Below are 140,474 nucleotides of genomic sequence, written 5' to 3'. Positions count from 1 at the left end.
GAAACTGGTGCAAAGTTAAGCTTGGTATCTATGTAAAGTGTGTGTCGGTGGCCAGTGTGCCCAAGCATCCACTCGAGTACAGTATGTACTGTGCTGTGTGTCTCTTGTGAGCTGTGGATACTGAGCTGAATTACATGCTCTAAATGTGTATCTAAATCCAAAGTAACTTTTAATTCAAGTGCACAGATGCTTGCATTACACAGTCAAGTGTTAATCTATTGTAAAGTGTGTGCAACCTTTGCCTTACACTTATCAGAAAATACAAAAGCCTCCTCCATTACCGCAGTTACAGACACAGCCTGCATCCCGGTTTATATTACATTGTAGTAGTACTGAGCAGACTGCCCATATCATGAAACTGAGGAGTGCTGTTTACATGTAATTAAAAGTTCAACAAACACATTTTACAGCCAGTTCTTGAAATTAAATCACACAGGTAATGCTGAGATTTAACCCCCCTGCACACACACACACCCTGCATGCATGTCATTCCACATTTTATGTACGTTACTAATGTTTCCCCTCTCGTCAACAGCTGCAGAACAAATAAAGCCTGGAAGTGCATATTTACTTTTCTCTGTGACAAAACAATACAATGTGACATTTGCATCCATATGCTACATATGAAATATGATTTATTGCTCACAGTATAAAGAAAAGAAAAAGGAGGAAAATGAGAGTTGGGGAAATGGGTGGTATAAATCTGGGGTATCATGCACATAAATATATCAGTGTTACTATATTAATGTGAAACAGATGTATGAACAAGATGTGTGTGCATGTAGAAAGAAACATAAAAGATGAATATTTGAGCTTCATTAACTGTTAGTTATGGGTGTCAACATTTAAATACAATGTATACAACTTTTTAGCACATTGTGTCTTGTACTTTATGTGTAAAGGGGTAATTACATATATGGTTGCCATTCTCTGATGATATATTTAAAGAGATGAGTCAGTGTTGGAAGGCCTAACAAGACCTCCACAGGACAAGATGACCAACATGTTAGGAACATACTGTGCCACCACATAAGACCCCTCACACTCCACCCAGTGGACAGTGAGATATATATTCATTAGCCACCGATGGGGGACATTCCTGAATTTCCTTCCTATTTATCATATCAATAACAATATCAATAGCACAGGCACCACATGAAAAAACCTGACAGAGTCTTTGTGTGTGTGTGTGTGTGTGTGTGTGTGTGTGCATGTGTCTTCAGTGTATTCTTCTGTGTATGTGTATTCTTATGGTTTTACTTTAACTGATTCCAGTCACTTATTCATGGCAAATTTGAAAATATGTGTTACAATGTGTAAGTACCACAGAAAAGCTCGGGCTTGCTCATTCGCCACAGGTGTTTTTGAGGTTGTTGTGGCAAACTTGAAGTGGTGAGAACAAAGTGTCCTTGCTGTAACTGTCCACACTATGAAGCAGCAAAAATGACTATAAACTCCACAATAAGCCTTGAAAAATGCTCCTCTACTGATATATGTTCTGGGTCACAAGAGTGAAAAATGTAAATAAATAAAATGAAATAATATATATTCTTGATGCCCCAATAGAGCTGCAGGTGAAAATAAAGCTGTGAAACAAAACACTTAAACACTTCTTTATGCTCCTCTAAATGTGGCTTTGAGAGCTGCTCCTTTCACATCCAATAACCAGTTTTAATTGTCCTCCAATATTAACATTTTGCATTTAAATAATAAAACAGAATATAATGCAAAATGAACCAATCGGGTGTTTATTTTGCATGCTGTTTACAAGGACAATAATTTATCTGTTTTTATTCCAGTTCAGATATCACCATTACCATTGCATGAATATGACACTGGTATATTTGTCCCTCCCTTTACACACACACACACACACACACACACACACACACACACACAGAGAGAGAGAGAGAGAGAGAGAGAGAGAGAGAGAGAGAGACAACAGCTCTCTCTTGTGGATGATAGGTTGCAGTTCCTTGTGCATTTTATCACCAAATAGCTGTGCCTGATATATAACTGAGGCATGTTGAATTAATTTTACAGGAACTAGAATTCCAGTTTGTGTTGTTGATTATTAACAATGAATCTGTGATGCCAAAAAAATCCCTTCAGCTACACCAGCAGGTTCTGTGTGTAAGCTGATTGCTGGAGAAAAACTTAGAGAAAAAGTATGAACCCTCTGTTGTCATTTTATCTTATGAGAGAGAAACGACAATGTCCTGGTACTGAGATGCCTTACAGAACCAGTGCCGGATGCTAAATTATTTTGTATTGTATTGTATTCTTTTTATGGGTTTATTTGGGGTTTATGGGTGTATTTATGAGTTTTCAGAATCACTCATGCTGGCAAACTGCAAATACACATAAATAAGCACCCGTTAATAGCAAACATCTACTCGTGTCTAAGGGGATTACGTGGAGAAAAGCACTTGCTGAGAGGAGACACAGACGCACAGATGTATGTAGTCCCACAAGTGTCTAATCTGGCCAGACTGTGGAGCAGCAGGTGACTGCTAACAAGGGTAACTGCTGATTAAGGTCAGGCCGCACCACACCAGACAGACAGGAAGTGCCAAACATCATCCATGTCACCATCTTTCAAATCTGCCCCCCAAGGATCTTTGGATGTGCTCATAAAATTGATTTATCAACCAGGCTAGAGAACAGTGTAATCTGTGGAGAAAAAAAGAAACTCAATAAAGCAAAGAGAGGATTGTTGTTTTGTTTTTATTTGGCTCCTCCTCCACCCCTTTTCATTCAAGAACAATGTAAACAGTGGAGGAATGGCACTCATATCACACAAATAGAACAGAAATAGAAAAAAAAAAACACTGGAGTTACAGTTCAAATCATAAAAATCAATCTTTTGTTGGGATAATCAATCCACAATGTTTGTTCACTCTTTCCATTCATAGCCCCTCTCAGCCTCTCCTGTCTTTGGATCAGGTTCAGCTGTTCAAGGTCTCAGTATCTGCAGGCGATCATGTGACTTTAAGTCTGAGACCAAGCATGTGTGACTTTCTGCTGTTCAAAACCAGAGGGGGAGAGGACAGCAAAGAGTGGCAGCCAAACACAGAGGGCAACCCAAGCGATCAAACGGGAATATCCATTTGTCGCTGCATGACTTGAATGCTGACTTTTGATTTTCTTTCCTTTCTGTTTTTCATATCATCAGTGCCTTAGTTTACTGCAAAGGGACATGTGGAAGCTCAAGAGTCTCTCAGCCAAGAAAGGTAAGAACTGAAATAGCTGTGTGCCACTGACATTACCGTACATGCTCAACAGTAATATGCACATGCAATTTTACAAACTGACTAGTTTCAAAGGCAGCTTGACTAATTAAGTTGTGGGTTTTGATTTCCCCAGCCTATTTTACCATAGCGATCACCGCAGGGGAAATAACAGACAGTTCATTATTGCTGAAGAAGTTCCTGTGACCTGAACAGATGGTGAGTCCATGAGCCTGTTCTTCCCACATTTTATTTATAGTCTTAATAATGGAAAGGCTGGATATTGATGACCATGAACCGGGTGTAGCTAAGGTATTTGTTCTGGCAGGGAGGAAACTTCTCTTTACTACCAACGTCAAATGAGATATGGAAGTCATCAAAAAGCAAAGATTATGTCAGTTAAGCTGATCATATCATACACCGTAGACTTCACAAAGGACTTGCAGATTTGGTTTTGGTTGATAGTCTTTTTAACCAACAGGAAATCGACTCCCAGCCCTGGAATGAAAGTCAATCTGATGAGGACAGCGACCTAGAGGAGTTCCTATATGGAATCCAAGTAAACAGATGTTTTTGTATCTTACTATGACACTTTACAGTGTAGTTTGCATTGCAATTTAGTAGAGCCGGTTCTCCCAAACTTGAGTAGGAATAACTGTCATCAAAATATGACATGGGCACTTGCTGTTGCAGTGACTGCTGATGGTGGATCTCTTTGGTCTGTGTACATTTTGTGGAATTAAGTTTGTGTAGGAGAAAAAAAAAAAGCAGAACAACAAATGGCAGATGCTAAAGTCTGTCTTATCATATAGCCTCTTTAGTTATCCTCAGCTGTTTCTTCTTTATCACAGCACGCAGACCAAAGCCCCATGACACAAATCCATATTTCACATCTTAAATTTGATGCAATAATGTGAACAATGGCCTTCTTAACTGTTGTTTGAGAAATCTGTGTGTAGTGTAATCCTTTAACCCCCTGTGGTGTTGAACTGTTTGGACCGAAGGACACAGGATAAGTCTGTTTGTGTTTGTCTTGCCAGGGGAGCTGTGCGACTGACCTGTACCGCCATCCCCAGCTGGACACAGACATAGAGGCAGTCAGGACTCTTTACTCACATGCTGCAGTCTCTGTTAGGTAAAGCAACTAGAACAACGGCTGTCTGTTGTGGCCTTGTGAGCAAGAGAACTCCACTTTTCCATTTAACAGACTTTTCTCTATGTTTTTCTATCCCCTCTTCTACAGAGAGTATGGGACAATTGATGACGTGGATGTTGACTTGCATATCAATGTCAGCTTCTTGGATGTAAGTTACATGTATGGCACGCTTCCTCTTGCATTCTTTGCCATATTTGGTTGTGTGGCATCTTATTTCACAATGGTGCTGTCTGTGTGCTTGTCCTAAGGAGGAAGTGGCCAAGGCCTGGATGATTAACCCATCAGAGCCCATTGTTATCCGTCTGCACCTTTCTCCCTCCCAGTATCTGGATGGCCCTGGTGAGCAAAAACAACAATGCTTGTCACAAAATTGACTCTATATCATTGTGACTCAAAATTAAGTGATGTTTCTCACCACAGCACCTTCAGTAGAGGTCTTTCAGCCATCCAGAACTGACAGTTTTGGACCTGGGGTACATTTACAGAAGTGAGTGCTAAAAACTACCCTTATGATATTTACAGCACCAGTAAATGTTAATATAGGAGATAATTATGTCAGAACATAATGCAATAGATAAATGAAAACTGTAAGCTTTAATGCCAAGAAATTATGTGATACAACATTAGTAAACTGCACACAACATGCTTTGTCAACCTGTGATGACATTATATCAAAGGATCAAGAGAAGCAAAATATGTGACACTGGTGTGTCCAGTTTTTTCTCCAAAAAGTGCTTGCTCAGTGCTGTTTAGGACACAGTTTGTGTGTTGCTCTTAAATTATGTATTTATTACTTCCTGTTTGTAAAGAACTGTCCATAACAGGCACCATAATGTCATTTCTGTAGATAGGGCAGTCTCAGTCAGGGAAAATGAGATGCTCTTGATTTTTGCAGGCTCACTTTGCTGTTTAGAAAGGAGATTTTTGGTGAGAATCAAACCTAATCTTTTAAATTCAGCAAGCATCACATTATCTTATCACACTTATCACATTAAACAAAATACATTTACCAAGATATAGTGTCATTGTATTGTGTACAATGTACACTTAGGTCTTATACAGTGTGTTAAAAGGATAAAGATTTTTTTTACATGGTCCTAGCAACAACCACAGTCTGTTTAATTCTCTAACAGATGGAAGAATGATTAAACTCTTAACCTTTTTTGTTTTATTCATGGCCCACCTACTGACGGCAGTATGTAAGACTAACCCTTCATCTCTCTTCCCTAGTATTCTCAAAACGTTCATATCTCAGGAGTGGAAAAATCTGACAAATGACAACATCACAGTCCAACAGAAGTCCAAACACACCTGGTTCAGGCCTGGTGGCACGATCAAGAAGTTTCGTGCAAGACTTAGCATCTGGTCACCGATATCAAGGTATGAGGTCACTGAATTAAATTAACCGTGCTTACCTCTTGATTTATCTGTTAGTGGGTTTTCTATTCACTGCTTCCTAATTTATTGTGACCCAGATCCAGTCGGCTTCGAGAACCTCCTGTGAAGGGCAGGGTCGTTTTGCCAGAGGTAAAACTGAACAGTTTAATGAATCACACGACCTCCTACACCATCAAGAATCCTAAAGGAGATCTCTTCACTTACACACCCAATGGAAAGGTGAGATCTCCTGCTTCACCTCATATCATATTTACAAGACTCACAGATATAATTTAGGGCTGCTGCTGCCTATGCACTGTCTCTCATATTCCTAAGTTCTGAAAGTGCATAATACTTTGACCTTTTTGGTGCATCCATTTGTCCTCAGAGGGTGCTGGTGTCTGCAGTCAAGTCCCCGGCACAGCTCAGTACCAAACAGCTGATAGAGCTGCTCTTCTCCTGCCAGGCCATCCGGCACTGTAAGACAGCTCCCACTCTGCAGCATGGCTTCTTGGTACAGGTAATTTGTCAAGAAACTCATAAGATATTGATTATCATTCTTCTTTGAGAAAAATGGAATTTAATCCAGCATTAAGGCGCTCTATCAGGGGTGTCCAATCATGCATCATGGAGGGCCGAGAGGCTGCAGGTTTTCATTCCAACCAAGACCTCCACCAGGTGACTTCATTGATTAGTTTCTCCTTTCTGATACAATTGGACACCCTGCGTTATATCATTGAGCAGTCAATATACTGTTGATCAAGAATGCGAAAAACTAAAGCATATCAATTGAATTACAGACAATTAAAAACACACTCCTTACCAAGGTTATTTAATACGCAACATGTTGCAATAAATGTTATTAAAAATGCTACAGGATTTCAAAATGTTACTTTTGCCCTCATGTTAAAATAATAAATAAATGAATATATATAGTCTATTTGCTTTCTTTTTGTGCATAGATCATGAAGTATGCTGAGCAGAGGATCCCTACTCTCAATGAATACTGCGTGGTCTGTGATGAGCGACATGTGTTTCAGAACGGCCCCATGTTAAAGGTACACTGTTGTTGCACACAGAAAACCAGCGAGGCATTTGGTTTGGTTATAATAAATACAATTTTATGAATTATTGTAATAAATATGACTGTCAAAGTGTGGTCATTTGTTTTGATTTGCATGTTCCTAGCCAGCAGTTTGCACCAGGGAACTCTGTGTCTTTTCCTTCTACACTCTGGGAGTCATGTCAGGGGCCACAGATGAGGTTGCCACTGGTGCAGAGGTTGGTAAAACACACACACACACACACACACACACACACACACACACACACACACACACACACACACACACACACACACACGCACACACACATGAAATAATTTGAGGGATTCTGATCATCATGCAGTATTACAGTAAACTGTGTCATACAGGTGGTGGACTTGTTAGTGGCCATGTGCAGAGCGGCTCTTCTGTCTTCACGCAAGAGCCTCATATTTGAACCATACCCTTCGGTTGTTGATCCATGCAACCCCAAGACCCTGGCCTTTAGTCCGAAGGTATTAATTATACAGAGCTAAAGAACTTGACGTGAGTTGAAATGCCATATTCAGTATATGGTTACTTGTTGTGAAGCAGTTGTGTGTCTCTTTCCTGTGACAGAGAAAGAGCTATGAGAGGCTGCAGAGTGCCTTGGACAGTGTCCTGATCGTCAGGAAGATGGCACAGGTAGCTAAGAACACACATTAAAACACATTTTAACTTTTCATTTCATTTTCACAAAATAAACAGTCTGAAGCAAGGTAAATGTCTCACTGACTGATGAATTTCCAGGGTCCATATTCAGAAATGAAGAAACAGATGGACAAGATAGATCCTCTTGCTCACCCTTTACTACAATGGTGAGTCATGCAAAATCAACCTGCATTATCTTTTCAGTTTTAAACCTGTATGACTGTACTGCTTAGATTTATATTGTGCCATTTGTTTGTATGTTTGACAACAGGATCATAACAAGCAATAGATCACACATTGTCAAGCTTCCACTGAACAGGGTATGCAAGAGTAGAATCAGACTCTAGTTTGTACTGCAGCTGCATGTGCAAGATAAATAGTTAGCAAGCAGCTGACTAGTAGTTGCCAAAGCAAGTGTTTTTTCAGTTAATATTAGTTGCACATTTATCTATATCCCATTTCATACTGATATTTGACTTCTGCCATGCGTATTTTTTTTTTGCCTTGTGCCTAACAGCAACTGAAGTTCATGCACACACCTCACCAGTACCTGCTGATCAGCAGCCCTGCATCCAAGGAGGCTCGTTTCCAAACTGCCAGAAAACTCTACGGCAGCACCTTTGCTTTCCAGTGAGTGAGATAAAAAGTCGCAGTATCACTCATATGCATAAACCTGCATATGAACGCTCACACACCCACAATGTTATCTCAGCTTTATATGTTCACACATTCATTTCTCTTCTTTTTTCCTTCCAGTGGCTCCCACATTGAAAACTGGCATTCCATATTACGAAATGGCCTAGTTAATGCCTCCTACACAAAGTTGCAGGTACAGCATGAAAATAACAAAATCATTTGCAAATTAGGTATGCTAATCGCTAAGATCATAAACATGCATTGAATAATAAATTCGATAAAAGTTTTCACACTCTGTATCACTTCTCACACTTTTGGCCTCTGTCCTGTTTAAGCTCCATGGAGCGGCATATGGGAAAGGTATCTATTTGAGCCCTGTCTCAAGCATATCCTTTGGATATTCTGGTAAGAATACTCACTGAAACTTTTTTCTCTCTCTTTTATTGCGATCAAATTTTGCAATTTTTACTACTTCATCAGACTGTAGATTGAACTTAATTTCTGGCCTTTTGCAAACCTTACCTCTTTGCTCAGAGATGGGTAAAGGACAGCACCAAATGCCCACCAAAGAGGAGCTAAAGAATAAGTACAACCGAATAAACAAAATCAAAGAGGTACAGTGTGATTCAAATTTGTCCAGCTTTAAGCCAGGGGCAAGGGTGTTTCTCCCTGTCTCTCTCTCTTTTAATATCTGCTTCCACCTTCTCCTCTTGTAGACTCGCCCATGTCAAGCCAGGTTTCTGCAAAGCCACAACTTAAATTGCATTGCACTCTGCGAGGGTAAATATGAGACACCTCCTAGGACAATACAATGTCACAAAGAGTCTTGATTTAAAAATACACGAATGCTGTCATAACATTGTTTCCTAAAAGGTGTTATAATATGTCTACACAGTCATAACCTCTAAGGACCTTCAAAAACATGGGAACATTTGGGTGTGCCCCATATCCGACCATGTGTGTACACGTTTCTTCTTTGTGTAAGTAAAACATGACGCCACAGAAAAATGCTGCCTGTGAAATATCTGGCCAGTGCCAAACTGCTTGCAGAGCTGTCTAGACTGTTTCACTGGACCGAAATACTCTGCTTTGTTCTTTTGTAGGTATGAGAACGGGCAGGTGGGAGATGTCAGCATCAACACCCAGGATGCCAGGATCCAGAGGGAAATTTTACAAGCAATTGCGAAAAAGCTTGGCTGAGAAAACACACACACACACACACACACACACACACACACACACACACACACCACATACTGCATGCATGCAGACACACACAAATTGAATCAGAGACACATAGATTGTGTGTTCCTTCACAATTTTCAGGCGATAATTCTTAACTGAGCTGTGGTATAAACTTGTCAGACTAAACCTGTTGAGATTAATCAACAGCAAGTTTTATGTCACACTTGGCAATATTGTATTTGATATATATTTGTTGCTGTTGTTGTTGCTGATGTTTATTTGCGATGTTTATTCAGTGCTCTGAGACGCTGTCCATAGCATAGGACTGGGAGGATTGCCATTTGTTTGGTGTTCATTCATGTTTAATCAGGGAAATTCCACTAACAAAAAATATAAAGATCTAAGCGTGTGAAGGCTTGAGAGTTGGAGTAAACGAGGTTGTACTGCAAACCCTTTTTTTTTTTTACTTTTTATTTTTAACACATCAAGTTGAATAAACAAACAAACACAAAGGGCAGAGAATATGAGCTCTTGTTTGGTATGATCAAAGACAGGAAGTCAGGTACAGTTCAGTTACACAGATTTCAGCTTCAAAGCCTATGAAGGGAAAGAGGAATTTGTTTTGAAGGATTTCACATTTCTCCTTTTGTGGATAGGTCAAGGAAAGGAGTTTATCTTATGAAATACTTATGGTGTGTGCAGGGGCTGTCATGCAGGTCCTGTTACAGTTAAACTGAAAGATGCATCTATCTTCATTATTCAGCTGTATTTACTAGATGGATGGAGTGGTATCTCATGATTTCTTTTGTGTTATGCACCTGCAAAAGCTGTTTGCCTTTACAATTGTATCTTGTTGTACAATCTAGGTGTAATTTATTGTAAATCTGTGTCTGCTGTGTACCTACCATGGCATAACTATGAGTTGTAAGCCTGTTTTTGTAAAAAGGTTTTATAACCAAATATTTTTTATTAAAGTTTTATAATATTAGCTGTTTTTCTTTAAGATATTAAACTCCTCTGAAATCCAGATGATCAAACAGCCGCCTGCAGCTTGATCCCAGCAACATGATATCGCTTGTCAAAGTGTCTCAGGTCACTTTCACCCTCACTGTTAGTAACTGTGAATGACTTTGGGTAAGAGTGTCAGTTAAATGACTATAACATAAACATATGAACTCATTATATGTGTCATAAGTGTGGTTCACCACAAGGGGGGGATGTGAGCAGTAACAACTCTCTCTGATGACTTTTTATTGCTTAGACCAATAGTCAATATCCCTTAGAGCCACATCTGTCAGAGAGTAGAGACAGCTAAAGATGTACATGGTGGGTGACATTACCTGCATATTTAGAGCAACTCTTATTAACATAAGCCTGGGACATAGTTGTCTTTGAGGGGAAATGACAGTAAGCAAATCCAAAATGTATGACGTGTCGTAAGAATGACATTCAAAGCTAAACCATTTTTAAAAAGCTATCACACAGCAGATTGACAAGTGAACAGGAAATGTGCAGACAGGGATGGCTGCAGTGAACGACGGATCATAGCCCAGGGACTTTATCATCAAATTGCACATGTGAGTATATTACTCGGTAATGGGCCTTTCATAGACATTTGTTAGCACTCAGAGAACCTGTCGGTGGCCAACCTCACCATCAACTTACAGTCGCAAAGACAGCAATGCCTGTGTGCTGTGTGGATGTCAGTACAGGTTGTGTTTGCTGTGGACTGCACTGGCACCACAGAGAACCACAATTCTGCGCTCACTGACTAACATGGGGTACATACCATTCTGTGAGGCAGAAATGCATCATTATAACAGTGTGCTGGTTCCATATGAGCCCCACAGCTGCCTCCTCATCTCCTCTCTGATTGGCTCAGATCCTCTGAAGAAAGCATTGAAAAACAAGTCTGTTAGCATCTGGAAACAGGTCTTCCCTTACATGTTTTGCCTGACATAACTCAGCAAATTTAACAAAAATTAGTGCCACAAACTCTTAACTGTGTCTCTCACACTACACTGATTCAGAAGAGGCATCTTTAAGTGGCACACAACACAAAATATGTAGCAAGCAATTTCTGGGTCAGCCCAGCAGGCTATGGGCTAAAGGGAGGAGAACTGTGGAGTTGGTATAATAGCCCAAAGGCAGCAATTTCTCAAGAACCATATGGCTCTCTGATGATAGTGCAGAGGGAAAGTTGCCTTGAAAGCCATAATCTATTTTGTCGTAACTGTTTTTACTGATATTTGCTTACATCTTTACCTCAATAAGGTTGTACTTTGCTGTTAAAATCCACAATAAGAATACCAACAAAATAGTTTAAAAAAAATTAAAACCAATTCAATTAAAACAAAGCAATGTTTCAACTCCATGCCTCGTTAAACCTCATTAACTCATGTTTAATCGGCCATATAATTCACGCAACCACACAGAGAAATAAAGTCTCTAAGCCCTTAAAGGTTCAACAAAAGCCTTTCTCCAAAACCAACAAACTGGAATGCGACAGACACAACTGCATGAAGCAAAATGTTGCATGTGCCTTTAAGAGCACTTTGTCCCACTCTACATGTCTCTCTCTGAGCCTCATATGTGTTTGTTGGCATCAGCTGTCCTCGATGCTGAATAGAGCAAGGACATCTTTTTCCTTCACATCCATGGGATCAGGGGAAGAAATGCACTCTACATCCTCTTGGTTATCATCACAGTGTTTGGAATGAAATGGAATTGCCATATGGACAGAGGACAAAGAGAAGACCAAGACAACTTGGAATACAAAGCAGATCAACTTTAAGATTCTTAAACTAAATCTACAAGAGAAGTTCATCATATCTCAGGAGCTATCTGAAGCTGTAATTATTATCTGCATCCTGTATCATTATTTCATTGCTTCTTGAAAAATTGCTCAATTTGGATGATGTGTTCAAACGCCACAAGCAGCACTGTAATGGGAACACAATCAACTTCATTCAACCCTGTTGTCCCACCTCCATCTTTGCATCCAAAACTGGGCCAGACAAACTTCAGGAGAGTCAGCCGTACAGAGGAGGCCAGTCCCTTCCCCATTCCTGGACTGGCAGCGGATGTCCTGCACATGCGAGTGAAAGAAGGAAGCAAGATCCGCAACCTGCTGCGGTTTGCAGCTGCTCGGATGCAGGGTGAAGGAAAGGGCGGCAACGGGATGGCACTGAGACAGGTGGTCTTCACAGGATCAGGCAGAGGAGTTACCAAAACCATAACCTGTGTGGAGATACTGAAACGTAAAGTGAGAGGGCTGCACCAGGTGTCCAAGCTCTACTATAAGACAGTGAATGAGGTGTGGGAGAGTCCACAGCATGGAGGTCAAGGTGCGACCATACATAAGACCGTCCCCGCCATCAGTATCCTGCTCTCCAAAGATCCACTGGATCCCCAGGAGCCCGGGTACCAGCCCCCCGAAATCCTCAGTGCTCCCTCAGAGGACACGGAGAGATGTAGAGCTCTGCACCGGCCAGCCTGTACCCCCTCCTCACACAACATGCTGTCTAATGCCAAGAGAGCTTGTCTTGACGACTGGAGTTCACCTTCCACCTCCACAGTTTGACTCAACACTGTGTAACATCCGCAAACTGAAAATATGCATTACACTTGGTCAGACTGTTATTTTAAAAACTATTTTGCATTATCATGGTCTAATAAACTTACAAAGCATCTGAATTCCATATTTAAATTACTGATTTATCCTTGGACAGTTTGCTAATAGAGAACTTTTGCTTCTGTCTCTCACAGCCAAAATGAAAGAGACTGCCCCAGTTTATAATATGCAATATTGAGGCAACATACATTTCCACAGAGATTGGACTGGTAAAGGTGACCCAGGACGGTTTTGCGGTTTTGTACATGTTCCAGTTCCATGTCTTAATGAGGGCAGCTGTACAAGACTTCCCTTTCTTATACAGCATAAAGTTTCTTAATGTGTTTGTTTTTTTCCTTTTAATACGTAAAACATAGTAAATTTTGTAAGTTATATTATAGTAAAATGTAAATTATTGTTATTGTTCTTGTTTTTCTTCTTATTATAAATCTAGCAGTTGTAATATTAGCAGCAGCAGCAGTATAGTAGTGGTACTAAGTTGTAATTGTACAGGTATAATTATTATATTGGACTCATTTTGATGCAAAAGGGCAGAGGTGATGGTGCAGTCATTGTTAATGGATCAACTTAAAGCTTTACATCAACAATCTTTATTCTGTTTTCTACTTTAGGAGAGAATTTGGGTTAATAAATTCTCTGTTCCAGTATGGTTTTGTCTCTTACTATGGGAGAGAGTACTGGTGCCTAAAAATACTGGCTGAACTAGTGGAGTAGGTTTTTCTGAATGAATTTGAAAACTCATGCAGTTTATTTTCATCCATGTGGCCTGCTCTTCCCTGGAATAAACAAACTTGCTTGAAAATGGGCTGCGGTGGAAGAACATATTTTCAAAAAGTAGAAGTATCCTTTTAGGTTAGTATCGTGGTAAAATAAATGTCACATTGCACCTTTGGTCATGGAAAAAAATGGAACTACTTAACATATACACTACTCACAAAAAGTTAGGGATATTCGGCTTTTGGCTGAAATTTCAAGGTGAACCTAAAATGCATTATAACCTTTACAGGTGAACTTAATGTGATCTTCTGTAAACTTTTGAATGCACATGTCCAACTATTCAATGTTTCAGTACTTTTTGCACAAGTTGCTGTTCTCTAACAAGGAGTTTAATTGCAAAATTCACATCAGGTGTTTGATCCATGAATCAACCAATAAATTTCCTGGTTCAATTAGAATTGGCATTTAAACAGTCCTCCTCATCATGCTGTTCACATCTTGACATCATGAGACCAAGACGACACGTCAGTACCGAACTGCCCTACACTTTGTGAATGGTACAGTGACAAGCCCATACTACCTGAATAACATCATTAATCCAATCATTGTGCCCCTGCATGAACAACACAGGCCTTATTTCATCTTCATGGACGACAATGCTCCAGCTCATCGAGGTCGTATCATTAGGGAACGGCTGCTGGAGACTGGGGTACCTCAAATGGAGTGGCTTGCACTTTCTCCAGACCTGCATCCCATAGAAAACCTATGGGATCAGCTGAGTCGCCATGTGGAGGCCCGGAGCTCTGTACCCCAGAACCTCAATGTCCTGAGGGCCGCCCTTCAAGAAGAGTGGGATGCCATGCCTCAGCAGACAATAACTCGACTTGTGAACAGCATGAGACGTCGTTGTCAACCTGTAATTGATGCTCAAGAGCACATGACAAGTTATTGAAACACTGACAGTTTTTGTTGTGGTATATCCACCACTGTTGTTGGCTTTTGTTTCAAGAAATTGTTTGAGATGAGGAAATCACCACTGTATGCTTCTACTTAAATGCCCTACTTTCATGATATAATATCACTGAAGCGTGAACTTTTTACATTTTCCATAAATTTCACCCAAAAGCCAAATATCCCTAACTTTTTGTGTATAAGGGGTTTAAAAAGCGATTTCTTGTTTCATTACCAAACATGTAATGACATTTAGGAGCAAAAATCTTTCTTGACGAATCAGTTACAGTTAAGTTGTGTGTTTTGTTGAATTGCAGTATATAATACTGAGAGATAAATGCCCTATTCAAGTAGAGCATGTGCCTGCTTCATTCACAAGACCTCTCCAGTCCACATTTTAGAAAGACTGACCCTCATTCATGTTCATACGAGGCCACTTCCCAACAGGACCTTGACATCAAAATAGTCCGACTAAACAAATGTATGGCGCCAGTGTGTGTCTTTATTTCTAGGTCAATGTCAGAGCCGCGCACCTGGTATAGGTCAACAATTTAAATATTAATACAGGGACACTGGCTGGCGCATGCGCAGTAGGGAGAGCGCCTACGTGAGAGGCAGCGCAACATCCTGCTGCTCAATCTCATCCGCTCGTGCCCCCGAGTTAGCAGCTGCTGGCTTTCCTGCATCATGTTCAGAGCCGCCGTCCGACTCTCAGTCTCCGGTGTCCGGAGTTTAGCCCGCACGCAACGAGGGTGTCAAGGTATTCAGTCATTATGTCTTTTTTGTACTGTGACTTCTTGTTTTATACACGTTGAGGGTGACGGCCGGGCGGAAATCTCTATCTGTCGCTACACTGCGGCGCCCTGCCCGGCTAATGCGCTAGCTCGGTGACACTAGCCCGGCTAGCTTTCTATAAATACTCACCGCACACTTAAACATGTCAGAGGTAGGAGTTCATTGGGGAAATTTCGTCGCGGTTTATCGTCTTTCCATGACACGTTTGACACGAGTGTGTGTTTCTGAATGTTTTCCGGTTTTTGGTTGAATGTGTCCGTGTCCTTGCCATGACCCACTTGGAAGGCTCCGTCTCGGGCCCTGTGGCCGGGCTGCCATGCAATGAGCTAAGCTGTAAGCTAGCGGTGTCAGTCCGGTTTATTGACAGTAGGGCAAAGTTGACTGCAGCACATAAATCATCTTTTATCACTAAAGAAGTAGCTAATTCACGTAACTATTACGTTGTCTTGGTTTGATCAAAGCTTTGCAAGCTAACATGATGCTACACTACCCTTAATCGTTGTCTGTGTAGGTGTAGCTAATAAGTAATTAAGGGAGGCAACTGTCGATTAATGGTGGCTGAAATGTTAATCAGCTAATGAAGTACACTGCATATACAAATCCACTGAACATGCCCCCTTCACTTAAATGTGTCCCAAGGTCCTTATCTGAAGTTGACATGACCAGTTGTGCTGTCAGTGTGTGCATGCAGCCTGGCAGGTAGGGAGGTCATGTGAGTTTGTTGGAAAGGGTCCAGCTGGAATATATTTCTAGACGGCTAGCAACCTTTTCCCACATCAGGGTCGATACCCTTGACTGTGTGCCATTTGTACACAGTCAAATATATGTGGTGAACACTAGATTACACTGTAAGAGCTTTGATGATGACAAATTTCACACCTGTCTTGATTTTTATTGTCCAGCCCCTTTGGCCTCGAGGTGTTACTCGCATGGGAAGCAGGAGACTGATGAAGAGTTTGATGCCCGTTGGGTCACCTATTTCAACAAGCCAGACATTGACGCATGGGAGCTGAGGAAAGGTATGAGCAATAAATGATTAGACAATAATGTTTGATTAGAGCAGCATAGTTAAAACATTAACAATACATAGTATAGTTAACGCACTGGAAATCAAACTTTCATGGCAACAGATGTCACATTAAAAACCCAGTTCATCATTTCACGAAACTGTTTACATTGCAGGGTACAGTGTAATGAAATTTGCCACTTGCTTGGTTGGGTTAGTAGGCCAGAGTTCTTGTTTCTGCTATGTTTTGCCTGGACAGGCCACCCAAAGTGAACATACATTCTTATGAATGGTGTTTATTACTTATTAAAATGTACACAGTTTTTAAGGGAAACATGACTAATGAAGTAAACGAGTGATTGTGATTAAAGTGTAAAGCTAGGATTTAACAAAAAACAATTTCAAAGTAAATTAGGGTTAGGGTTAGCCACACAGCAGATAAAAGTTTTTCTGTGAATGTGCTAAACATTAACATTAAAGATAAAAATGAGATTGACAATTCATGAGGCCTACAAAGTTTTTCCTGACAAATGTATCACAACTGAGAGGTCAGCTTGCTGGTTTTCCAACAAACAGTCATGGTGCTGCCAGCTCTTGTGCATTGATGGTTTGTTTCTGGTAATTATTGGTATGAAATTGATTCATTTTCAACACACAGAAACTATTGAGTCCACGTCATTGACTTTTCTCTGTATAACCTGAAGCAGCTGCCACCGTGTCCACTGACACAACACTCCTCACTAAAACCCTGAAACAGTATCCAGTCTGATCAGTCAGTAAAAGCAAAGAAAACAGGCATATTACTGTGTGAGAACTAGTAAGACCTGGAGATTTTTGGTGACTTCATGAAATAGTGTCCACTGCATGGCCCAAGCATAATGTCTCACTTTCCCTGCGTCATCTGGAGCTGGTTATTGTTACTGTACTCTTATTACTCAACCTTGGATTATACCATTTGTAGAAAGTAATGTAAAATAAATTAAGTATTATTTCTTATTAGGTTGATGGCAAACAACTTCTTAGTGTAGATAAAGATTTGATCCATTAAGTCAATTTTAACTGCACAAGAAATGTATGAAATACACAAGTTGGATGTAGAAATAATGTTTTTCCTTTATCTTACAACCTTGGTCTTGAGACACAGCAGAGATGTATTAATGGAAATGAGACTGTAATGAAAATGTTTTTTTTTTTTTTTTTTTTTTTTTCCTTCCTTCAGCTGATGAATTCATTTCCATCTTGCAGGAATGAACACGTTGATCGGTTATGATCTGGTACCTGAACCAAAGATCCTTGAAGCAGCTCTGAGAGCCTGTCGGAGGTTAAATGACTTGGCGAGCGCCATCCGAATTTTGGAAGCTGTCAAGGTGAAAGAGAACATGATTTACCTATTGAGGAAAAAGTAGCAGCCTGCCATGTTTTGTAGTTGCTACTCATAGGTTGTGATGTTTGATGTAAACCGTTTGCTGCTTCCTCAGGACAAAGCCGGCCCCCACAAAGAGATCTACCCCTACCTGATTCAGGAGCTGCGGCCCACACTAGACGAGCTTGGGATCTCCACACCTGAAGAACTGGGCATTGACAAAGTATAGAGGAGTAGGTATTAAAATGATTTAATCAGTAATGTACGTTTCCAGATTTGTCACAAGATGTCATTCTAATAGACTTTTTTCTCATTTTTTTTTCTAGATCTCTAACAACGACAGATGTCCCCGGGACACAGATACCTTGTACTTAAATCTTTGCCTCGTATAATATGTGTGATATTTAATTTGGCCTTTATTAAGTTCTTGCGCTTGTAAAATATTGATGAACCTAATAAAGGAAACTGTATCTTTGAGTGTCGCTCAAGTTGTTTGAGAGCACAGTAGGTCATGATGATGCATTTTGTCCTAGTCCGTGTATCTGGGCTTTCTTGTGTCAGTCATGTTTTGCCACCAGGGAGCAGCATTTTGGCATGAATGTATAAATCATCTTACTGTACTCATTCTGATATCTCTATGACATCTTTTTTCATTTCAGGGAAAATGACATGCTGGTGAAATAAACTTGTTTAAATGGTACATGGTCTATAAGGTTATTATCAAGAAAATAGGAATATTGCCCATAAGGAAATTGAGGGTGTCAACTCTGTTAACAGAAATAATGCAAGTATTCATGACTGAGGCCAGTCAAATTGTAAATATTGAGCAATTATCATGGTCTGTACTAATTTCCAAGTACTGCTGGTGATATATTTAATTTCAGTAGTTTTTCCATGCTGATACATAGCTGTTTTTTTATGAGAGGAAAAACAAAAGGGAATAATGTTAATGATTTAGTACCACACTGGTCCCATTAAAACTAGAGGTTTGGAGTCGTAAAGGCTTCAGTAACATTCTGAGTGAAAGTGGTTTTGCTTTTGATGATTTGTGATCTGGTGGCCAAACTACTGTGTTAATATCTTTGACCAAAACTGAATTAAGGGTTTAATCAACTATTAACATCATGGGAAATTTTATTTGAAACAGCAGATCACTTGATAATTACTGTACTCACTTATTTAGAGCAATGATGTCTCACTTTTTTTTTTTCTGAGCTACTTGTATAATGCTGTTTCACAGACTTGGGCGTTATTTCTTAATTATTTTTGTCCTGAGGTTTCTGGTGGGAAAAAAATCAGTCTCAGTGAGACCCCTTGATTAAGAGAGGAATAAGTGGAAAAATGTGGCTAAGCTAAATCAGCTGAAGCTTACCATAGCTTTAGGGCTTCAGTATGTTTCCTCATTTTCCTATCTGGTGAATTTTGCCACTCCTCCTGAATGAGTCTGCTCAGAACAACAGCATTTATATTGGTCTTTTTGTAGAGGGGTGGGGTTTCTGCAGTTAAGCATTCCCCAGAGAGAACTACACAATTGTCATAAACAAAGCTGTTCTAAATAAATGCACACTGGAGGTTTACAAAGACAGACAAATTGCAGTTAAGGTTTGTTAAGTAGCCAGCAAGTCATTATACAGAAAGCCATCCACCCCCACCACATACACACTACGGCCTTAATTGTAGGAATAAATGAATATATTATATAATTTGGGAAGTTTGCTGGAATAGATCAGATGACAACACCAACTGCATAAAACATGACCTCAGGCAACCTCTGACCATTTGCCACAAACTCACTCTGTCTGGCCGCTGAAAGCCACACAGCAGAGTTCAGATATTATTATAATCTTGATCAGCCCCTCACAAAATACCAAGACTTTAGTCTGTGCTGCTATTAAGTTGATTTGATCCCACTCCAAAGAAAATAAAAAGCAATTTACATGAGTAGAGGCTGACTATCATGCCACCGCAGAGGTCAAACTGTATTTCCTGGCACTGGAATAGGGCCTACTTTGTGCTGTGAAATGAAATAAAACCCATTCAGCAACACAAAAGAAACTATCCTGCGAGTTTAGAGGTCATATCCACATGCAACATCCATGAAAGTCCCTTTGATCACATTTAAAACTAAGATCTTGTTTCTCTTTGCTGTATTTTGCAAAGAGAGTGATTCACCCTCACAACGATTGCTACATTTAGAAACAACCACAGACATGCAAAGTGGAAATGTCCTAGTTTTAGGGTGGCTTTTCCCCCATTTATGAACTACATCTATTGTGAGGTGGGTGGGTAGATCCCGAGGGGTGATGGCAGTGCTACATAAGAAAGCCCACTTTACGAGCTTACGCATGGGGCGGGCCTTTCATTCATCCAAGTTGGGGGTGTAGGCCACTCAGTCAGAGACAATCAGAGATGTTTGAGTTTCCATGCGCAGTGACCAGGGAGGTAAAGCGCAGGCATTATTACCCCTCCTCCAGCTCCGATCACTCCTACCTCCACACTACCGGGGGTTTAAATCACATTTGATCGGAGCAATCTCTTCCTTAAAAAATCTGGTCATGCAAGGTGATTTGTTTTGCTGGCGGAAAGACGGAAAAACTGTTAGATAAGGCCTGCTGGTGATGATGGATTACTCCAAGGCGCAAATGGTGAGTGTCGATCGACTGTTTGGCAGCGCTTCCACTCGTGTTTGTTACAGTAACAAAGCAAGTGGCGATGGATGCAGAAGTTAGTATTTCTACTCTTACACGATTACATTTTCAGTTTAATTGGTGATCAAGCCAAGTAATAAGGGAGGTTTTACATTAGCATTAATATTGATATTAATGCAAGAGGCGTCACGTTACTGTTTATCACCTTTGCGGAAACTAATTTGAGTGAAAACAAGATTTGAAAGCTTCTTGCATTTTTTACATTTAGATATCTTAAGTGATATTTTCGTGAAATGGGCCACCACAAATGTTGAAGAGAAATGTTTGTATGATCAGTTTTTATAGATTTATTCTCAAGTAAATTAATTAATTTATCTATTAATATGTATTTCAAGTTACCCGTCTTTGTTCCACTTTGATTCAACTTGCAATTGCAGATTGCAGGCCTTGCCAGCCTCTCTCTAATCAAGTTTCATTTGTATTTGAATAGGTATATGATTGGAGCCAAGAGCAATTCAGTGTAACTTTGAATTACAGACAAGATGCCAGGAAACTGCAATTTGGTCAAACTCAAATGGCTCCAAGTGTAGTCTTCTTAAATTTAGTAGGCAGTAATTACAAAAGAGGAGTAATTGCTGTAGAATATTAAAAAAAGATCACTTCCATCTGTACATAACTACATGCACAATGAATAAAGACATGATATGAGTCTTTTCCCCTACAATCATTTCTGTTTCTTGCCCGTAGTCGAGCCTGTCGGAGGAGGGAGGCTCCGGGGGGTCAGGGTGCTACCAGGCCAGTCCAGTCGGGGTGAAGTTGGAGGCTGTGATGGAGCAGCTGCAGAAGCAACAGGAGGCCAAACTGGAGATGGACCGGCAAGAGAAACACCTTCGTCAGGCCCAGCTCCTGTTTGCCAAGCATGCTGCCGCTGCAAGGGCGTCCGGCTCCAGACTGGACTCGGCATTCTTTGTCAAAGGAGGGGACGGGGAGACTGATGAAATGGCACAACAAGTTATAGACAGCAATCTGAGCAAAACAGATCCAAAGGCTGAAAAGGAGGGGAGAAATGAAGACTCTGATATGGATGATGGTGATGAGCGGGGACTTGTGGAGCCTGAGGAGAACAATGAGGTGGAGGAAGAGGAGGAGAACAGGCCATCACACCAGGTCAAGAAGCCTCGACTCCAGCAGGATTCAGCTTGTGTCGCCCCTTTCTCTTTCCCTCCGTATTCACCTTCTGCGAAACAGCTGGCCACCTCTCCACCTTCAGCTGTAAAACAGGAGCCTGAGGACAGGGACCTGCTGTCTCCTGGGGGTCAACACTCCTTCACCTCACCCAATGGATTTGCTGATTGGAGCTATGATGAGCCATTTAAGCAAGTAAGTTGGTTTTGATTTCTGTGTGAGGTGGGAAGGTTGTATCCTCTTTCTCACTAGTTATGCCTGCAGTTACAACTTCCCTCACCACTTTTAAATATGTTACAGTAATTATGACCCCAAACTGGAGCCATGCCAGTACATCACAGAAACAAAAGGAACATATGTGTTTCCTCTTTTCTTTTAGTGTCTGTGTGTGTGTCCCATCTCTTTTTCACTGTTGACTCGTCCCTGCTGAGAGAGTGGCACACTGCTGCCTAATCTGCCAAATACATTTTCTCAAAAGTAGAGAAAGGAGTGTGTCTGCTTGGCATCAAGCCCAAAATCAATGTTTATCTAATAACTAGCCAGACCAAATATCTAAACAGCTGGGACTCAGCTCATGTCCCACATTTTGAAAAAGTGGCTCTTGCTGCCGATCCAGCTAACTGGTCTTGGCTGTGGTCCAAACCTAACTGTCCGGAGCAGCTGTTGTAGGCCTAAGGTAGATGGAGTCAGAATGAGAACAGAGGATTAATGAAATGGCCTCATGCATATTTATTGACAATGCACTGGCTTAAAGGGTGAGCTATTAAAAGCAGTTGCCAGGTAGGGTGGAGGTTGTTTCATTCACACCGGCCTGCTCTATATATGTAAAATTACACCATTAACTGCTGACATCCAAAGTTAGTATTTCTGAGCTTTTTTGTTATGCAGTATGTTTTGGTGCATTTACTACTTGTGGAAACCCTAGTCTGCCTGTTGCCTCACCGATTTTTTTTTCTTTCTTATGGTGGCTGATCTGATTGGTTGTGCTGCGTGCGTCTCCCCTGCACAGGCCCCACTTCAATACATTATGATTAAAGAGGTCTGTAGACAGAGGGGGAGCAGGGCTGGTGCGTCACAGCATACCAGCAAGTATCTAACAAGGCACTGTTTTTAGTAGTTTGAATGTTCTGGAGCAGAAAGACCTGTATAAGTCATATCAGGAAATCTTGTGCACCTCTCATTCAAAAGTAATGGATGCTTCATGTATTGCCAACTTTTTGATGTTGTCCCCATCAAATTGCTGCTTTTAGTGATCAATTTAGACTTCATTTCCATTCTCCATTGGTGGGGAAGAGTTTAAAAAGTTTGGTTTCTATCAGCTTCTTTTCAAAGCTTTCCAGGCTCAGAAAACCACACTGCTGCTGTAGCCGTAGCTCAGTGGATACCTTTGCATAATTTATCTGTCGCTTGGCAACACTTAATGGCAGCTTGATTCAACAGCAAGTAATCAATATATTTTACTGCTACTAAAGTGAGTGCACTAGTTTTCTTCTTCTCAGCCCAGTGCACACATTAAAACTATCCTGTCTGTCCTGCGTTTTGATTAAAGAACAATCATGAGCAGTGAGAAAAAAATTCCCCAACGGTCAGAAATGGTTTAGATTGCACCTTTGCCTTTGCCTTAAGCACCAGAAGCATTTGAGATGGAACCTGAACCCTCATATAACATGTGAAGAGGCTGGTGTGGCCTTGGAGCACTCAACAGATTAATGTGCTTGCTGTGGATGTGTCATAATTTGTGACCTTCTAATTTTTTTTTTTTTTCCTGGAGTCAGATTGACTCTGGATGTTAGTATGGAAGGCGGCTAGTCAGAGGGATTGTGTTATGTGGATCTGTACGTTGCCATTCATGATTGTCTGTAGTATTTAATTTATCCCTCTTTACATTTACATCAAAGTTGGTGTGTAAAGCCACTTTATGTTTATTTTTAGCACACAAGTGTTGGAAATGTCACTATAGGAATATTATGGTGCTTTACTAAACAGTGTTCTATTTAACTTAAAGCCTGACAGGACATGACAATTGGTTGCCACTTTGTCTGTGCTAAAGTTGTATCTTTGCCTAAATCTGCCCAAATCACTCTTTTTTTTCCTTGTCTTTTTTTTTTTTTTTTTTTTGGTCAAAGAAAGCTATATATAGCTTGGAATGGATTCCTGCTTCTTAGTAGGCACAGTTATGGTCTTAATTGGATAAATAAGCATTTTTGAGGAATTTGACATGCTGTACAGCCTTCAGCACAGTCACTGTTTAAGCCTTGTGTGCAGTCTCACTGCAAACCTTAAATCTGTAGCATGTGCTCTGGGCTGCTCCCATTCCCAGCCCACAGCACAGCAAGGGGCCAGATAAATTATTTTAAGGTGGACAGACACTAAAGGCCCAATTATTTGATTTGGATTAAAAATTTGGCCCCCTCTGTGGTTACAATGAAGCATGATTAGGGATGAATTTTGACTGAAGTTATGCTGGAACAGCTACACATTTGTAATGAAGCTCATTGCAAGAGGTCATCGCAACATTTGTAGTAAACAGAAAGAATTGTTGCAAATAGTATTTTAATCAAGGGTATAAATTCTTATATAAATTCTTCAGTAGAGATTCTTTGCATTGCTCTGACAAAACTGCAGAGGCAAGTAGGTAACTTCACAACTCAATACTATTAATTAAACTACTCTAATTCAACAATCTGCTAATATGCATTTAAATATATGATGTAAATATATTTATTTAAAAAGCATGTAACCAATTTGAACTACTTTCTCACTGAAATAAAACAAAAGACTTTCTGATGTGCATTCTGAATGCTATCTGGACTCCCAAGGGCTAGATGTGTGAAAGCTATGTGAGCAATTAACTGAAAGGTCTTTGTTAACAGATCCACAGTTGGTCTCACTTGCTCATCAATAAGGGGGGATGGGATTTATTTTCACTTGATGGCCAAAAGACTGGGATGTTTATCTACCTTCCCATCAATAGGCTTGCTGCTGGGGGAGTACAAGTCCTTTTATTAGAAAGGCCAAGCCGAAGCCATTTGATGTGTCAACAACTCTGCCACCAGGGTGACTTCTTGGGAGGAGGGGGGTGCTTTGTGTGTAAAACTCCACAGTGGATGTGTAGAATTATACACCCAGCACAGCTACAAAAAAAGAGTGGAAAAGTGTGTGTCTGGAAGAAACTCCTGCCATTGTTAAAGACAGGATGACTGTATGTAAGCATTTTCATTTGGACCGTTTTTTTGTTCTCCTTGTGTAAACATTAAGGGTGTAATACAGAGAATGAAAGCCAACAGTTAATTGGTTAGATTGTACTTTATAGCTCTGAAATGATATCATTATCCAATTAAGTGGATTTTATTAAGTTAATTGTGCCAAACATGGATGGAGTAATGTCTCTAGAGGACAAACAGGTAAATATAGATGCAAATAAAGAGCAAAAATGAAAAAATAAATAAAATGACTGAATTTGTTTAAAAAAAAAAATAAATACAAAAACAGCTTAATTGTGTAAAAACAAGCATGATAAGTGAGGGAATCCTGAAAAAAATGTCTCTGTCAGATACAGTGAAGCACACAGTGTTGATGTCTAAAACAGACGTGGAGCTTGTTTTAATTTGCAACATGGCCGTGGCGTGAAAATAGACCCGACTGCATGGGAGCAATGACCTGTTCAGTAATGCAAGAGTTAAGTCTTCCAGCGAGTGAGCTAATAACAAACACTCGAGAGAAAAAACAATGTGCTGTTCAGCAAACTCTCGCTGGATCAGCTATAAATGTGGAATTGTAAAAAGAAGTTTTCATGTTAGATTTTGGACAGAAACGTAATTATAGAAACGAAAGCATCATGGTAGCATTAGTCCAAATGTGAACGCAGATCATTCCTTAGACATTTATAGACTTCCTGCCACTCATCTTTGATTTTCATACTTACATTATGTGGCTTTCAGTGTACGTCAAGAGGACAATAGCTCCCAGCAGGCTTTTCCACACTGTTGCACATACACTAGTCTCCCACTGCTCTCAGGCCAAATTCTATAACTTTTAACTGTCATACAACATATAAGGCGGGAGGTGAGGGAGGCATAATGTGTCATGTTGAACTACCTAATGTGCACAGCACCTTTCATTAATCTCCACAGACGAGCCTGCGAGTGTGACTCCTGCACACTGCTCTGGTGTATAATGTACTTCTGCAATAATTAAAATCACGGTAATAAAAGTCATCACCAGAGCGAAAAACAGCAGATACCACCGATCATTTGTATGATTGTAAGCCCAATTTGTGTCAGTTCAAAGGTCACCATCGTATGTGTGTGTCAAAAAAAAAAAAATTACATGATGTTATAGTTCAAGCAATGCAATGCAATGCAATGCGATTATCACGAAATATAACTAAAAACAGATGCATAGGGCCATATTATCCATGTTATCACTTCACCTACATTATAACATTCATCATTTAAATGCATAGGAGCTTCTGTTTGAATTTTTTCCTCTGTAATAATAAGTTTTCAATATTCCCCCCCTCGATGTGGTTGCCCCACCTTTTCGGTACCATGGAAACGCAGAGCAGCCTTTCATTAATCCCCCCTTTGCTGTGTCTGGGCTGAAACACAGACACTCCCCTGAAAATACATGTATTACTACTGTGCACACACCAAGGCAATATTACACACTGCCAAGCTGTTCAGCTTTAGTCGTGATAGCACTCTCAGTGCTGGGAAGAGAACAGGTTTAGACATACAGTACAGGTGGGAAGTGCAAAGTCCACAGTCCTTGAGTAGCACATGATAAATAATGTGCAGCTTTAAATAGGAGCGATATCATATGGAGAACGCAGTGTGCAAGGGTTTGTCTCATTTTAATATCCATCCACTGCCAGAAGGCTAATATCGAACTTTTCCCACAGCTGGTGATCAATGTGAAAACCAACATAACATGGCATGGTGGTTTTTTTTTTTTAAACCACATGTATTTTTAGTTTGGGTCATCAGTTGGAGTTAAACCCCTAAACTTGACCAAATTAGTGCCATGCTTTGAGGCTTTGCTATACCAAAGAATGTAGACGAGGTGCTATGGGAGAATCTGGAGACTGAGCATTTCTCTCTGTGGGTGTAATTACAGAGGGGAAGTACCATGTGGGCTGAGGAGAATGATGGAGGGAAAGCACGGGGAGAACCATCCAGAGACTTTGCCAAGGTCAGTGGATTTGGAAAATAACATGTTAACAAGAAAACGCCTCAAATGATTAGAGTGCAGCTTCATTAGATTGTCACTGATGATGGTTTTCAACTTGCAGCTTTACGAACTGGATGATGACCCAAACCGGAAGGAGTTCCTCGACGAGCTCTTTGTCTTTATGCAGAAACGAGGTAAATATGCACTTTCTTGTTTCTTGCAGTTCCCTTAGCATTGCTCTCTTGCATTTGTAGGCCCATTCTGTGGAACATGGCAAAATAAAATCCCTTGTGGTTCTGAATCACTTTTTTTGTCTCCACGATGCTTATTTGTTAATAATAGAATACAAATTTCTAGCACCAGGAATGGGATTGATTGCTTGTTACTGCAACAGTAAGTAACTGTAAATTGATCTGCCCATTGTTATCCCAGTCTGTGCTGTACAGACCCCCGTCCATATTGATCGGTGAGGGAGGTGATGCAATAGTCCCAAACCCACTGTGATTAAACATGGGCTCTGTTGTTGTTGTTGTTGTTTTTTTTCAGAAATCATTGGAAAATACTTAATACAAAGCATAATGTGGACAGTTAATATATCTCAGGATGTTTCTGGCATAACATAACGTTATTTTTCTAAATATTTTCCAAATTTTCTTTTTTTCCCCTTTATTTTCCTGATTCATCATTGACCTGTGGCAAATTTTTAGTCATATACAGTTATCCTGATGAAAGACACATTTCCAGTTGGCAGATTTGGGTTTGAAGATTTATTACATTTGTAAGATTCGATAAAGTTTGGCCATTGCCTTTCAGAATGGATACAAGAAAGATTGCAAGATCTTTTAAAAAGATTTAAAAGTTTGTTTCTAATCATGTTCAAAAGCTCTTCATTCTAAATGTGTCTCTCGGAGTTATTTTTATTTTATTTTATTTTATTTTATTTTTATGTTTATTTTATTGTGTTTATTTTTTGTCTGAAGAGTTTTTGGTCCCCAAAGATATGTAACTGAAGTCCAAGCTCCACAGGTCCAAAACTAAACATTTATTATGATGTATTTAAACATACCGCCATACTGTCCTTAAAGTTATTTAATAACTCAAGATTGTTTCAAAGTTTATGGCATTTAAGATGTAAACGGCTGCATCAGACCCTTCTGTATTCAAAATATATTATCTCATAACTTTCACATCCAGATTTTTTTCCCACCATAAAATACATTCCACAACAGAAAAACAGCTGAAATTTAATCCGACATTTATCACAGACATTCATTCATGTTGTCTTTTAAACAATATACCTTTGTCTAAAGCTAAAAAAAAAAAAAAAAAAAGTTCAATCTGACTGATCTCTTCCGAATTTTCTGATATTTCAACAAACCAGAGAGGGTTAAAAGCATAGCTAGAAATCATGCAATTAGCTAATATTCACTCATTTGGACAAAAGAGGTCACGGCAGGTTTAAGTCGAAATATATGTGTGTGTGTGTGTGTGTGTGCGCCATGTGTTCATCTGAGGTAAGAAGTAAGCTTATTTCTGCAGCAGCTTTTTTAGCCCCCTTCATTAATTGGCTTTATTCCAAAGCAGGATTGGAAGGGTTAGTTGTCAGTCCTGAGACAGGCAGACACTGCTGGGCCTGACATCGCCCCTCCCCCTGTTTTCAAAGCAGTGCAATAACAGAGCGTTGGTGAGGCTTTATCCCCACCCCCGTCTATCTGAAATAAGCTTCATTATACAGGTCTATCCCCACAGATTACATTCTGTCACACATTACCTAATCTTAACCTCTGGCCCTGAGGTGGGCATATCCTCCACTACCGGGGACTTTTATTAATCCCAGTTCTTTGGGAGCACAGGATATTCACAAGATTTAAATGTTTACAACACTGATTTGTTTTGATTCTGGACCTAAGACTGAAGTGTGAAAATACTGTACATGAGCAGTACTCAACCCGGTGAAATCTATAAAATCTGTCAAACTATAGGAGATATATGGAAGAAAAAGTTTATATGAAACTCGTTTATATGAGAGTCTTGCACTTTCTGACCAAAAAAAGCATCTTCATAGGCCAAAGCAACAAGTTAAAATAAAATATTCACTATAATTTGGCATTTTGGCAGGAGGATACATTCAGATTTTATGATGAGTAAATTTCAAGGAAAAAATGTATTAGTATATCCTGATTACTCTGAGTTATTTAGCTGGACTGGACACGGACATGATGGGCTATTTTGGCAATCATAGATCTGCGGTCCACAGATCCCCTCCATTGTGGATCAATAGTGGTTTATGGGCCATGGATTTTTATTGAAATCCCCTTTTTCCATGCAGTCTGCTCTGCCTTGTCTGTAAAGAAGATCTTAAAAATCCATCTTTAAAATATCAAAATAAATTAATAGATGTTATTGCATTTACCTGCTCATTCAATCAGGAACTCCTGTGAACCGCATCCCCATCATGGCCAAACAGGTGCTGGACCTGTACCGGCTCTACAAGCTGGTGACAGAGAAGGGCGGCCTGGTGGAGGTCATTAACAGGAAGATCTGGAGGGAGATCACCAGGGGCCTCAACCTCCCCACCTCCATCACCAGCGCAGCCTTCACCCTCCGCACCCAGTAGGTGTCTCTGTGCTTTGTGGCAGAAAAGATCAACAGTTAGGAATATACCTGTAAAGCTTGTTTTCTTGGCACAACAATGTGTTTCTGATTGAAACTGCAGATTAGAGTTCAGGCTGTCCCAACAAAGCCTTTTTAAATGTCCTTTTTAGATGTTGAAAATTAGTTTGCATAGCAACTGCAAAGTCCTTTGTAAAGAATTTGTAACTATGTTTGGAGAAGTATAATGTAGGTAAAGAATATTATTATCATTATTGTTACTGAGAATGATATAAAACTGTTCCATGTAGGTATATGAAGTACCTCTACCCCTTTGAGTGTGAGAAGAAGGGGCTGAGCTCCCCAGGTGAGCTGCAGGCGGCCATCGACAGCAACCGCAGAGAAGGCCGACGTCCCAGCTACAGTAGCAGCTTGTACCGCTACTCCCCCTCGCCCAGCTCCGCTCCACACTGCCTCCTCTCCTCCCCCAAGATGCAGACCAACCCTACTGGCCAAAATGGCCTGAATTCATCCCCCAGTCCATCTTTCGCTAGAAACACAGGTATGTGTAAATGTGTGATTACAAAAAATAATTGAAAATGGGAAAATTGTGGAAAAAAGGTGCCTAATAGGAACCTATTCATTGCAAAAAGTATTTAATCCAGAGTAGATTCTACTGTTTTTCCATCAAATCCATTACAAGATTCCTATCTGATTCTTAAAGCATATTTTTGTGGTCAGGATTTTATCCTGTATCTGCTGGTTGCAGTGCGTCACTGTAACTAGATCACACTGACATTGAATGAAATATTCAAAAACAAGATGCCATTGTTTTATGGCTGCACCATTACATTAAATAGAAAATATTTGTGCATAATCTTGTGCATTATTCTATACACGTTTCTCTGTAATTCAGCAGAACATATTTGGTATCTTTGCAAACCTTGGGATTTCCACAAGTTAAAATAGTTGAAAATTTCAAGGAGCGTACAACTTCTAAGCAAACCAAAAGTGACACTTGAAATTACTCATTGCCTGTACTTGCACTTTGTTTACACTTCTAAATTCCACACAAGACATGTACTCATGTGCTGAATTGTCTAGTTATTGTATGTGATAATGCTGATGTCCATTGTGTAATGCTATTTTAAGTTGTTATACGTCACCCAATGGTTTAATTTTTTTTAATGTTGCTCTTTGTATGCAAGACAAATTCCCTTCAGGGCAATAAAGGTTCATTCATTCCTAATGATGTTCTGCGCTTGAGCAAAACTCAGCCACAAAGCAATGAGAAACCCACCTGTGGGAGCGGAAGAGCTGAAGAGATTAACAATCATTTCCTGTGTGATTAATTCCATCAGATGAGACCTCCACACCTGTACTCCCCAGCAGGCTGCCCATGGCACTGGCCCTCGGGCAGCAGCAGCAGCTGGCACAAGCTGCCACCCTGGAGCATCTCCGAGAAAAGCTGGAGAGAGGCGCTGGGGCCGGTGCAGCTGACGGTCCAGAGAGGAAGATGGTGAGGCTTGCAGAGGAGCAGCAGCGTCTTATGCAGCAGGCCTTCCAGCAGAACCTGTTGGCCATGGCCTCACACTTCAACCCCTTGAACCTCAAACTTAACAACGGGCACGGTGAGTTGCATTGTCTGTGACTACATACAGTACAGTATGATGTGCCTTATAAGTACTGACTGTGATGTTCAGAAAGTCCATGACATGGAGTGTTTTCTTGCTCTGCTACAGAAAGTAAACAGGACTTGTCTCTGAGTATCTCCACCAATGGAGCTGCCAGTATCAGTGTATCTGTGGAAATCAACGGCATCCGTTACTCAGGTGAGTCTTCTAAGCAGACGTGGTTTTAGTATCCAACATGCACAAGTCATGCATGTGCCTGCTCACTATAGGACTTTAAAAAAAATAATTGAACCCCAAAAACAAATCTGTGTGAAGTCTGATCTCTAATGGTGAAAAGTAGGGTGTGTGGTCTTTGGTGGCAGGTGATGTCAACACCTGTTATACTCTGTGAGTGGGTTTGTAAGAAGAAAGCTCAGAATTTCTGCAAAAGCAACAAGCTAATCAAAATAAATAAAATACATGCATAGTAATGCCTATTATGCCACAGTTTTTGATTTGAAGTCTTCTCGCCCACTTGTCCACTGTAGGAACGCTGTTTGCCCAGAAGTCACCTGCAGCTCCTGTGGTGTCGCAGAACATAACGCCTGCGGGAACAAGTGGTTTCAGCGCCCTCTCCTCCTCGCACAGCCCTGCCTCTTCAACTTCCTCTTCCTCAAAGGGACCAAATTAAGGCTCTCAACTGGTGTTTAAAACCATGCTTAGTGAAAAAGAGTGCATACCTCTCTTGTCAGACAAGAACTATATGAACTGTAACTGTGTTGCTACGCAGCTGTACACATTTGGTTTCCCATTTGTACACATAAGCAATGCAGTCATTTGGAGAAATCAATTCTAACACATGAAGCAATTAGAAGTTTTTTGTAGTTTTGTTTTTCCATTGTTTTGACAACATTATACGCTTTAATTAAGAGTCTTATTAGGAGGACATCGGACATGTTTGACCCTCCAAATTAACTATAGATTCAGATCTCAGTTTACTTTAGTGCCTGCTAGAGGCTGTTTTGAAATGTAGCAACATACTCATGTCTCAAGGCCTTGGCTTGAAAGCGTCTGTTCAGAAGCATCTTAAAAGCACATGAGTGCATGATGAGAGCCAATACTCAGCCTCTTTAGCTATTACACATACAGCTAGTTAATCTGACCATTCTCCAGCCACCTCTTGCCACAGCCATCAATAGAACAGCTTGGTTGCCAATGCGCAGCTAATGAAGACCAAAAAAGCCTTAGCTTGATGTCTCAGCTCCCATCTATGATCAATTTTCTGCAGCTATTTTGTGTCCCTCGTGGTAAACATGTGGTCAATTTGAATGGGGACTGCTGTGAGTGAAAGCAATCTATATTTCCGGTAGCAGCTCTGAAGGATGATGTATATTGTCACTTCCACATAAAGCTTGTATCTTTGAAATATCAAGCAGGATTTGAGAGAAAAGCCTTGTTTTTTTTTCTTCTTCTTCTTTGGTACCTCATGTTTTTGACATGTAGGCAACAATGAAGAATGTTACATTTCACTGTTAAAGGGAATACGCCTGTATTTTGGGCAACATACCCTTTTTCTGACTTACCCAGACTCAGACATGATGTTCAATACCAAGACTTGTATTTCAAATACACATGATATACTGTGCAGATGAGACAGCTTCAGAGTTGCTGTAAGGTTTATGTTTTCACTTTGACAGAGTTAGGCTATCGACTCCCATAGAATTCAGGTCTTTATGCTAAGCTAACATGAAATGCTACCCATAGGAATTGGACCACTCAACATGCATGGCATCAAACCTTTTGTCTCAGTCTGGGTAAGTCAGAAAAGGGTATTTTTCCCAAAACGCTGGAGTATTGCTGTAATCATTCGTCTTGGTCTCAAAATAATGACACATTTATTATACATTAGCTGCCAATTAAAGACAAAGATTTGAGATGCAAAGTTTCTATCGGAAACTATATTTGGAAAGATAGTGATGGACCAGTTACCTCATTGTACTTTCCATGTTGGGAAGTAACTTTCTCAGGAAATTATTCTGGACCAGGATGGAGTCATCACTATTCACTTCTAACTGTTATACTGTATTTCATACTGAATTGCTGTGTTGTATTTTATATTGTACCAAAAAACAGAGAATGTATCTTTAATGACCTCAAGCTTTGACCTGAAGAGCATTTTGGCATTTGAACACTGAAACAGCGCTACCTCACTCTTTTTATAGAGAAATATGTCATACTTAATGAAGCATATGCTGATTTGGTCATTTGCGTAAATTGTGGTGAAATATAAATGGACAATCAAGTGGACACTATCATATCTGTCATGGCAAACAAATGGCTCTGTGAATTTGACAAGTCTTTACATTTAAGATTAAAGTTAAAGCCTGTTTGGTCATTGTATAATAGATGTCCTATATGAACATGGCCATAAGGAATAAAAAAAGTCTTATGTGTGATGTAAGAACACTGTCTTCCACAAAGTGTGTTGTGTTTGGAAATGTCTCATTTTCAGAGGGCTAATTTTGCTGATATTTACACTTTTAGAATACTTAAGGTATCATACTAAGAATGGGTGACACCTATTAAATCAAAACTGCAATTGTGAAGGGAAAAAAAATGCATTATTAAGTCACAAGTGTGGTTTAAAAAAAAACAAACAAAATGGGTGAGGTAAGTCACCATTATCAGACTTCTGAGATATGACTTCTCAATTGCTAGAAAAAAAAACAACAAACTTTTCTGAGTTCAGTCACAATCGTAAGAAATGAACTCATGTTGCAGGAATAGGCTTCTATATTCTAGGCTTGAACAAGCTCTTACATTTATGGACGTAACTTTGATAGAAAAATACTCAATATGCTCTCAATGTGCCCAATATGTACATGGCCAGATGGTGGTAGCATTGCCCCTTGTACATAGAGCATTTCAATTTCAATTTCAGGGATATTTTACACTCATAAGACTGCACATTTTTCATCATTTCTAAGTGACCATCACTCAGACATCAAACCAACTCTCACATCAAATCACAAACCAGAACTGCTGACCAATCAGGAATATGGCTATTAGATTAATTAAAACAATTGCTTCAGCTTTCATTGCTTAATGAAGTTTTTTTTTTGAGTGTTTGATGGAAAATGATTCTGAATTATTACTTTATACATTATGCATATTCCACACCAAATGCAATCAAGTTGATCAAAAACTATAGAGTGTGTATGTGTGAGAATGTGTGGGGTGGGAGATGAAGTGAGAGTCTGTGTCGAGAGAGTTAATTCCTGAACTCTGGTGTACAGCAGCCCTATGACAGTGGCTATACTAATGGAAATAACAGCTTGTGGGGCGGGGAATGGTTTGCAGGATTTACTGTTGGGATAGTCATTCTATAGTGACAGTGCTGGATCGGCATCTGGAGCACTGTTGAAGAAAGATGTTACAGGCACGATGAGAAGTATTATGAAATGGGTATCTCCGCCCACAGCCCCCACCCTAACAGGGAGAAAAAATACCAGTCCAGTGTCTCTATAGATGACAGCGTCAGTGTTGTGGTACAACTCTGAAAGGAGCCACTTGGGATGACAAGATGATCTTCGGCCTTGAACAGGAGAGACATTTTTCAGCTGATAACTTGACTGCAACCTGTGGAAGGTGATCTATTCTATATGAGAGAGAAACTGTTTGATGAACTCTGCTGAAGTTGTCATTTAACATGCCGTTTCCTTAAATATCCAAGATGCTTTGATGGAACTACATACAGGTTTTGGGTGCCTGGCACTCCGAAACAATGGCGTAGACTCACCATCTGAAGCAGAGATACCTGCGGAGATATTACCAGGATATTTTCAAGGCATGTTCATAAAACGAGCAAATGATCTTCTGTAAGGGGATTTGGAGATGGATTGAACTGCCCTTCTTGGTGCTCCATATCTGCGTGGATATTCTCTCAGGATAGGATCAGACAGATCCTCAACTCATTACTGGCAACATGCCTTACCATGATGAAGAGTACCCAGGTCAGCCACTCTGGCAGTCTGTGCTGCTGTTCTGCTGTAAGGGTATGATCGAAGGCATCATGGTCATACTCTTCTTCTGGCTGCTGGTGCAGGTTCTTTTCACCAAGCAATTAGAAGGTATGTTGTATTTATTTTAGGGAGTAATTGAACTAAAATAATATCAATATATTGTGTGATGATATCTTGCGATCTTCTAGGTATCTTCTGATATCTTGCAAATCCAGGGTCTGCATGTGGATGAATTAAATTGGTGATTTTTTTCTCATGTCTACAGTTCACCTCCAGATCCTGCTTATGGTTGGCCTGATCGTTTTTTGTCTGTGCTTGATCCTGGGATGTATTATGTGCTGGAGGAAGAGTAAGATTTGTCCTTTGAATGACAAAGAGCCTGTGACGTCAACACCTGCTGAACCCGTGACCCTTGCCCAGAGCCCACCCCTGTCAGCCACCACAGCAGTTGCCAGGCAGCAATACGAGGAGCTGGATGGAGATATTATGGAGTACCCTTCCACGTTCAGCAGTCCTGCACCTTCTCACCATGAATTTTCCTCTCTGCCGTTCTCTTCTCGTGCCCATGTTACATCTGAATGGAAGGAGCACCCAAAGTCCTACTTTTCCCTGCGCCGCCTCAGCACCCCACCGTTAACATCCCCCCTCTATAAGCCCATAGATAACAGCCATACTTCTTTGCCTACACTTCCCAAATTGGGACTATTGTCCAAAACACGCAAGGTCCTCGAGAGGCGCTGCACTGTGACTGGAGATAGCATTTCCTATACTGAGCGTAGCAGGCTCACCAGCACCGGTGCCGGTTCTCCCTCCCTGACTGAGGATCCGATACCACTGGCTCCACTGACCTATGGCTCCAGTGCCAGCTGCAGACAGCCTGCCTCACCAATCCCTTGCCTCCACTTCACTATGGCCTTCTCTCCAGAGCAGCAAACCCTGACTGTGACTATTCTCAGCTTGACTGGGACTCCCCACAGACTGGAGGATGTGTCTGTGCTGGGCAGCCTGCCTCCTCTGTACCCCTGTCCCATACAAGCCTCCACCCAGCGCAGCCTCAGTCTTGAACCCTATAGCCTGATGTTGGTTTTGAAGGTGAGCTCTGTTAAGGAACTCCAAAGATGCGTTCTGAGAATAACTCTGTACACGCGGGAGCTGCAGACCCTGAAAGGCTCCACATTGGGTGAACTGGAAGCCCAGTGTGGAGGAAAAGACTGGAAAGCTGATCACCCACTACACTTCACTAAAGAGCTTAGCCCAAACAAGTGGATGCTAAAAAAGGTAGCAGTCTACTGAATCTACAGCTGCAAGAGGGACATGAATTTCTGACAAAAGATACACAAAGATTGTCAATTGAAATGTTTTGAAAAGATCATTACCATGGAAAAAATAGCATGCAGAAAACTCAGAAATTTAATATTTTTTTTATGTACTTCTAGCCTACATTAGCCGTGTGTTGTAGTATTCTTTTCAAAGCACAAGCCTTATAATACTTTGTCGACTGATTTTAAATTTTCTCTGTGCTCTTTGACCTTTTGCCCTTTCACAGCAGAGTGTGAACTCCCAGGATGCACTGATGAGCAAGGGGCTTAGCTGCCCACCACAGATCTTAGGTCAGCTCTTCATTGTGCTTCAATATCAGAATCTGGTCCACCGCATCAAAGCCATGGTTCTCAGAGGAGATAACCTAGCCAGCCTCACTCACATGCCTGCAGCACCAGGTAAAACCAGCGTTCAATGTGTGGCCTCTTGGAGTTGACAAAATCTATGTTTACCCAAAGAGATCCCTTAAGGACATGCATGGAGACATTAGATAAGCCGTGTGGGCGGAACTGATTTTTTTTTTTTTTTTTTTTTTTTTTTTGCTTTTCAGGGGCGGCGGTAAAGTAAGTCACTATGTTTGCTTTTAATGTTTGGGGATTAAATGATGTCTTACAGGATACGAAAGCGGCAGGAGATCATCCCTTTTTTAATGACATTGTGGTTTAATCCCTCTCTATTCACAATCCTCCAGAAAATGTTCCAATCCCCTCCAACATCTAGATCTCTGATCTAACAGATCTGGTCTTGGTCTGCATTAGCCTGTCTAGGCAGATTTTTACTGCAGACAGGCATATCCTACATTGTAATGCATGGCCATTACATTTATGATATCTGTTTCCTTTTCAGTGTGTCACATAAATATGATTGGGGAACATATTTTTTTTATTTTCTTAGTGTTCTTCGTTATAATTATTCAGCTCAGCATTCTGCTAGGGTTAGGGTTTATACACAGAGTTATATAGGGCTTGTACTACCTGGATTATTATCTCCACACTTTAGAAATGAAGAAAAAATTGAAAGATTTCTTTTTGTTTTTTTGTTTTTTGTTTTTCTTAGGATCAATTTATCCTAAGCTATCCTCTTACTTACATAATAATGGATAGTATTTCATCTTATTTATTTAAGGGTGTTTATGCTGAGGCTGCATAAACACCCTTGTCTGATGTAATATTCCAACAATTTCTCAACATGAATTTTTTTTAAATTTTTGATTCAGATAACTCTGATGTAGTAGCCCTGATGCATAAAACACATGCATATAAATATAAATAAAAAATATGTGTGGATATAAATGGTCGTGGGACAGCAAAACAAAACAAAAAGGCCTTATGGTATGCTGCAGTGGTGGAAAATGTCTTCAAATCCTTTACCTAAGTACAAATAGCCAAACCATAATGGAGGAATACTCCAGTAAACGAGTGTCCTGCCTTCACAATTTTACTCATGTCAAAGAATGTAAGTATACAAATAAATGTAAAATATACATAGGTACCAAATGTAAAAGCAGACATTGTGAAGAATTCTTTTCAAACTGTTAAATTATTGATGCATCCATCCATCTCTATAGTGTTAACTTTCAACATTTCAACTCTATAGTGTTAACTTTCAACATTAACAGTGTATCATATTTTTTTGTTGTGCATGTGAAAGCTTACTCTGCATAGTAGTAACAACATATTACTGCAGTGTAAGAAAAAGTACAAGATTCCCATTTTAAATGTAGTGAAATAAAAGTATAAAGTCTAACAAAACAGAAATAGGAAATAAAAATAAGTGCCAGTACAGTATTAAATAATGAACATTGTTATTTTCCACCTGGTATGTTAAGGTAGGTAATTTTGCCAATCAAACCAGACAATTAACAGTATGAGATGGACATTAGTAGCTAGTATCTGTTCAGTATATGTAAGATATTTGCATCCTTGTCTATAGATTATCATTTGATGATCAATCTGCGGCATGAGGGAGTGGTGATCGGCACCAGGGAAAGCAAAGGAGGGTCCAACACTGTGTGGAATACGCCTTTCCTGTTTGACCTGCCTCCAGGAGACGTTAGCCAGCTGCCCCTCATGATGGAGTTCATCATCATGCAGGTCAGAACTGCTTTGGCGGCTTGTCTACTCAGAATATTATTTCGTTGCAGATTTTTTTTTACCCAAAAGAAATGATTACATCTGTATTTCAACCACCCTGTAAAGTGAATGAAAAATCCCTCTGAAGACTCCTGCTCCTTTCCTGTCTGACAGGATCAGGCCCATTCAAAGAGCACAGTGCTTGGGCGGGTCCTGATTGGATCAGAGGCTCCAGAGGCGGGACGTGCACACTGGAGGGACATGTGCAGCCAGGGCCAGGTGGAGAGGGCACGTTGGCACACGATACAACCAGAGCCTCTGTAAAACTCTGCCAGAGAGGTCTGTGCTGTAAAACCTATTTTGTGCTCAGTGGGTCAGAGATGTGAACCCCGTCAAACTCTGCGGGCACTGGAATATCCAAAATGGGGCATTATACTGTAGGTCACCTTCGCCATAAACTCCACACAGCTGTGCTCAGCCATATCACATTACACATTTTACTGATGCTTCCCATATGATGGGTGGATAGCTGAGCAATTAGAGGGGAAGGCAGGATTGAGTAGTGCTTTGCTTTAAAATGGCCTAAATACAGAGTATTAACCTGTGTATTAACCTATGGGAGAGTATTGTAAATGCATAGTGTTACTGTAAGTACTTAATGAAAATCTCTCTCAGGCCTACATCACTTTCAAAGGGGCAACATGTAAGTACAATTTTCAATAAGTATTTACACACTGGTACTTTGTGCAGAACTTTTTCATATGTGTTTATAGGCCTATTATAAGCTTATTGTGAGTGTTATCTAGGATTAGCATAAAAAACTTACTGAGCTGTGCACAATTTTGGGAATTACTTTTCAAGCAAAAATCACTAATTCACTAATGACTGACTATTAAATTAGATGTGTTAAGAAAATGCTCCACAGATTTTTTTTTTTTTTTTTTTTCTGTTGTTGCAAGACCATCAAGCCATGTGGCTATACAAGCCAAAATAATAGTAATAAAAAGTCATTTAACATTTTTCATGCCTTTATTGATACACTAAGTTTATATTTCTAATGGAAACAATCACTACATTTTATAAATTTAATACTGATTTACCATAGCAAATATCAGTTTTATACCTGATCAACGTACATATTGTTGAAATTCTTGTTCTGAATCCAATGATACCAAGCATTTGATAAACTAGTTTTATTAAATATAGACATTTGTATATCAGGTGTTATGCAACAATTTTTAGGTTTCAGCTGAAAAATACAAAACCCTTATTGTAAAAAAAAATGTCGCCAGAGAGTCCTTATTAATAACTACTACAAATAAGAAAAAACAGTTCAGTGGCGTTTGATGGATTTTAAAAAATCCCAACGGCGTTGTGCTCATCTCAGCCAGCACGATAAGTCCTGTGAAGGGTTAATGAGAGCGAGAAAACACATGGAATGCCATTCATCTCTCTGTCAGAGAATACTGACAGAAAAAAAATGTAAGGGTTAGTGAACTTATGATATAGTCTACATACAGAAATATCATATTAAACAAATACTGTATGGCTTCACTGTCAAATTTATTTCTATAACCCTTCATCACAAATCCGTGACGACAAGCTGGAGTGACACATTTCATCGTTCAGTTGATGTGCAGGTAACGTGAAGCACACAATGTACATTTCATACTCTCATGTATCTTTCTCTGTTAATGCATAATTCTTGGCAGATAAATCCAAATGCTCTTGTCAGCTGTAGAATTTTATAAATGGAAAAATGATGTGCATAACCATATCATAACTATCAATACTACTGTCTGAAATAAAACGATTGAAATTGTTGCCAATGTATTTTATTTTTCATCACTGTAATTTTCTCTGATGAACGTTAGATTGACATGACTGCAAAAATACCAATCATCCTACTTCGGGGTTAAAAAGCATCAACCAAATGTTCACTGTTAGCAGAACACTAATGTCAATGTGATTAGTTCTTAACACACCTTCTTTTTTTTTATTTTTAAAAATAGCTGTGTGATTTTTGTCCATATGAGCTGAACACCATAAAGCTCGTGCCCTCTGAAGAACTGCCTCTATACAGTAGAATTTTACAAACTTTGGCCCAATGCTGAACTTTTCAGGAGGTGTCATGCTTCTTGACATCTTCCTCATCCTCATCTTCATCGGGACTATAGATATCTACAAGCCTGGCCTGGAATATTCCATCTGGATAGAGGCAGGGCACCGTCCCAAGCAGGTCACCCTCAGCTGAAGACGGGGATAGACTTGGCACCCCAGCATTTGAAGACTTCTCTGATACAGTTTCTGCGGGCAGCTGTGGCACAGAGGCATGAAAGCCCTGGATCAGCTGCAGGAATCTTAGCTTGGCTAAATAAAAAGAGAGAGAGCGAAAAAAGTGGAAAAATAATTAAAACATACCTAGATAAAGCTGTGTTACATGGACAAATCCTTTATCAAAATAGGATTCAAAGTGGAAGAGATGGAAGGCTCAGGTAGATAAAAGAGGCAAATGAAATCGGACCAGGGACTTATCCACTCAATGGATTCTCTGTCAAAGTAGTTTCTCATTTTCGTATTTTATTAAATAACATGTTCTACATCAGATATTGCTGTTATGCATTTCTATTTGTGGATATGCCCCTGCTGGAGATTAAAGTGTAAATCATGTTGTATGCATGCAGATTGCTGTCCAGACAAAGACGGCTGTGCGCACACCCAAACAAACCACAGTGGCTCACAGAGTAAAAGTTGAAGAAATTAACTATACTTTTAAAATATTTGTTTATTCATTCATTCATTCATTCATTCATTCATTTTGGCTAAGCAGGGCCTTTTCACAGGTCTAAACGTTGCAATATAGAAATCTATAAGGGAGCTCTAAAATTCAGTGCGGGATTAACTTCTTCAACTTTCACACAGATTACTCCGAAAGGGTCAGCACAATGAACTCCCCCACATGGGCACAGATAAAAGCACACATCCTTACTGATTACACTGACTCATACATAACTTCACCTTGCAGGAGCGTCTCATTTTTTCCCTTCAGATTGATGATTTCCACACTTAAAGCTGACATCTGGCAGAGGAGACAATGATGTTTTTTTAGCTCTTCCTTCATCTGTTGTGACAGGGTGTGAATGCTTATTTTTTTAACATGTTATATTTACAACTCATTAAGACCTTTTTCATGGAAGGTTGAACTGCATTTCATGCTTGAAGGCTATGTTAATCAATATTTAATACCTTCTTAAACCCTTAAATTTAGAGAATTCATATTAAGACATTTAAGACTTTTTGAGGACTTTGGGACAGTCCGTATCATATTTTGATTCGATGTTACTGACACATCTAATTATAACTTGCCTTGTATTGTCATGCTATGGTAATAGCTCTTAAATACGAGGCAGGGATACACTGTAACGCTTGCCTATCCTCTGGTGGTTGAGTCAGATGTGCTGCAGCCATGCTTGTGAGTGGGTCCCTCCTCTGCTTCAAATCCGATTATTTACAGAGTAGAAAGAGTCATATGTGAGATTATAGCTGTGCTGCATTTCACATAGAATCCACGTTGTGATGCAGCCACTGCGACACCCCTCCCCATGTATGCTTTTTGATTAAGACAAGCCGGGATTAGTGCTGTCTGCGCATATGTGTGTGTGTATGTGCGTGAAATACAATCCTAATGATTGCCGGGGGAGCTCCTGTTAATTTCAGAGTGTAATTTGAGAGTGCAACATGTGTATTAATGATATTAATTTCTAGAGGTACAGACGCTAATTTAGACTTTAGCTGACATCCTAGCACACAGTCATTCAAATAAGGATGCTTGTGTGCTGGCTGGAGGCTTGATAATTACACTCCAGGCATTAAGCTGACGTTCTTATCGAGCTGAACTGCTAGAAACTGATTCTCGCACCCATTTAAATGGAAGAACTGCCAACCTGGTGGCTCTGATGGTGGAGCTCTTCCTTGTCGTGTGCCACTTGTTGTAGAGCTCCCTTGTCACCTCCTGGCTGATCAGTGTCTTCCTCCTCCTCCTCCTCCTCCTCCTCCTCAGACACTGGCATCAAACCTGCCCCCTGCTGCCAGTTCCTCCTGGCGGCTCCTTGAAGCTCCTGTTGTCGACGCCTCTGGCTGTGCAGCGTGTCAAGTGCCGTCTGAATGAGAATGAAAAGCAACATGCGCACTTCAGACTTGTTATAATTTTGTATTTTTTATTAGTTGTTATTTTTATTTAGTTTTTCATTTTTGTTTTTTGTTCCAGTTAGTTTCCAGAGCAGGGTTGCTCATTTCAGTTTGGTTGTTATTGTTTAAAAATGTTAAGCTTTAGTTTAGTTTTAGTATTACTTTTAATTTTTTATTATTATAATATGGGGGATGTTTCTCAAGGGCAAGACTGAATTAGTTCAGAATAGGTATTACAATACAAACACTTTGTGAAAGCAGTTAGCTCCCAGTCATGTAGACGGCCCAGTCTCAAGCCCCTCAAGAACCCCTGGTGGCCCCCATACCCTCCATTTGAAAACTACTGTTTTATTTAAACCCTCATATTTATCAGTTTTGATTTACCTCAGCACAAGGCTTCTTACCTTGACAGCTTCGGATTTAGGGACCCAGTCTTTCAGTGAGGAGCCTCCAGTCTGAGCTGCTGCTGAACCCGTCTCCTTCCCTCCCCCTTGTCGCTCCTTAAAAAGGCTTTTTAACTGAAAAGGTGGACACATCCCACTTGTGAGAGCCGTATCTTACCATTCATAACAGATAAATCAGTTCAACTCATTTTGCCAGGCACTCTGTGTACCTGCTCAGTGACCATCCTCCTCTGTTTGTCCTGCTCCACATGAACTGGACGGAGAGTTTTATCTGTCTTGCTTTCAAGAGATGAATTCTCACCTTTACCCTGTGGAAAAGGGAAAGCTATCATTTATTATATCCACCAGGCCATATTTAGAAGTCTTCTTTTTATGAAGTTTATTGTGTTTACCGGGTAAAGCTGCCTTAGTTTTTGCAGCCTCTGAACAGCCAGGTTGTTCTCAGGCTGCAGCTGGTGGGCCCTCTTCCTGCTCTCTGACACCACAGAGGACCACAGAGGAGGGATATTTTCAGAGCTTAGTCGGTGAATACAATTAGTATGTCATCATGAGTAGCTTTTCTCAAAGTAGGCCCCTACCTTGTGGCTCAGCCCTCAGTGAGTCAGTGGTCAGAACATCTGCTAGGCCCCCATCATCTTGATTGTCTCCAGAGGCATTTCCCTTTAACTTCACAGCACCATGACAGACAGAGTAAAACAAGATGAGATAATGCTGTTCTGGATATTTCTCTTCTTAGCGGCTTACAGATTAATGCACTATAAGTTTACTGTACCTTTAGCTCCAGTGCAGAAATCTTGACTTGTGCCTCCATTTTTTCGGCCTCTCTAAGCCTTTCCAAACTCTCCAAAGCATTCTCTCTGTCAAAGTAAAGATGAGGGCCTATAACATCCTCTGTTTCTGATTTTTGAGACAACTACTTCTCCATCTTTGATACTTTGGTCTGTTTACATACTGACGAATCATGCTATAGATCAAGGAGGCATACTTTCCCCTCAGCTCCTTCTCTCTGTGAGACAGTTGCAGCTCCAGCTTTTCAACCTCACTGCTGTGCAAACACACCTATTGATCAGGAAATTTGCAGCAAATATAATAACATCCAAAACTCCTTAATGCACGACAAGTAAGTTTTTTTCTTTCCCAATTTTTTTTCTTATATTTAAGTTGTTTGACAAATAGGATAAAGATGTGGATATATGTGTTGGAGCACAGATATGACGTAGGGTGTATGTTTGACCTGTCCTCTGGCTGACTGAAGCTCCTGCTGCAGCTCCTTAAGCTCAGTGTCTCTGGTCTGCAGCATGTCCCATACTTTCTGAAGCTCCACTTGAACCTTGAACCCATTATGCACAATATTCAGTGGTTGATACATCAAATGCAGCAATGTATGGGCGAAGTGTTTCCAGCTCAGGGAAAGTGGAGCTTGTATCCTCTCCTTGTTACCTGCGAGGGATTGTTTTGGCTGCTACTGGAGTCCGAAGGTCTCTGCCATAATGTAGAGGATCCTGTAGTTGTATGTAATGGTATGCTGAGTCTGAGCAGGCAGAGAGCAGGCAGGTGAGAGACAGAAATAAGACAGAGTTTCATATTTGATATAACTTAGTAGTCTCTTATTCAAAATCTTATATTTGCATATTTGGATTCAAAAAATCTCATTCACTGCCACTCACTCTGTCAGTGTCTGTGTGCCATGAGTCTGCACAGCTTCACCGCCTGCAAATGCACACATGAGCATCACAAGAGTTTAACGCCCCCTTGTGTTTAGTGATGAAAAGAACAGCTACACTCCTCAAGTTAGATCCCCACTTCTGCAGTCATTATGTGTTGTAAAGAATATTCCAGAGATTGCTGAGACCAAGCAAAGCCTGATAAGGACTGCATTTACCTTTGTCTTTCCCCTTGCACCTGTGAAGCAGCGCCTGACTCCTGCTCCTTTCCAGCTCCAGCTCTTGTTTACATGCATCAAGCTCAACTTTTAACAGTGAGTCCTTCTGTATAAAAAAAGGGCATGGTTATATAACCCACATAAATCTACGATTTCCTCAACTATTTAGATTTCTGTGCTCTAATCCTGAGGCAATTGCACAGGGATTAGGTTTCAGGGATTTGCTACCTTGGCTCTGTTCGGCACTGTCTCCATATTAGCTTTGTGCTGCAGCAGACTCTCAATTTCTTCCCTGGGGACAAAAAGATGCACCACCAAGGAAATTAAATGTTTGTGATTTGGACAGTAACTTACTGGTGTGTATACTGTAATGTATACAATGTACTTGTCTTTCTGCCTCTCTCTCTTCAGTATGTCAACCTCAGCTGCCAGTTGTGCTGCCTCCTCTTGGAGCTGAAATGAACAAATTTAGATTAATCTTAGAGACAAAGTAAATGCACAAAGTAAATGTTCAACAGAATAATAAATAGTTTTACCTTACATCTAAGGTCCTTCTTCTTGAGTTCATCCAGCTCTGCCTGTGTGGTGTTTAGGGTCAAAGACACCTCTTGCCATTTTTCATTCCAGTGTGAAGCCACAGCTCTTAATTCCTCTATGGTTTGGACTCTCTGGGCTTCTAGTTTTTGATACTCCTCCACCTGTAGGTGCAGCTTCTCCTCCTTCTCAAGGATCTCAGACTCCAAACACAGGCAGCGATCCTGCACTCTCTGGTTTTCCAATTCAAGAGCATCCCAAGACTCCCTGGAGGAAACAGAGGGCATAACACTTTAGTCAAAGGTAGTAATTCTATCACTTTTTACACAGCGAGCTCATCTTCAACATATTACAAAGAATGTTTGGTCATTTTTTCACCTGAGGTGACAGTACTTTTCCCTCATCTCTGTCAGCTCCGCATGTCCGCCGTCACTCATGCTGCCCGGCAGTTGCTCTTTTCTTCCAAGAGGCTGTGTGCGTTCTGCCTCTTGCTCCGTCACCTGACTGGTGTTGGTAACCTTCTTCGCTGTTAGCTCATGCAGCTCTGACTGTGAGATCTCCAGTCTCTGCTTGACCACTTCAAGCTCACATGTCAGCTTTTTATTTAGCTGGTGTAAACACACAACAGGGCTCATTTGAAACAAAGCAGACAGAAATAAGAGCCTGTCAATCTCCCTAGAAAGAGAAAGAGACATTTACAAAGGACACCAACAGGAAGTTCTTACATCTTTAACAGACACCAGTTCTTCCTTTATCAGGGAAGTCTCCTGGTCCTGCTTGTTGTTCTGGGATTTAGCCTCAGCCAGCTGTTCATGGAGGTCACACACTTGGTCTGTGAAGCCCTCCCTGCATTGCTGGACCCTCTCCAGCTGCAGCTGCAGGCTTTGGGACCTCTGCCGCAGGTCTGAATTATCCTGTAGAAGATACATGCTCAAGATCTTGGGTATAATCCCAGAATATGAAATGCTGCTTTTAGATATCAGTCATTGTAGATTAATATTTTCTCAAATTGTAATTTAGACATAATATGATACCTGAATCAGGCGATCCTTGTCTGACAAAGCCGCAGACAATTTAGCCTTTATGTCATTTACATTGTCCTCCAACTTAAGCAATTGAGTGGATAAGAGGGCCTTTTCCTGCACAGAGTTAGAGTTAGACACAGTTAGATAGAGTAATATTTATAGTAATATATGTCAAGTCAGTGATATAATAAGAAAGATAATTTTCCTCATCATAGAGGATGATGTGATGTTAAACCAGAGACGGGTCACTGACCAGGCAGGCTTGGCTGAGCTTGCTGTTAGCCTCACTCAGCTGTTTCTGCACCTCAGTGTGGCTCTGTGTTATGTGGCTAAGCTTCTGGTTCATCTCTTCCACTTGACTCAGCAGCGTCCTCTGTGCCTGGATGCACAGGAACAGAAGAAGAGGCGGCAAACAAATAACTTAGTCGTCTAAAGATCTAAATAGGCTATTGAGTGTAATGAAAAATGTTACTTAAAAAAAAAAGCATCAACATTAGACTCTGAGATTCATGTTTAATGCTGTTAAACAGACCTCTCTTGATGTCTGGAGTTGCTGGAGGGCCTGGCTTCTCTCTTCATCTTGTGTGTTTGCCCTTGCCTCGGCTTCTCGAAGAGCCTCTCTCAGCTTGCACAGCTCCCTGTCCACTTTCTGGTTTTCCTGAATGAAATCCATGTGCAATAACAGCTTTATGTGGCAGCAAAATAGGGAAATTTGTTAAATTGCACATTTTGCAACAGTTACCAGATAGTACATTCATTTAACTGTACACACCTGTCTGTAAACATCCTCTTGAGTCACAGGTAATGCTCTGCCAAACGGCTTATGAGTTTTTTCACTTGAAACAATGCTTCCTCTGTCCATCGTTGACCTCATTTTCAATAAATCCATCTCCAGCTGTAGGACCCTTGGGAATTAATTTCACAACGAAACATCATCATACCTCATTATTCCTTTATTGCATTGATATATTTTGCTACTGTTTCTGCATATTTACTTTTCATGAAGCTCTCCACGCTGTCGGCTCTCCTCAAATCGGGATAACTCAGCTGCCGCCTTCTCCTGCTCAAGAGCACTCACGGCTTCTGCCAGCTGCTGTGGAGCACATCAGTGTGGGGTGAGAGGGATACTGTGTGCCACCAAAACACTCAAACAACACTATCCTAAACAGGAGAATTTTAAAACAACCCTTCTCCCAAAAAATACAAAAAGAGAAAAGAGAGATGCAAAAACACCAGGAAAACAGAAATCTAGTACATAATGTGGTTAATAGTACATATTTCCCCAGACATTTAACTAATATTTTCTATTCTCCTTTTTTTTCTGTTACCTTATGTTTCATGTCCAGTAGCTGTGCAGTGGTAAGGCTGTGCTGCAGCTGTGTGTCTTTGGCTCTCACCAGGTCTGTTTGGCTGTCAAGATGCTCATGAGCCTCCCGCAGCATTTGCACCAGCTCTGCTCGCCTGATGCTACTTTCTTCCAGCGCAGCTCGCAATTCAGGCCCTGGTGACTGATTAAATGATCGTGAAGCACCCTTGGGCGCCAGACAGGACAGTGACTGCCATCGCCTCATGTCTGGGTCCTTGTGTCTGAAGTTACCAGAGCTGCCTGATACGCTGAAACATATGTTCAAATCCATACCAGCAAGCTTTTAATATATCCATTAGATTTAAAGAATCAGAGAAAATGACTGTGGACTGCCCATATGAAGCTGGTAAAACTATATAAATCTTCTCTCACCTAGTGCTGACTTTGGACAGAAAGCCTGATCCAGAAACACTTGCCATACCACACCATGCTGAGGACTAAGAAAGAAAGACACTTAAAACTATACTTTGTGGAGGTGGTTCATTACACCAACAAAGCTGAGCCGGTTCTTACCTGAGCTGTAAAGCGAGATCTCGTGTCCCACATGTTGAGATCCGTAAGGGAAAGGGGACTTGTAGGTCTGAATGAGTTTCTAAAAATCTCGGAGTGTCCTTCTGAATCCCAGTCATCAGTGTTCTTTTTAGGGGATAGGCTGCAGTCTTCATCTTTCCACATGTCTGTCCAAGTGCAAGAGGAGACAGGGATAGATTCTCACACAACAGTGTCAATTCCAAGTGGGTCGGTCATTTGTCTTTTTCCAGTGTAATAATTTCCAGTGTTGGCTTGGTGATCAAAAACAAGTTTCAACAATGCACAACTTATGACATACAAAAACTATTGCCTTTGTAACATATTCTGTATTAATTCACTGTGCATTTCTGCATAAATTAACATAAGCAGGCATGATTTAAAAAAAAAAAAAAAAAAAAAAGAGAAGAGAATAAAAGCAAGCGCATATTCTGACGAAACCTGTTAGATTTAACAGCTATCCACAGTCTGTACTGACTGTCTCTCCTGTACCTTGCTGCAGAAACCCTCTCCTGTCCCCTCGGCACTGCTCATTTGCTTTGCTTTAAACCCCTCAGCTGCTTTGATTGCAAGCGGTGGAGTGTACAGCCCTTGAACCAAGTATCCATGGTAACCTATATACACAGGGTGCAGTTGGGAGGGTGTGCCATACTCTAACGCGACTGAGAGAGTCTTCACATGACCTCACTGGCTCAATCTGCTGCTGGCCACTGCTGACATGAGTTGTTATCATTTGTTTTACCCCCCCAACCACACACACACACACACACACACACACACACACACACACACACACACACACAACCCTAGGTAATGCTGGAAAAGCAAATGTTAAATATAGATAAGTTTTTCAAATGGGTTTCCCACTTCATTTGCATCCGAGCTAGCTTATTGTGAATGACAAATTGTCAAAAATTATCATAAACATGTTAATTCTCTACAGCTCAGTCTGAAATACTGCATGCTCCTGACTAAATCCTAAGTTATGACAGAGGCAGCTCAGAGCATATCTGTGACTGGCTTTAGGCATCACCTCACATACTTTAATACTTCAAATAGCCTACAACAAGGTTCACTACTCTATCACTCAACACGACGTCAGAAACGACTCAATATTTGTGACATTTCCATAAAAATACAATATAGCGTTACATTGAATATTTTGACAACCAACAAACATAATTTATCTGATTTAACTGGTGTCAAGTTGCGTGAAATATGCCAGTCGCCTGCAGTGAAGTCTGTCATCCACTTCCCACTCCTGCTGTTGGCTGTCGGTCTCTTATTTTGAAGTATGGCTCTCGCCGTTTCTTCACATCGGAAGTAGTAAGCCACAGAGGCCAGTAGCAGCATTTGTCGACAAACGAAGCTAAGCAGCTAGCAGTTTCAACACCTTTCACTGCGGTGTTAAACTAGCCAGTTTATTTATCATTTGTGCTGTTGGAGAAAAGACTCTTCATCGCCGACGCTCAGGTCTTCAATCAAAAGTAAATTGTTTTTTCCTCTTAAAATTAGACTGTACACAACGAGCTAAAGCTAGCGCTTGTTAGCATAGCCGTTAGCTAACACCAGTTAGCTTTAGCAATGTCCACATTGTTGTAAAGATTATTACGTGTGCTAAGTTGCTACAAGTGTAGCACAATGCAGCAATAATTTCGCTCTTTAACGTTTTTTTTTTCTGTCCTTTAATGTTGTGTAGACGAGATGGCTGCAGATTGGTTGGGCAGCTTAGTGTCAATAAATTGTGGGGCAACACTGGGGGTCTATCAAGGAGAGGTGTCATCTGTGGACCAGTCCAGCCAGACCATCTCCCTCAGACAGCCCTTCCACAATGGTGTCAAATGCCCCGTCCCTGAGGTCACTTTCAGGTAAAGTTCAATGTCAAAGCCTATGCACTCTTAACTGTGTTTTTGTAGACTAGCTGGTTGACTCCTAGGGTTGTTTCCTGTGGCTGAAAAGGAGTTATCTGTTATTATGCAGTGCCATGGATATTAAGGAGCTAAAGATTTTGGACATCCGGAATGGCAGTGGTGGGAACAGCTCTTCTGCACCTACAAAGGTAAGCAGTGCTCCAGTTGCGGTCCCCAGGGTTGACCCCAGGTCTCAGGAAAAACTGAACTCCCCACAACACTGCTCAAAAAGTTATGGAGAGCGTCATCTGGACATACCCGGTCAACCGAAAGGATTTCGCCGAAGACATAACTCCTGTAAGTCCCAGAATAGTTAGTACAGCTGATTCTTATACATTGACCGTTTGTTGTATTTGCTGGTTATTGTGGTGAAGACATTTATCATGTTTTCTTGTCTCATCAGGGTCGTCTAGTAGTCGAGGGGCAAACCAGGTCACTCCCAAGAAAAATGGGGTGAAAAATGGTGGTAACCAGATGAAGCACAGGGATGATGAATGTTTTGGGGATGGCGTGGATGACGAACTGGATACTGACTTTGATTTTGAGGGAAACTTGGCTCTGTTTGATAAAGCAGCAGTTTTCTCGGAGATTGACACATCGGAGCGTCGTGGCAATGGCGCAAGGTCACGTGGTACACCGCAAGAGCAGACACCCTCACGTTACCGTCATGACGAGAACATTCTGGAGGCCAAACCCATTGTATACAGACAGATTACTGTACCACAGCCTGGGGCCAAAGAATACTGCACTGGTAAGTGTTTCACTTGACGAGCACATGATAAAACGGTACTGAGGACAGATGAACAGTAATAAAATGCTCTTTTGCTTTTTCTTTTATTTATTCCACACAGACTCTGGCCTCTTTGTACCCAGTATATCATATGAACTACACAAACGTCTGCTGTCAGTCGCAGAGCGGCACGGTCTCTCGCTGGAGCGGAGGCTAGAGATGACAGGGGTGTGTGCTAGCCAGATGGCTCTGATGCTGCTGGGGGGCCCCAACAGGTAAGAATTTAGCTGTAGTTTATATGCACAGCACAGTGGCCAAGTAGTGTTTAGTAAATGACAGAAACAGTCAGTAATGTATTGACTACCAATTTTCAGTGCTGTTTAGTAAAAGTCACCTCTCATCTATGCAATGCATCCATCCAATATGGTTCAGGTTTATATATAGTCCTTAATCACTAATCAACGTTTACAGTCTCAAAGGGCTTTACAGGCCAACATTTCATAGAAAACAATCCCCTGACTTGAAATCAAATGCAGCCAAAGAAACTGAAGTCAGATCTTAGCTATCAAAATGATGGAACATAAGACCAAAAGAAAAGAACAAACATAACATACAGCAAATGTTTGTAATGTACCATTAACTGTAACAGAAAAGACTTTTTTCACAGCAGCCATTTTGACATGAAATACAAAGGTAAAGTGTACCAGAGCCCTTTCACTGTGCCGGTGTGAACAAGACCAGGACCTTGGCTCTGTTAGACCTCAATGGAACAGAAGCTTCATTAGCGTCATTGCTAACACCTGTGTTCACCTGTTGCTCATGTCAAAATGGCTCCTGTGAAAAGGGTCTGTTCAGATTTCTGAGGTAGGATTTTGATTTGGTTTACATATGGTCAGAGAGAATATATGGTGGCCAGCAAGGTCTAAGTTTAAGATCAAGAAAAGATACAAAGACTGCATATATCAGAGGCATTCAGATGTTGTTGTTCCAAAAAGTTATCAGACAAAAATGAATTTTATTTACCTAGCAGGTATTTTGACCAAAAACTTCATGTATTTATCATTTTCTGTCCAGGCTGACTCCCAAAAATGTACACCAGCGTCCCACAGTCGCCCTGCTGTGTGGCCCTCATGTTCAGGGGGCCCAAGGCATCAGTTGCGGTCGTCACTTGGCCAATCATGAAGTGGAGGTCATTCTGTTTCTGCCAAATTTTGTCAAGATGCTTGACTCGGTCACCAGTGAGCTCGCACTCTTCAGCAAGACCGGTGGCAAACAGGTGTCAAGTATTAAAGGTGGGCACATATGGAAATGTTATATTTTTTAGTGTACGGTGCTGGTAGCTGTGATCCTGACTTGCTGTCTTTATATACAGAAAGTTTACACAATTTTGATTTGTTAGCTAATACTTGAGATCGAGTGAGTTATTCTCTCTCACTCTGCAGACCTTCCAGATACCCCGGTTGACCTAATCATTAACTGCCTGGACTGCCATGAGAACACGTTCCTGATGGATCAGCCGTGGTACAGAGCAGCTGCAGACTGGGCAAACCAGAATCGAGCACCCGTGCTCAGCATAGACCCTCCTGTGAGTGGACAAGGACAGGCAGTGGAGGCCAAGTGGTCCCTCTCTCTCTGCCTCCCCCTCCCCCTGGCTGAGGGGGCTGGCAGGGTTTACCTCTGTGACATCGGGGTGCCTCGCCAGGTGTTCCAGGAAGTGGGCATCAAATACCATTCTCCTTTTGGGTGCAAATTTGTCATCCCCTTGCACTCTGCATAGTGGGCCAGATGGTCAATAAGACAGATTGAATTTTTCACCATCCTTAACCATTTGGGTTTGGGGGCCTTATATTTCAGAGCTTCAAGTGTTTTACCACTCACTCATTTTACTCTTAAAGCAGCTGCATGAGTCTGGGACTTATCCTTCATACTTTAGGACCACTGTTTGGTACATCATTTTTACAAGGACTCAGTATATGTGGATGGGATGAAAGAGCATTCAATTCTGGATTTTTACTGATCAACAGATGGCTTGTTTATGACCACACTTAAAACTTCTCCTTTACAAGCTGCAGTAGTAATGTAGGAACCATTGTGTTTACACAATTTTATGAGATAGATGAGAGGACGGATAATTGACAAAAATAGAACTATATCCTAGAGAAATAATACAGCACAGTGTTCACTGCATAAAATGCAATAATTGTTAATAATTGTTCTGACTTAAACTTGCATTGACAAGTTCCGAGTCTTAGCATTATGTAATTGCAGTGCAGTCTATCGATTGAACAATCAGTGAGCCACCATGTAATGCATGGTAATACAATGTTGCAACATTGATCTAGGGTTGACCACAGAAGTGCAGCTTAGAAATGTTATCTGTGCCCCTTTATTTGATGGCATTGCATATTTTCTGCCAAACTTGCAACACTTCCATGTTGTTGGACATTTTCTGTTTTGGGGATAGCTAATACCTTTGCAAAATTGTGATATTCACCAGGAATTCCATTCTTGATGTCTAAAGTAAACATTAGATATTTGGCTTTTATATAACTAATGCCATGACTACAGATTAAACTAATGTTGTATGGGGCAGCTAATGGAGAGATGTCTTCTCTCCAAATATGACCAGTTTTGTTTATTCATGGTAAATCAGGAAGTGATGACAGTGGCTCCATTTAGATGACAAGTACTGCAAAACCTCTTGCATCTAGCCTTTTATCAGTGGTTTAAAAGAAAAAAGTTTATTAACTGAGTTTTGGTACTAAGGTATCAGTTAAGTTTGAATCCAGGTGGATGACACTTAAATTTCATGCTAAACCTTGTAGGTTAGAGGGATAACTGCCTTTGTAGTGAATGTTGTATGAGCTGATAATCTAAGTATCAATAACTAGCATTTTCCAAAGGATAAATGCTCTTGTATGTGACTCTTAATTCGTGCGAGTCCTTATCTACATCTAACAAAAGATTTTAAGACAACATACTGCACTAAGGAGTATCCTCTTTGAACAAATTTGACTGGGATTTTGTTTTTTTGTTGTTGTTTTTTTTTCTCAGTTTTCTTTTAATGAACATATATATGTATAATTGGATATATTATCATAAGCATACATTATCCATATTGTGGGTTATGTATGTTTATGAATGTGACTGTAGCTGGTAATCACTATTGATCTAAGTTAGTGGTAAGTGAGGAGCTCACCATTTTCTCTGCCTTCTGAAGCCTTGAGAGAGATGTTTCCTCTTATAAAATTACATCTCCAGTTTGTTTTTTACCCGTGAAAGCAGAAACCTCCACCCTGGTGCTTCTGATTCAAAACCACACCAGGCTGACATTTGGTTTTCTTACAGAATCTAGGCAACAATGTCCGGGTTAACAAATAGGATATGTTTTATATGCACATCAACCAGTCCTGACTTGAGGGGTGAATCCTGTCTTAAGGAGGTCAGTGTTGTCAGGAAACCACTGAATTTGAACAGCTGAGACTACATACATACAAGATACAAATCAAGGTATCTTTGTTGTACTGTGTGGTATGTCCATAGCTGGCCTCGTTAAATGTGTCATCTCCAGAGTTTCGGATTAATATTGTCATGGTATGTCATTTTTTATCTGTGTACACTAGTCTGCACATAGCTCATGCACTGATTACGTGAAAATAGTTTCTGTGGACAAAGCTGCTGCCTGTTTGAAACATTCCACCGGCGTGATGTGCACCTCACATCTGTTCAGGCAAGCCTGAAAAAAAGGTCAACAAGTGTTACTGGGTATGTCGGACAGGGAGTGAGTTTCTGGGTTGTCGTTGGCCGCCAGGGGGCAGTGAAACCGCACCTCTGATGGCTCGGCACCTCTTCCGTTATTCTGCAACAGAGACAACTCTGTGTTTCACACTTTTCTCTCAATGAACAGTGTAATTTCTTTACGAAATGTGAACAGTCGGATCAGATGTTCGTCTTATTTTTGTTTCCAAAGAATTTTTCTTGTTTATTGAATTAGTTTTTATGTTTTTTCAGTTCTGCAGGAGATCACCATTCATGATCGGCTTTCAGTTCGGTAAAATCGCATGATTTACCTATGGCCAATTTTGTGTCGACAGTTTGACTGTAGAGCTGTTTCCTTTGAGATTTATGTTCACTGTCGTAGTTAAGTTACTTGTGCAAAATACTGTACAACCCTGCTTTGTTATGTCTGCAAGTCAAAACAATTAAAGTTTTCTCCATTCGCCATTAACTTTTGTGAAAATATTCGAAATATTTTACAACAATTACTCGTCCTTGATCAAATTCCTTTACTCGACTGAAACAGATTCAGTGGTATTTTTCACTTGACCAGTTATCACTAGCGCGCATGTGCAATGCAAAATCAAGGTGGGGCAAAACTTGAATGCTATGACGGGGAAAGCAGCAACCTAGTGTCAAAATAAAGCGTATTTCTCAGTGCAACTCTACCGGGGACTCCAGTTTTTAAAGTTGTGTATCTCCTTGGTCCGCTGCCACTCTCATGCTGAGCCCTCGACCATCCTTCACTGCTGGATCACTGAAGTAGGCTACGGGACGAAACTGCCCTCTGAATGATAAGAGTCGCACAAAGATCAATGTTCGTTGCTTTTTTTGATGTTTTATTGGACTGGTGAAGTGGCAGGTCACTGAAGACGCGTTTCACTTCCTTGTGCAGGACCTGTTCATCTGTTCGCACCTTCAAGTTAATGATTGCTTTTTATTTCACGAACGAGATTCTGCCTGATCAGTTCAGATGAAAAGGGACGTCGGACTGTAGCTGAACCACCTATAACTTGCTGAAATCTCCGGGCAGTCTGCATCCACAGGTAAGATTAACAGGTAAGAAGCTGGAGCTGCAACCTTGCTTCCAGACTGACACGGTAGAGGGAAACTGAGGGATGGTACAGTGGTGTAATGCACCTCCTAACCTTTGGAAACTGCTATCTTGGCAGATCTGAAAGAGTTACAGTAAGTTCAGCTGAGGAGGAAATCTACTGAGGTTGTGTGCATACGTGTGACTGAGAGAGAACCAAATCTATTAAAGACACCGAGGCACAAAAATAAAGTGGGTTCATTTTCTCAGCCCTCCTGCCACTTCCTCTGGCCTCTGGGTTGCTGCAGTTGCATCTGAGCAGGGATGCTTTATTCTGCAGAATTAAGACATACTTAGGTAAATACACATTGCTCTGAAGATACTCTTGAATTTGTCTAATTGAAATTGAATTGTATTGATATTTAAGCCAGTATTTGCAATAGAAACAAGGGACTTGTTGAGGATAGTGTTAATTCATCTCAGTTTGGCATCCAGTCTCATTATTTGGTCTGTGATTCTCAGGAAATAATTAATCAGAATCTTGGAAAAGTCAGCACTGTACTAAGAAAGAGTGCCAAAGAGTAAATAGAAATCCACTGAAAGCAGCATTTGTCTGAGAGAGGAACTGGGGACCTCTTGGGTCAGTTTTGGGGTGATGTTCCTCTGGCCAAGGCAGGATGTTCTCTCAAAGGTCAGTAATTGTGAGAAATAGGCCAGTCTGTTGGGGCTACAGTGCTTTTCCATTCCATTTTCCATACAGTGCTTTTATACTGGCAGAAAGCTGTAAGCTGGCAAAACAAGAGACAGTGAAGTTCATGAAACCACACCAAAGCTCAAATCTTATCCTGTAATGTATCATGCATGGCTGCATCAGCAGAGCAGCATTGCACTGCAACGTGTGCAATGCCGCGTAGCAAGGTAGACCGTCACACACAGTGCCCGTTATGAGCAGTCTAATTACAATAGACCTGCTGCTCAAGAGTGCAGTTTCAGCATGCGTTGTATTGGCTTTTTTGACTGTGTATACATAGTAAAGTCACCAGCTGCTGGCTTAGGTGTTGTCAGGCCCTCAGTGTGAAGACCTCGGTTGTGTGGTTTGACTGTCAATAAAATGCAAAGTTAACTGGGCTTAGTTGTTTGCAAACCCCTGCCATTTTGAGAGGGATTTTCCCTTAACTAACAGCTATTTATTTTCTCTTCCTGTTACTTTGAAAAGGTGTTTGTTTGGCCGTGAATCTGGTCTTATATTTATAGTTTAAGAACCGACAGCATGTTTCCGATATCTCATTATTTGCATTACTGCCCATATTACAGAGCCTCACAGCCAAAACTGTTGGTCTGTCAACTGGTACCAATAAAGTTTTGGATACAGAATGTGCTTCCTCTCCTAGATACTGCAGGCAGTTGCTTCAATGGGCGGTATTGCTGCACCAGAGTCCAGCTGCTGTCCCTCAGGCAGGCAGATGTGCCCTCAGGCCCAGCTGGATGAGCTTTTGTCCCCCCCCCTCTCTCTCTCTGCTTGGCGCTGCCATCCTGTTTCTGTAATACTGATGATAACAGGGCAGCAGCATCAAAGCAGCATCCTGAGGCTCGAGGGTCAGGCCCCCTGCAGTGCATGAAGGAGGGATGCAGGGGCACACAGCTTCTAATTCCACAGACACACCACTTATGGGGTTGTTTGTACACGGCCATCCATGCCCCCTCCCCTGCCAAACCCTCTAACCCACAGTAGCCAGCCTGCTGGCCTAGCCTGCAGCTATAGCTAATTCTTTCTAATTTAGGGTTTGGCTTGAGAACTAAGGACCAAAGTGACTAGAATTTGAAAAAGTGGTTGGTGACTTTGTTTATGAGCAATATCTAGGTGACTTTTTAGAATCTGGTCACAGATCTTGCAGCTCAAGCTTACAAAGATCTTTATCTCACAGCAGCCTGTACAACAGCAACAGCCGGCATGAACGTTTTCACTGGAGGTGTTCTTGTAGAAAGAGGAGGGAGTGGCAGAATTTAATAAGGCCAGAGCGAGTATTTCTACATGCCTGTCTTGTCTTGCTTCGTCCAATCAGGCTACTACAGATAAGGTACAGTTTAGTCGAGACTGACTTGCCCAAGAAACAGTCAAGTGTTGATCAACCGGTTTGCTTTGAACAGTGGGATGGTAATGAGTGGCGAGAGTGTGTGAGAGCAGGCTGAAATCGTAATGCACCTATATACTGATTGGTGATTAAACTGAAGTACAAGTTCTGTCTCTCTATTGCTTTTTATCATGTCCAATCTGACACTGAGTTTTCTGGCTTCCTGTTGCTTCAGTAGCTGTGGGCTGATGCCACGCTGAAATCGTTATGTAGCAGACATCTTATTTTTGATGTGCTGCTTCACCACATGCAGCTACTGTGTTGCACAATTATTGAGTATTTGTTAAGTTCTTTCTTGTCTGTGTTTTAAGCGGCAGTGCACTCATTTATTGTAAGACACTGGCAGAGCAGCAGAAGGTGCTTGATGTGACTGCAGTATAAAAAGTTAACAGGGAATCAGATCTCCAGACCTGCAGCTTTGTATCCTCAGTAACCTAAATGCAGCGCTGCTCGCTGGACAGACTGATGTTGATGGACTTCTCAATGAGACAGGGGTCAGTAGAAATCAGACTGCCACACAAAGACAGCTTTGTTTGCTTCCTGAAAAGAACAAGCTGTCGTTCCATGCAGAGCCTTCTGGAAATGGCAAAAGCCCTTATCTGTGATGTGACACTATGACAGGCAGAGTTCTGTCCCATTCAATCAGCTGCTGGTGGCCTGCCACTGCGATGCATTCACTGTCACAAAAGAGGAATTTAAAAAGTGCTCTTGTGCCAGCCTTGGCCCAGTTGATCCATTCCTCACTTAGTGAGATCACTCACTCCCTGCCAAGGACGTTGCCCAGACATATCCTGTTGAAATCACTTCAACAAATTCAGATAGCTTTATTATCATCAAAGCATCAGCTGGTTTGCAGCTTCATGTTGCAACTCATACTAAGGTAGATCATATTTCAGCTGTGAGATTTTCACCTCTGCAAAATATGTTTTTTTTTTTGTGTGTGTGTGTGATTGTTTTCTGTGGTTTTGCTAAATGTCAAGATGTACCTTTTTAGAAAAGAGAAAAGTGCAGGGATGAGCAGAGGCAAGTGGGAGTGTCGTGGCTGGGTTGAGGGTGTGGAGATTGTATCCAGTTAGTGATGTCTGTACATACTGGGTGATGTCTGCAGTGCTCAACGGGAAGAAATCCATAACATCACTCTCTGGGACACGTTACAGTTTTTATTCTGAGACAGATTTGGTATTATGAGAGGAAGTTACATACATTTGAATGTCTGACATGCCAGACCTCGCTGACTACACCTTATGTGGAATTATACAGCTGTTGTAATGGTGGAGGAAGCATGTGCTGTTAAGGGGAAGTGTACAGAGAGTGATATCAGCAGATTGTCTGTTGTCTCTTTCATGTTCCTAAGGACACCACCCTAATATTGGATTATTCCAAATTTGGACTGTCATACAGGAAGCACACTGCGTAGAAATGGACCCTGTGACATGTTAAGAGGAAATGACCTCATGTTATGTAGAAAAATATCCGAGCCAGGGGTATCCTTGAGCTTTGACCACTGGCTTCCACTGCCTCTCCATGGGAACCGACACAGGGAGAGAGGAAGTGGGGAGGGAGGTGGGGGGGCATGACTTAATCCATCAGCCATACACTATGATGCTTCTGGTTTCACTGGTTATGTATCATGTAGTTCTGTCACAGTACCATAATTTTGATACTAAGTTTAATATTTGAAAATTAAATGCCACAGTGATAACAGCTGCTTCCCTCAGAGCGAAGGTTTAGTCTTCCTAAATGCAGCACCAAGAGGTACAGACTATCCTTTGTCTTGTCTACGCTTGCTGCTCTTAATAAGCGCTGATATCAGATCATTCTGTTTTTGATCTGTGGATCCACCAGCGAGTGATGTCTGGGTCCTGTATTGTGTACTATATAAGTTATCATCATGTGCATGTTGTATTTTTTTTACCACTGGCTGTCACCCAAATTGCCCCACGGGAACATAAAAGTTTTACCTTACCTTACCACAACAAACAAAAAGCCATCAAACAAGGTGACACCACAATTAACCTACATAATTTCTAACTACTTTTACAATGGGCGATGTTGTTTACTTGGACTGGGAATAATTCAGTATGCGAACCTCAAGATACAACACATATCACCACTTATGGGTCGCAGTATGATTTATATCGCTCTACAGAATTGACTGAAAATTATAAATAGAGCTTGTAATGCAACCTACTGCACAACGCCTGAGTCGACTAATACAGTATACAGCATATTATATGATAAACAATTCAAAGCAATTCATAATTCCCGTTCCAGTTAATTAAAACAGAATTAGCGTAGTGCACTTGCTTACACAGTGTATTAAAATGTAGATGTTATAATATCATGAAAATAAAGTCCAAACAAAGTCCAAAAATAATACAGCTTGATACAGGGGGACAGAGAATCAATTTAAAATTGCAAAAAATGTCAATGCCCTATATTGCCCTGTTTTTTTTTTTTTTTTTTGCACAGCTATATTCAAGATTTGGTTTACTGTTATCTCCTTTTTCTCTATTAGTTTGACTACAGTCTGCTTCAGTCCAGTGGTGTCGAGCTGCAACAATCCCTCCTTTTTAATTACTAGAATGCTTTCGTCCACAAGTTGACATGGAATTTCATCTCGCAGAACACAGTGTAACACAGCGAGCGTAGTAAATGTACACAATGAAATTCAATACTGAAATCAACCATCAATCATCGGTGCTGTTGAAGTAGTATTAAAATTTTGGTTAGTGTTACAACACAAGGACCATGAATCCAGTGGCCATCAGGTTTAAGATTACTGCAGCTGGCTCCTGTGCTGTGAAAAATGCTGGGCTGGATGAATCCTTCGGGCCTGGTCAGATCTCACCACAACTTTGCATTCCAGCGTTAAAGAGCGCTGTCTTGATTCCTACAGGCCCAGTCATCAGGGCCTTGCTAGACAACCAGTGTGTCCATTTTTGGTCAAAGTGGATGGGTTTGCCATATGGAACACAAAGTAGTCTAGTAGATCGGGGTTTTTCTCTGATTCATTGCCACAAAAGATTTAGCCTTGACCATTAATTCCAAGTTATATGTGACACATCAATGTGTATTCCTTAGTTTGAAATTTGTATCATTGTTCCAATGATATCATCTGTACACTGAGTGCTAGGCTAGATGTACACACTAACACACACTCTAACCTACGTCACGGAAACATTCTCCCACAGTTGTGAAAGTATGGTTAAAAAGAAGACCTCTTAGTTCTGCTTTCTGTGTCACCGTGTTATTTTTACTGACTCTCTGGTCTGATACTACCGGTGTCCACTCTGATAATCGCTGACTTTTTTACTGTGAATAGGCCTGGCCCCTACCCACGCTTTTTTTATGACAGTGCAACCACAAATTCAGTCTCCTGAGTGTTGCTGTGCAGTTAAATGAATTGCTCTGTAATCAGTTCTTGTTTCTTTCTGCAGGTGCATGGGTGTGTGTGCTCCCCATCTCTAATGGTAACAGCTAGTGTATGTCATCTGTGAGAGGACTGTACTCTCTCCCGTCAGCATGACAGAGGTCCAGGTGAGACAGACTTGTAGTATACAAACAGTTGTGCATGGTGAGACAGAGATACACAATACAATATGTTACACATCCATCTCTTTGTTGCCTGTTTCCCTGTAGACTCCATGGCCACAGGGCACAGAGTGTGTGGCCAGGTACAACTTCAAGGGCACCACAGAGCAGGACCTGCCTTTTAACAAAGGAGATGTATTGACTATTATTGTGGTCACAAAGGTAATGCGTCTCTAATTTTTGACCTGTGATTTTAGAGAGAGAGAATTTTGGTTTGGGTGTCTCGTGCAGTGTCACAATGGTGTTTATTTCCTGCAGAAATGAAAAAAAAAGAATGTTATAGTTATGTTACCAAATCCATGTTAATAATCATTCATTTTAGTCTTTGGTGACACTTTGTGTTTCAGGACCCGAACTGGTACAAAGCTAAAAACACTGCAGGCCGTGAAGGAACCATCCCAGCTAATTATGTTCAGAAAAGGGAAGGTGTGAAGTCTGGAGGCAAGCTGAGTCTAATGCCGTGAGTACATAGATTAGTCCTGCTCTTGTCTTGCATGAATCAGTAATTTGCTACAGCACGGAAGTCGCTCTGCACCAAGGCCCATTTGTATACTTTCACTTCCAAAGCAAACACAATCAGGCATATATATATATATCAGCTAGGTCCATATCTTGCAGGTTTACCACCCTGCCAGCTCTGTGTGCTGCATCCAGCTGTGGCTAAAATAGTTTGACTTTGCCCTCTGCCTATGGCTGTGTGGTTGCTGAAGGCAGATGGCCTATTTGTCATGGCAGTGACGCCGTTGTTATGTGAATGTAGACCACAGTCGGGCCGGGCTGGGTTGTAATTGCAGTGCACTTGTGTCTGTTTCCAGCTCAGCTGTGTGTGTGAACTTCCTGTTGTTTCTTCTCTATCTCAGATTCAAGTAATGTCAAAAGACTGGTTTCTGCATGTGTGTGTGTATGCGTGTTATACACTTGTGTATTTATTTTGAAGAATCTCATATTCTATAATCACGGCTGTGCAAATTTACAGTGATGTGTTAAGGGTTGGTGACAGACTGGCTGGTGTTTTGTGTGCTTTGGGTGTATTTATGCCATGCTGGCCCTCTTCCTCACCGCTCTAGATGGTTCCATGGGAAGATAACTAGGGACCAAGCAGAGCGGTTGCTGTACCCTCACGAGACAGGCCTGTTCTTGGTGCGAGAGAGCACCAACTTCCCTGGCGACTACACCCTATGTGTGAGCTGCGATGGCAAGGTGGAGCACTATCGCATCATCTACCACAACGGCAAGCTCACCATTGACGAGGAGGAGTACTTTGAAAACCTCATGCAACTGGTGGAGGTATGGAATAAAACTGGATTTGCTTAAATAAAGCCGTTGCCGTCGTTTGTCCTGTTGCTATATTCGGCATTAGTCTATGGCATGCGTTATTTTCCTGCTGCGGTGTCGTCGAGCTACTGTGCTGCCTCACAGCCCACATACAGTTCCTGGAACAAATAATGAACAGGAAGTGTCAAAGAGGAAGAGTGAGCCTTGCGCTGAGGTTGAAGGTTCTAACCTCAAAAAGAAACCAGGCATTTACTGGCAAAATCTCCCCTTTTCATGTCTGAATTACTTATTTGGAACTGTACAGTCATTTAACCATTCTGCAGTGCAACCCTTTGAATATTTAGGGAGAACTTTATCAGTGGCTCATGCTGGCTTTTACTGATTTGACTATACAGCCCTCTGTTGGTTGCTGTCATCAGTGCAGTCAGTGTTTCCACTCTGAATTTTACTGTTCATCACTTTTGCTTTCCTCTTTCCTTATACTCGTGTCAAGCACTACACCAAAGATGCGGATGGCCTGTGCACTAAACTGATCAAGCCGAAGCTGGAGGAGGGGACAGTGGCTGCTCAGGACGAGTTCTCCAGGAGTAAGGCTCGGTTTATCTGTCCTTTACCGTTCATACAAGGAAGTCATTACACTCTATTTATCAATGAGATGACTTTATGGGGAAGTATGAGGCCATTGTATCTCTATCTTAATTGCATAATATTCCTCTGTATATTGCCCACAGGTGGCTGGGCACTTAAAAGAAAGGACCTCACGCTTCTTCAGTCCATTGGAAAAGGAGAGTTTGGAGGCAAGTTGCTTGTCTGCATGTGCATAACTTTGTGTGGACTTTGTTTGGATCATAAATGCTCTGAATTGTTTGACTGATTAAAAGGCATTTAAACACCATGTTAATACGTTAAAAATACAAAACATACTTACCTCCCAGTGTCATGTATGGTGTAAATATAGATTTGAATTCTTTGTGGTGTCAGTAACGAAGAACAGGGCTCTCTGTGTTTTCACATTATAGAACATTTAATTTGTTAAGCCTGTGTTGGCATGTCAGTTTCGTTGGCTCTGGATCAGATACATGTGATTTCACTGATGGTCCTTAAAAACTATGTTTTTATCGTTTGTGATCCTTCCAGACGTCATGGTGGGAGACTACAGAGGGACTAAAGTAGCTGTGAAGTGCATAAAACATGATGCTACAGCGCAGGCCTTTGTTGCGGAGGCCTCTGTCATGACGTAAGCAGAATGAAATATTTTGTCATATCGTTTCTCAGCAAAATATGAGAATAAACTCTGAATAGCATTCCTGTGTGTCCTTCTTCTGCAGGCAACTACGGCACAATAACCTAGTGCAGATGCTGGGAGTGATTTTAGAAGAGACAGGGAGTCTTTTTATAGTTACAGAATATATGGCCAAGGTAGGTGGCAGACTATCTGACTAGCTCATGATTTACAGCAAGGTTTAAACACTGTTAAGACCCTCTCGTTTGTTTTTCTCTCAGGGCAGTTTGGTTGACTACTTACGCTCCAGAGGCCGGACAGTAATTGGCGTGGACTCTCTTATTAATTTCTCACTGTGCGTAAATCTGCTTATGAGTTGCATGAAAATTTCCCATGTTTTCTTGGCATCGTTAGGGGTGTGTTCCTCTGGTTGTGACCTCTTTTGTCCTTTCCCTGCACAGAGATGTGTGTGAGGCCATGGAGTATCTGGAGGCCAACAACTTTGTGCATCGAGACTTAGCCGCCCGGAACGTTCTCGTGTCTGAAGACAATATTGCCAAGGTCAGTGACTTTGGTCTGACCAAAGAGGCCTCAAACACTGAGGATACTGCTAAGCTGCCTGTGAAGTGGACTTCACCAGAGGCCCTCAGAGAAAAGGTATGCTTTTATTTGGAAAGAGCGTTACACTGTTGCCATGTACAGCCACTATTGCATGCAAGAACTGATTGTGTATAAATGCTTACTTGTATCTTTTGTTCTTGATCAATAGAAATTTTCCACCAAATCAGATGTGTGGAGCTACGGCATTCTGCTCTGGGAGATTTTCTCCTTCGGCCGAGTTCCTTACCCAAGGATTGTAAGTATCATCATGGAAACTAAAATATGAATATGAATGAATGAGGGATTAGATGGATAAACTTGCTGTAGCAGAGAGATGACTTCATTTGCAATCTTGATACCTTTTTCCTTAGCAATAAAACCTGAGCGGGTATTGTTTATTGTGCTTATGGCTATTTTGGAGCTGCAAATAGATTCCTGCTGTCTGGTACCTAATTGCATCACCAAAGTAAACACACAACATGCTGTACATTTACAAGAATGCAAATGCAAACAAGTGTGTTCCTGTGAATACAGTCAGCCTGCTGGGGAAATACAAAGACCTGCATGTTGTTTACCATTACCATTTCTGCTGCAACTGTTACTATACATATAACAGCATGACTGCTGTTATTAGCACTATGATCACTATTACAAATGCTTAAATGACTATTACTGCTGTTATTGCTACTATTACACAATGGAAACAACTATTAATACTTTTATTACCACTATTATTACTATTGCATGTTACAACTGTCAATACAACTTCTACTGCTACATCTGTTATTACACTATTACAACTGTTTCATCTGGTTATACCATCATTGCTGCCCTTCATTATTACTACTGTGTGCTGTATTCTAGGTCCTGTGGAGGGCTGCCACAGGAGGTCTTTTGCCTTCTTAGTCCTTGCCTCCATAGGTCGTATAAACTTCAGGCGACTTTAAATTGACCCAGTGCCCCTAGAATACCCCTCTCCTTGGGGTATTTTGAGCTTGGCTCCATATCTCCAGCCACTACAGTTCTTTAGTTATTGCATTTGGTATGGGGCCCAACTATGTTTTGGGGACTTTCCAAGATCCTATGAACTTGGCACCACAACTACTCAAGCCAACATGAGTGTTGTCACTAAATTTTATGGCATTGTTGAGACATTAGTGTGCAGTAGTTTGGCCTGCTGGTGGTGCTAGAGGAAAGGTCATATGGTCAGCAAAATTGTTTTTAAATTGGATTTATCCTTCAAGCGAAATGACTGTCACCAAATTTCATGGCAATCTAATAAAGAGAGATATTCCACTCTGGACCTAACTGCTGACAGACCTACTGACACAGTGATGTAGGACCCCTCTTACCGTTTGTTCATTACCATAAGAAACAGTAAAGCAAAATTTCCACTTTGGGCAAAAAACAAACCAAACACAAAAACAAACACATTCAAACCACAAAATACACCAAAAATAAACCCGAGCCCTTAAAACAAACCCACAAAACAGGAAGCTATGCTGAATATTTACTAGCATGGGTGGAACAGATCTTTGACCCATCACATTGCTCGCTTGTAAATGCTGGTTGTATAATACAGCAAACTCACACTTGTTAAATGACGTCATTTTGTTATTCTATACTCTTTCAACCTTCTATTCTAACTTTATTATTTTCCTTTCTGTAGCCGTTGAAAGAGGTGGTGCCCCGTGTGGAGAAGGGATACAAAATGGACTGTCCTGATGGTTGTCCGGAGGTCGTGTACAACATCATGACCCAGTGCTGGATCCTGGATCCTGACGCTCGACCAAGCTTTCATATGTTGAGGGAGAGGCTACAATACATCAGCCAAGGAGTGCAACCAGTGAAGGGCAAAAGACAATGAGACAGGTGACTGAAACAAAATCACTTGCCTCTCATCATTGTGCTCATTTGGACCAGAGCTGCCTGGGACGAGAGCTGGGTCTCAGGGACGGTGATTTTCACACTGTCTGCAGATTTTTGTTCATTTGTTTTGACCTGGCTGTTAAAGTTGTGTCCGATTTACTGTTTGAATAATCAAATTGATACGTCATCCTTAAACTCAGGTTGTGCCAGCTCTAGTAACTCTTCATTTTCGTACTAGTAGCGCACTGTGCTGTCTCTCTGTCCCATGTTATGCCGACCTGTGCTAAGATGAATGATTAACTGACACATCAGTGAGCGATTCCTCCTACCACAGCGTTGACCCACATTCACAGTGCCTTGGCCTTTTTTTAATCTCATCTTCTTCTGTCACATTTTGTACTACTTTTTTTTTGTTGATATCCTTGGTCAGTGACATCATTTCTTCTTAAAAGCTGGAAAACACCATCATTGGACTAAGCTGACTGAATTCATGGTATCTGTGTAAAGAGGAATGATCGACATCCTGAGAGTTTCAAGAGTAGATATACAGTTTTATATACATTATTATTACTCAAGGTATAATTAAATATTTTTTTCCCTGTTTCCAGGTACACATTATTGAGAGACTGTTGAATGTTGAATTATTTTGTTAAAATGTTTGAAATAAAATGACTAAAATGACACGTTGTGTTGGTTATTATTATTTTGGGACCGGGATTTCCTGCAGTGCTGAGGATGTGGCTCATTGTGGAGAAATGTGGACATAATTTTCTGCAGATTTTATATCACCTGGGATTTTAGAGACGAGTTTCTCCATTATCCACATTTTATTTAATTCCATGTCAAGATCTTAGTGTTGTTTCTCCTTTTCTGTAGTTGACTCGTTTTCCTCTGATGGTACTGACGTCAGTCATGAGGCGTGTCTTGCTTTTCTTGTCCTTGATGATTTATATCCCGTCTGTCTGTAATTACTGGCATGTCCCACAATATCATGGCATTTTCATTTTCAGTTACTTTCTCAGGTTTGTTTGCACTTGGTGATCTGCTGCTTTATCTTGTCTTTGGATGCATTCTGTTTTGTTTGTTTGTTTGTTTTTAGGACAGAGCAGCCTGACTAAATATGTTAAATGGTTCCTTCTGACTTGTGCAGCTATAATCAAGCTCTCCGTTTCTCCTTTTTTGTCTTGGGCCTCTAATCAACCTAGGAGTCTTGTCTAGTTTATTTTCTTTCTAATGGACTACTGACCATGCACTGGCTTCTCTCCCCATGGTTTTTGTGCTTGTATTTCTGCTTACTTCTCAGCTTCTTGTATTTGATGGCATTGTTTGTTGCTGAGTAGCCCTCTGCTCGCGTGCTGCTGTCATAGTGTGGATGGCGGGTCATCTGGATGTTTCAGATATGAGATATGAGGCCTACTGAGGCCCTGTATGGGAGTTTGGATGACACCTCTTCCTGCTTTTTCTCTCGGGAGATAAATTCTTTTACATCTGCCTTAGGATGGTTCATTCACTGCAAATGGTCATCAGTTTTGTTGATTTCATTCAGCTGCCAGTCAAAGACACTGAATGTGACAGGAATAGTAATGATTGATTTGATGACTAACTTTTCTATGTATTCTTTTCTGATCATTTCCTTCTTTATTATTATCACTGGTATTATTATCATCATTACCTACTGTAAATCAAAAGGGAAGAATTGAACTGAAATGCCGTCTTTATTATTGATATATTACAGTTTTTTTCGATTGCTTACACACTAAGAACATACTCTTAAACCAATGTGACAAAACTTGAACTCATTGGAACTAAACCTTAAACACAGCGTGGCCATACCTTAGACACAAGTGCTGCTTTAAACTGTGTTTGCAATTCTGCAACACACTTCCTCCTGAACACTAGACACTATTTCCTACAGAAGACACCTCGCTCAAAAATGAAAGCATGTGGTTACAATTGGGAAAACACTTATGTTCAAAATATAAAACACATCAGGTTATAAGAAAACCTGAGACACACATGTGAAAGCACTTACTTAGAAAACTGAACACCAATCATTCAGGGCCGAAGCACTACAAAGTGGCCCCAAGTCAGCCATTTTGAGTATTTTGCGTGGAGGCAGTGAGAGAAAGAGGCACAGGAAGACGTCGTATGCGATGTGGATGAGATTTTGTAGCTGTACGTAGTTTGATTTTGTTGTACTGTTTTATTTTTGCTTTACATACTATGTATGTATGTTTATGTTTGTCAACTCACAAACCCTGGTTTCAAAACAGTAAATCCATCGGCCTAATGAGAGGCTCTCTTCCCAAAATAACACATTTTGTTTGCAAAAGGCTCTTACCATGACAAAACATTTCAAACATGCAGCAAAAGCACATTTTGTCAGCGCCCAATACAACTAATCCACTCACTCATTCACTTCATACTCAACACCAGAATGCAACACAGCCTTTTCAGTCTGAGCAGGTTCAACCTTACTTTTTCCTGCGTGTACGGTAGTCATATTTTTTTGACAATTTACATCGTCACATATTGTAAAGCAAGTAGCAAAAGCCAATATTTCCCTCAAACAACTCAACTTCTGCCCAAATGAGTAGATTCCTTCAGTCAGCTCTACTGTACTGTAACACAGCTGACAGCAGAATACAAAATACAGCTGTCAGTTTCAACAAGGTTCTCCTGTGTGCTACACATTCAAATGTGAACTTACAGTAAAGAACTGCATCCAAACTCAGAGAGACTTTGAAGTGAAATTTTACTGTGTTGATGGAAAAACTGAAATACTGTAATTCACATATAGTATTACACAGAAAAACTCAAAGGAGTTGAAAAAAATACAGAATACAATTTATAGGCCCTTTTTTTTGTAGGTGCATACTGACTGATTGGTGATTGGTGGAAAGGGCAGTGATGCAGGTGCACTAGTGATTTCATAGAGATGCAGGTGCAAAAGAGTGTGAAAAATGTGTGAATCCAATGAAAAGGTATGAACACATTTGCAAAAGAAAACCTCTGCTGTGGTTTGGAGGTGAAGATGACGACAAAGTGGATCCCAGTTTCATTATACTGGAAAAAGTGATTGAAAAAAACTGTACTGTAAAGTACAATATACTGTATACAGTTGGCAGAGTTGACACCTTTCTTATTTATTTTTATTTTTTGGTTATTTTGGAAACAGCTATTACTGTGAAAAGATGCTTAATTTCTGTTTTGAGCTTTGCAGAATTCTTTTTGAAGAAATAAATGAAAAGCAGTAAAAACTGCAGTGTTTTGTGTTAAGTATGTTATTGTGTTGCTTGGTGCTGTGAAAGTGTGTTCATATTATCGAAATGTGTATCCTTTTGTTATCAGAGTTGCATTTTGACAAAGGATTTTTAAGTTTTGATGACTGAGTTTCAGTTTGCCATAAATGTGTATGGTTTATTTCCAGGTGTTGTGTCTTATTTGCGTTGTGTTTAGAGTTTTGGCACAGTGAGCAAAGCATTTGTAAAATGAGTTCAAGCAATCAAAAAAAAAAAAAAAAACTGTAATAAAAATAATAAGACATTTGAAATTCACTCAAAACTTCATTTTATGTTGAGTTGGACAGACGGGCGAGATTTTGAATGAAATAATATGTTGTTGTTGTCTTGTTTGTTTTTCACCAATTACTCACTCAACGTTTAATTATTGTTATTTTTACATAGCAATACCTTTTGCATTAACCCCGACACCACGTGTTGCTGAGCGATCGCTCTGATAGGCGGAACCTTTGCAGCCTCTGAGAGGACACATTTCTTGGCTGCACTTGCCGGTGCCACTGGGAAATGCAGACTGAAAACACGAGCAGGTTGTCAGCGCCAGGCGACCACTCAGGGCTTCAAACATTAGTTCATGCTTTTTGTGTACTTGTTATGGAGAATGAGGCTGATAAGTTTTACCGGGAGCTGCCAAAAGTGGTAAGTCAGGAGTGTACAATGGCAGAAAAGCTTTAGAGGAAGTCGGTATTCAGGAAAAAAGCTCGTTTATTGTGTTTGTGCTCGAAGAGTGAGGTTGCTACATGCTAACGTCAGCGTTTTGGATGTCACTCAGGAGCTTCATGCCCACCTCAATGGATCCGTCAGCTTCCAGTCCATGGAGAAGCTTATCTCTCGCAAACCGCATCTCAACATTGAACACAGCATGACTGCTATTCGTAGCGGCCAGAGGAGGACACTGGACGAGTGCGTATTATTTGCTTTTGGCTGTTTGAATCGGTTTAGCCAGCTGAGCTCTGTGAATAACCTGCAGTCTGACATTGTGAGTGGTTTGTTCGCCCGTGCATTCATTCATTCATTCACTAACAGAGACTCGTCTGAGCCAATAGAAAGGCCTCTGTGTGTGCTCTGATGTGCGGCAGAGGAGCTGTATGTGGGGAGGGTAACGCAGGCTGTAGTGAATGAGCTCACACAATCAAGCTTGTTCTTCCTGGACAAAGTAAACAACAAACAAACAGCAGTCTACAACATGTGCATGTCTGCAGGTGTTTCCAGGTTTTCAAGGTCATCCATCAGCTGGTGGACACAGAGGAGGATATTCTTATGGTAAGGACCGTTTGAGAAAAGCTAGCTTCATGTGAAAAAAATAAAAAGTGTATTTTTATTTTAAGTGCGTGTGTGTGTCTCTCCTCAGGTTCAATATGTGAGCAAGTACCCCTGTCTTGTCCTTCCAGGTAGCTAAAGATGTCATCACGGAGTTCGCAGCTGACGGTGTCAAATATTTAGAGTTGAGGAGTACACCAAGGGAGGAGAAAAACACAGGCAAGGAACTCCCAGATTGGGCCTACTCTAATGCCATGATGTGCCTTTTAACAGCTGTTTTATAGTTATTGGGATTAAATCTTATTGTCTAACTATCAGGATTGACAAAAAGGAGATATGTTGAGACGGTCATCAAAGCCATCCATGAATGTAAAAGTGAGGGAGTGGATATTGATGTCAGGTAAGTGGACGTGAAGATGCATCGCTTGTATATTTAAAGATACAAGGCCATAATGTTTTGCTCCAGCAGGCTGATCAAACACCAGACAAAAAAAAACTACTGCATGTTACTGAAAGTGACTATATTTTCAGGTTTCTGGTGGCTGTTGACCGCAGGAATGGGACAGAGGTTGCCATGGAGACGGTGAAGCTGGCGGAGGAATTCATGCTGTCCACTGATGGTTTGGTTCTGGGTCTCGACCTCAGTGGGGATCCAACGGTACGTCAGCCAGTTTGGGGTTTCTAGCTTTATTATGTTCCCGTATGTCATGTTTTAACCAACTTGGTTCTCATTCTCAGGTGGGCCATGGCAGAGATCTACTTCCTGCACTACAGAGGGCCAAAAACAGTGGACTGAAGCTCGCTCTGCACCTCTCAGAGGTTTGACCGCACCAATGTGACACCTTTTGCCATTAGTCACATTATCTAAATTAGACCAGGACATGTTAATAAAAAAAAAAAAAATCTGTTTCAGGTTCCATCCCAGTTGGAGGAGTCAGATTTGCTGTTGAATCTTCCTCCAGACAGGATTGGCCATGGCACCTTTTTGCATCCTGAAGTGGGTGGGTCTCAAAGCCTCGTTGACAAAGTGGTGAAGAACAACATACCGCTGGGTAAGAGTGACATAATGATAAACACACTCGTGGTTTGCCCTGATGCATTTGAAAGATAAATTAGATAACTGTTGAAGAGATTTTGCTATATCCTGGTGTTTGTGATTTGAATCTGTGAAACAAAGTTGAATGTTAGGTTTTGGATAATGATCCAGTCAATCCTGTGGATGGTTGCTAATAATAGACAAAATTTCAGAAGTTGTTCAGTGACACTTTTCTGGCTGTTTGATGGAATACCTCAAGTCACTCGTTTCCAAACTGTCCTTTCCTTGTAGAACTTTGCTTAACGTCCAATGTGAAAGGACAAACTGTGCCATGTTACTCCCAACATCACTTCCAGTACTGGTACCAGCTGGGACACCCATGTGTGATTTGTGTAAGTTTCCTGTCTGTGCACTTGGCCAGCACTTCCACAGGCTGTGATTCTTTTTAGAGGCATTTATTATCCATTTCTGAGTGGTCCTCAGTTTTAAAAATCTAATAAATGTATTCTTTCATGTGTTACAGACTGATGATAAGGGAGTGTTCTGTACAGACTTATCTCAGGAATATCAGCTGGCAGCTTCCACATTTGGCCTCAGTCATGAAGCCATATGGAAGCTCTCCCAGCAGGCCATAGACTGTACCTTCGCACCAGAGAACCTCAAACAGGAGCTGAAACAGAGGTGGATCGAATTACAGCCTCAAGGGTTACAGTGACGTCCAATGGAGTCTAAAGCCAGTCATATACCTCAGGTTTTCTAAGTTTAAAAAAACAACTGCTTGTGTTTTTAACTTAATTTACTATCTATTAAATAAGGGAGAGATGCTGTGGAAAAATGTTTTAATGAACAAGTAATTCATCCCTGTGTAGTACATCCAAGTGTTTTCCATCTTTTCTAATGTAGGCCTACAAATTTCACAAGGCAGAATAGTAATGGAAACCATGGCTAAACAGAGTGCAGCACAGGGTATGACACATCAGAATAATAAACATGTTTGTCACCACATATTACAGAAAATTTCTGTGACTTTGGGACACAATAAAAATAATGAATGATTTAAAAAAAATGACAGTCTTTTGGGGTGCTCTTCATTGCCTTGAGTCCATTTGTTCCTTTGGAGATGTTCAGTCTTCTCCAAACTACAGAGCATGTTGGTGCTGCTATATACTCACACACAGTCCTGTTAGTGCAGTGCTGTTTACTGTCATGGCTTCTTTCCAAATTTGCCTGGCTTGTCCCTATTTTTCTTGAATTTGCCATGCTGCATGTCCTTTTTCGGTTTGCCTTGCTTTGGATCCCCCTGGTTTGCTATGTGGTTTCCCCCTTCTAGTTTCCTCTTCTTGCCGCTGTTGGGAGGATGACAGCATTGCAATCATGCATTTCTACACTCAACCACACACTGTTTCCATAGATTTTGGGTGTCACTGTACCTTTTTATGCTGACAATAGCCGTGTTCCCTGCTGTCTTCAACACCTGGTCCCATTCTTCATCGTCTCCACGGATCCTGTACCTGCATTGATAAAATACAACATTACAGCTACCAAGAAAACTGACCTCTAACTATCCTGCAAACTCCATTATCAAATAATGACCAAGGGAGGCGTCCCTTCCTCATACTTACTCTGCAAGGTCCATCTCCTTGACTTTCTCTATGTCCTGCTTGTGCCTCTCCTCAAACTCCTTAGCTGCCTCATTCTAATGAGGGGGAAGCAAATTCATTTTTATTCTTTCAGAGAACAAGGACAAGGTGATATTATGTACCCATGTGCCCACAAAGTGATGAGAAAGACATACCAGATCATCATTAAGGCTCAGGGCAGCAGGCTCCATAGAAACATCTTTAGACGCCACCATCTCTGCCTCAATAGCCTTTTCCTGGATGCTGGTGAAGACCTGGTGTAGCAAAGGCAATTATAAGAATAATGACTAATGTTGTCACTATGGTTTTAATGGTAGGTTAATGATTGTTTCTTACAATAACATCTTGAACATTTGCCAAAACAACAGGATTTCAAAAAGGGCCGTCAACTCACTTGCACAAATTTCCGGATGAGGCGATTAAAGAGGCCCATGAGCTGTGAGCTTGGGAGTTCAATTTCCTTTTCCAGCTGTTCCACTGACTTGTGCTGTAAGCCCACGCCCAACAATAACGCCTAAACAGAGACATGGACCCTCAACATTTAAGAACCCAAAGATATTTCACGGTAACAAATAACAGAGAACTGAAATAATGAGAAACTTACACACTGTGCCGCTGAGAGGGAGAGATCGCCCAGCTGCTTGAGGAAAAATAAGCGTGCCACAGTTGGCACCAGGTCCATGATGAGGTGGTAGTCCACCATGCTCCTTGAATACAGCTCCAGACGCTTTAAGTCGTACGGACTGAAATGGACAGCGAGTTCAGAGCTGCTGAGTCCTGCGGAGGTCAGAGACAAGACAGGTCAGTCTGGTAAGATGCTGCTGATGTTAGATCAGTAAGAGTGGGTAGCACAGGAGGCTTACTCGTTATCTCCTCCTTGGCATTCTTGTTCTGCAGGATGTTGAGCGCCAGACTTGGACCGAAGTTGCTGAACTGGTAGGAGAGAAGAGATAGGAAGCGGCGGCGGAAATCTGCGGAAAAATATAAATAGGAACTGTTAAGGTCAAGTCTACTGAGGTTAAACAAACAAGCTTCCTTGAGGTGGTGCGAGGAGCGTTTTTTTGACAGTTGTGCTTGCTCACCTTTCCAGAAAGCAGACAACCACTGGCCCTGCTCTGGGGCTTCATCTGTATTCAGCTCCTTCAGCATCACACATGAGTGCTCCCCTGTCAGGTCATTCTACACAACAAGCAGTACACTGTGTGTCAACAGCAGAAAGTGCAGAAACAAACACAACAATGCTACACTTTTTTTTTTTCACCAAAACATTTCACACTTACGGGAGTTTGTCTTAAATAGACTGGGGTATAACCGGCTCTCTTCCAGAACCTGCCACCAAAGAAAAGTCACATTTTATACTCGATCAACAAAAATCTTATGACCACTCCATATCTAGGGGCACTCACTTGAGCAGCTGTGAGGTAAGGCCGTAGGAGACTCCTAGATAGTCCAGTCTCTCTGCCCTTCTCTCGCTCAGCTTCAGCAGCAGAGGAGGGAGTTCCTTTCTGGGAGTAATGACCTCCTCCAGAAGACTGACAGCCTGGACAACCAGTGACAAGAAGGCTACCATCAGTCACAAACATTCAAAAAACTACTACAAGTTTAATCTAATCTATCAAAGGATGATGATGTGCATTACCTCGCTGCTGACAGAGGTGATCTCACTGTTTGTGTGTCCATTTTCATCCATGGTTGGGAACTTTCCCTCATAATACATCTGCAGCAGCTGGAGAGCTCTTGAGCCGTAGCCCATCTGTCGGACAGGTTAGGTTCATTAACACAACTGGGTAGTCAAACTGGAGCATCCTCGTGGTTAAGAAGCAAACATGAGTTCTTACCCCTTGGTAGTCTGGGTTGACAGCGATTCGCACCACTCTGCCTCCGGAGAGACCTCCAAACTCTGGGTCTTGGAACTGCAAACAGCAGAGTGGAGGACCCATGAGAACAATGTGGGACCATCAGCTGTGATAATTTAGTGAAAGAAAACACTGTGGCCAACACCTGGTACCTGTTCTGACACAGTCCAGGGAATGAGGTCACCAGAGGCCTTTTTTCCCCGAGACAGACTATTGAGGATGGACTGACGAGATATTTCACCCTCCAGACACACCTAAGGGATCAAGGATGGTATATTATATATATACCCGAGTCAAGTCAAGAAACAGGTGTGACACAAAATACAGTGGAAGATAAATGACTTAAAAACAAGGATAAATAAAACAGGACACAGAACAGGTATACTAAACTCCATGAAATTAGGGCAGCGTTTGTGTGTGTGTAAGTTAAGTACAAGGCAGAATCTGCTGCATGTCATTTCCTCTCTCTACCCTGCCTTTCCTACCTTTCTCTGTTGTCACTATCAAATACAGCAGATGCCAAAAAACAGCAAAAAAATTAGAACATCTTTATTCTTGGAGGCCCTATGAGAAAACTCTGACCCCAGCTTTACACTTTCAAATAGACTCAAAGGGAATGTCGCACTCCTTAAAACACGCACACACATATTTTAGAGTGTTACCTGCACCACAGCCAGGACCTCGGGGAGAGAGTTCTGTGTGGGTGGGACAGGGGGCAGAAGGCAGAAGAGGTGATGGGCCGGGGCGTCTGACAGCATCTGGAGGTCGTTGGGGGAATTCTGAAGCCAGAGAATGCGCCGAGTCAGCAAAATACAAAGTCAGGGGATGCAGTGCTGTCTGTAGGACATCATGATCCCTGAAGGGAGAGTAAAAGTGTCTGAATGCAGATGAAAAACTCACCTTGTAGTGTGACGCCACGTAAAGAGCCATCAGTCTCTGCAGGAAGGCCTCAGATGCTTTGTGGTAACAGAACAGTGTATCTCGGTTCACGTAATATCTGGACAGGCTGCGTTGAGGACAACGGATTACTGTGACTGTTTCGCTTTACACTTCACTACTGTCTGCCCTCAAACTTCGCTGAATGTCCTTTAAAGCCAACAAAGGATACAGGTCACAGGTCTGTGGCAGCGGACAGCCGGAAATTAGCCTGGGAATGTTCAGACAGTCCAAACAGAGAAGCTCATTCAGCCACTTCTCTACAGGGTCTCCTGCGGCATACCGAATGGACTCGTGCAAGGAAACCTCGTGGAGAGAGCGAGCTATGTAGGGGAGACAGGTCAACAGTGCTTAGTAAGATAACCACTTTGGTAATGCACTATGCACAGCACAAAAAAATCCCAAAAAGCACTCACATTCAGAGATAACCATAGGTGGAACACTACTGATTTTGATGACCCCCATGACCATATCCTCTAGCGGCACAGTCAAATCAAACTTATTTCAGGGATATACCAATGCCGGCATCCGGTTCATTGAGGACTTAGATACGTACCTGCTGCTAGCCTGGCTGTGTTTGTGCTCCTGTTCTCTGCTGACATGCTCTGCTGGCTGTCTGCACTCTGCTGTCTCAACTGCTGAATCAGTTTGAGAGACAGAGAACGTCCTGTACCCTCATACCTGCATATACGAAGGAAAGCAGAAACACACACCATGCTCATCAATGCTGGCACATTCACACAACCACATAACAGTATTTGTCAACAAAAAAGAAAAAAAACAAACAAACCCATTGATCGTGGAGGCCATGAAAACCAGATAAGGTCCCAGCAGGTTCTTGACCAAAGGAAGAGGGATGGCAGCAGCCTCATCGATGACCAGCAGCTCGGCCTGGCCCAGTTTCACTGCATCACCCGGGTGGATGTACTGTTGGGTAAAGGTCACCAGAGGTCAAACTTGAGTATTTTACATAACACTGTGCACTATAACAGGAAGTGACGACTCTTTATTCTTTATTTGAATCCTCGTCAGCTTCCAGAAAATGGTCACTAATCTTCCTAGGGTCCATGTGTGAACAGCAACAGTAAAAACACAATAATTAAAACCACACTATCAATAATACAAAAACAAGCAAAGTGTAAAGACCAGTAAATAAGTAAAATATCACTCCATATGAAACAAAAATGAAATGGTTAATTATGCAACAACAAAAAGCAAAAAATAAAAACAACAAAAAAAAATTCTGAGACAGAAAAACCACAATAATATCAGTCTGGTCCTATTACCTGAATAGTCTGCCGATGCTCTTTGAAGATGTTCACTCGCACCACTGCTTTGTTGAACTCTGGATTCAAAGACTGGATGATTTCATAGTCAAGATGCTCCTACAAATTAAAAACAAAACAAAACAAAAAAAACAGATATGAAGTGGCATGCATTCATGACAGGAACACACAGAGAGTTTCAGACACAACTGCCAGGCAGCTTTACCTGATACTGCAGGGCGTCAAAGCCTTTGAAGACGAATTCAAACATGGTGTGGAGGTTGTCTGGGCTCGGTGAGGTTACAAAGATATTAGAGTAGCTGCAAAAAAAAAAAAAAAAAGTCAGGGACTTCACCACCAGTAGCAACAATGCGAAGCAACACACTAAGATAAATATTGGGCGTCTGAATGATTTTAAAAATATGTTACCCAAAGGCCACGGCTCCAGCCACAGCCAGCCCAAGTGCTGCAGATTTGCCTCGTCCACGGGCGGCGGTCAGAGCCACGGTGCTCCTCAGGGTCTTTTCTGAGATGGCCTCAATGAACTTCAGCACTGCCTTTGCCTGGAGAACAACACAGGAATTGCAAATTACATCACCACAGAACGATGTGTCAGATCTATCAGGAGTACCATCCTGACCACTGCATCTCATGACCTAGGAATTTAAGCATGAGTTTATCTTCATTATCCTCACTCAGTCACTTGGATAAGAGCAACAGTAAGATCTGTGTCTCTAGCGTGTGAAGCCCTCTAACCTGGTCCATGGTCTTGCAGTTGTCCACTAACACACCCACAGGCTGAGTATCCTGAAGGGACTCCTTTAGGTCCTTCAGCTCCTGCTCTCGCGGAGACAAACTGTCCTCCTGAAGGAGAGGAGATTCAGTCAGCGAGGAGTGAACATGCAACCAAGAAGCGAGTGATTAATGCTTTGTGCTTTGAAGCTACCTGAGTCTTAGGAGGAACAGGCTTGATATTTGCCATGTGGCTGGAGATGGGCAGGATGTTGAGGTGGTCGTCAATGACAACACAAGTCTTGCAGGAGGCAAGAGACAGGATGAACCTACAAACAACAGCAACAAAACGTCACCATACTATGATGCGATTACATTTTCTTTGTTTTTATCAATTAGAAATATTTTAAATATCCATAAAAGCCAGAAAAAGACAAACCTCTCATTGAACCTTCCCACCACATCCTGATGGGCCTCAGTCCTGTATCGAGAATGCACATCCTGGAGGAAAATCAGTCACAGCTATCTTCAGTCGGCTGTCTTGCACAGAGAACCCAAAGAGCTCCAAGAGCATAGAGATGAACAAGGCACGGACTTACCATGGTCATTGTGTACAGCTGCTTGAGGGAGTTCATTGTCCTGAGCAGGATGACCACTATACCGCCTCCTTCAACGGTTTCAACAGTTCTCGCCAGGAGGTTGGGAGTAAGAGCTTCAAAATCCTGGACAGCAGCGAGACAAACATCAAGCTTACAACCACCACACAATATCAACTTTCCAGCAGTAAACAGCCGTGTCGGTGTGGAGCTCACCTGTAAGACGCACATGCCGTAGGTGTTTCCCAGGATCTTGTGTGTCTCATTGTAGTAACAGTAGCGGATGTTGGTGGCAGCGATGAAGAGCTCAAACGGGTCGTCCTGCTTCAGGTTGAGGGTTCCCGTCTTGATCTTCTTCTGGAGCTGTCGCATGCGCTTCTTCCGATTGCTGCTCATGACAAAAGTGACACAACATCAGCATCAGATCTATGGCACAGCCAGGTTTTAACCAGCGAGCGACTCTGGAGGGTGTGCACAGTCACCTGCTGAAGCCAAGGTCTTTCTTGTAGCACCACAGCACAGAGGGTCGTGCTCTGACGGAGGCTTTGGACAGCATGTGATGCAGGATGACCACCTGGAGACGGAAGACATTAGAGTTCTTGCTCTTCTGTGGCAATAGTAAGCACAATCAATTCATCTTAAAGTCAATAAATGTACCTGGTCTCTGCCGCGATCCCCCACCACAACAAACATGGTGCGATGCTGCAGAGTGACCCCATTTTCAATCTGAACGCGGATCCGGTTATCCACCTTCTTGCGAACTGTTGCCATCGTCTCTCTTGTTCTGAGAGATGTGACAGCAGATTCGTGAAAAATGATGCAAAGCGCCTGAACAGCACTAAAATCAACTAGGCGCAGCGACAAATAACTACACAGCATCACGGAGTTCACAGCAACTCACTTACCTCGCCTTTTAGATTAATGTCGCTGGTGCTGAATCCACATACAAATGCAACAAGGTAACACACGAAGAGTGAAATTTACATGCCAGCCTTCATGCTGTTGATACTCACGTGGAGACACCAGTTAGTGAAGGACCCCCCCGGTGTGACGTCATAGCCGCGCGACGGGGCTAAAGTCCGTCTGCGCATTAGCCTGAATGGGATTGTTTTCATATCCATGGTAAATAAAGCAGAAGCAACAAATAATGCGCGCAACTGCACTGTCATTTTAGCTTCTTTTTTAAGCAAAGGGTTAATATTATGTCAATAATAAAGACTGTATAATATTCACTGTATGTCTATGCTTAACATCTTGTCCAGTATAGATATCTATCTTGTGCTGTAGCTGAACTGCAGTCAAAAGCAACACAATCAAATTAAAATTGAGATAGTTTTTCCATCTCAAACTTAAGCACATGACTTATTTTGCACCCTTCACCACAGACTAGTATGCAACTTGGACAAGTCTAAACTGCACAGCAATAAAACAGACTAAAGCGTGGGTATGCAACACATCTTTATTGAAACTATTGAAGCAACATCAATTTACAAACAAGGAACTGGGAGCTCATTGAAAATAAAAACGCTTTTTAGAACCAAAATGACAAACAAAAGAAAAAGGGCTGAGAAGGGGGGAAATACTCCCAAGGATTGGACCAGCAGTGGCAGGTGTCTTATTTTATACAAAAAAATAACTTAAATGAAATCTTTCAAGTTTACAGGAACATCGTAACACGTGCTTGTGTATTATCCATGACTGGATTTACAGGCTAGCTTGTGTTCAGACTTAAAATGTTTAATATTTCCAAATATCAAAGCAGGCATACTTTGATTAAAGAGCCAGGAAAAAATACCACTGATGAAAAAAAAAATAAAAAAAGAACAAGTGAGCTGGGGCAAATGCATTCTTGATTTTTTGAATTTTCAGTGTGGTGCAAGTTAGTCACAGTCAATATAAAAAGGCCTTTCAGGATCTCATTGCCTGAGTATTGCCTCGAGACACTCCTCTGGGTCCCTGGCCAGCTCCTCGCTTGTAGTTCTGTTGGTAACCATCCTGGAGGAATAAACAGACACACACAACATTTTACAAACTATCCCTAAAGAAAAGAAATAACATGAAGTGTGGCCATGAGAAGGCAGAGTGATCTTTCATACCCGCTGATAATTTCCATTTGAGTAATCCCGAGGTGTATTGAACTGGGTCTGTCCGTATCCCGAGTTTGGAGTGTTGGCGAAGGGAGGGCGATAACTGTCATAACCACCTGAAAATGTGAAGAATTTAAAGTCTCAATGCACTTTTTATAGCATGAGCTCAAACTCTCAATGAAAACAATGACTCAATCTGTGCCTCTGGTTGCTGCGTTTACCTCTGAATCCATTAGATGAGCCTCTGTAGCCGTTGATCATGCCCCTGGCGTTGCGGGGGCCACCGCGGGACATGCCTCTGCTGCTGTAGAAGGACTGAGTCTGCCGGCCGAAGCCCGGGCCTTGCTGCGAAGGCTGCTGATGGCCTCCTGATTGGTCTTGGGAATGGAAGGCACCAACTACTAAAAAACAAAGGGGTGGGTACCATGCAACAGGAAAAAGTCAAACTCCACAAATACACGGACTCATAGTATGAGGGGAGTGGAGCAACATCAACTTCAGCTCTCCTCTGCAAATTCCTGAAATCACTCCACTCCAACAAAACTCCTGTTTTCCTATTTTCTGCACCCAATTAAAGCCATAAACATTCATGTCATTATAAAACTTGCTGATTTTTCCACATATTGTTAATGCCAAGGCACTTTCTTTACAAAACTGCAAGTTTTGCTAGCCAAAATTGTTATTCAAAGAAAGATAAAAAAAAAACAACCCTAAAACAAAACAGGCTTTATTTGTTATGGGGAAATGGAATATATGTATATATCACAGTTTATAGCTGGAGGTGATGGGTAAAGGCAACTGCATTGTGAACCATGAAGGAAGGAGTGCACCGGAGAGATTCTGGAGGTAGAGAAAACATGAACACTCCTGACTTACTAACAAGCCATTCTTAGCTCTGGACCATATCAGCCTGCTCTTTTTCTGCTGCTCCAGTCTCTAGGCTAAAACATCAATCTGTGCTGTTCTTAGCTCCAGGAAAAAAAAAAAAAAACCTACTCCTCTCACTCTACATGGAATACGTACGCTGGATGGAGTGATGGATTAAATAACAGTTTTCTGAAGATGCCACACAGTCCAACTGGAATCCTTTAATGTCAGGGGGACATGCCTGCCATAATCAAGTGAGTGCGTAACCAAACCAACAAGTGAATGATAACTCTGCCCGGTTCTGCTCACCAGACTGCAGTTGTTCTGACTGCATCTCTGTCTGCTCCACAGGATGCTGGGACTGGCTGCTGAAGCCCTGGTTGTAGCTGTTCTGGTACTGGTTGGCCTGGTTCAAAGCCTCCGTCTCATTAGCTGGTGGGACTGGGGCGTTGAGGTTGAACACCTGAGGGGGAGAACAAGAGCCACATTGTATTCAAACTGGAACCAGAGGAAAGGTCACAGGCTCATTAGAAGTTAAATCCATTACTCACTACTTCCTGCATGCAGCCACTTGACTACAAAGCAATACAATTTCAGCGTGATCAGGGGGCATTTAAGGACTTTACAAGTAATTCCTTGTGGCAATTATGGAGGCTAATGCATTTCTATTTTCAGTCAACTGACAGCAAGGCTGCAAACTTTATCTATAGGGCCGACCAGACCCTTGTGTCCTACAGCAAGTTTCAGACAGAATGACTTTTGTACAGGTATTTGCACAGGTATTATTTGCTTGTATGACTATTTGTTCAGCAGTTCTGATTCAAACAAGGACACAAATATTAGTGCAGGGGCTTACTGTCTGCATTGACTGGAATGGTGCTGCGTTGACATTGATGCCACTGCTGTGAGGAGCTTTGGAAACTGGCTGGAAAACCTGTGTCTGAGAGGCAGGGGGGAGAGCCGTAGAGGGTGGAGGCTGCTCTGACGACAAGGACATGGAGGTCTGTGGAAGAGGGAAAACTGCATGTTAGAGGCAATTTTTATATTTCTAGTCACAGCAAGTACACAGCAATTAATGCATTGTAAAGTTTTTAAACTAAATTCATGAAATGCATACTTTTTATTTCTAATTCCAAACTCTTTACTTTTTCTTAACAACATTTAAAGAACTAACATGGTGTTTGTTGTGATGTATGCTGACAACGACCGGGCAATATGACACTCAAATAGGCCAGATCCCTCTACAGCTAACACTCTTCACAACAATCTACAATAAGTGAAATAACTTTGCATATACAACTACAAAATATATTATCATATGTGCACTGTGACTGATGAAATTTATTTCCCATATTTTTTTCACTGTTCTGACAGTCAAATAACTAAGGTCCTTAGCATGAATTAAGGATTAAATTGTGTTGTTTTTTTGGAGAAAAAAGGCCCTCTACATGCAGCATTAATAAAACCAGGTGAGGCTGGCAATTTGATTTAGTTTTTTCCCTGCATGTTGGTATTTCAGTGATCTGGAAAATGAGATAATTTACTGGGGGAGTGTGGTAATCCTTGGATCAGTTGGTATGAATGTGCCACACAACACCACCCACAGCAAAGCAAAATTGGCAAAATGATTTTATTGGCTTCATATCTTTCTGTGTAATAGAGATGCCAGGTATACAAATCATTTATTATGTGACACACAAGATGATGATCACAGTGGGATTAACATTATATCAGGACATCAGAGTTAGCTAAAAATACAGTAGGCAATCTCAGCTGGAATTTTTAGTGGGGTAGTCAGAGACAATCACTGACCTGTTCATTCCTGATGGGATAAAATTCCCATGGTCCTGAGTTAAAAATTACCAACCATCAGACCTCCTCTGGTAATACCATCCAGAGAGGGCTAAAGATGGACTGTTCATTACAGCACATTGCAAGTGCTCACCGTTGCTATCTGAAAAGCCAAGAACCGTCACCAAAATGTTTTACCTGGATGGGGTCAATGGATTCTGTGGAAGGCCGGGGATCTGGTGTGTGAGAGGTCTGATACATGGGAGGCGGTGTGGGAGAAACGATAGGGACCTGAAAACAGGAAATGTGGATATTAAAATGTGTTCTCTCGTTAATGATTTCTTAGTTGTAAGCTGTAACTCTCAGCATTGTCCAGTCATGTTTTAATACTCACTTGTGTGGGCTCAGGTTGAACAGGAACAGCACTGGGTTGCGATAGCCGGGACTCTGGATGAACTGAGAAAAGATGAGCATTAAACCTTTGTGAACTACAAAACCTGTTTGAATTGGAGCTGCGTGGTATGGACAAAACTTAATACCTCAATATTTCTGCCAAATATCTCAATAGCTATATGACTATGGGTTCACACTTATTTTAAATTTTACAGTGACAATTGAGCATTCAAAAAAAAAAAAAAAAAAACAGCACAATAATACCAACAAGCTGGTGAAAACACAGTTACTTCACAAAATATTTTTTGGATCAGACCACACCAATCACTGTCTTAGGCTAACCCTGACCCTAAATTTGATATTGTCCATATAGTTGCCTTTTGAGATATCAGTATCATGCATTTTCATATCTTGATAACGACATTTAGACAATCCACCTACATCACCCCAGAGCTGACTTTCCACGTATAGTTGTTAGATAACCAGGTTAAATGTGTAAAAATTACCTGGAGGACACACCATCTGAGGCAAGTCAATGTTCTGAGCAGGTTTCATGGGCTGGGCAGATACAATGGCTGGGTCGATAGGCTGTCCGTCAAACTCTAACATGGAGTCCTGAAAAAGCAGATGCGATCAGCAATGTGCTCTACTTCTACAGTATGCTCAAGGATCATCTCCAGCACAACTCCTCACCTGCATGAAGTTGTACGTTCCCTGCATCTGTGCCATTAGGTCTTGCACTACCTGCTTCCTGACCATGGGGTCAGTGGGCGGTGCAGAAGTGGCTAAGTTCAACGAGTGGGTCTCCAGCGGGACAGGAGGTGGAGTGGGCTGAACGGGTTGCTGCTGCATGGCACTGACTGCCTGAGAGTGGAAAACAGAGGGAAAATGAGTACAAAAATACAAAAAAATAAAAATATATCTGTCAGCAGAAAAAAAAAATCCATGAAAAATAACCTTCCAGACTGTCGTGACTCATGAGACAGCACTGTAACCAGACTCAGCAAAACTGAAGTATCTAAGCACTTGTTTTAGAGGTTGTTTGAGCATAGATTACCTTAGGATGTAAAACAAATCAGAATATTTAGTGACTTTATAAATAACACAAAACAGGGAAAGAGCCAACTTAAATCCTGGAGGAAAAAAAAAAAGAGAGCTAAAAACATCCCTGCAGTGTACCTCTGTTTCTGTGGTCCACTCATCCCCCTGCTCCTTCTCACTGCTGCTGTACGTGCCGTCTGGAATGAACTGTCTGTTTACAAACTGGAGAAAAGAAAAGCCCGTCACGTATGAGCATATTGCTGCACTGAAGAAACAACATCAACCCTGTGACCCCAATGGCAAGAGGGGAACTCATCTCACCTCTGTGGCTTCCATCTCAACGGGCTCTGTGTACTCCTCAATTATTTCAGGTTCTGAGAGGAGAAAAACAATTGAAAGAATGCAGTGCTGGTGTCTTTATTGCTTGATTAAATTAGCATTTTAAAAATAGAGTGTGGGGTTTTGGAGAATGATAATGACCTGGATCAACAGTCTGCTCCTCTGCTTCTGATGACTCGACTACTGCGGCGGCTGCTGCTTGTTCTTCCTCCTCTTCCTCCTCACACACTCCATTTTGGTGAGATGGCACCCTGTCAAAGTAGCCACTCTGCAGCACCTGGTCCAAAGTCTCTTTCAGTGCCTTGTCTGGCAGAGAAATAATAGAGCACTTGATTTAACAAAACCTCAAGCAACTAAAGCAGACATGCATTCATAGTATTTACTATGTAACAATAAGCTGGAAAAACGAATAAACTATTAAGTACTTTCCTTAAAAAAAAAAATAGCTGTGAGGATATAAACTGCAAATTTAAAAGCTTCCTGTAATGCTGTTGTGAATTACTTTAAAGTCGTAATAAGGAAGACTGCAAGTGTGGGGGAAAAAAACAAAACAAAAAAAAACAATCATAAATGCAGACAACTCTGTTTTGAAAAAAATCGGAACCTTATAATGCCAAACTCATGACTGATCAGGTAACAAAACAACAACAACAACAACAACCACACTTGCTTAGGGATGGTGTGGTTCAAAGTCACTATTCAGACTCAACCACTACAAGGGGCTGTAGTGGTTGATCACACCCATTTCAAGGGCCAAACAGTGTCTATATTTATTTGACACTTTTGACCCAAAGTGGTCATCCTTTTGATCTAAATATGTCTCGTATAAAAATGATACATACGCAAGCATGATTTTCACATTTAACCTTCCTCTCCACGAATCTCTTTATATAAAACAAAACAAGGCTATCTAAAAACCAAACCGATTAGAGAAGAAAATAACATGAAGAGTCCACTGCATCATTCTGTTTTTTCCTGGCATACTGAATCTTCAAGCCTACCCTGAATCCAGTCTTATCAGGAGGAATCAAAAATAACAATATGACTGATATTTTATAGAAAAACCTACAGTTGTATGTTTTTACTCATATATGTACATCACTGGCACGCAAATGCAACTAGAAATAAAACTGCTATTTTTATGTTAAATCAATTGAGTGATTTGGTCAAAATATGCCAAAGTATTTAAAAAGTCAAGCATCTGATATTGGAGGATTTCACAGTAAATGTTGGGGTTTGTAGCATTCATGTGGTGGGAAATATGGAACCGGGCCGGTATTAATAGAAAGTCAGAAGTCATCTCTCGGGCCGGATATAATTGTGTCACAGGCCTGATTTGGCGTGGGCCTTGAGTTTGACACACACTATGTGGACTAGTGTGACACTTGTAACGGTCACCCTGGTTGAACCCTTGTGTTTGGTCCTGAGTGTGTGTGCGTCTGTGGCTAATCTCACAATCTACTGGGTCTATCAGCTTAAATCTGTTGTGGTTGTGGTGATTCAAAACCTTTTCCAAAAATTTGTTTTTACTACTTCTGCTCTCTCTCTTCATTTTCTCTGTCTACTTTGCTCGACTACCATTGCTCTGTCTCTACAGAGTCATACATCATTCAACGTCAAGCTTGCTTGACCACCGCTCTTTTCCTTTCCTCTCATACTACTGGGTCACTAAACTGCTTCCTCACTTCATTCACTGTCTGGCTCGCTCATGTTTTTTTTTTTTTTTTTGTTTTTTTTTAAATCCCATTACGTCTGCGTTCACTTTGATTGCAGGTGAAAAAATTCAGGACTCGTGTTGTGCTTCTTGGGTGAGTTTGCACACATATGACAGCACTGTACTAAGTGTCAGAGCAGGGGGGTACAATAGGTAACATGGCCTGATGTTTCACAACTGTAAAAAGTGACATGTAGAACTGCCATCGCTATTTCATGCATCAGTTCCCAGTCTTCGCTTTAGTGTGTGTGTGAGAGAGAAAGATCTTTAGCAGTAATTTTGAATTTTGCCATATGACGTCTGGCAAAGAGTGAAAAAAAGCCAAAATGAGGAGACTTTGGGAGTTTGACATAACATTTTTTATACTGTCGTGTATTATAATTGCATCATATAATAATTTCATTTGTAATTCGAAAAGCTTTTGACAATACAACTGGGTGCTGAGCATCTCCCAAGATTTGCTCAGCACAAAGGGAAGCCTATAGACTAGAAAAGCGGAGATATGCCAGGAGGAGATTTGCACTCTTCAAGTTTATAGATATGATGGCTTGAATTTCTTACATAGAGCTTACATACTGTCACAATTCCAAATGTGACACTGTAATACTTATGCCTTTGAGTTCAAACTGGCCGATATGTGAAAACACTGAAGGAGGAAAAAAAAAAAAAAAAAAACCATAACACTGGGGAAAGTTCTTCAGCTAACCCAGTCCCTTTCACTTTTGGTGATTCAGGCAAAGCAGGTCAACATCATTTTCCCTGCTGCCAACACCTCAGGCCAAGAGGTCCGCTGCTGCCTGAATAAATATCGCCCTGAGTCACCAAGTAAGACCTCTCAACTGAGGTCAAAGGGTTGGCTGGTATCGCTGCACTGAACTGGGTCATCCTTATGTGGCTCCAGAGAGCTGGCCAGTGGAACCACAGGCGACAGGGCCACTGGCACCCTGCCCCACTGCTGAGTCAGGATAAGCCCACAGCGCTCAGCCCCCAAGCAGAATGCAGCAGTCTGTGCGAGTCCCAAGGCCAGACCGCTGAGAATGCAGCACTCCAATATCCACAGGCCCTGATTATTCACATCACAGCACTGCACACACGCTGCATTAACACAACGCCGCACACGTGCTACACTTACACATTAGGAATGTTTTATGGCCTGTGTTATTGCATAATGCAAACCCCTTCATCTTGTACTGCCTATGGCACCTACCACCACCACAGCCTCTACCTTCCTTACTGAAGAAAGCCTAGCCAAGGGATTATCTGGCACAAATCCTTCCAAAAATATTATGTGATAGTTGAGTTAGAGCCAGCTTCTACAAAACAAGAACTGGAGGAATCGTTTGCCTTCTGATTGCTGTGTCATCAGCCATCTGATTCAATGTACCGTCCACATTTCACCACTAGCTAGGCAAGGAAGTAAAGACACTTTGTCTTGAATAATCAATTTCCCTTGGCCAGCCTAAATTTGTTTTAAAAACAATTTCTTGAGCTAAAGATCAGGCAAAACAAGAAATGAACCACAACAAAAATATGAGCTTTGCGTATTCTAAGATGAATCCACATGACATTCGACTTACATGTTGTTCCTACCACAGCCTTGTCCTTCCCTTCCAGTAGGTCCCAAAGGTGTACAGATGCTTCTTCATACTGGTCAGCCAACCTGCGAGTGCACAAATGCCGTTTTCATCCTTTTATTGTTTTTTTTTTTTTTTTTTTTTTTAAAAAGGGGTCTTTTGCATCCCAGATAATAATGCGTTGACAAACCTGATGTTTTGGTCACGGTCTGGCCCCACTAACTTGTAGAACTCATCAAGAGCGGTGAGGTCTGCATCTGTGAGCAGCGGGGAGCCCCCAACTCCCTGTCGCAGCTCCTGTCGCACGGTGTCGTCGCCCAGCCGGTCCAGGAGGAACTGCAGTTCCAGAACCGTTTTCAACCTCTTCTGCTCTGCCTCCTCCCGCTGCAGCTGCTCCCGCCGTGCAGTCTTCTTCACTGCTTTCTGGATCTGATGGCGACAGGCAATGGCCACATTAGGTCAAATTTATAACAGATAAAATTCCAGGGTTCTGTATGAACATTTTAAAAGAAGACCCGAGTCATCATTACATCTTGTCCCAATACAAGGAAGCTCTTCTGCAACTCCCGGGCAAATTCCAAGTTATTGACGACTTCCTGGTATTTGGACAGGGCCTCCTGAAAAAAGGAAGGAGAATTAAAAAGCTGGACAATCTAACAGCAGAATGATTTATGTCGAGTATGTTGACGGCTTTTCTGTACCCACCAGCTGGTCCTGATTGAGACGTTCCCCTTTATTCTTCCTGGCTTGATAATCATCCAGTTTGCCCTGCAGCAGAACATCCGAAATACAATGAGGGGCTACATCGTCACATGAATTAATCAGACAACTCTGTCAGCGTTTCAGTTTTTACCTTGGTGCTTTGTCTATTGATCGTTTCTGAACGGGACACCTGCCACTCACACTTGACACCGACATGATGTGACTGAGGGAGTGAGGAACAAACGGCCGCGGCGGCACTCACCTTTTTCTTTTCCATGTTGCGGGCCTTCTTCTCGATGACAACCAGCACCTGCTTCAGGACCTCAGACTGCCCACCGAGCGAAATCTGGCCCACTGACCCTGGAGCGGATCCCACATCTGGGCTGGCAGACTGCACTGTCCTGTTACCGTTCATCGCTGAGGGCATCTAGGAATTAAAAAGGGGAAAATGCTGATAGTGCAACAGAAGAAATTTCCTAAGACATGAAAATGACAACACTGATTCTGTGACTATTATTAGGGCTAGATCAGAAGTTTGGGTTGAGCCAATCTTTAGACTGTGTGTAAAGCATTATTAAAAGTTACAAAGGAACATTGCAGTGTTGGATGAAGGACGGCACAGCATCAGATTGCACAATGTGCTGGGGATTTGATTTCTCCTGCCAGCTGGATAGTTAGCCATAGCAAGATTTCTAGCCTCATTCAGTCATGACATATCACATTTCTTTAAACCAGGCGATGCCAATCACAAGAGCGTTTTCAGTAATGGTGACTAACACCGAGAGGCTTCCGACACCAAGAGGTGGCCGAGCTGCTAGAGACCACAGGGCTCAGGTAGCCGGCTGTCCCAGTCGGCTGGTAAAATGGCCCTGGCCGCAGTAACGCTAGCTCAGACCCTTGACTTAGCTAGCATCTTCTCTCTCTCTCTCTTTCACACACACACACACACACGCACAGACACACACAGCTAGCTTGCCTGTCAGTGTATCAGCGTGGGCTAGCTCCCAGCCGTCAAGCCACCACAACACACACACACCTCTCCACATTTACCCACCTTTATGTTTTTTTTTTTTTTTTTTTTTTTAATCCACAGGGGAGTTTGCGAGCGAAATAAATCAAATAGCCAGGTATTATTGTGTTGCTTTATTTTCTCTTTCACTCTAGTGTGGGATCCGCCCCGCCGGCCTCACCGACAACTGAGACGGTTCGAAAGGCGAAGAAACTCTTTATAAAGGCGAAGGTCCCTTTTTAGCCGTCGAAGATATGCCTGACGGAAATAAGTACTAACAAAGAAACCGAACAAGGCTATAAGTTAATTAACAAACATGTTTATGCGACATATGGAAGATTTTAGTTTCTATGTTTAATTTATGTGTATACTTTAAAGTAATGATGTATTTCGCGCCTGTTGTTTGTGCACAGGCATAACTGTGCACAATCTCTTGGCAGAAAATCTGCAAAATCATTAGCTTTGATTAGGCTATCTTATCTCGATCCCTATGCCATGCGTTTTTATTTTACACTGACCATGGCATCCTTTCCGCCGCACTGTCTGACACTGAGGCTGTCAACTACTGACGCTTATTGCACTGTCAGTCACAATTCTGCGCTTGTTGTGTGTGTCTCCTGCAGGCACATGAGTGTGAAGTTCAAGTTCAACATGAGACAGACCATCTGAGGCTGCTGTTGCACTTATTCACTGCAAGTCATGAGCCATGCAGTTAGTACTGGTTTAGTTATTTGTTTACTTCATTGCAAAACATCAGTTATGCTGATGCTAATAAACAGGTAACAATATTAACAACATTAATACAAATTATATTATTACTAATAATGATGATTAAGAGAAATCCCTTGATGGGATTAAAAAATACTTTTTTTTTTTCATTATCAGTTATTGGACAAATTATTATTATTATTTGTAGTAGTAGTAATAGTAGTGGATATAGTATAAAAAGTGGTTTCTACAGAGACTATTACAGTTTTTTTCATTCGCTTTTTCCAGTATAATGAAACTGGGATCCACTTTGTCGTCATCTTCACCTCCAAACCACAGCAGAAGTTTTCTTTTGCAAATGTGTTCATACCTCTTCATTGGATTCACACATTTTTCAGGCTCTTTTGCACAACACTTCTCACATGTGTCATTTACATGGCCCTGACTCCATTGACTTCACTGTGGTAGTCAAAAGCAAAACATCTGCTCACAGCTGATAGAAATGACCTGCATCACTGTGAAATCACTCGTGCACCTGCATCACTACCCGTTCCACAAATCACCATTCACCAATCAATCAGTATGCACCTACAGAAAAGGGGCCTATAAATTGTATTCTGTATTTTTTTTTCTCAACTCCTTTGAGTTTTTCTGTGTAATACTGTATGTGAATTACAGTAATTCAGTTTTTGCCATCAATACAGTAAAATTTCACTTCAAAGTCTTTGAGTTTGGATGCAGTTCTTTACTGTAAGTTGACATTTGAATGTGTAGCACACAGGAGAACCTTGTTCAAACTGATAGCTGTGTTTTGTATTCTGCTGTCAGCTGTGTTACAGTACAGTAGAGCTGACTGAAGGAATCTACTCATTTGGGCAGAAGTTGAGTTGTTTGAGGGAAATATTGGATTTTGCTGCTTGCTTTACAATATGTAACTATGTAAATTGTCAAAAATATGACTGCAATACACACAGGAAAAAAGTAAGGTTGAACCTGCTCAGACTGAAAAAGGTGTGTTGCATTTTGGTGTTGAGTATGAAGTGAGTGAGTGGCTGGATTATGTCGCTTGACTGCGAGTTGTATTGGGTGGTGACAAAATATGCTTTTGCTGCATGTCTGAAATGTTTTGTCATGGTAAGAGCCTTTTGCAAACAAAATGTGTTATTTTGGGAAGTGCACCTCTCATTAGACCTATGGATTAACTGTTTTGATACCAGCATTTCTGAGTTGACAAAGGAGGTAAAGCGATTGAAAAAAACTGTATTCCATCAAAGCCATAGGGGCCAACCAGACATACGAAAAGACATGGGAGCTGATAGAGCTGTTGTTAGATTTGTGTACTTTTAGGCACCAACAATGATGGAGCAAAGCCTAGCATCTGCCGTTTTATTTTTGACATGTTTGGCTGCAGGGAAACAGCCTCGATGGCCATGAAGTTGTTAGAATGTCTTTAAAACTTCCATTGTCCCTTGGAAAATAATCATATAACCAAATCTGCTTAGAAGCAGGCTCTATAATAGGTCCATGTGGCAGTTTTTATGAGAAAACTGGAAAAATGGAGTGGTCAAAAACTCGTCAGCACTCTAACCCCGGTTGGAGGTTTTGTCCAGCCCATGCATGAATCCTTGAGCAAGATCTCCTGCTGCCTGCTGGCCCTGTGGTCTGACCCTCTGGTGAAATGCATACATGCACTCCACATGAGGACACAGAGGCACATGTGACTGAGAGCTCCTCAAAGTTTTTTTTACAAGTTTGAATCCCCAAATCAGCTGGGGAAATCTCAGCCAAACCCAGTGAATCACTTTTTAATTCTATACTCTAAATTATTGCAAATATGTGTATATCTTCTTTACACTGAGTAAATATATATGCATGTGATGAACTGCAGTTGTCAGGGCTTCTTTCTTCTCTGCAAACCACATCCCATAAAAGCCTGATACTCCAATGAGACTTTAATTGTTGACTGTAATTTTAAATTGCATTCTCCGGTTTGCCATAGACAATATCAGCTGTATACAGTACAGGCTGTATTTGCTTCCGGGTGGAGAGCCCAGTGGCTGTGTGGCACCAGGTTAGACCATGGAGTATCTGCTCTGACAAAACTGCCTCCACACGTTAAACCAGTGCTCCCATTAGCTCATGTCCCACCAACATCAGCAGGTGGCAGTAAAGCACAGTGATGTTATCAACACTCTGCTCAAGTAAATAGGTGAAGAAAAATGAGACTGTGGCTCATGCAGGGTTACCATCCATTTCTCTAGATACACAGACCTGCAAAATACTACTATAATATTGGCTAATCTAATTGTATTACCCTCTTATACACACATACACATGCAGTTACACACACAAATACAGAATGTGTCAGAGAATAAGTTCCCAGCACAGAGTGACTCTCTTTTTATTTATCTACTTGCTCAAGTTACTTCGGGTGATTTTACTTCTCTGATATCTTTGGAATTGTTCACACACATTCATCTGTTTTCACATCGGCCCTGAGCACATATTTTGCGTCAGTATCTCAAAGACAGCGAGTTAACCAGAGGTCTTAAGAATGTGGAACCGAGTTGCTCGAGGTTTGGTTTGGCAAATACAGGAAGCAGTTAACATGGCTGCACTGCTCTTTGATTGTGCTGCTCCACTGAAAGCATGTTTTCTTTTAGGGATAATACTGATTATGGGAGGATCCCGAGGGTGAGTGAAGCTCCCCTTCAACGACTGACTCATTTCCGCAGCCCGTTGTGTTCCAGTCAAACAACAACATGGTCCCTCAGACATGCCATTTGTCTCTTAGTGGAGAACAGGGGTGGTTCTCGACCTCTGACCCTTACACACCTAGAGATTTTTACGTTGCTCGCACTTGTGTGGCAACAGTGACAAAAGAAGTCCACTCTTGCAGACCTATGAAAGGTTCACGTGTAGGGAGGGCTCTGAAACAGTAGCCAATTATCGTTTCACTTCAGATTAGGCAGGAAGTGGTAGTTTGGCTATTGCTGTTCCAGAGTTTGTGCTATCAAAGAGTCAACACTATGGCCAGAGTTCTCTTATTTCAGGAAACAGGTCTGCGCTTAGATAGCCTGTGATGGATGACCACCTTTGTTTTACCATTAATTAGGAAAGAGCAAATGTGATCTCATATGCTTTAGCAAGATGGTATATTTATCATATCCTGCAGCCTAACAAATAGAAAATTTATCAGAGCAACTTGAAACAATAAATTCACCTCGTTGGTTGGATGCGAGAGAGGAACAATAGCTATTTTAGTATAATTTTACTGTTTGCTTAGTGCTGACCCTCATTTTCCATTTGCTCTCACATTCCACTCTGCCTTCAGCTCCATAATGCTCTCAATACCAAACAGCCAAAACAGGAAGCTGGACGTGAGTGACACCGCTTCCCAAAAGATTGTCTCGATTTTTAACTGTTTGCTCCCCAAATTCCATGTCAGACAGAGACGGGAGTGAAGTTGGAAGTAAAAACACCAACTAATGTGCTATTAACGAAACACTTAAAAACTCAAATCAAGACATCAGGCGTGCAAAAGCCCTTTTTCCTCACCTTTACAGTTGCTGAGGAGGGGCCACATGTTGATGTCAAGTCTACAGTAAAGTGAACCATATGTGCATGCCCTCTTTCTGATGACATTTGGAAGGCTTTAAGAGACAGACAGGGCCTTTCCGCCGTAATGACAGCAAGTCAGTTTTTATGGTGCGCTGCAAGCTTCGTTAGTCATATCATCCTGAACCATCTGGAGTCAACTTGCCTATCTGGGAAGCCGTGAGAGGGGTTCCATCACAGGGTAGGAAGTGAGTATAAAGTGCACCACCCCCCAGGAAAGCTGCATCTCTGCTTGCCATGGTTGCACATCCTCTGGGCCTTCTCTGTCAGCTCCACAGGAAGTAGTGGATTACTTGAGGATCACATCAGAGCTCACTTTCTCTTCTCTGGTTTCTGTTGTGTTGTCATGAATTCATTTTTATTTAAAACTTTGGCATTTGTGCATTTCAAGAGGTTTGACGGCTGAGACATTATTGTACCAACCTGTAATATGTTTTAAAATGAATGGCTCTTTCGGTCAGTGATGACAGGACTAACAAACCATTGTTGTGTGAAAACCACTAATTATGGTGATTCTCATGTTTCCGCTTATATTGAAGGATTACATGCTCCTCTGTGGGTTTATGCTCAGAGTAATTTCCAGAGTTGACTGGATAATTTATGAAAGCGCTGTCATCCAGCTAAAAGCGGTTTCATTTAGTTCCTGAAAAGAAAACATTTTGGGAAATAAAAGCTTTTCACTCAGCAGTGGCAAAACATACCACAGCCTTGCACTCTGCTGTGCTGTTGTACCGAAAACAGTACGCTACAATATACACCATCATCTAAGAAAATGTCTTGAAAATGTTTTTCTGATGAAGATTTCGTGGTTTGAGTTTTATCTCTGTGAAGTTGCTTTGTTTCTGTGCAGTTGGCACAGGACAGTGCCATAATCACCTTGCCCGTGCACCTTCTTAGCTTGGTATCTATCTAGTGAGCCGACACAGTCCAACAACTGTCTAGCCCAAGGGTACATTCAGCCTACATTTAGAGTTTGCCTGCAACCTTCCTTGCATCTGCTGAAGAAAGTGATTTTGGCCACTGTAGTGAGGTGCTTTATCTCCCTGCCCAGTCCAACTGCTGTCTCTGTCCCTCCCTCCTACAGGCACCCCAGAGGCACTGGCAGCAGATAAGAAGACGGGTCCACAGCAGCTCTGGGTTTTAGAAGATGGAGGACACAAACTATATAGAAATATCATTGCATTCACTTCTCAGGCATATCTCCACAAAAACTGAAAAAGCAGAATTAATTTTTTCCCCCACACCAATTTATTAGCTAATAACGTGTAATGTAATAATATTATAATAATTTAAGTAATTAAAGTATAATCATAATTTATAATTCTAATTTAACATTGTTATTATAATTTTACTGCCCTATGCCAGCAGCATATAAAACAAAGAAACTTCACACAGATAAAACTCAAACCACAAAATCCTCATTAAAAAAAAAAAAAAAAAAAAAAAAAAAAAAAAAAAAAAAAAAAAAAAACGTTTTCCACACGACATATCATGAACTTATCGGTGTGAGTCACGACGTGCCTCATGCCTTCATGCATGACAGAGCAGGCTGCACTGTTTAGCTGTCGCTTTAAGAACGATTTCCCCCCATTGTCAAACAGTCGTGAGCAGGAAGAGGGAAACGAAAGCAGAGAGCGAAGGGGCCCGATGTATTTAAACACGATGCTGCACAATAACGGTGATTGCGGCTTCAGTCGGAGGAGCGCGTCTGGGGACTGCTGGAATAAAAAGACGCACGGAACAGGAGACACGCGCAAGTGACCTCTGATTGGATTAATGATATTTGAAAGCACGCGCAGCCGTCAAAGTCGCAGTCTGATAATTAAATAGACTTGAGGGACACGGAAATGTCCCCACGGTTTGTTGCCTCAGGAAATGATGATGATGTCCTCCATCACCGTTTAGCGTAACACCTAATGTTCTGTATCTTGCGGCCATTTCAGCCGGACTGAATTCTCTGTGAAATAATCACTCCAGAGTCAAACCTGTGTCTTGAAGGCTATTGGAACAGGTGCAGCGCGCCTTGGCTTCAGTCTCCCCGTCCACAGCCTCGCAGGTAGCCAGCCTACTGCCACTGACCGGGGTGAGACTAATATTGATCAACTTGGACACAGTGTTTCTGGAATGACATCCACAATAGAGAGGAAGACTTTGGAAGCCAACGAGTGAGTATGCTGTCACAGGATATTAATAGAATGTAATTTCTGAAAACGCACGCACCCAAGGACACACCATATCATTGGCCTGACAACCACACTATCCTACAGGCAATAACTGCTGCAGGCTAATAGCGTGAGAGCAAAGAAAGTGGCAGTTGTTATACAGTTAATTAATTACACACTTAACCAAGATGGAAGACGCAGGGTAGCTCTGTCTCTCTGTGTAAAGGGGGCTACACATTTGGTCACTCTTGGAGAGAATAAGTTCTGCTGGAAGTCAGCTGACTTAGGCTGGGGAGTTTATCGTTACATGCAACCTTGTCCAGGGCAAAGTTACATGTGCATGTTTATTCCAACTAATTATTATTATTTGTAAGGTTACATGTCTTCATATTTAATATAAGAGTCCTTATTGCAAACATTTGCACAAGTCACCACTTGATAGCCTATCCCAAAAGTGAGCCTCTGTACTCCTGGTGAGCAAGTGTTCTTATTTTAACAACACGGTATGGCTCCCTCAAGTGGCCAAAATATAATTTATATACGTAACAAAAGATTCACAGATCATAAATAATTAGTCCAATACATGCCAGTGCAGGAAATCATTTTCAAAGTGTAGGGTTTTACGTTCTCAAACATGGGCATTTTGCATTTGCAATATATCAGTATAAATCACCGAATGGTTTTTGTAATCTTGGACTGTTGATCAGATCAATTAGACAAAGAGTATCTGATTATCCTAACTGGTTATCTGTTGTCTATAGGGAGCCAGTAGACGAGGTGCTCCAGATGCCACCGTCTCTTCTGACATGCGGTGGGTGCCAGCAGAGCATTGGTGACCGATTCTTCCTGAAGGCCATTGAACAATACTGGCATGAAGACTGTCTGAGCTGCGACCTTTGTGGCTGTCGGCTGGGAGAGGTGGGCCGCAGGCTCTACTACAAACTGGGAAGAAAGTTATGCCGGAGGGACTACCTCAGGTTGGTTATACCCCGGGCAGCTATTTCCGCAACAAGTCGTAACATTGTGATTTAATGAATTTGCTCTGAAAACACAAGACATGAGTTACCAGTGAGGTGTCACAAGGTTGTCCACGTGATCAAAGAAATGGCAGCAAGAGTCACAGTCTGACTCTAACTTAGATGCATATAACTTTTACACACCTCTGATCAGTTTGAATTAGTTGTGACTAAAGTGTACATGGTGAAACAGTTTTTCAGACTATGTGGATGTTGTTTTATCTTTTAAATAATTTTTACTCCGTATTCAGCCAACAGGAAAGTAAAGGGGGTGGATGCAGGATTCTTGCAGGATTTGAACTTTGAGAGTAGGGATGTAACAAGAATCAGAACTTGGATATCAAGGCAGTACCACAATTTTGGAAATGATACCAATATAGTGCATAGATAGTGATCATATTGATTGATGCAACTGTGTAACTCGGCTCTTATTCTAATGTACTCTCAGCCTATATGTTTTACGACCTGAAACACTTAAAGTTACACTCATGTTTACAGAACTGTAAATTAAAATTTGAGAACATAACACTAGGGCTGCAAGTAACAATTATTTTCATTTCTGATTCATTACAGACTATCTATTTGATGAAATGAATGCACATTCTGTTGATAAAATATTTAAAAAAATGTCAAATGCCCATTCACAAGTTACTAGAGTCAAAAGCGATATTTTAAAATTGCTTCCTAAGTTTGACCAGCAGCCAGAAAACACAAAACAACAACAACAAAGTATTCATATTATATGAAATGGAAAAAAAAGTGTGAGTGCAAGTGAAGCAAATCGTAACATTTGTGAAACTATAACCAGTAATTCTTTTTTACATTTACTTGATAAAATGCCAAAATGATTAATGGATTATCAAAATTATAATTGGTTAATTTTGCCAATTGATTAATCAACTAATAATCATTATAATCATTAATAATCATAATCATAATCATTTCACTTAATCATACCATACAATTATTGTTACAGTTCCTTGTGTTTTGGTTTCCTCTTGAAGGCTAGAAGCCTGCACTTGTACCTCAGTGTTGTTAATAGAATGAAGCCTAAATTTTTAAATATTTCAGACACATAATGGTTCTGTTTACTTGTTCATATTCATACAAAGTTTTTAAGCAAAGGCCAGAGCCAGGGGACTTATCCACTGAACCAACTGCAGGCGAGGGCTTTGTTGAGGACCTCGACCTCCTCCGACCTCCTCCTGTGTTTTTTTTTTTTTTTTTTTTTTTAAGTTTCACCTCATCAGAATGCTGTCCCACTCAGTAACATGTTGACATCCTCTGATCCACCCAGGCTTTTCGGTCAGGATGGACTCTGTGCTTCCTGTGAGAAGAGGATCCGCGCCTTTGAGATGACAATGCGCGTGCGGGACAAGGTTTACCATCTGGAGTGCTTCAAGTGTGCTGCCTGCCAGAAGCACTTCTGTGTGGGCGACCGCTACCTGCTCATCAACTCAGACATTGTGTGTGAGCAGGACATCTTTGAGTGGACCAAAATCAACAATAACAGCATGGTCTAGGAGAACTTGATGGACCATTCCCCTGCAACTTCCCACTTAGCAAACAGGGAATGAATCCTCACTGTTACACAGACTTTATGTAGCCTTAAGCAGCTGAGCAGACTTTATCATGCATCTCATATTCATATGGAGTCGCTGCATCATGGGAAGCAGTGATTTCATCTCTGCATTGCTCTCTGCTAGAAACTGAAGGCTGCACCAGCAATGAGAGAAAGTATTATTTTTGATTATTATTATTGTTATTATTTTAAATCTAGGGCTTCATCCTTGAATGCAAAAACACTGGATGTGGGTATACATGCAATAATTGTCATTTGTTATACATACCAGAATTTTAGGCTTTTAGCAAGGAACAAAATAAATCTTTATTGTAGTCAAACACTGTTACATCACCTCAGTCTGGCTTGAAGTGTCCATGATCTTTTGATATATTTTTAAATGGGATAAAATGTTTTGCGTGACACAAAGTCCATTCTGAGGAAGCCCCACTCAGAGTGATTGTGTTATATTCCCAGGTTGAACTGGTGGCGCCCTCTAGTGACAGAGGGAACCCACGCAATAACAATTTTGTTTTGTAATTGTAACAATTCTTTTAGACATGCAGCCAACAGCTTTTGGATACATGTTGAATTTATTAAATAAACTATAATTAAAGGAAACATTGGTGTTTTTTGGTCTGAATGTGTTCCTGGTGGCCACCAAGAAGATAAATCATGGAAACGTGTATGTCAAAATAACAGTAGATGCATGTATCAGGGACCATGTTATACTGTGTGATGTATAAAAATATACTATTCCATTGGTTATGTCTCTTCCCAACCACAAGAGGGAGCTGTCATTTATCAAAAGAATTGGGCATTTATATATCAATATCTATCTATCTATCTATCTATCTATCTATCTATCTATCTATAGATATACATACATAGATAGATAGATAGATAGATAGATACACATATATATCTATACACACAGACACACACACACACACACACACACACACACATATATAGGTATATATAGATAGATAGATAGATAGATAGATAGATGCGCCATTCTTTTGATAAATGACAGCTCCCACTGGTGTCAAAAATCAAACTGAAGGCGAGTTTACTGAATAAGAAATAGATGATTACAAATCTAGGGTGGGGTGCAGCTTTTTTGTTGTCTAAAGTCTCTTTTAGGCAGAAGCAGAATAAAAGAATAAATCCCAGAGAGAGAGAGAGAAAGAGATTGATGGTAATGAGGTCATGATGTTCTGGGCTGCAACATGCAATGTTTCTGGAATTTTCTCCTTGCTGTCTCTCTTCAAAGCTGGTGCCCATCATAGTGGTTATGCTCTCTTCTTCATGTCTGCCAGCTGTCAGCTTGCTCTGAACTGGCCACAAGGCGTGCTCCTCCAGTGCCATCCCGCAACCTCCTGCCATCACTAGTTATCTTTACAGGCCTAACATACATAATTGAAGCCATGAATTCCGCTTGCGTGTGAGGTCGGGAACGAAGGCGCCTGACCACACCGTATTAAGGGGTGAGAGTAGCAGCGTTAACTGACTTTAAAAAGTGGTTAAAGAATGTGATTGGAGAACAATTTGCAACACATGGTAAAGGCAAAGGAGGGAAAAATGGAGAGGAGTGTATAGGGAGAAGGCACCGCACGGAAGCTGTAAGATGATGTCTTTAGCCAGATCTGACAGTAGTTTATTCATGGATGAGGGAGGAATGAAGGAACAGAGGAATTGGAACAGTTAAAACCCACCCAAGCTGAGATGACGCTCTTTCTGAAAGAGATACTTATGGGAAAACTAATGAGTTCTCCCACAACAGAGATGAGAATATATAGGCACAAAGAGCGATGCTGGGCCTTTGCTCATTTGGAGGTCTGCAGATTGAAGAATTGTCAGTGTGGCATTGAGCAATGCTTGAGGAATGGCTCCATAGAAAAAGTTTACTCCATGGTGGTCTGACCAGCAAATCAGCTCCATATTGAAAACCAGATCCAGGATGTGTGGATAAGCAACATGTTCACTACATAAACATATAGAATATTGTGGGGTGCTTTATTATAGTAGACTACAACATCGAACACATACCACGGTCATGTAGGACAGCTGAAGGAGGGTCAGTGTATACTGGAGACCTACTCCACTGCTACAGAGAGTTCACTGAGTTTAATGAGAGCGAAGCTGAGAAGAGGCCAGGTCTCATCTCACGACATCCACACAGAACACACCGGCCCACAGAGACTCTCAGCACTGGCCAAGCGGCCTGTGTTCCATCGCCCCACTCTCCTCTGTTGCCCTGCAGGCTGAGCTTTGCCAGAGCACTGCCCTGACTTGCACAGCAGCCTCAGCAGGACTCAATAAAGCCCTGTGCCTCTTGTGTCATCCCTACCAGCTGTACACAAGGCCGGGAGTGTAGTGCTGTGTTTGTGTGCAGAAGGAGGCCTGTTTCATCTCCAGTGCCCATGTCACAGCAGTCCTGTATGGGTAAACCTAAAAACATCCAGCTGTGCGCATGGAAACCAAGGAGACTTTTTGAGGATGAAACCGCAATGGGTTGCAGCTTGTTTTTATCAAACAGCTCACCCCACTGAAACAACCACCACACATCGTCCCCATTCCACTGATAGTGCAGTGCTCAATATGAACAGCAGATGGCGATTCTGGACCAGGTAGATTTATCTGGTGATGTTCGATGAGCGGGATGAGAAAAAAGTGTGAATGGGTGTGTATGTTCGTGCATGTGTGCACATGGATGAAAATAACTGAAAGGCAGATAAAGGGAAAGCTGGCTTTGTATGGGTGTCAGTCTTAGCAGAGATTAATAGGAGTGGCAGAGGAACTGAAATTGACGAGCCAGATTCAAAGCACTACAGACATGACAGTGGAGTTCAACGACACCTACAGAGGAAGATGTGGTTGGACAATTATCTGCAGCACAATGGTGATTAATCACTGCATTGGCCTGTCAATGTCAAACCAATCTGATGAAACGAGTCAACTGCTATTGATCATGCCCGCCTTGGGTTTCACTTGCACTCACACTTTATCAGATGCAGCCAATTGGGAACATATTGTGTCTGCGGTCCTGAGAGGTCTGTCTGTCAGGAGTTGCATTCCTGCTCCGATTCTCTGATAGCCCGAAGTGCCTGCAGTGCTGCTGAAGGGGAGGCTGTGGGAGTAAAAGTTGGGGGCTGGAGTGAGGTGAGGAAGGGGCTGGGAGAGGGCACAGCAGCACACTCGGAGGTGGATAGGTGAATAATAAGCGTGCATCCTTTAACTCTCGCCGGGCATGTCTTCTGCCTGGATTAAATATGTGCTGAGGATTTATTAGCCAGAAGACCTCCTGGGCCCCAGCAAAACTCCAGGCCTGAACTGTCTCCCTGCTTGCACCTTGACTTTTCTCCCACCTGATATTATATTTTCTCTCTTTCCACCTCACACAATCCCCTTCACCTATTTCTGTCTACCTTTCCATCTGTTTTTACACTCCCTTTCCTTTGCATTTGAGTCTTTCAAGCTTTACCTCCCTTTCATTGTCCTTTCTCACTGCCATGTGCATGGATGTGTGTTGTGATGGATTCAGTGATTATTATGATGATTATTGCTGCCCGCCTGGATACCTGCAAGCCTTCATGTCAGGCGAGGAGGCCCGAGGACAAAAGCAATTTATCAGAATGCACACATACACAGATTTACATGCATGCACTCATGCATACATGAATACAAATGCAGGTGCATACACAAAGACACATACACACATTTTTTTTTCGCATTATGGATAACAAAAAGTTAAAACACTTTAATGTGACTCATTTTCCAAATACTTTAATGTTGATTTGATTGACAGATCCCATACCGTCACCAAATCAGTTGGACATCTCTAAAGGCTGAAACACTATAGATGGACAAAAGTCTGTGATGCAAGTGTAGTAAATCTGTTTTGAGCCAATCTACTGTATATCTTTTACATATGTTTCTTGGGCCATAAGTCATTTTTTTCTCCTAAAATGATCCCCATATGTTGAGCAGTGTTCCTGGCTTCTGATTAACCAAGTGCACATTGAACTGGCGGCTCCGTCCCAAGACCTACTTTATACATGCTAGGAAGAAACTCCTGTATGACTATGGCCCATATGGGATGGGTGGGGTGATAGGTGCACCATTTGTCCTCTTAGACTGACAGGGGCAAACAGCAATATTGGGTCTCCAGACACTTTTTTCACTTGGGATAATAAATGTAGCTGTATGTCAAGACCACATAATATGGATTAGAAACTGCAATCATGGGAATTATGTGCTTTATAACTCGAAAACCACTGGCTTATTATTTTGCATGGTGAGCGGAGAGAGAAAAATGAACTTACATGACACATGAAAACATTCCTGGGAATGGAGTATGACCATGAGTGAGTGGATACTGTGTTACAGGTCAAAGGTGAACTTTTGTCTTTGCTGAAGGAGGAGGGAACTGCACTTTATAAAGACTAAACCTGTCCAATAAAGTAGAAAAATGAGTTTCATCAATGAGACTATATTTTTTTGTGATTCATCCTCTTCTAGCAGTGGTTAATTAAATAATGCTGGGGCTTGAACAATATGGTGATTGATTCCTTTGGTTTCTGTCATTTCATGCAGCCTGCTATCACTGTTTTTTCTTTAAAAGACGATGCCATCATGTATGTGATATTTCACCTGCAGACATTACTCCACTGACAGTATATTAGCATCATACGCATCTCACCTCCTGCATCATATGTCATAGGAATCACATGAGTTCAGAGCTGCTCCATTTAGATGAGCATGAATAGGACCTCCTGGTATAAATCTAAACCTGACTCCATCCTCCTCCACATCAGGCATCAGTGAAAAGCCAGACCGTTACCAGGAAGCAGACCGTAGCAGTGAATTTCTTTTTCAAGCAATCAGCGATGGAAACTCCAATTAAGGTGGTGGAAAAAGGTGGCTACTGCTTTTTAAAAGCAATGCAGATGTGCAGGTAAGTGACCAGGCGGCAATCCTTGGCTACACAGTGTTAGGCTCACTGCAATTTCCGTCTCTAATTGGACTTCCCACGCAATGCCTGCTTCCAATCAGTTCAGAAAGCCACTACAGGCACACTGGTATGGGGAGTCAGGCAGGATGATGCTGGACCAGAGTCAGACCAGAGAGGCGCACAGATCATGGTGAACTTCAAAATAGATATCCATCTAAGAAAATTGCCTGGATAGGAATTTTAAATAACATATTTTCAGGCCTTGTATGGTGTCTGCACAAACGCAAAAAAAAAAAAAAAAAAAAAAGGGAACAAAAGTGCTGCCTAAATGCCCTAAGCACCCCATGGAGTTGCCACCCACCACAATATAGAATACTTGAGCCTCATCGATTCTCTACACCTGCTGTTCTAAATCCCCCTCTAATGTTTAAATCCTGGCGATGCCATCCTTACTTAAGATTTTCTCTCTTCCCTTAGATTTCCTCTCTCCCAGAGTTGCCTCACCTGGAACCAATCTGTAACACAATCAAAGTGTCCTAACATGAAAGCTCAGTTCCTCCCTTTGATAGTGTATTTCTCTCCACACTTGTTCTTTTTCCTTTTCTCTGGTGGCTCCAACAGCAATGTCTGGAAAAAATTTTACTTAAAATAGAGGCTCAATCGCTTAGCATTATGCAAATTTTCTTGAGACAGTTCTCTGGTGCTCTGCTTTTCGCTGTGCAGACAACAGAATGAGCCCTGTGTCTGAAAATAAGCTGTGCACAATGAAAACAAAGAGCCTTGCTTGTTGAGAAATTGAGAACACTGTTGCGAAGGTCTTGGAACATCTGAGGTAGTGAAATGTAACTTAGAGAAAAAGTAAATTGCATTGGCTATCCAAGTATCATTTACATGTATTTGTGATCTAGTGGTTAGAAACCAGTTGTATAAATGCTATGAGGAGACTTTTTTTTTTTTTTTTTTAACAAAATGGGAGGCATAAAATATGAAAAAGATGGTGTAAATTTATTCATTTTAAGACTTGAGCACATTATTAGATTTCATTATTCATCATTCATTATTAGATTATTAGATTTCACTCATCTAACCAAACCATTGATTGCAGTCTGTGCATGAATTGATGCTTCCAATTGGGTCTATGCTGCTTTCTCATCAGTCATCCCACACAGCTCCAGAGTGTGTCCAGGATAGCAGGGTGATTAAACTCTAATAGCAGCCTTTTGAGAGGTCCAGGGGGATTTACTCCTGAGTCAACATGCCAGACCCCATTTCCTCCTCACTCACTGCTGCCTCTCAACACCCTACAGGCTAAAGCCTCAGTACATCTCCACATAGACCTTGTATCCAGTGAGGGAACCTTGGAAGTGACCCTGCGTAAGGCCTTAGACATACACACTGAACTATGCCAAGAAATTTCCCATTTCTCTGGAACATTAAGACATTTGTTTGATTTGAAGATTTGCGTTCAATAGCTTAGCCTAAACCCTGAACTAATACACGTGACAGAGAGTTTCTCAGATGGTATTACATTCAGTACTGCTGTTTCAGCCATATTACCAGATGAAAAATCAAGTATAGTTTGGGCATGTTATGAATGAATGAATGAATGAATGAATGAATGGATGGATGAATGAATGGATGAATGAATGAATGAATGAATGAATGAATAACATTAATTTAGGTAAACAATGTAAATTTGGATATGCCTGCTGATGCTGTCCAGACTGGCTTTATAGAACCACACAGATGACAGAATATATGCTGTGAACATCCTGTTCTACTTCTGCCCAAAGATACTCCAGTGGCAGAGAGCTGGGGACTTCAGTAAGGTCACTGGAACAACAACAACAACAACAACAACACTTAGGGGAAATGCAATGTTCAAACCATAATCCATTTTTTTTACCAAAGGGTTTCATGTGTGACATGACAACGTTTCCCACTCCATTATACCACCACCACCAGTCTGGACTGTTGACATCAGACAGAAGGGATCCATGAATTTATGCTGTTTACTCCAAATTCTGACCCTTCCAAACATGCTGCAATGGAAACATGATTTTTTCGTCCAGGCAAAGTGTTTCCAGTCTGCAGTCATCCAATTTTGTTGATCAGTTGTACTCTGCGGCTTCATCTGACAGTGTAGGAAACCAACATAGTCTTGTGCTGCTGTAGCCTCTTCACTTGAGCGAAGGTTCAGTGAGTTGTGTGCGCTCTGAGATGCCCCTTTGCATATCCCTGTTGTTCTGAGCTGTCAGCTTATACTTGTGCCGGTTAACTTGAATGGGTTTTGCCATTCTCTTCGGTCCTCTCTTTTCTACAACGCATTTTCACTTATAGAACTCCCTCCAATTTTTAGCTCACTGTGTTAGGCTAAAGTTGTCGTGCCAAAATCTTACAATTTCTTTAACTGAATACTACCTGAACCTCTTGACCCTGTGCTTCATTTGTAAGTAACAATAAAAGCAACCTGTCGATTGGTGACAGCAGACAGCGAGAAAGTCCATTGTCATTGTTCATAATAATGAATAAATATTACTTAATTATATAATTATATTTTTAGTCATTTTTGAATATTTTCAAACATATGTAAAGTTACATATGGAATGCATTTTTTGAAGTACAAGATGTACTGATAACAAAATTCAAGCTTTTTATCCAGATTTATAAGGGTGCTCTCCGCCAGCTGTCATCTGAAAAACTGGTTGCAGATAGCGATTGAGGCACCCATCATAGCGCTAACATGTTAGACATCTTGTTTTGAAACTTCCCACGAACAACAACACAGCCGTCGTTATCTTGGGGCCAGTGGCTTGGCTGAGACAACTTATGCTGCGCCTCCATGTGACTTTAATTGAGTGATTAGATTTAATTCAATAAGCAATCGAAGGTCAGTGCGCGTGAGTTTGAGGCGTAAAGCAAAAGAGCACTGGTGAGTGGACTCTTTGTCCATGACCTTCCATCATAGCTGCTACCTTTCAGTCTAAATCACGCGCCCTGATCGGCGTCTGGCCAGCACCCCTGCATGGACCCCACCACCCTAATTGTCCCGGCCACCAATTTCAGGAACCACGTATTTTGCAGGTTTACTGCTTTGTCCTGCCATGTCTTGTGTTTGCCATGTGAGCCACTATCTTTAGACTGGGATCAAGTACACAAAAACATCCCAATTATTATTGTCTGTGAGCAGAATTTTCGCAAATCCTTTTTCTGTGATACATCCAGCTTGGGGTTCGTTTGCCATCTGTTAACTCCAAAAGGCCTTTATTCAGTGCAAATCCGTCTTACCAGACATATCAGGGGATGTTGCCCATTGCTAAAGAAATGAGATTTGACCACCTTTAACAACTGAAAGAACAAATTCTCAAATTCAAAAAACATCAGTGACAGAGGATTGTGAAATTACTCAAAACTGTGACACAACTCATCTTTCAACCCAACTTGAAAGATAACCCCTGCGTGTGGACCCATTAGTCTCACACTCACACAGCTGTTTACTGTCAATCTGCCCGAGCTCATGCAAATTTGGCAGGAAATGGTTGGCATTATACTAAAGAAAATGAAAATGGCTCCCTCCATAGCTTTACTATGATGCAGTGAAATAGTTCCATAAATTACTTCAAGTCTGTTAATTCTCAGGCTAAATCAAAGTCCCCAGAGGACCTGAAGTCTGTAAAATATGGCTCATTACGAAACCAAAGGGACATGAGCCCTCAGTGGGATTAGGAAGTCAAGACGAGTTATAAAATAGCAAAGAAAATGCTAATTTTAAATCCAGGATTTTACAAATGTCAGAAAATTCTCGCCACCATTTGAGGAGCTCCCTTGTGGAAGCAATCTTGCAAATGTGCATAGACAAGTGTATTATCCAACATGTGTCTTTAATGCTTGGTCAGTCCACTTGCCAGCCGTCATATTGTTAAAGATAGACTACACCCTCTTGGCTTGTGCCAAGAAGGCCCATAGATTTACAGTAATACCCTGCTACACAATAGTGAGAGCAAAGGCTTGTGGGGCAGCCAGAGGCCCCATTCTCAAGTTATATGTTGTAAAGCTTTGTTACAATAATTGTTACAGACTTCTGGGAGGGATGCTGTGATGACTACTGCAGCTGGCTCCGAGCACATCTGAACCCACATATCACAGTTAAGTCAGGATCACATGCTATTTGTCTGTATAAGCGTAGGCAAAATGACACTAACATCATTACATCTACATTTGAAATACTAATTTGTAATACCTAACGCCACTGTTCTCTTCATCAATAATAATTAAAAAAAAAAAAAAAAAAACCTCTGGTGGGTGAAAATAAAACCTTGTGAAAGTTATTGGGTTAGTGGTATTCATTACACTTTAGATGCACTTGGTGTATGTTCACCACATTGATAAACAACAATATCCACACTGATTCAAAAACCTAGGAAAGAACAGTATCGCAGCAATACTAGTGTAGTATTTATGTTTATTTTATTCAACACAACCAAATAAAACATGGATAAAGCCAGATCAAAATTTAAATAGCATGAACCCCATGCTACAGTAATAATTAATCTGACTTTTGATAAATGTTGTTGTGCAGTTCCTTTGAAAAATGCAGCAACTATAGTTCATATGGGGCTTATGCATTACGGTCACCAGAAAAAAGTGAGAAGTTGTTTAAAGTGGCAATGAACGGATGTGGCATGAGAGAGAGCGAGACATTGGCAAGGCTGTGAACAAACATTGTCCTGTAATGGTTCTGCAGGGGTGAATAGGACACCATGCCAATGCAGCCGTTTGAAAGAAGACAAGGCGGTTGTTCAACAAGTGTCCTTCGAAATTAAGTGCAGGGAGCATGACTCTGATTAGGAGCCATGTGAAAGAGACCCTTTCTTGTCTTCATGAGGACATTCCCGGGAATTAGGAGGATGAGTACAGCTCTGTTTGTCACACTGAGGCGACCTTTGTCTCTTAGGTCAGCAACTACCTGGGAGTCTGGTGAAGAAATGCATAGGAACCATGTGATCCATCTGCATGCTGCCCTACAGTGCCAACATTAAAAAGGGCAGGTAAGGAGCAGCCCTGAGTTAAATAGGGTTACTTATCACAAGTGGGAAAAAGATTTCACTAACTGTAATTGGTAATGTTATTGTTAATGTCAGTTATTGGGCTGCAGATGACCGAGCAACAAAGAAAAAACATGTGAAACAGATAAGACAGTGGTTATGAGTGATAGAAACATTTTGTACTTTTATCTTCTTCATGACAGAAATGTTTAATGGCCTCATGTAGTTTCTAATGTGAGTGAAGTTGGGGTCCTTATGCTCAGCCACAGAGTCAGCCAAGAGTTCAAAGGGGAGTGTAACTTGGCCAGGATATTTTATGATGCAGCCATGAAACCATATCCGGATATTGCCTTCTGGGATACTGAGCATTCATAAAAAAAAACCAAAAAAAAAAACCCAAACCCTAGTGCTAGAAGTGAGAGAAAAGATCGGAGAGATGGAGTGATAAAGGAAGAATGAGACAGAAAAAGTGAGAGAATAAATCTGGAATGAGTGGGAAAAGGCTTGTGTGTGTTTGTCTGCATGTGTCTTTGAGAGAACGAAAGTACAAAGAGGAAGAGACAGTGAGAGAGTGCAAAGGAAACCAGAGGAGAACCAGAAACATAAAGAGCAGAGAATGCAGTCAAATGGTATTTTGTTGTCGGATGCATGCTGCTCCCCAAGATGTTGTGGGTCCCACCCTCAGGGGTGTTTATGAGACCAGAGAGCCATACTGATCGCCTGGTGACCTTGCACCCTGATCTCCACTTCACTACAGCTGCATATGGGCAGGCCAGCCCAATCAGCCAAGACTGACCAATGTTCAGTTTCATACGTTTTTCATACATTTCTGTTTCCATAACCAATTATGGACTACATATGGTTTTGTGCACCAACATTTTCTCTGTGATTTTATGTGGCAGAGGCTCTTGGGTATTTTAGATAGTTTTCATAATAAAAAATAATGAAAAACATTAAACATGCACTATGCACAACTGGGTTGTTTAGGCATTGATTGTTCAGACTCAAATGACAAAAAAGCAGCTAATTTATCAGTGAGTCAGACCGGAAGTGAGAACCATGTACACCCAATGCTCAAATTTTGTGCTTATTCCATGTATGTTGTCATTCGGGTCTCAAAGGTCCTCACTTCAATGCAGTTTTACATAGTGCACCATCAAGATTATCCAGTTTTGGTGTTAGAGCGAATTGAGCAACTGTCGCATCGATATGCAGGTTATTAAGAGAAATATAACACTTAAGAAAAAAAAAAAAGCTTTGTTGCAAAACTGACAGGGAGTGCAGGTACCCAGGGTTAGGTCATGGTAAAGAAAACAATCGGGTCAAGATGTGCTCTATTCTTGTGGCCCTCCTGAGCGCAGGCAGGTCGGTGGAGGGATAGGGGGCTGGGCTAGTCGACCACTCACCCACAGTGTCTTCCTGTTTAACCTCCTTTAAAGTGAACTTTCTATTGGATTAACATTGGCCTGAGGGGGAGATAGAATGGGCAGAGGTAACTTCAGCAGAGGGAGAGGGGGGTCAACCAACTGTTTCAAGTGAAAGTCGAAGTGGGGCATCTGTGTTTGTTTGTAATGGGACGTGTTTAGAGCTGATTCTGACATCCTGCAAAGCCTAAGGGGTTAGGGCAGAGGTTAGGGCTTGTAGCCGTTGTGTATGGGGCTCATAACTAAAGACCTGCTGCTGTTGAACTTTGAGCATCCTTACTTTTCAGATGTGCCACCATCAAGTTTGCATAGGAAAGGCATAAAGAGTGATTTGGACTCGTAATTGCTAACCTGTGAACTTGCACCTCTCCTCTCCTTTTCTCATCCCCAGAGCAAGTTATCAGAGGCCGTGGGGTGTTCATCATGATGTCAGCACACCATCCCTGCCAGAGATAAAGGGAGCAAAGAGGTTTCTGATGACAGCTTCTCTCTTCACCTCCTTACAGAGATTTGATTTCCTTGCAATGGCCCCCTATAGATTTCTTCTTCTGGCCAGCAGACCTGTCCCAGTTTGCAGAGACACACCATGCTGGTGTCAGATGCTTGTAAATGTGGCAAGAAAACATCGTGGACTTCTTGCTGCTTGCGTGCTGCCTGTGCAATATATGCTAGAATCATTACTGTGACTTGAGCTCAGATATGTATGCTTTTAGGTCAACAACAATAAAATCTCAAACTGTGCATTGAAAGAAAACACTGAATATCACTGACAAAAGATTTCAAGATTCGTTGAAATATAAGTGTGGTACAAACTTGCCCTGCACTCCAGGAATGGCCTCCTATGGCCCACCACTGAAACTCCTGAGGTGAAAGGTTACTGCTGTGACAGTGCCGGCTCATCTGAGAGTCTCTCTTTACCCTAAAAGCAAAACACTGGAGGGTAGAATGGTGGGCTTGTATGGCCACCCCAACCCGACTCCCCAGGAGTCTTGCAGGGAGGCAGAGAACCCAGGATCAGGGCTCCCCCCTGCACAAATACAGACGGGGTCGTGGGTCATCCGGGGAGCTCACATGAGGCTTTCATCCCAGAGAAGCTCATTTCAGGGGAATGTGGCTATTTCCCTATCTAGATAGGAGTCCTCCCTGAGCCCTGTGTGGCTGCACTGAACCCTGGATCGACAGACATGTTCCCTCAGACCCCGTTTGTTTTGTTTTGGTCCTGCGTCTCTGTGCACATTGCCTCGCCTGGTCCAGACACTGCTGTGGGAAGATCAGGCCGGGTCAGTGCACACATTGGGTTCTGTTACAATCCAAACACTTACTAAAACTGTATCAAACAGGGAGAGAGGGGAGACCTGGGTAAAAAAATACTGTTGCAGTATTTCTGGCTATTACCTTGCATGGTCTTTTTTGATGTAGATGAGATGAGGGTAGTGGCTGACATGGATTCAAGTTCCCTAATGAAAATATCTATGGAAGTATTCAGATTTGAGACTACAGAACACAAACATAAACTAATGTTGACCCACAAATACTGCCTATAGCTAAGTATGTTACAAATTGTGAGGAGGAGACAGTGAACCTCAGGGTGGAATGTAATTCCCTGTGTATTTATTTAGTTCCTTTGCTTCTATAAAACCAATTCAAATGTAATTGGGCTATTACACTGTTTAGATACGATGCAAGCCATGTTATGTCTGATTAAATGAACACAGTCATTTTCCCAGCATAAATACCAACATGTACACCAAACAGACAATCTTCTCAGGCAATAATGCAGGTTCAATTATAACAATTTAGGGTTTAGTACACAGATATCCACAGAGAGGCCTGCCATGGACAGCAGCCTATTTCATAATGACTTGGAAGGATAGGAGTTTAACCTGTAATCAACTCTCTAGGTAATTTAACCTTGTTGTAAAGGACAAAAAGTCAGCATCTTCATTAAGTAACTGACTGAAAATAACTGCCCGAGTAAACAATAAACATAAGTACATTGAACGGCAAAGAGTGCTATTTTCAGACTGAAAGCATTTGACTTCCATAAAGCTCTCCTTGAATGTGAGTCTTTGTATGAAATTGCTTGAGACAAGCATCGCAACAGTGTGCTGTGATACAAAGCCACTGGTGTGTTTGCTTCCTACAGATAGCATTTGCAGTAATTTCCAGCTAATACAAAGATGGGGGAAAAATGATAAAATACAACAATGACAGTAGTAGACTTGTAAAATTTTTATAGTATGGTGCCTCTTTAGTTGCTTTTTGAAAATGATTTGGGAACAAAGCACATCTGGGTTTTTCCAATGATATTAACATCAAAATTACAGGATATTAGTGTAATCTTTCCAAAATGCTTGGCACAGAACACAGTTTCTGTCTGCAATCAATTTGCACAGCATTAACAGAGAGAGAGGTAACTTGGGACTCTGCCATACTCTGGTGTTTTTTTTAGATGTGCTACCTTCATCTTTTGTTTTTTGGGGCTGAGCACTGGTTGGTGTGCATATCTATCTCACCTTGAATCATTAACAGGGATACTCATTGTCTTCATTATCTCCTGTGTTCACTGGCAGCGACTGATCTTCCACAGCCTCACTCTGGAGAGTGCCCACCAGCTGTCATCAACCAGTGCTCAATATGTGGATATATAACACCAACACAGAGAAATTAGGGCATTTAGGATACATAATTGGACACAAAAAGTGTGTGTGCATGTCTGTGTGTGTGTGCATGTGTCTTCTCTTGTGATATTTACAACATGTGTCCACAACTGTTCAAATACCCTGATGAGAACCATTTCCTCAGAAGTTGTCCATATGTCTAGAGCCTGAACAATCAAGAGTGCTGCTTCAGTTTTTATTATTATTGTAGTGAGTCACCTCCATGTTTATGTTGGCACATTTTTGTGATAAACCAACAATCCACATGCCAGCATCCAAGTGTAAGACATTTGACATTTATTTGTGAGCACAATTTATTTTACGTGCACTGTGTTACTTAGGTAACATAAATCTAGATCTCATGTCCTCTTTGTTTTTCTGTACACAGATATCTTCCTGCAAATGTTGAATTGAATATCTTCCTCATAATGTAATAAGCCTGTTAAGATCAGTGTCACTATGGGAGAAAAGTCCAAAATCTTCATTCAACCCCCTGGGCACAATGGCATCCATCTGATTTTCATGTTTTCATTTTGTGGATGAATGGCATAATGCATGTAATACAGTGAGATTGAGACAAACATTAAAATGGCTACTGATGAATTCTATCAAATAATCTTTTAAATGTGAACAACCACAAAAAAAAGTTACATTTTTGTAAAAGCATTTTTTTGTAGAATAGTTTTTGAAATAAGCATTCACAAACCCTATTTAAAAAACAAAACAAAAACAAATACAAGACGTTTTTGTTGTAGTTGGTGAATACCCTCATATTACATCGGTGTACCCTTCTCTACATCCTTGCTTGTATGTATCTATACATATGTTATGTGTGTGTGATGAATCCACAAGGCTTGTCTCTGCTGTTGCAGTGATGATAGATGGAGGTTTTTCTCCTGTGTGTCTCTGCCTCATGGGTTAACTAGCCATGGCTAAACCAGATATAGAGCTCAGAGATGAAGGCAACACAGCATCCCCTCTGTCTGCCCCTGCTTGGTCCTGTTTATTGAATTATAGATCAGTACAACCGCTGCCTCTTTTTTTCTCCCCTCATCTCTGTTTAATTTGATCAGAGAATCTGCTGATGCAGTGTGTGCCCGGCTCATGTGAAACCAATTTAAAGCTACACATAAAAATCTGGTGTCTCTCGCTCTCTCTCTCTATGTCACAGGGTGTGGTGCATGCCCATCTTCAGAGATGGAGACCCCCCCTCCCGGCATTCATTCGCCAGTACAAATCTCAGTAGAAAACACCAGCTGATGGTTCACTCACAGGTGGGACAGGGTTCTCCCAAACACTGGTGGGGACCAAAATCTGTGTAGAACAATGCTGTCATTATTGTGTCTTGAGCAATATTCACAAAAAGAATGCGGATTGAGGACTTGTGTATTTCTGCCACACGCAGATAAATATTGTGGCATCATCACCATGGCTCATCGTCTGGTTGCCATGACAAGGGATCAACAGCACAGTGGATGGAACAAGCTATTCACAAACGAAAATTAAGCTGTGATTACTACACTGAAGCAATGTCGGCACAGTGGCACAGTGTTTCACTGCCTTTCCTTTGTCTACCTGTAAAGTTTTAAAAACAAGCACAGAGTCCAACACTTTGAAACAACAGGAAAGGAGAGTTACTACAATCACTCACATCGATCACACTTGCAAACTGTTCAATGCTTTGCTAATTTCGCTGCAGCTTTCAGGAGCTGCAGTGAGTCAGGGCCTTAACCTTTTCAGCTCTGTTGGTCCCCATCAGAGGCTTCATCATCACAAATGCATGATATGTGGCTGAGATTAGTTCAAACCCACAGAACTTTACTTGAAATTCTAGTAGAGATCCCAAGGTTTCCAAAGATACCAAAAATGTCCTGCTGAATTATAGTGAAGTGTGTATAAAATGATGCACAAGACATTTAGATATTTTTTACTGGATGTAATACTGCAGCTGTAAAACAGTGGAATTTTGGCTTTAAATATTCCCCTTGATTTAAGTATGATGCAGTGCTGTGATTCAGTGAAGCGGCAACCAGCAGATACAGAATATGTATGTGGCATTCTTGTACAATACGAACTAACAAGGGGAAACAAGGGGAAATTTAAGGGTAAATTAGGGTAAATAATTCAGGATAAATATAACAAGGAGAGAGATTGCTTGCAGCTGAAACAGACAGACAGTGAAGAGAAAGGGAGAATAAAGCAACAGTGATTATTGTTTGCCTGCACTGCAGAGACAATGCACATGAAAACACAAACACCCCCAAAATAGACATGACAGAGTGATGCTTTGAGATCTGAGATGTGATGTGACGGGCCTGACTGAAGAGGGTTTGTTACAGCTCAGCTGGTACTCCATGAATTCCCAACGTTCCTTTAATTACCTAAAATTCCCAAGTATGAGCTGGCCAGAGATCACAGCAGACAGGTTCAAGACCAACTCCACTTTCAATCAGCTCTTGCTGTCTTTCTTACTGCTCTGACGTGTTTCTGGTGTTTTCATTTATTCCTGCTGAATAGCGGCACAGCTAAATGAAAATCTTACACAGATGACTGCAGACTTTGATTGTCATCATTCAGTAATACTTGAATAGTTCAGTGAGGCAGGCATCGTTTTTAGAAACACTATTTCAGCACGCTGGTATATTGGAAAAACGTTCCCACAAAGCCAGAGGACAATATACATTTCCCAACTCTGATGCCTGCCCTTTCCCACAAGCGAAATGAACATGGCACTGGTAAGACCTGAAGTTTAACCTAAAGCACTTTCTCCAGCCAATTACCCCACTGCCACGCCTCTTACACAAGGAACTGATAGGCAGCGAGGTTTTCAGGGACCTCATTGCAGATAGATAGGAGGCCTGTGCCAACATAAACCCCAGAGGCAGTGTGCTGTTGCGTCTGGGGAGAGCCAATCCCCTCAGCACTGCACAGTGAATACCTGGCCATGTTTCCTGCTTGAAGTCAAACACACAAGTCCCCATTTACTGAAAACCTTTTAGAGAGAATGTCATGCTTGGGTGATGTATATCTGTGACAGCTGAGCCTTCAGCCTGCAGCAGTGGTGTGGTTTGTGTTAAGGGGAGGTTTGAAAACACTGGTGCAGCCATCACTTGTATTTCTTATGTGTGTAAAAACCTGACTTTCTTGCTTCTAATTTCTCTATCATGAGGTTATTCTTTGCAAATTGTGTATGATGTTTTTGCAGGACAGTGAACATTGGAGAGCAACATGCAACAAAGTGAGAGAGAACGACAGCGACATACAACCAAACCACACAGTGTTGTGGGTTTGATTGCCTTACTCCACATTCCTCTTTATTTTTTAGATGAAGGAGAAAAAAAATACCATCAGTGCAGTCACTGCAGTCAAGAGTGCTGTGTGTGTCCAAGTGTATTTGTACATACACAAACATGCACCCTTATTCTCTCTTGTTTGCACATGCACAAACACACAGTAACAGTCAAATTAATTTGCAAGTAAATTTAGGATTTCGTAGCTAAGTGTTTGCTGAGATATTTTTTCCCTTTCAATTTGTTGCATTGAAAAATAATATGACTAAACCTTGTGACACTGATATTGATTATTCACATTTCACAAACATGTTCAGCTGCATTTTATTTGAGAATAGCATGGGCAACAAGATGCACAAATTAAATAGAGATTTGGGTTAGACACCAAACTCAGTGTTACACCACTTTATGAGTGGAGGTGAACAGACGGTCAGATGAAGAAGTGACATATTTCTCCTCTCTCGTTGTTTCTGTTAATCACATATCTTGTTGGGTGATGTGTGAACGATTAGTGTCACTTTCCCTCTACTGTGTCACTGATCAAATGACCCTATTCGTTTGAAAAAAAAAAAAAAAAAACTCTCCTCGGGACTGTGCAACAGACAGGAGACCACATAAAATGTGCTGAAATTAAACTACAACCCTAAACGAAAAAACACACGGCATAAAATCAGCAAACGCTTAACTCCTCCCTAGCCTATATTTAAAAGCCGCAACATTAAAAACGAACGAAATGTCTAAACAAATGTTGGATTGGTGTGGTGCGCAGCCAAAGTTAAACTCGTTATGTTATACTGGAAAATGCAGTTTTACAGGAGACATTAACGAATGAAGAATAGTCAGAAGTCTCGTTAAGAAATACCTGCGCAGCAAGAGAGGTGCCAGTAGTAAATGAGCGCACAAAGCAACGCACTGCACAGAGTACAAGTTCACTGGGCCTAAACCACTAAATTGGTGTTTTTACAACTCGGCGATTTCATTTTCAAATTTAAAAACGAGATCGCCTTACAGCTAGAAAATGTAGATGCTTAAGCAATTATTATATTGGGGTGCGTCACTGGCTTAGAAGCACCCAAACCAGCCAGCACCATAAAATATATTCCCTGGCCTGGATGAGTTTTACCTGATTCAGAGAAAAAAAAAATCGCAGCAATTATTAAGACATGTAGGCTAATCCCATGTAATGGCTGAGTTTAACTTGAATGACAGTTATGTGGTCTATTATACTGGAGTGGACCAATAAAGCCAAGACATGAATTTTGTCCATGGTCCTAATTAATGTTGCAATAATGCAGGAAAGTATTATGGTGGCAAATCTCCTCATCATTTCATTTCGACGTTCATATCAAATTAAGCTGCATTTGGGCGAATGTCGGTCACTGTGAGGTTACAAGGAGGTTCCAGTTTCATTAAATTTGAGTTTGAGAATAGTAACTTACAACGACAATTTAACAACAACAGCACTAATAATAATAATAATAATAATAATAATAATAATAATAATAATGTCTAACAATTTGGCTGATAATAATTTAATTTAATAATTAGTAAAACACATATGGTCATATTAAAAATAGGCAATTGTTGATTAGGCTGTTATGTAATTCGAAAAATTAAGGCTTGTGTAAGAACCTATTGATGATTTTTTTCCTCATTAGGTTTTATTCAAATTGCTGTAAGCCCATTAGTAAGGTCCAGTAGGCTAATTCTTACATAAATTTCTCTGATGGCCTAAAAAGAAAATAATGTTAAGGACGGGATTACAGACCAGTTATTTCATTAAGCTATAGTGTTTTCTTAAAGACTGCCATTCTCGCTCTCTCTCTCTCTTTTTTTTTTTTTTTTAGACAAGCAAAGACAGAGAAAACTGCCACGGCGTTGTTTACCAAATGTAGGCTATTGACCAGTCCAATATTTCGATCAATATACTGGCCCTAATGATTTCATTTCAACAACCTAATTAGATATTAAAAGATAGCCTATTTTAAAGAAGCGGCTCTGGCAATTTTCTCAAAGTGGTAGGGTTATGTTTCCATTATGATTTAGTAAGATACATCCACAATAACAGACTTGGTAATAGGATATAGCTAGTTTAACATGTCTCTAACACACCAGGATCATTTCTTTTCCACTAGCTGCATATAAAAGTGGTGTCCAAAATTTCTGGCTTGATCGTTCATGCCAACTCCTGTCTTTGTAGCATTAAACAATCAAAACGAAAATTATATTTGCCACAGACACATAGGCCCACTATTACCATCAACGGCTTGTAACGTGGCTCCGTTGACAGAGGCAATAAGACTAATAACGGATATAAATGGCTTTTAAGTCTGATAACGAATATGGCATGCTACAAAATGTCAAGAAGCATCTTATCCGCACAGCCATGAAACTGCATAAATCAAAGCAGTTATATTCATCCTCTAATTACATTAATGTCATGTGTTGTGGCTCCCGCGTGTTTACAAAAAAAGCTTTTCCTCTTCTGAGCTTGACCTCCCATTTCTACTGGCTGCATAATAGCGCTGGGCAAGCTTAGTGCGGGCCTACTTCAAATCTATGGAGCCTCAAGGTCGGAGTGCTGTGTGTTAGATAGGCTACTGAGGCGGCATCAGTTTGAGCAAGGCATTTCTCTTACCCCGACAAACCTTAAGGGGGCTTTTAGCATTTGTTCAGTCTGCAGTCTCTGGAAAACATCTGATTCATTTTTTAACCAGTCCCAGATGCGGCAGTGTGAGAGTGTGTGTGCATGAGTGCGTCAGTGAGCTTGTCAGTGCATGAGAATTTGGGGGAGAATATCTGCGTCTAGAGAGGGGAAACGAAGAAACGTGTGGATTTTTTTTTAAATATAACTTTTTAGGTATGAACGCAGATACGTGCGTCTCATACTGCGATATGACATCGATGGATTCATATTATAGCACATCTACTGCGCAAGGTAGGGATCACCAGGCGAACCCGTTCAGGACATTCCCGACGAGTGAAACCAAATACAGCCCCACGTTCATTCCCGGTAAAGGACAAGCTTACGGGGAGAAGTCCCGGAGTCCTTTCCAGCAGGAGTGCCAGTCATTGGATGGAGCTGAAGAGGGCACCTTCAACAAATACCACCTCTTCATGCAGCGACCGACTTGTAAAACTCCCCCCGAAGGCAACAAACTGCACCCAGACAGCGGACACAACGGGACGCTCATTCCTTGCTATGGTGAGTGCAAATGACAGAGGCGCTTGCGGGCATGATGTGCACATATGTAAATAGTCTCTCAGACAACAACGAGTGGGTATTAAACGGAAATGAGCTTGTGAGCTTTAACAGAGGAGGCGATGGGTCAAGTTGAAGTCATCAGGAGGAATTAGACCTTTATGTGTGTGTTTCTGAAAGTCACCAATGCGCCTTAACTGGATGCAAGGGAAATCTAAACTCACTCCACGCATGCACATTTTTTAAGTTTAGCTAGGAGTGATATAGAATGAATACATTGTAGGCCTATACCTGGACAGGAGTCTTTCTAATGTCAGTTAATATCAACGTGTAGCCTGTCAAATTGACATGTAGTGTGGGAGGCAACAAAGCATAATTGATATTATAAAATGTAACAGATTCTATTTGTTTATTTGTTTGTTTATTTATTGCGTTATGGTGGTAACCAACTGGAGGTCAGTTTACCCATCTTTTACCGCTCTGTCTCTATATTTACCTCCTCATCGCTGGTGGAGACACTGCATCAGTATAATCACTACTCTCACTGTAGACTGGGCCTACAGCGATCTGTGCTTTTTACTGCCTGTAAGCTTCTCTTCATCACTGACACTAGATTAATGGCAGCACACTGACCATAAATTAATTTCACATTCTAATATATAGGTTGAGTTACAGGGTCACACACAGACGCGCGCCCTCGCACACACACGCAAACACACACAGAGCCATACATGGTCTTGAAAGCGAATTTTGAACCCATACATAGAAAATGAGAAGTCAGTTTTCAACAAGCGATTAGCCCTATTTTACTGACCACTTTTCTCAAAGCGACCCTAATTATTTTTTCCATTATTATTATTATTATTTTTTTAGTACAGCTGCTTCTTTAATGATGAATGACTGACAGAACGAGATTGTGTGCATCTAAAGCCTTCTGCAGAAACATGACTTTATATAAGAACAGGTTGAAAATCTTCTGGTTTATCTCTCTGCAGATCTAGGCTATATTTTGCGCCTTAACATAATAGTGCATTAACTCTCAAATTCAGAGTCATAATATAATAGTGCATTAACTCTCAAATTCAGAGTCAAGTCAGAGACTGCTTGGTCGTCCATGGTTATATTTGACGGGAAGAGCACTGACTTTAAACGAAGGCTTTACTGGTTATTAGGAGAATTCGTTGCACTGCAGATGTAGTTTAAGGCCTTTTAAAGAATGCAGTCGGATTTGGTTCGGCTTTTATGTGGCAAGGGAGGTTTTAGATTTAAAAAAAAAAAGAAGAAGAAAGACAAAAACTCTCTTATTGAACAGCTGAAACGGACAAGCGGCTCACACAGGGGCCTATAGGCTAAAACAACACCCCTGAAATGCATTAATAAAGTTATAATTGTACATGCTCGTTTATATAGGCCTAGTCACATTGGAATATGAAATAGACCTACAATCTATAGACCAGTGTAGTCATTATTAGTGCCTCGGAGAGGTCACTATTGTTATTATTATTTTCCTGTTAGCCTGTATCTTATACGTCCATTTAAACGTTGACAGTGTGTCTAAATATTACACCTGAATTGTCCTGATTTTGCTGTTTGAGAAAAAAATGTCTCTTTGGGTGTATTACAATAACCGAGAAAGTTCAAGACTGAAACTTATGCAGTAGCTCATTAAACGCTTTAATATCCGTGATCCACGCTATAAAACGGATTTGGGCATAAAAGGCAAGACTGTTTTTTTTTCGTGCGCTAAATAGAAAATAGATGGTAGCCTACTAGCGAATTGAAGCCAATGATAAATGTCTGATGGTAAATTATAAACATAAAGTGTAGCAGATAAAATTGAAAAGCACCAACCCTGCTCATTGCAACCAATTACACTGAGGCCTTTTCTTGGTGCGCAGTAGCCAGTGCCATATTTTGCCAAAAACACATCCATGAAATGCAAAGTAATTTGCTTTCCTGCGAAACAATAGGAGCCGGGCCTTTATTTTGAGTGAAACTGTCACTTTGAGCTGTTTTTGTGGAGGTGAAAGCGATGCCTCCAATAGATTAGCGCACCCCTGCATTGAACTGAATTCTCTTGGCAAGTGTAATGACAGAACCATTTAAACGCCACCATTAAATGCAACATGTCTCCCTTGAGGAGAGCGCTGCAATGTTATTATTTAAAATGTTGCAGCCAGATGAAGGCATCATGGCTCTGGGGAGGATAGGTTGGGGTCTAGCCAAAGCCTCAGGCGTCAACAGGCTTTTGCTATTATGTGTGGTCCTCAATGGGGGATATATTGCTCAATCTTAATGCTTTATCTCCATCATCACAACAAAAAAACATCTCATGCCCAAACGGAGTTCTCTGTGTGGCAACTTCAACTATAGCTGTAATAATGTTTAAATGACAGCCCAGCATTCTGTATCCATGTGACTATCCGATCATATTACATATAACACTGTGCTTTGCTATACACAAAAAGAAAAAGGAGACCCCCCCCCAGATATAGCTATGTTATTGGTCTGCAGGTAAACTCTCAAATGGCAAAGACTTGAAACAGTTTACACATCAACACAAAACAGAAGCAAAGCTAAAGATGTTGCTGTATGTTGTTTATGAATAATGCAGAAGGATTAGAGGAATGTTTTTGACCTATAAGGCATGATATTCACACCTCATATTTATACGTTAAACCTTGACGCAAATAATTTCCTTAAAACCACTTTATTCCCTTGTGGCCCATAGTACAATTCAGCTGAGGGTTTGAGAACAAGTCTAATGTGGCTTCTAATAATTGGAGCAGATTTTTTGACTGTTGCATCTCTAAAATTGCAGGATGGACAATGAATGACTTTGGGTGTTTTATGTGGATAGAGGTCATGCTTAATCTGTGCCAGTTTGTTTTTATGATGTTCACGTTACAGCATTTTGTTTGGAGGACAGCATCAACATTATCCTCATATCATTCACTTACACAAAATAGTAGTTCCAGTTGGAGCTTTGTGAGGGCAAGGATGGAATCATCTACCTGGCCACACAGCAATGAATGAAATCAAACCCCTGGAGCTGATCGAGCGCTCAGGAATCTGAAGGAATGCAGGTCAGCACTGCAGGAGAGGTCCACATTAATCTAAGGCAGATGTGCATTACTGGCTCCTATAGTTATTATTCATACTCCCCAAACATTAGCCCTCCAAAGCCACGGAGAGTCCCTGAGATGACAAAGTGGGACTGGTTTACATAACCCTGTCTCAACAATACCTTGTGTAAATAAGCAACAAGTCAGAAACGGACATGGAGTTTGGGCAATGATGTGAGAGATCCAGGAGAAATAAGACTTTCTGGAAAAGTCACACATATGAGAGATCAAGTGTTTACACACACACATATATATGGCCTAGAGATGTATGGCATTGTGATTTAATTTCAATAAATTTCAGTTTTCAGCTTTGATTGACAAATAATGTTTTATCAAGTTATTTATCTTAATTATTGAATTATAATTTTTAAAAAATCACACAGTTTACTTTCAGATTTGAATGTATGTGTAAATGCAACTAAGACAAACTCTGAAAAATACACACCTGAGATTAGACTCTGCACTGATAGGCCTTTGGTTGATTCTGGGGTTTGGACCCCATGTACTGCAGATAAAAGCACAATGCAGTGCCTGTGCGGAGACTGGTACTGGCTAAATGCTGACTTTTCCTAGGCATGTTTTGTTTCCTTAAAAAGAAATTTCAATAGCAATAGCGATTCATATACTAAAAAAAGAAATGAATCTCGGTTAACATATTTGTACAACATTTGTAAACTGTTATTGCTCTCAAACAAATAAGCTCCACCGCCTCCCCAAGAGCGGGATATTGAATGCCCTGTGATATGTAAAACATTTTGTCAGCGAGTGAGAACCAAAACATGAACCCCAAAAGTCTTGGCAGTGTTTTAAAAGTATCCTGTCAAAATACAGTGCTCTAAGTACATGTTAAAAGACTCTGGGAAGTGATGTCACAGGACATGCATGTGCTGATGACTAACACATTGTGTCGATGTTAACAATAAGCAAATGTCAGAATGGCACCTGTGATTATGCCAGCATGTGTCTGTGAAGCAGAGTGAATTTGTACATACAATGTGAACACATTAATGCCTGAAATTGTCATGGGTTTGAATTTAATAGTTTACTTGGATGTTTGAGTCAGAGGCCAAAGCAGCAACCCATGCAGCTAAGAGCTATAGAAAAGCCATAGAAATGTGTCCAGAGGGACACAAATAAAACATGAATAAATTAATGCAAATATGCATATATGCATAGAGCATATATGCATATGCAGTGAGGCGTTTTTCTCTTCTGTTTTTTTTTTTTTTTCTTTTTTGTCGTAATCAAAGAACAGCTTCACTGAGCATACAGTTACAAGCCTGAGACTCATGAAAGCCCCCTCATCATATCCCTTGATTCTCACCAATCAAAATGATTATTATTTCTCTGCTTGAATCTGTTCCCCTACCGTCTGATGCTGTTGTGTGGCTCCCTCCAGAGTAGTGTATGTGAGAGAGACGGCATGCTTTGCTCTTTACTTCCTGCCATCTCTCTTCCAGGGGAAGATACCCCCCCTCCCCCACCCCCACCTACTTGAGATCCGCATGCTGGCCAGAAAAAGAAATGATTTGGAAATTTCAACCAGGTGGCAAGCATTTTGATCTTTGCCTTTGGTGTTGGGCCTGGCTCTCAGTCTGAATCTCATCTTTCCTTCCCCGATTCTTATCAGCGGGCTATATGGTAAACCTGAGCTCTATAAGAGTTCCTACATATATGCACACGAGCATTGCATTTGGCCACACAGTGTTCTGTTATGGTCCAAAAAAGGAAGAAAAACTTGGCAAGTCACAAAAATGAAAGTCTTAAAAAAGCCAACTATGATAAGCCATGATGAAAACTATTAGGCAGGAATCAAGACAGCAAAAGCACGATGATAGCATTTTCACCCTGTGAATAACAATAGTAAATTTTCTCTTTCACAGTGTGCTTTCAGTAGATGGATAAAGTTCCAGCATTTTTTTTTTTTTACATATAATTTATAAAAGCCATGGATGGGACACAATCCAGTTGTCATCAACTGACACTGCCTGCTCTGTGGAGTGTGTACTCACCTATAGCTTTTGACATTTTACCCCCAATTCCTTGCATTTGTTTATGAGAAAATGAAAATGTGATTTCAACAGGCTTACATACATATATGTGATAGCTGTATCACTTTCAAACCACAGGAAGAAAAAGAGAGATTATGACTAATTACATAGACAACATTTCCACTACACAGGAATATATTTATTTTCCAAGATTATGTATAATTCGATTTAAATCCAGTTCAAGCTCCATTCAATTTAAAAGCAAATGTTGCACTTTTCCATCATGATTTAAAAAACAAACAAACAAACAAACAAACAAAAAACAAAACTTGAACTTTTTTCTTACACTGATGGAAAAGATTTTGTATGCAAAACATGGCCATAGCATGAAAAAGACAAACAAGCCAACAAATAACAGCAAGCATAACTGGCCTAATGACCTGTTTGCCTTGACCTTTTGAGGTTAGTGCTTCAAAGATACAGCTTCCTGGCAACGATGTATGACAATATTATGCTACATGTATGCACTTTTATTTACAAATAAATTGGTACTTTCTCTTAAGAAGAATTTTAAATGGAAGAGTTTCACTAACGTATTATAGTTTTTGTTTTTTGCAATTTATATTTATGAAGAAGGCTGTGTGTGCTGTTACTTTCACCACAGTTGTCAGCATTTCACATCACAACAGCTCATTATAGCAATCCAAAATTCTTTTTGTGCACTTTGGCAGAACACTAGCAGCCACTAGGTATTGTATATTCATGACAGTAGTGAGGTCATGCTCGTGTCAATTTATGGGGAGCTGAGGTTGAACAGAAAGATTCTCTGTTTCCCATGGAAACTGCATTCCTGTGCGAGCCGCTGGCATTGATCTCTCCTCAGGAACGTCTGGGAGCCTCCCTTCTACTGAGGAAACAACATTCAGCCTCACTGTGCTGCTGAAGCCACACCTGAGCTACTACAATAGTTTTACCATAATCAGGTCTGCTAATCAGCAATGAATGCAGAAGTAATAGTTATCTGGTGTCCTTCTTTATTTGGTTATATAACGTGTGATAACTGGAATTCCATGGTGGCAGACTGCTGTCATTTTAAAGCATTTTTAGGGAGCATTTTAGACCACTCTGTTTAAAAGCATTCCCTTCCCTATTTAGTGTTTGGTCATTAACCCTTCCCCAGGTTACTAATTTATAGTGTTTCTTTTATTTGCCTTCACTTGACCCTCCCCATCCCATTCCATAAAAACAGAGAGGGTGCCCTGTTGCTTTACAACCATTTAAATTACACTTTGATGTTTTCTCTCTGTTTTTAGCAGTGATTAAATTGCTGACCCTAGTAAACATCTGACCTCAGCTAACTGAAGAGGTCTGCTGCTTGTCACAGAATTACTTAAGAAAATAGCGGCATCAGTCAATGATATTCTGTGTATTTATATACATTGAGGAATACTGAAGGGAGACAAGAGTCAAAAACACATTCCTCTGAATGCCAAAACAACTGGAGCCAATGCAGTGGAATCTTGGCTCCCAAAAGAAAGCAGTGTGTGACGGCTGTGTTCTCAAGAACAGCATGCAAAAAAGACAGCTCAGCATGCGGGAATACTGCAAGATACTTGTGGCAAAGGCTTTTGAGTGGTTAACATGCATGTCACAGCAAAGAGCGATGAGTGTGGAGAACTAGAGAAAAGATGCTGTTTAAGGATACACGGTCCTAAATTTCGCAGATTCCAATGCAAATATTAGAAACTCAGGTCAACACAAGGCTGTGAACCATGGGCCATTAACCTGTTCTACCCAGCAGCCTTGCTGACTTCCCATCCCCTCATCCCTCAGCCCAGCTGTACCCTTTGCCTTAGCTGCTCAGGATATATGCCTTGCTCAGGGGCATAACTGCATTTTCTCTCACAGATGCAGACGCCAAACAGGAACCCACAGTTGACCTGTCATACTTCTTAACATTGCAGCCATACTCCTGCCCTGGGGTAGAATGAAAATATTGCACTGGGCTTTAGAATAGGAGGCCAGAGCAGGGGATGGTGATGTCAGAACATCTGCCGGCATGGAGACTGTAAGGGGGTCTGACAGGTGGGACACAGCGATATGAGGTCATGAACTCCAGCTGGGTGAGCTGTGTTGTTCCATTAGTGTCTCGGTTGGGGCAAGTCTGAGCCAGAGAGCAGGGGAGGGCTGCTGTAGTCGAGAGGGATGACTATTGACATCTCAATGTGAGACACACTAGCCAAAGGCGTATTAATCCATGAAAACAAACATACATGTTGCAGACAACCACCGCCTAACTTCATCACTCGAAAACTATTCACTCATTTAGCTTGGCTGGGAGAGCCATCGGTGCCACCAGGAGGTGTCAGCTGTCCCTCCTCAGATATACTGGGTGTGTTAGAATGACAGGACTTGTGACAAAAATGCAAAGTGAGAAAGGAAAATGCATGCTTCAAGCAGCACAGAACTATTACCTAAATCACAGGAGGCTCTCTCACTAAAAGACAAATGTTATTGGACTAAGTCAATGTTTGTCTTGCACAAGGCTGTTTATGTTGACGAGACCATTATGCCCTGGTTTCTGACCAATATGGTTAGAGCCCAGGATAGGGGGCACCCCATGCCCATGTGCAGGAAAGGCAAACAGAAAGGCTGACAGAGTATACTGTTCGAGCTGGCGTACAACCAGAGCCCTTCAGCTTATTTATTCACACAGCTGTTTGTTTATTGAAGGAGAAGGGACAGCTTTATTCATCTCCTAAAATGAAACAAAAAATCTAGCATACCCTGACAGGAACAGAGCGAGGTCTGTCACAAAATGGAGGCTCTTGAAATTGAAGGTGACAAACACAATGTTGTTTACATCGCAGAGGCAAGGTTCTGTGGTCGTGTGGTTGCCCCAGTACACAAGGCCCGCCATACATGGCTCAAGATGGAGCAGGTTTTGTGTGGTTCAGATTTCAGATGGCGTGATTGAGAAATGTGAGGGAGAGGGCAGCACTAACTAAGGTGGAAGGGGGTTTTGAGGGTTGTGTCACAGGTCTCACCAATGTGTAGTGACATACCTTTCAAACAGAAAAGGACATTTCTTCTCTTTTAGACTTTCTGCAAAGAGACAAGGCCTTTGAATGTTTAAATAAAACATTGCAGAGGTGATGTAAGCTTAAAGTAAATGTCATTTTGTGAGGCTGTTGCAAAGTGATGATGAGCAGACACATTTCCTGTCTTGGATGTGAAGCAGTATGTCTGAGCTCAATGTGGCCCCATTTACCCAGAGCATCAAATTCAGAACACAATATTGCTCCATTTAAAGAGAAATAACAGTAATGGTATAATTATTATTGATAATATAATGGTCTTTTCATTTAGTTCTAAAAAAGAAAGTTGCTTCAGGTGATTTCTTTTAAAATAATATTTTGGCTGCATATAATTGAATTAGGTAAAGTGAAGCTTAAGTAGCTGTGAGGAAATTGTTTGCTCTCTGACATTTCATATTTGTTTATTTGATTTTTGACAGAGGACAATTGTAAACCTAACCCTAACCTACATCAGCAGACACCAAAACTGCTCAAATGTACTTCTTCTCGACCACAGTGTAATTTTACTGAGTGGTGTTATTTATCCACATTACATATAAAACAAACAACAGTATGCCAGGGGATTAAAGGTACACTTTGCAAAACTGTCAAGGGTTAATTAAACAGCCTAGTTTTAACTGAAAATAAAACTGGAACAAGCATGTAATTCAATGGTTCTCATTATTGGATGAACACACTGATAAATAATGTGCTTATTCCACTTTTTTGTCAGTTGAATCTAAACAGACCGCACCTCAATGGACAAATTTGGCCATAATGCACTTTTAAAGCTGGAAAACACCTAGTTGTTCTTAAACTAATCCATGTTTGTCCTCTCTCTCTCTTTCTTTCTCTCTGTATCATATGTATATATATATATATATATATATATATATATATAGCAAAAGACAACAGTGGCCTGACAGAGTCTGAGTTGCCCCCCAACGGTGACCCTCCTGGGATGGAAGGCAGCTACCTGAACTTGAAGGAGCCTGGCGTAAAGGGGCCAGCTGAGCGGCCGGGCTCGGACCTTTCCAGCCCCCTGGATAAAAGCGAGGCTGAGAGCAACAAAGGCAAAAAGAGGCGCAATCGCACCACCTTCACCAGTTACCAGCTGGAAGAGCTAGAGAAAGTCTTCCAGAAGACACACTACCCAGATGTGTATGCCCGTGAGCAGCTGGCACTGAGGACGGACTTGACAGAGGCCCGTGTACAGGTGAGACCGGTGGAATCACACGTGGAGAAACACAAGAAACCTTGACTGCTTGCTGTACAAGGACATGAGTTGTGTGCTGTGCTGTATCAGTGTAGCCCGCCATGCTCGCATGTTAATATTCACTCAGGGAACTGACAAGGAAGGCAGAGAGAGTTAGACTGGCATGTTGACAAAGATTGTTCGGAGCAGCAGACAGCAAGGCCTATTGTTCTCCATCTCTCTTTCTGCCTGCCAGTTTCAGATCAGAGTGGGATGGGTGGGACTAAGGGAATACTCGGCTCTTAGCTCTTACATGCTGCAGACTCTGCAAAAGGGTCAGAGGCCAAGGGTTTCTCCCTAGCACTACCATGTTCGAACTACTTCACCACACAAGTTTGGAGGAAGGGAGGGAAAACACATGGAAAAAAAGAAAAATCATCAAAGCTATTTGGCAAGGATATAAAAAACACTTTGAGATGCCAGTTTCAATTTCCAAGTGTAGTCCAAGACAAAGTCAGGGACAGAGAACCTGGCCTGGTCCTGTGGTGGTACAGTAAAGTAAGTGCATTCATGTTATATTCACACAGACCCATCTATCCCCCAGATGAATATAATTAACGTCCTTGTCTGACAGGCACACAGCAGACTCTGTTGAGTCACTGTGAGGTTTGACCCATAGTTCTAAAATCAGACCTTAAATACGCACGCAATCAAGACTAAACCCCACAATTTCATCTGAAGGTCCGTCAAGACAAAGTCCAGGGATAGCCAATTGTTAAATACCATAGGGCACTCAAAGTTTGGCAAACTAGTGTAGCGTCCTTTTCATCTCAGAAACAACAACTATTGAAATTCAAAGGACAGATGTTTTTTGCCAAAATACCAACGTCAAGGTCCTCCAATTTCATCCTCAATTTCATGATGAATGTCTTCATAAAGTTGACTACAGTTTTCTGTAATCACATCTGTTACTTCTACTGCCACTAGTTTATTTAGTTCAATTAGCTTTCAACCTCAGACTTGAACTTCACCATCCTGCCTGCTTTTTATAGAGGTGAAGGCTGTGTCTGAGTGACTGCTGAGGCAGTCTATCAATCGCCATGGTCCTGGATGACAGAGATGAGGTGAGACGGCTGGACTTCAAAGCTGCTTTTGGAGTTGTGCACTCTGCCCTCCCTCTCTCCCTCTGCCTCTCTCTGCCTGCTGGCTCTAGAGCATAAATAAAGCTCTTTAATGGCTCTGTAAGCTGCCTTTTGCTGTCAACGTCTTTAGCAATTATTGTATCACCGCCAAGCACTTTGAGCTCCATGAGCTCTGAGCCACCTTCTTTGCAGATGTCTGCTAGATAAAATAAACAATGATAGTTAAGTGTTTGCAGTTGGTAAACTAGGTAGTTGTGTGTCTGTGCTTGTGAGAACTAGGTATAATATCGAGTTGGGTGTCACACAGGATACTTCACTGTTGCTGATTATGAGAAGTAACAGCAGTTCTTCATCTTAATTGGAATTATAGCTACTTGTGCAAAGGCAGGACTAGCCTTCCACTCTGAGAAACTTAGGAGTTTCTGGGTTGGGGAATAGGAGACATGGAGCATCGAAGGACACATCTGACTTCATAATGTTCCCCGAATGATCTCTCCTCCAAACTATTTGGCGTGGGTCTCAGTCTTACTGCCGTTCAAAGGCAGCGCTACGTAGAGCATACCCTCTGTGAAACATGACACACTGCGTACCCAGAAACCAAGAAAGGGGGCACGCATGTGCACAAACATTGTTTGCTTGTTTATAAGAAGCTTGGCCCAGTAAGTGTGAGAGTGAGTCCAAGTTGAAAGATTGCATACATTCGTGTCTGACTTTGAAAGTTGTATATAACGGTGTGTATAACATTGTATTTATATGTGTGCATGATGTGTGTGTGTGTTTGTGTTTGGTGTGTGTTTGGTGTGCACTTGGTCCACTGCTCTAGTCTGCACGCCTCTGAAAGGTCAGAGGGGTTAGCTGCGGAAAGCCAAGGGCTTAGGCGTCAGGAAATTAAACATGAAATGAAAACAAGCTCCAGTTTGAACATTCTCCCATCTCACTTTCCAATATCCCCACTTCCCCTCTCGGACTTAAAAGGGAGGAGGGAGCAAGAGACAGGGAGAAGGGTGGTGGGGGAGAGAGAGAGAGGCTGGAGCAAGGGAGGAAAGTGCTTGTGCTTGAGCAGGGGGTGGGAGCACAACAGAGAGCACAGAGCTCACTCAAGTCTTCATAATTAACCTGACCATTAGGTAACTAGATCAAACCCTTGTGTCTTGGAGGGCAAGTTGAGGTCTGATATACTAGTATGGCATTTTGATACTACCCACAGACAAATCAAACATTCTCTGTGTTATAAATTTTTCAGAAAATATGTGCACATGTGTTTCACCCTTATCAATCCAATCAGAGGCTTTTGTATTGGGAATTGGATTTGGAAACCTGTGATGTTATGGGCTCAGATGGCCCAAAGGAACTAGAGGAGAGTCTTGACAAACCTTAAACAATAATAGACCCCAAATCCTCTTGGGGAACATAACATAGACTCCAAAGCACCTCCAAACATATGATATAATTCAAAGGGCAACAACCCCTCACCTTGACATTGGGGTTCAGCCACAACCAAGCTATCAGCTTACCACTTTGCAAGGGTGAGCTGTCCTCTAATCTCGCCAGCTGACCTGTGGAATGTTGGAGAGAGAGGAAATTTCTTTACGTCAGCTTCTGTCTAAAACACCAGCAACATCCATATGTCCCTGGGCCGACCACACAAGGGCTCTTCTTTGAAAAGGAACCAACTGGTAGTTTTATCCAGGCAGAATAATGACAGGTTTCTGCGCATTTTGGGGCATTTTAGCTGGCCACATGTCATTTGATAACAATCCCCTCCAACCCCTCAGTAGAAGTGATTACCGGATTATAATATCCTGCACACCTCGCTCTTGTGAAATTCACAGCATTGTGCAGCAGTACTTGTTTTCTACACTGCTTTGTATTGTTTGTGTGTGTGCGACACAAAGGGAGAGAGAGTGAGAGAGAGAGAGAGAGAGAGAGAAATGAGAGGCGAGAGGGGAGATTTGAAGAGGTTGAGTGAGGGGAAATTGCATGTCAGGGACTGTGAAAACCACAAGCTGATTGGGCTGGGAATCATCCCACAATCCAAGTTCAAACCCCTGTGTCGAAGCTGGATCGCTCTCTCTTTCTCTTTGAAGAAATTTCCCCTTCCCTCTTGGGAGGATAAGATTCAGACAAACAACAAATAAATACAAATAAATATGCGGAGACTCCAAGTAGCCCTTCGCCGTGCTGTTCCTCAACATTGAGATGTGAGAAAGGTCTGCAGCAAATATATGACAACATAAAGTAAATAGGCCTGATTATGTAAGGGAATGGAAGGAGGTGTGGTTAAGCATAGGAATGAACATAAAATTAGTATAATGATAAGAGGTGCGTGATATGTTTTAATCAAATATATAGCATTTTTGCATTATTTGTAATGCTGTTTGTCATTTCTGCTTATATTGTTTGTTTGTACAGGTATCTTAAATCTGGGCTACAAAAATGCATAGCCATATTTGCCCAATTACACATTTTTAGTCTAAGCCATGTTATACCATCTAATTAAAGCTAAGAGGCAGCTGGATGTATGTAATAAATGTTCATTAGCTGTTTCTTGGGGCCAACAGTGCTACTGTAGATCATCTTCATCTGTATTCTGGATCACTGCATTTCATTGCACAGACTGGATACTAAAAAAGGGTTACACTTGGTCTCTGTAGAAGTATATGACTAGATTTCTCTCAGCCTGCCCTGTGCATCCACAGAGCTGTCTAAACTTTCTCCTCTCCTTGCTCTCTTTCATTCCCCTTCAGCCCTGCTTTCCTCCAACACCATCCATGGTAAAGGAGAAGTGGGCTAAAGGGCCTGCACTTGGTCTGTCAGCAGGCTCTGAAAACACACCCCCTTTCTGCAATGTAGTATGTCTGTCAATCTCAAGAGAAAATATTTTACCACAAAACACCTACTTATATATGAGCAATATTCATCAATGCACAAAAAAACAAACAAAAAAAAAAACAGATAAACCAAAGTGTTTTTGGTCAGTACTTTAACTTTTGTTTCACATATTATGCAGAGGGATTCCCCACTGTTTCCCATTGTGTTGACATGTGGGGGAGAGCACACCTTTCTCTGAGTGATTTATGAATGGCTACAGGCCCAGATGTGGATCTGTTGACGCTGGCAGCCTGAAGGGAGGCAGACGCCTGTGTATCAAAGGGAGGAGCTGAAACGCGCAGCACCAGGGGAGACCCACGATTTTCACATCAATAGCTCTGTGTGGACGGCACTTTAAAGACACGTCAACTCCTAAACCCGTGGCTGGACTTTCATGTGCAGCAGAATTTATTGGCTCTACTGTCCTCAGCCTCTATGGTTCAGTTTCTTACTTTGTCTTACCAAACAAAGTGGATGATTATTTTCTGCAGGAGAATATGGGAGGTTCTGGTTGATTTGTAATTTGCAAGTGAAATGAGATTCAAGATTTGATTTGATGTTTTGTTTAACAGTGCTTAATATATGTTGTGAGGTATTTTTCTGATGGATTGTTTTCTTTGCAGGTGTGGTTTCAGAACCGCCGAGCCAAGTGGAGGAAGAGAGAACGTTTTGGCCAGATGCAGCAGGTCAGAACACACTTCTCTACTGCCTACGAGCTGCCCCTCCTTACCCGGCCAGAGAACTATGCACAGGTATGATGATGCTTGATCAGCACTGAATTTGTAAAGCGTGGAGGTCAGAAATAACTTGTATTAACCATTAAAAAACAACATATTTAAATGAGCATTTTTATACAGAAAACAATCATGACAAGTTATTTGTCTCTTAACTCCAACTTTTCCTATACAGATTCAGAACCCTTCGTGGATTGGAAGCAGCAGTGGAGCGTCACCAGTGCCCGGCTGTGTAGTACCTTGTGACTCCGTCCCTTCTTGCATGCCGCCTCACCCCCATGGTCCTGGTGGGGTCTCTGATTTCCTGGGCGTGCCAAGCCCAGGCAGCAGCCACATGGGACAGACACATATGGGCAGCCTTTTTGGGGGTCCTGGGATGGGCGGGGGTATCAATGGCTATGATCTCAATGTTGATCCAGACCGCAAGTCCTCCAGCATAGCTGCACTGCGTATGAAGGCCAAAGAACACAGTGCAGCTATCTCTTGGGCTACATGATGTCCCAGCCTGGGTCCACCCTGCCCCCATATAGCCCCTTCTCTGGAGCAGCCATCGCCAAGCGCTGTGGGGGAGGAGGGAATTTTCCTGACAGCACTAATGATAACACAGGTCAAATGAACAGGGAGAGACTGTGGAGATAACAAAGGCCATTACAGTGGCCATTGCAACCAAGATAACAACCGTGACTATGACAATCAGCAGATGCTGAGAGTGAGAGAAATAGAAAGATGTTATTTAGATGAGGATGTTACTAAGGAATTGTGCTCATTCTTGATTCCTTGATCTCTCAGGTCTCATGAAAACATGGGGGTTAGTCCCTGATAAACTGGGTATCATTCATAATAGTGATAAATTACACTAAAATATGGAATGCCATAAATATGGTTTACAAAATAACTTCATAGAATACAGGTGATATAGCAGGACCTAAGTGCCAAATCCCACCATATTTGAGTTTACAGAATTAAGCCTAATTCATATAAGTCTTCTATAGGTTATCTTGCCCCAGCCACTTTTTTCCTGTCACCTCAAACGTGTCTTTATATATAAATAATTTAAAATGAAAAAATTCTGAACATGCAATATTTGTGTGACAATCCTGGTAAATAATTTTGCCATTAAATAAACATCAGGGACACTCAATGGCAGGGCAGGCTCACACACATACCAAGTACTTGGAATGCTGGGAGTTTCATTTCTGTCATTTTCCACTACACACTGTCCAATAAAGCAAAAAAAAAAAAAAAAAAAAAAAAAAAAAGTAAACATTCATTTTGTCTCAGTTTGGGGTGGGCAGTTATGTTTCTATTCCCAGGAATGCAAAGAAAGACAGAGCTTTAATGCAATAAGAGAACACAGAGTCTAATTGAGAGAGGGCAGGCGCGGCCTGTGCCAATTTAGTCAGGGAGGAGGGCAGGCATGGGATTGGCAGTAATTTCAAATGAACGTGTCATTTCCTCCCCCAGGGCTGCCTCCACAGGTTTCCCTCCTAGGCCAGGCCTCAAGTTACAGGAAACGCTGTCTACACTGGCAGACAGGGCGCAGCAACACACAGCAGCAGCCTTCAACACCAGCTAACCAGGCTAGCCTCAATCAGCAACCAACACGAGTAGACACACTCAATTAGCATCAAACTCTGCTGTCCTGCCATGCAAATATAAACGCAGAAGTCCATCACAGCATGCACGGCAAGGACATACTGCACCCGAATCCGCACGCTGTAATAATCAATTCATTGTTGGGGCTTAGTGGAGATGACTCCCGAATTCATAGCATGCTCACAGAATCTGTCACACGCCAGAGACTGCAGGCCAAATCAGTGGCCCTAATTATCCTGAAGTGCATTCTGTAATGTTTAGGTAATGTGATGACATTAGAGCTGGACTGCAGGAATGCGGTGAGTATGTCCAGTGATTGCAGGGGTGTCTCTGTGTGTTACCCCTCCGGAATAAGCTTGTCACCAGAGCTGGGCTGCAGGCAGAGGCTAGAGACAGGCTTCATTAGTCTTTTGGCTGATCCTCATATGACGCCCACTAGGCTCCATAACTTTTTGTCTTTCCCTTGTGTGAATGAAGGCAGGGCAGTCTGGTACTTCTCCTCATAGCCTGTTAGGCTGATCCATCACAGCTTTATACTGTTTGCTAGTTTAGGATTTTCTTCATAAAGTCTTTTTTCAAAACAGAAAAGGGTTTTAACAACTTCCCTTTCAAAGGTTAAAGAAAAAAAAATCATATTGACATCCAAGTCCCTTCATTGACAACATCCGTTCTTGCTGAGCGCTTTCATGTCAGAAAAGCCCTGATTTGAACCACAGGAGTCTCTGTAATTCAAATAAAATCTCCTTCCTTGGCACTGGCAAGTGAATTGGGTGACGATGTGATTATTACTTTGATATGACTGTCCATTTTGATCCTTTAATAAATCCCTATAGTGGCAGTCGTCACACCAGATGTCATAAACAGGATTTTGGCTAAAACACCTAAACACTGTGGATTGATGTTAAGTAACTACAACTGATATATGCAGCAAAACAATGGAAGTGTTATTTTATCAACGTTGTAAGATAAAACAGGAGAAATTCAAAAGAATTAAGTGCTACAATATGTGTGCCTTCTTCTGATTCCTACTTTTTTTTTTTTTTGAGGTAACTGTGTCTGTGTGCTCTTGCTGGTCCTCCCTCAGAGCTCCTCTGCAGCTCTGTCCATGCTGATACTACTGAAATAAAGCAATTTAGATCCATGGTTATTGGTAATATCATTTTGTGTGAATGTGAGCAGTATGAATTATATTGTTCTTTTGCTTGTACATTTGTTTTGCTTGTTATTTGTCAAATAATGGACCTCCAGAGATAAACCAATAAAGTATTACAATAATATTGCCAAGAAATGTAAAGATATTTTCTGTATTATTCTGATGAGTTGCTCTGGATTTTACCAAGGTTGAATTTGCTTTCTAATTTTCTTATGCCTTTAAGCAGCTTTTTGTATATTAATCATATATTTCTACTTCTGATTGTGACTTTATATAATATTGTGCCACTGCAATAAGTTATTGCACTTACAGTGTTGGAGAGGTGTATATCTGACTTCCATTGGGACAGTAGTCTCTCTGTTAAAGCCAGAGGCGTGAGGTTGTGTGTCCCTGCAGTCAAAGAGCTGACTCCTAAGCCCGTCCATATATAGCACCATGACCAGCAACACTGTGCAAGGTGCTGGACTTTTGTTTGTACAGAAGTAACATGCTGTTTATGTTGATGATGTTTATGATGTGATAATGAAATAAATGAATCTCCATCGGTTGAATGATTTGAGACAGTTTCTTCCTTGAAGCCATATCCTTGAAAATGCACAGCTGCACACGTATGGGAGCAATCGTGACATGTAAATCACACACCTAATAAATACAAGACTAGTGATTGCACACAGCACACAGATACACACACCAGTAAAATTTAAGGAGTGTAGAGGATGAGCCCTCATTCTTGGAATTCCTTTGGCATTGGGGCACGATTCAGGTGCATATGGATAGGAAATTGAGACATCAAGAGTTCACTATAATCAAAATGCATTGGCAAACTATATAAATATTTCATCTATTGGGTGTATGCATGTGCATGTGCATGCATGTGGGTGTGTATTGTGGTGGGAAGATGGAAGATTTGTGATCCCATTCTTTCTCCAGATGGGATGCTCAGTTCATCCCATTATGCTGAGAGCAATAGTTAGTGGTCCTAAAATATCTCCAGGTGGTACTTGGCTATTACTGAGGCCATAGTCAATTTCAGAGTAAGCTGTCATACAGATTTGCAAAGCCCGAACATGTTTTCACACATTTTCTCTTTGGTTTTACTGTGTGAACTCACAGCACAAACAAAAAATGTCTCCCTAACTGTGGTTTCACAAGTGCTTTAAGAGCTTTTTCCTACATGTGACAAGTTGAGGTTTATAATCGATCCGCCCTGTATTCTGAGTTTTATGTTAAATCGTACCCACTGGCAGCTTGATCACTTAAGACAACTCTTGTGTAAGGCAAAGGAGAGGCATTGCCAGGAAAAAGATAACCTATGCCAGTTCACATCTTGCCACTGCCATGGTCTTTGCCCTGTGAAGAATGTTGGAGCCGTCCCATTTCTTTGTGCTCTCAGCAACAATCACTGGCTCTTCCACAGTTATACAAGAGTTTTACAGAACACTCTAATCGCACGAAGGGGTGGAAAGCTCTAGAGATGGCTGTTGTCACCCAATAAAGCCTTCAGCGGGACCTGACAGCCCTTGCAGAGGAGCTGGAGATCATCAATAGGGCAGCATCTTCAGAAGAAGACAGGCCATGCTTCATCAAGCTTTGATGAACCTCTCTGATGAAGTGCTTTCATCAAACAATAATCATTTCTTGATTTATGTGCTGAATGAAAAGCAGCCAGTCACATCCAGCATATATACTAAACAAATAAAAAACACATAAAAAATATCAGACTCTCATCATAATCCCATTGAGACTATCTAAGACTGTGTTATGTCGTCACAGGACTGATAAAAGCAGAGATCCCAACGACAAAATGGAGTGCTGGTTAAAGTGACATTCTCTGTAGCTCTGCTCTGCACTTCCATCTCAGACATCGGTAGATGAGATAAATAAACACTAGCAGAGAGGAAGAAGAGCAGCCCACTGTGCCCTGAACAGCACTCATTAAACCTAATGGGTCACGCTGCTCCAGCCAGGCTCCACTGACACCCTTAATAGAAGCCTGCACGGTTAAGGGACCATGAAGACCATTAGGGCACTTCAAAGTTCACCCCACTACATTAGGGCCCTGCTGATATGGCAGAGAGGGGACAGATCCAATTCCTCATTCACTACTTTATTTTTCCATCGGTCGGCCTGTCAATCAACCTGCTCCATAAACAAGTGGATGCTTGAACCGCTCATTAAGGGCCATCGTTAGCAAGGCCAGGGCCGTAAATCACCACTTATATCAGCTTTCAGCAAAACATTTCTAATAGGTCATATTTTAGACCTGACACTTCGGCTTTCACTGTTAAATGATCCCTTTGGTTTGATAATAAAGCCTGCACTTGCACAGTAAATCAAATTTCTTTACTCACATTTGGGCGAGTGAAGGGACTGATTGCTGTGAGTTGAGGGGAACTGAAACCAAAGGAAAATGACGGGCACAGTAACCCATAAAATGCAGCTCTCCCCACATAGTCAGACATGTAAATTTGCAGAGTCCATGTTTTGTGCTGTAAAACCACAACTAGGAGCGCTGTGAGCCTACCTCGCTCAAATAACTTCAAGCAACATCTTGCCATAAATCAAAAGAGAGAGCAGAAAGCTGATATATTGATGCTGTCCTAAGGGACATAAAAGACGGAGAAGCCTCCTGCTGTGGTCATAAGTCAGCAGTACGGCCCCTCAGCAAGGCTGTGTGGAGACAGAAGTGGAGAAGAGTGGGGGGCTGAAAAGGAAGAGGCGGCATACATCATGTCATCCTATGAAACATACCTCATTAAAACCCAGAATGCTAGTAAACAGCTCAAATTTAGCTAAGCTTCTGACATACCGAAGAAACCAGTCCTTAACCACAGTAAGTAAAGAGCAGTAATATTTGTTTTTATCAAGATTTACCCAGCAACTGCGGAAAGAAACCAGAAAAAAACAACATCAACGAGAACCAGAAGAGAACTGTCTGAGCAAAAAAATTCAACTTTTCGAAACAATGCTTGCTGGGACATGGATATTTAGGACCTACATCCAACCAACACAATTAAACCAACCTCAAAATTTACATCGGCATGCCGTAATGTGTCCATGTGTTGCTGGCTCTCACAGGTCATTATAGGAGGAAGACTCAGGGGAGAGATCAGCATGGAGGCTTACTGAAATAGGAACATGGATACATCACTTCCCTGGACTCCTTCTAATGGTGTCTCTGGCTCTTGGCCAGCCTTCTCTATCAATGCGCTCTACAACTCAGCTTTGTCAATGAGATCGGTTTCATTTCTTTAAGGTTGATGATTCACAGTCACATCAGTTGCAATGCAGTGGTTGCAGCTACAGGAGGTTATAACACTGAAAAGTGTGTGCA

General features: G+C 41.4%; 13 protein-coding genes across 16 annotated transcripts; 10 read left to right on the top strand and 3 right to left on the bottom strand.

Moving 5' to 3' along the window:
- Positions 1–3,083: 3,083 nt before the first annotated feature.
- On the top strand, positions 3,084–10,177 carry LOC115360761 (protein mono-ADP-ribosyltransferase PARP6-like). Its single transcript, XM_030053890.1, has 23 exons — positions 3,084–3,233; positions 3,367–3,449; positions 3,712–3,789; positions 4,271–4,365; positions 4,474–4,534; positions 4,635–4,725; positions 4,807–4,873; positions 5,617–5,766; positions 5,862–6,003; positions 6,152–6,283; positions 6,726–6,821; positions 6,952–7,044; positions 7,196–7,321; positions 7,425–7,490; positions 7,596–7,663; positions 7,768–7,816; positions 8,014–8,126; positions 8,253–8,325; positions 8,468–8,537; positions 8,667–8,746; positions 8,849–8,912; positions 9,028–9,112; positions 9,236–10,177. The coding sequence occupies exons 2-23, from the start codon at positions 3,447–3,449 to the stop codon at positions 9,330–9,332; spliced, it is 1,899 nt and encodes a 632-aa protein (XP_029909750.1). The 5' UTR covers positions 3,084–3,233; positions 3,367–3,446; the 3' UTR covers positions 9,333–10,177.
- Positions 10,178–12,264: 2,087 nt separating this feature from the next.
- On the top strand, positions 12,265–12,900 carry rpp25a (ribonuclease P/MRP subunit p25, a). The gene has a single exon (XM_030053517.1). It carries the CDS (start codon positions 12,265–12,267, stop codon positions 12,898–12,900), a length of 636 nt encoding a protein of 211 aa, XP_029909377.1.
- Positions 12,901–15,211: 2,311 nt separating this feature from the next.
- cox5aa (cytochrome c oxidase subunit 5Aa) lies at positions 15,212–18,481 on the top strand. 2 transcript variants are annotated; one of them, XM_030054582.1, is made up of 5 exons: positions 15,212–15,379; positions 16,317–16,433; positions 17,666–17,787; positions 17,899–18,020; positions 18,110–18,481. In XM_030054582.1, the coding sequence occupies exons 1-4, from the start codon at positions 15,307–15,309 to the stop codon at positions 18,010–18,012; spliced, it is 426 nt and encodes a 141-aa protein (XP_029910442.1). In that variant the 5' UTR covers positions 15,212–15,306; the 3' UTR covers positions 18,013–18,020; positions 18,110–18,481. The 2 variants fall into 2 exon arrangements, with proteins under 2 accessions (XP_029910442.1, XP_029910441.1); XM_030054581.1 differs by having other exon boundaries at positions 15,216–15,379; positions 17,899–18,016.
- Positions 18,482–20,149: 1,668 nt separating this feature from the next.
- LOC115361301 (AT-rich interactive domain-containing protein 3B-like) lies at positions 20,150–33,457 on the top strand. The gene is made up of 9 exons (XM_030054712.1): positions 20,150–20,428; positions 21,179–21,811; positions 26,735–26,809; positions 26,910–26,982; positions 29,218–29,401; positions 29,692–29,942; positions 30,742–31,011; positions 31,123–31,212; positions 31,542–33,457. Exons 1-9 carry the CDS (start codon positions 20,402–20,404, stop codon positions 31,682–31,684), a joined length of 1,746 nt encoding a protein of 581 aa, XP_029910572.1. The 5' UTR covers positions 20,150–20,401; the 3' UTR covers positions 31,685–33,457.
- A 978-nt stretch (positions 33,458–34,435) lies between these two features.
- On the top strand, positions 34,436–40,203 carry LOC115360818 (synaptotagmin-4-like). Its single transcript, XM_030053966.1, has 5 exons — positions 34,436–35,123; positions 35,281–36,293; positions 36,565–36,733; positions 38,268–38,428; positions 38,582–40,203. Exons 1-5 carry the CDS (start codon positions 34,979–34,981, stop codon positions 38,729–38,731), a joined length of 1,638 nt encoding a protein of 545 aa, XP_029909826.1. The 5' UTR covers positions 34,436–34,978; the 3' UTR covers positions 38,732–40,203.
- A 254-nt stretch (positions 40,204–40,457) lies between these two features.
- On the bottom strand, positions 40,458–48,481 carry LOC115360541 (myosin-11). The gene is made up of 25 exons (XM_030053516.1): positions 48,320–48,481; positions 48,179–48,243; positions 47,769–48,054; positions 47,436–47,533; positions 47,213–47,345; positions 46,973–47,098; positions 46,694–46,819; positions 46,450–46,554; positions 46,141–46,329; positions 45,794–46,023; positions 45,418–45,682; positions 45,267–45,334; positions 45,110–45,173; positions 44,882–44,987; positions 44,667–44,709; positions 44,440–44,530; positions 44,234–44,329; positions 43,985–44,058; positions 43,772–43,856; positions 43,578–43,665; positions 43,392–43,474; positions 43,209–43,307; positions 43,000–43,113; positions 42,352–42,567; positions 40,458–40,724 (listed from the first exon to the last, which is right to left on the bottom strand). Exons 1-25 carry the CDS (start codon positions 48,479–48,481, stop codon positions 40,527–40,529), a joined length of 3,210 nt encoding a protein of 1,069 aa, XP_029909376.1. The 3' UTR covers positions 40,458–40,526.
- A 1,185-nt stretch (positions 48,482–49,666) lies between these two features.
- Positions 49,667–55,202, top strand: edc3 (enhancer of mRNA decapping 3 homolog (S. cerevisiae)). Its single transcript, XM_030053411.1, has 7 exons — positions 49,667–49,821; positions 50,034–50,202; positions 50,315–50,541; positions 50,648–50,995; positions 51,096–51,249; positions 52,049–52,266; positions 52,417–55,202. The coding sequence occupies exons 2-7, from the start codon at positions 50,039–50,041 to the stop codon at positions 52,749–52,751; spliced, it is 1,446 nt and encodes a 481-aa protein (XP_029909271.1). The 5' UTR covers positions 49,667–49,821; positions 50,034–50,038; the 3' UTR covers positions 52,752–55,202.
- Positions 55,203–55,339: 137 nt separating this feature from the next.
- On the top strand, positions 55,340–67,157 carry LOC115360480 (tyrosine-protein kinase CSK-like). 2 transcript variants are annotated; one of them, XM_030053413.1, is made up of 13 exons: positions 55,340–55,797; positions 61,357–61,456; positions 61,559–61,672; positions 61,858–61,970; positions 62,578–62,797; positions 63,279–63,372; positions 63,517–63,582; positions 63,923–64,022; positions 64,114–64,204; positions 64,289–64,362; positions 64,469–64,664; positions 64,777–64,863; positions 66,277–67,157. In XM_030053413.1, the coding sequence occupies exons 2-13, from the start codon at positions 61,442–61,444 to the stop codon at positions 66,472–66,474; spliced, it is 1,368 nt and encodes a 455-aa protein (XP_029909273.1). In that variant the 5' UTR covers positions 55,340–55,797; positions 61,357–61,441; the 3' UTR covers positions 66,475–67,157. The 2 variants fall into 2 exon arrangements, with proteins under 2 accessions (XP_029909273.1, XP_029909272.1); XM_030053412.1 differs by having other exon boundaries at positions 55,340–55,810; positions 66,277–66,474.
- A 3,097-nt stretch (positions 67,158–70,254) lies between these two features.
- Positions 70,255–72,812, top strand: mapda (N6-Methyl-AMP deaminase). Its single transcript, XM_030054164.1, has 10 exons — positions 70,255–70,414; positions 70,548–70,678; positions 70,978–71,038; positions 71,167–71,254; positions 71,354–71,435; positions 71,567–71,693; positions 71,774–71,854; positions 71,949–72,087; positions 72,363–72,463; positions 72,595–72,812. Exons 1-10 carry the CDS (start codon positions 70,283–70,285, stop codon positions 72,784–72,786), a joined length of 1,134 nt encoding a protein of 377 aa, XP_029910024.1. The 5' UTR covers positions 70,255–70,282; the 3' UTR covers positions 72,787–72,812.
- Positions 72,813–73,248: 436 nt separating this feature from the next.
- nat10 (N-acetyltransferase 10) lies at positions 73,249–80,116 on the bottom strand. The gene is made up of 29 exons (XM_030054163.1): positions 80,002–80,116; positions 79,754–79,880; positions 79,579–79,670; positions 79,313–79,484; positions 79,100–79,222; positions 78,940–79,001; positions 78,715–78,829; positions 78,525–78,632; positions 78,198–78,331; positions 77,995–78,088; positions 77,790–77,888; positions 77,294–77,430; positions 77,060–77,184; positions 76,676–76,826; positions 76,468–76,564; positions 76,230–76,346; positions 75,720–75,821; positions 75,550–75,624; positions 75,351–75,464; positions 75,118–75,251; positions 74,992–75,040; positions 74,794–74,890; positions 74,575–74,682; positions 74,316–74,488; positions 74,106–74,225; positions 73,867–73,965; positions 73,694–73,767; positions 73,502–73,582; positions 73,249–73,417 (listed from the first exon to the last, which is right to left on the bottom strand). Exons 2-29 carry the CDS (start codon positions 79,865–79,867, stop codon positions 73,276–73,278), a joined length of 3,108 nt encoding a protein of 1,035 aa, XP_029910023.1. The 5' UTR covers positions 79,868–79,880; positions 80,002–80,116; the 3' UTR covers positions 73,249–73,275.
- A 421-nt stretch (positions 80,117–80,537) lies between these two features.
- On the bottom strand, positions 80,538–90,823 carry caprin1b (cell cycle associated protein 1b). Of its 2 annotated transcripts, none has more exons than XM_030054100.1 (18): positions 90,659–90,823; positions 89,867–90,031; positions 89,608–89,670; positions 89,433–89,519; positions 89,093–89,331; positions 88,906–88,988; positions 85,756–85,920; positions 85,597–85,649; positions 85,414–85,497; positions 84,928–85,098; positions 84,741–84,849; positions 84,236–84,297; positions 84,040–84,132; positions 82,907–83,053; positions 82,360–82,513; positions 81,405–81,584; positions 81,193–81,299; positions 80,538–81,091 (listed from the first exon to the last, which is right to left on the bottom strand). In XM_030054100.1, exons 2-18 carry the CDS (start codon positions 90,029–90,031, stop codon positions 81,005–81,007), a joined length of 2,049 nt encoding a protein of 682 aa, XP_029909960.1. In that variant the 5' UTR covers positions 90,659–90,823; the 3' UTR covers positions 80,538–81,004. The 2 variants fall into 2 exon arrangements, with proteins under 2 accessions (XP_029909960.1, XP_029909961.1); XM_030054101.1 differs by having other exon boundaries at positions 81,405–81,581.
- Positions 90,824–96,540: 5,717 nt separating this feature from the next.
- Positions 96,541–100,326, top strand: lmo2 (LIM domain only 2 (rhombotin-like 1)). Its single transcript, XM_030052736.1, has 3 exons — positions 96,541–97,104; positions 97,863–98,078; positions 99,415–100,326. Exons 1-3 carry the CDS (start codon positions 97,064–97,066, stop codon positions 99,638–99,640), a joined length of 483 nt encoding a protein of 160 aa, XP_029908596.1. The 5' UTR covers positions 96,541–97,063; the 3' UTR covers positions 99,641–100,326.
- A 19,590-nt stretch (positions 100,327–119,916) lies between these two features.
- On the top strand, positions 119,917–134,887 carry alx4b (ALX homeobox 4b). The gene is given in 4 exon segments (XM_030054083.1): positions 119,917–120,259; positions 134,281–134,300; positions 134,302–134,409; positions 134,567–134,887. Coding segments are annotated over 4 exon segments (792 nt in total).
- The last annotated feature ends 5,587 nt before the right edge of the window (positions 134,888–140,474 follow it).

This window comes from Myripristis murdjan, chromosome 6 (assembly GCF_902150065.1).
Source record: "Myripristis murdjan chromosome 6, fMyrMur1.1, whole genome shotgun sequence".
In the NCBI taxonomy this organism is placed as follows: domain Eukaryota; kingdom Metazoa; phylum Chordata; class Actinopteri; order Holocentriformes; family Holocentridae; genus Myripristis; species Myripristis murdjan.
The sequence above is the reverse complement of the archived record's forward strand: the minus strand, read 5'-3'. Positions and strand labels throughout refer to the sequence as shown.

Bases quoted from the DNA above. Each gene is read 5' to 3' on its own strand.
- LOC115360761 (XM_030053890.1), top strand. The intron at 4,726-4,806 runs GTGAGCAAAAAC...TTCTCACCACAG, and splicing joins CCAGTATCTGGATGGCCCTG to CACCTTCAGTAGAGGTCTTT. The intron at 8,538-8,666 runs GTAAGAATACTC...CTCTTTGCTCAG, and splicing joins CATATCCTTTGGATATTCTG to AGATGGGTAAAGGACAGCAC.
- rpp25a (XM_030053517.1), top strand. From the start codon at position 12,265: ATGGGAACACAATCAACTTCATTCAACCCTGTTGTCCCACCTCCATCT.
- cox5aa (XM_030054582.1), top strand. From the start codon at position 15,307: ATGTTCAGAGCCGCCGTCCGACTCTCAGTCTCCGGTGTCCGGAGTTTA. The intron at 15,380-16,316 runs GTATTCAGTCAT...TTTATTGTCCAG, and splicing joins CACGCAACGAGGGTGTCAAG to CCCCTTTGGCCTCGAGGTGT. The intron at 16,434-17,665 runs GTATGAGCAATA...TCCATCTTGCAG, and splicing joins CGCATGGGAGCTGAGGAAAG to GAATGAACACGTTGATCGGT.
- LOC115361301 (XM_030054712.1), top strand. From the start codon at position 20,402: ATGATGGATTACTCCAAGGCGCAAATG. The intron at 26,810-26,909 runs GTCAGTGGATTT...TTCAACTTGCAG, and splicing joins CATCCAGAGACTTTGCCAAG to CTTTACGAACTGGATGATGA. The intron at 29,402-29,691 runs GTAGGTGTCTCT...TGTTCCATGTAG, and splicing joins GCCTTCACCCTCCGCACCCA to GTATATGAAGTACCTCTACC.
- LOC115360818 (XM_030053966.1), top strand. From the start codon at position 34,979: ATGCCTTACCATGATGAAGAGTACCCAGGTCAGCCACTCTGGCAGTCT. The intron at 36,294-36,564 runs GTAGCAGTCTAC...CTTTCACAGCAG, and splicing joins ACAAGTGGATGCTAAAAAAG to AGTGTGAACTCCCAGGATGC. The intron at 38,429-38,581 runs GTCAGAACTGCT...CCTGTCTGACAG, and splicing joins TGGAGTTCATCATCATGCAG to GATCAGGCCCATTCAAAGAG.
- LOC115360541 (XM_030053516.1), bottom strand. From the start codon at position 48,481: ATGTGGAAAGATGAAGACTGCAGCCTATCCCCTAAAAAGAACACTGAT. The intron at 44,988-45,109 runs GTAGCAAATCCC...TTTTTTATACAG, and splicing joins CAGTGCCGAACAGAGCCAAG to AAGGACTCACTGTTAAAAGT. The intron at 43,114-43,208 runs GTACACAGAGTG...CCACCTTTTCAG, and splicing joins GGAGGATGGTCACTGAGCAG to TTAAAAAGCCTTTTTAAGGA.
- edc3 (XM_030053411.1), top strand. From the start codon at position 50,039: ATGGCTGCAGATTGGTTGGGCAGCTTAGTGTCAATAAATTGTGGGGCA. The intron at 50,203-50,314 runs GTAAAGTTCAAT...GTTATTATGCAG, and splicing joins GTCCCTGAGGTCACTTTCAG to TGCCATGGATATTAAGGAGC. The intron at 50,542-50,647 runs GTAAGTCCCAGA...TTGTCTCATCAG, and splicing joins TCGCCGAAGACATAACTCCT to GGTCGTCTAGTAGTCGAGGG.
- LOC115360480 (XM_030053413.1), top strand. The intron at 62,798-63,278 runs GTATGGAATAAA...ACTCGTGTCAAG, and splicing joins ACCTCATGCAACTGGTGGAG to CACTACACCAAAGATGCGGA. The intron at 63,373-63,516 runs GTAAGGCTCGGT...TATTGCCCACAG, and splicing joins TCAGGACGAGTTCTCCAGGA to GTGGCTGGGCACTTAAAAGA.
- mapda (XM_030054164.1), top strand. From the start codon at position 70,283: ATGCAGACTGAAAACACGAGCAGGTTGTCAGCGCCAGGCGACCACTCA. The intron at 71,436-71,566 runs GTAAGTGGACGT...CTATATTTTCAG, and splicing joins GGAGTGGATATTGATGTCAG to GTTTCTGGTGGCTGTTGACC. The intron at 71,855-71,948 runs GTTTGACCGCAC...AATCTGTTTCAG, and splicing joins TCGCTCTGCACCTCTCAGAG to GTTCCATCCCAGTTGGAGGA.
- nat10 (XM_030054163.1), bottom strand. From the start codon at position 79,867: ATGGCAACAGTTCGCAAGAAGGTGGATAACCGGATCCGCGTTCAGATT. The intron at 77,889-77,994 runs GTAAAGCTGCCT...TTTAATTTGTAG, and splicing joins TTGACGCCCTGCAGTATCAG to GAGCATCTTGACTATGAAAT. The intron at 73,768-73,866 runs GTATGTCTTTCT...CCCCCTCATTAG, and splicing joins TGAGCCTTAATGATGATCTG to AATGAGGCAGCTAAGGAGTT.
- caprin1b (XM_030054100.1), bottom strand. From the start codon at position 90,031: ATGCCCTCAGCGATGAACGGTAACAGGACAGTGCAGTCTGCCAGCCCA. The intron at 84,133-84,235 runs GTGAGTATTAAA...TCCTGTTTTCAG, and splicing joins TTCAACCTGAGCCCACACAA to GTCCCTATCGTTTCTCCCAC. The intron at 81,092-81,192 runs GTATGAAAGATC...TTATTCCTCCAG, and splicing joins CAAATGGAAATTATCAGCGG to GATGGTTACCAACAGAACTA.
- lmo2 (XM_030052736.1), top strand. From the start codon at position 97,064: ATGACATCCACAATAGAGAGGAAGACTTTGGAAGCCAACGA. The intron at 97,105-97,862 runs GTGAGTATGCTG...TGTTGTCTATAG, and splicing joins AAGACTTTGGAAGCCAACGA to GGAGCCAGTAGACGAGGTGC. The intron at 98,079-99,414 runs GTTGGTTATACC...TGATCCACCCAG, and splicing joins TGCCGGAGGGACTACCTCAG to GCTTTTCGGTCAGGATGGAC.